This window comes from Cygnus olor, chromosome 3 (assembly GCF_009769625.2).
Source record: "Cygnus olor isolate bCygOlo1 chromosome 3, bCygOlo1.pri.v2, whole genome shotgun sequence".
Taxonomy (NCBI): domain Eukaryota; kingdom Metazoa; phylum Chordata; class Aves; order Anseriformes; family Anatidae; genus Cygnus; species Cygnus olor.
Window position 1 is genome coordinate 10,223,881 of NC_049171.1, and position 141,145 is coordinate 10,365,025.

The 141,145-nt window shown below is 50.0% G+C and overlaps 4 protein-coding genes across 8 annotated transcripts; 3 read left to right on the forward strand and 1 right to left on the reverse strand.

Moving 5' to 3' along the window:
* The first annotated feature begins 46,876 nt into the window (after positions 1–46,876).
* LOC121068002 lies at positions 46,877–76,332 on the forward strand. Of its 4 annotated transcripts, XM_040553023.1 has the most exons (7): positions 64,445–64,782; positions 64,974–65,025; positions 65,140–65,179; positions 65,276–65,365; positions 65,937–66,888; positions 67,051–68,120; positions 75,882–76,332. In XM_040553023.1, the coding sequence occupies exons 1-6, from the start codon at positions 64,657–64,659 to the stop codon at positions 67,903–67,905; spliced, it is 2,115 nt and encodes a 704-aa protein (XP_040408957.1). In that variant the 5' UTR covers positions 64,445–64,656; the 3' UTR covers positions 67,906–68,120; positions 75,882–76,332. The 4 variants fall into 4 exon arrangements, with proteins under 4 accessions (XP_040408958.1, XP_040408960.1, XP_040408959.1 ...); XM_040553026.1 differs by lacking the exons at positions 64,445–64,782; positions 64,974–65,025; positions 65,140–65,179; ... (1 more) ...; positions 67,051–68,120; positions 75,882–76,332 and adding exons at positions 55,020–55,042; positions 55,157–55,382; positions 55,858–56,809; positions 56,972–58,041 and having other exon boundaries at positions 65,937–66,003; XM_040553024.1 differs by lacking the exons at positions 64,445–64,782; positions 64,974–65,025; positions 65,140–65,179; ... (1 more) ...; positions 67,051–68,120; positions 75,882–76,332 and adding exons at positions 46,877–48,058; positions 55,858–56,809; positions 56,972–58,041 and having other exon boundaries at positions 65,937–66,003.
* Positions 76,333–77,967: 1,635 nt separating this feature from the next.
* LOC121068186 lies at positions 77,968–96,373 on the forward strand. Of its 2 annotated transcripts, XM_040553263.1 has the most exons (7): positions 84,420–84,757; positions 84,949–85,000; positions 85,115–85,154; positions 85,251–85,340; positions 85,900–86,851; positions 87,014–88,084; positions 95,964–96,373. In XM_040553263.1, the coding sequence occupies exons 1-6, from the start codon at positions 84,632–84,634 to the stop codon at positions 87,362–87,364; spliced, it is 1,611 nt and encodes a 536-aa protein (XP_040409197.1). In that variant the 5' UTR covers positions 84,420–84,631; the 3' UTR covers positions 87,365–88,084; positions 95,964–96,373. The 2 variants fall into 2 exon arrangements, with proteins under 2 accessions (XP_040409198.1, XP_040409197.1); XM_040553264.1 differs by lacking the exons at positions 84,420–84,757; positions 84,949–85,000; positions 85,115–85,154; positions 85,251–85,340 and adding an exon at positions 77,968–78,047.
* Positions 96,374–126,461: 30,088 nt separating this feature from the next.
* RHOB (ras homolog family member B) lies at positions 126,462–128,835 on the reverse strand. The gene has a single exon (XM_040553753.1). The coding sequence runs from the start codon at positions 128,530–128,532 to the stop codon at positions 127,942–127,944; it is 591 nt and encodes a 196-aa protein (XP_040409687.1). The 5' UTR covers positions 128,533–128,835; the 3' UTR covers positions 126,462–127,941.
* Positions 128,836–134,018: 5,183 nt separating this feature from the next.
* LOC121068524 (ras-like GTP-binding protein rhoA) lies at positions 134,019–137,854 on the forward strand. The gene is made up of 3 exons (XM_040553752.1): positions 134,019–134,171; positions 134,803–135,443; positions 136,265–137,854. The coding sequence occupies exon 2, from the start codon at positions 134,805–134,807 to the stop codon at positions 135,396–135,398; it is 594 nt and encodes a 197-aa protein (XP_040409686.1). The 5' UTR covers positions 134,019–134,171; positions 134,803–134,804; the 3' UTR covers positions 135,399–135,443; positions 136,265–137,854.
* The last annotated feature ends 3,291 nt before the right edge of the window (positions 137,855–141,145 follow it).

The following is a 141,145-nucleotide window of genomic DNA, read 5'->3' on the forward strand; positions in this document are numbered from 1 at the left end:
CATCCAAACACTCCAGTTTGTCATCACAGCCTGACAATGAGTGGGCTACAAAAAAAAGAAGTCATATCTTTCTCTTCCACACACGCACTCACCTACACAAAACCATGCCAAAAATATTTTTAAAGGCAGCAGTCAAGTACACTGAATAGGGAACAGCAGAATTAAGCCTGCCTGCTCATTTTGATACAGTTTCAAGGATTAAAGTTAAGCAGCAATAGTATTGTTTTCAGTGTTAAGCTAACAATTCTCTCTCTGTTCATTCTGAGAGAACATTGCTTGCATTAAAAATAACTTTTTTTTTTTTTAATCTTATGTCTTGAGGGAAAAAACAGGAAACAAAAAACAAGACTTTATTTGTGAAAGTTTCTGGAGAGTTTTCTCAGGGAAAAAAACAAAAGCAAAACCAGACATTAGGAAATGTCAGAGTTAGGGCTGCCCAAGCAGGGAGACACCCTTGATTTGCTCACATGCCCACCTCCAAGAAAGAGAACTAAAACTGTATGGCCAGCCCTGGCTTTTGAGTGGTCAACTCTGCAACCCCAGGAACAGTTTTTCAACAGAGGATGTTTCTGTATTTAAATCCGAGAGGGGTCCTTGCTTGCTTGTTTTCAGACAAGCGAGGTGAACACAACCCTGCTGGTGTCTCCAGGCCATGGGCATCTTCCACCACATGTGCTAGCAGCACTGCAGCCTGCCATCCTCTGTATGAAGAACAGTGGGAGGGAGGCGAGGCTTTGGCCAGATGTTTGATGACTAAGCTCGCACATAAATCTCCTTCACATTCATTCCCCTCTTCTACCCTTTCCCCTCCCTGTTCCAGACCCATCATCTCATTTCTTCTCATCTCTTTCACCAAAGTCCCAGTCTCCTCACTCTTCCAGTCCCTATTTCTTTCCTTTCCCAGCCCTTATCTCATTTCTCAGCCATTCTCAGTTCCCTGTGCCCAGTCTCTTTGCTGTTCATTCCCAGTTCTCGCTTATTATTTCACCCTTTCTCTGCCTCACGTGTCACCTTCTTCCCATCCAGCTCCCCCTCCTAATTCCTTCCCCTTTGCTTTTAGTTCAATTCAGGCAGCAACATCCCTACAGCCCAGGTTCAGTGGGGTCCAGGGATGTGGCGAGGACGAGCCCTGGGCTCTCAGACCTGGCAAAACATGCCATCTCAGGGGAGGTCCTGAGGGTCCCTGCACTGGCGCATGCCCTGAGCCCATACATCACTCAGACCAAAAAAAAAAGTCCAAGAGAGGCTCTCCTGAGCATGTGGAAATCAGGATCTTTCCTAAAACTTTCCACTGAGGCAGATTTTAGTGAATACTGGAGTGGGAGGGGAAGAATAAATATATATATTAGACATATGATCAACCTGCGTACCCTCCTCAGACAAAAGTAATAACCCTCCTCAGAATCTTTAGTATATGCAAATCAACCAGGTAAAATCTTGGTCATTTTAGGAATGGTTTGACAGTAACAGTTTTTGCATTTCTGTGTCTTCACTGAGACTTGTGGCACAGCTTGTAAGCCTCAGGTAAGACCATTCTCCCAAAGGGCAGGATAAATGGACAGAGAATAATGGACAAGCTCTCAGTGCACCCACGGTGCTCCCCTGAGCTCATCCAAAAAAAAAAAAAAAAAAGGCTTGTCTTATAATCAGCACCTGAGCATATCCATCATCTCTAGAAATTCAACTTGAACTTGCTTTCTTGGACCATAATGGCACAACCTCTGTCTTTGTCTGGAAGTGACTGCTTGGGAAATTTATCAGAAAATGGGTGAAAAAAAAAGCCTCTGTGCTTTCCAGTGTCTAGAAGAGACCCAGCTCTCTGTTTCAAATCATATCTGGAGGGTAAAAGCTGTAAAGACTTGAAAGACAGCACTGAGGCTTCCAAGGCTACCTTCCTGCACCGACTCTACCACTTGGACCTGAAGAGCCTGAACAACGTGTTTTTGTTATTACAGAGAACTTCACCAAAACAGACAGGTATTGGCATGATTTTAGTGTTGTAAATGAAGTTCTCAGAGGAAAAGTTGTGCTTCATTTGCCAGTCTGTCTCCCCAGTTTATTTGTGGAGTCATAACTAAGGAAGTTGTTTGCATACAGACTATGGAATACAACCAACGAAATTCAGTAACGCACATTGGCTGGTAGTGAATGCAAAGAACAGAGGTGGGCGTAAGGGATTTCAGTTGATATGTGATGAATTTTGAGGGCTGGCAAATCAGAAATTTAGAACTTCAACTAAGGATTTTCTGACTTTTTATAATTTTGAAACTTAAACAACTTACAACTTAACTTACAAGTCTCTGCCATTTTTTCTCAGGTCATCTACGAACTATAGAGAAACAATATTTCTTCTGTTCACGCATCACTTGCTTTGTGTTATGCGCTTCCATCTACAAGTGAACATGTGATTCTTCCTGTCATTCCCTAAGTCTGGGTGGCCATATTCATGCTGAGATTTCTCAAGATAAAATATATGTCCACATGTCCAGGAAGTCCACAGCTACCATGGTGGGAAAGCCCAACCCACGCCCTCCAGCTGGTCCTACCCTTCCAACACATTTAATACTGACTATGCACGTCAGCTACTCTTACATTGTGCAAGTGCAGTGCTTCCCAGAAGTGCAAGTTTGCTGTATGTGTACTGCAGAACTGATACACACGTGCAATAAATCTTCCCAGAACAGCAAGAGTGAGATCTATCGCACAGGCACACAGCAACTGGGCTTTGTGGGCACAATAAGCCCAATGCTTTCTGAAAGCATCACCTGTAAACACACCACAGACATGACCAAGGTTTCTGGATGCATGGCAGCCCAGATAGATTTATTGCCTTTAACTCCAAGATGATCACTGAACATCTGGAAACCTTGGACAAATACAGGAAATGCTCAAAATTGCCTGGGTAAATTTTCTAGTCAAATAAAATGTGATCATGCCAGGGGAAAATCCAAAACATCATGGTTTAAAATGCAATTTGGCAGTTGGATGCACTGGTATGGTCTGCCTTCACCCAGAGCACAGGCTGCTGGATTAAACTGGTGGGCAAGTAAATACCTGTACAGATTGTAAAGCAATTTTTTACTATTTGCGAGATAAAATTTTCTTTGAATGCCTATTGCTAGTGAGGCAGCATTACTTGTGCTCAATCTTTTGACTATCACCTATGGCAAATCTATAGGAAAGCATCCTTTTAACTAAGCATGTGACTGTTGGACATATTTGATGACAATATATTTCAAAATGATCAAAGTCAACTGTCAGAGAAATTAGATTACTCATTATTAGTCTTCAGTTGTTCCCATGAGAACCTTAAACAGTTGGTGGTTCTTCTTAAAAGATTAGAGTAAGCTGTGTAATGTGTCATGATGAAAGTGGTAAAGATTTGTAATAAAAGGCAGACTGTCGTTTTTGTTTCTGAAAGTAGACTTCTATCTAATTTAGGCTTTTAATTGTACTGAATTTTATCAGCCTGTAATACAGAAAACATTGGAAATGGGCCTATATCTTTCTGTGAAATTCTGGAAATGGCTTTTTGAATTGATTCCTCTGAAAAGAATCTGGTTCCTATTGGTCAGCATCAATGCCAGCAGGTATTCTTATTTCCACATCATTTCCCCTCACTCTCTTTGTTTCCTACTAATGGCAAGATGAGAAATGATGCTGATAAGCAGTCACAGGACTAATTATTACATGCCGAATCCTACAGACTTGTCAGTAAAGTTAAAAGAAATTGGCAGTATATTAACCATGACCTAAAACTACAGGTGGGGAGTTTCAAAGCAAAATCAGATGGGACTTTAGCCATTACAACTGCTGGCCTGCAGTATAACAAAAAAAATCTACATTGACTATTTTATTCCATCCACAAATGGAAACTTGTATGATGTGAAAAACTCTGTGTGTAAAAATGGAAATCCTATAAATTCAAATAATAAAAGATATCACTTAAGTAATATTTAATGCAAAGAGGCATTCAGATAATCTGGAATATCTGTGAACAATGTTTTCTTCAAAGGAGTAGCCAAGATTTCTCTTTGAAATGCCTTGTTTGAAGTCTCTTTGCACGGCCATAAAACAAAAGACTCTCTGTTTAAAGGATTACATTAAAGGAGGGTTTCTCCTGCATTTATTTGTTGGAAAATGCTGATGAGGGAGAGACCCCCAAACTGCTACGGAGTGTATTATGACTGTCATTTCAAAGAAGACTGATAAGTTCTTTAGATCTTTCTCCAACAATGAGATAATCGTGCATCCTTGTCCTTTAATTATGGTTTCTAGCCCAAAATTTATCAAAGAGCATAATTTTACTGCATTTTGATGTTCTTTACTATCAGTGCTTTCTTTTTGCTTTGCTTTGCTTTTCATTTGCTGTACACCCCTGAAGCACATGCCTCAGATAACACAAAAGAATTTAAACCTTTAAGAAACAGCATAGTACTTATGAAAAATAAGGAGCCTTGACCAAGTTGACCAAGTTTTCGTACTCCTTACTTCTGCAATTGGTATACAGGCCATTTTTCTTTATATGTGAAGAAATACGATGCAAAGAGAACACATGGTCACGCGCTGTGCTGTATGGCTTTTGGTTATAAGAGGTCCTCATGGCATTTGTCTATTTGTCTGGTTTGCCTAGTCAGTGTAGTCCCTCCAAAACCTCTGAAGCTACAGCACCAGTGACATGTTAAGTCCTTAGAGCCAGAGATTTGTAAGGGCTGAACCGATACCTGTGAGCATTTGCCTGGCTGCCAGTGGCACAAAGGCCATGGAAATTTGTTCCTGGGTTCCCACAGCGAGTCCAGCAGCCCCAGGTCAAACCAAACCATTGGTATGACTCTTCCTGAGCTTTCACAATTGTTGGCTTTCCAGAGGAATGGAAGGCTCCCGGTAGTGAATGTAAGTTTCCCAACCAGCAGCTTGCTTTTTTCAGATATCTTCCACAGCCCCCCTTAAAAGCACTCTGCGGGCGTCTCAGCTACACCAGCACCAGTGCACTGATGAGAACTGAGATGCTGGTGCAGACGCTGCCCACAATCTCCCAGCACGTGACTTTTAGCACTCCCCCGGCTCAGGTTTGGCCCTGGTGAGATCCTCCAGATAGTGCTGAGGACTGAGGTATCCCAGTGAGAGGTCTTTCCCAGCTGGTAGTGATGGACAAGGCCTCCCTGTTTTGGGAAGGAAAGGAGATGGAGTCTGGCCAAATGGACACAAATCAGGCCATGTCTCTTGTCCTCACGGCCAGCAGTCCCTGTGGTTCAGGGATTTCCTGAGTCAGAGCTGGAGTCTTTTTTGGTGTTTAATGGTTCTCAATTAATTTTTCTTCCATGAATATGTCCAGATGCCTTTTGGACCCATGGAAAGCTTTAGCATCCACAATGTCCTCTGGCAAGCAGTTCCATAGCTTATTCCACTGCTATTAATACAGTACTTGAACGTAAGTGACAGTAAATACCTCACGTCTTGGCAAACTCTCCCAGGAGTTAATGGTTTTAATAACTATTCAAAAGATTTGCTTTGTTTTCTGTCTGAGTATGTCTAGCTTGAACATCCAGCCATTTGGTTCCTGTTAATGCCTTGTCCATTAGCTGAGGAAAAAAAAAAAATACAAAACAGTACAAAATATCTGCTATGGGCAAACTGTGATCAAGTCACTCCTTTGCCTTCTCCTTTTTTAAGCTAAATTAACCGAGTTTCTGAAATCTCTCCTAATATGACAGGCTTTCAAAACTCAAATAATTATCCTAAATATGTTTAGACATGAATTTCATTTCAAAGGGGAGCCCTTTTTGGCTTCTGCTGTGTAAAACAAACTTTGACAGAAATAAATAACTTTTACTCCCTCTTTAAATTTTTGACTTCCTGAAGATGTTTGAAAGAAATCTCTGGTCTGTCTCCATGGAAAAATCTTCCAATTATAAAATAAACAATTTCACAATAAGCATCCCGGAATACCCCCTTATGTGCAAACTGTGTTCCAAAATAAAAGTGGCTTTTAGTCCAAAAATGTTAGTCTGAGTTGGAAGCATGCTAATTACTATAGAATACGAACAGCTTATTCAGCACTATATGCTTTGGGAAATTCTTCCGTGGAGACAAGCTCTTTCTGAAGATGAGAATGGCATTAATTTGTCCATATGCATAAAATTAACTTCATTCCAATGGTTTTCTTGGAGGTTAGTTAGAAGATGAGAAGGGATCTTTATGATATCTTCACACCACCAAATGCAAAACAGCAGCAGATCTTCTTACAAGATACATATTGCCAAAGGAAGGAAAAGTAATGTCGATATAATTCTGTTGATTTGGCAGTAGCAATACTCAGTGTTTTGTGTTACATTTGGATTTGGTGTGTATTTTTCTCACATCCATGTATTGTTCTGTCATATATGATTAATGCTGAAAGATAATCTCCAGATTGGATGAAATCATAAAAAAAAGCATGCATTAAATTTGTTTTGTGAGGATGATACCGTGATGATAGCTACTGAACAATTTAACCCTCTTTAAATCCTGATTTTCGTGTTCATACCTCTGCTTAGACTTCTAGGCATATACTGTAGATTTCCAACTTCTGTGGAAGGGATGCATCTCCCTGAATGTTAATCTTCCATTTTACTCATCCACCTTGCCAAAATCTTATGACTCAATTTATTCTGCAGAGATTTCATTTTCTTTGGAGCTGATGCTAGAAGCACTCGCTGCATGGAGCTGTAAATCACACCCAGACACACTGTATTCCCAATTTCTTTGCTGAGGTTGAAATAAGCGCCTGTTTCCCAGAAATTGGTCAGGGGACTTTTCAAAGCAGGAGACTTTGAGCAGTATTGACACAGAGAACTTTTACTTCCTAGGTGAAAATGTGTTTTCAAACTCTCCAGGCTATCTCCACGGTACCAGATTAGGTGCAAGCAGAATGGGTGGTGTCTGAAGCTCTGCAGGAACCGTTCGTAGCTACTGGGCAGAAGATCTGAGGCGTGAGCAGGCTGTGCAGGATCCTCTGCAGAGGCTGAGCACCCTAACAGCAGTACTGCCCTCCCACGTGTGCATCGCACCAGGCTTTGCCAAAGCCCTGCCGCAGACCTGTGCTTTCATCCTGCAGAACGAAATAATTGAGTTAAAATTATTACAGTTGGAGTCTGATTCCTGAATGCAAACAAGATGATTCTCGCTCGTCTTCAGAGGCACACCAGAAACCACGCACTACGCACTTGAGAAGATGGCCAGCTGGCTCAGAGGTCTGACAAACTCAATTCCTGCTACCACTGGGATGTGCAAATCAGACAAGGGACTGCCATTTTCCTCTCTAATTCTCTCTTCCTTTGTTAAAATTAAACCTTAGCATATCATTAGAGTCTGTTTAACCGTTTACTTCAAGAGGAACAAGACCGTGCCAGTTGCACTGGCACAATAGCTACAATAAACCATCCAAGTACAACAGGTCTGTGTGAAGAGCTTTATTCTGGGAATTTTCTAGGTTGCCAGTGCTCTAATAGCACTAACCTTGCTTTGCAATTAACATCCAAACAGACATCCAGGGGTTTCAAACCTCCTTTTCAACTGCAATTCATTACCATAAGGTTACTCTCGCCGCGCAGGCCGTCTCCCCAGTGGTGGCATGCTTTCATCTCCAAGGAAAGGGCTCGAAGCTTTCAGGCAAGGCAGGCTGCACTGTGATTCCACTTGCCTCCCCTGCATTTTTTTTTCTCACCAGCTTCTCTCATCGTCAGCTCAGCTTCTCTTTAAAACATGTTTTGTATTTAATTTTGTTTCATGTCTCTAGCACAGCAATTTAATGCCATCCTCAAAAAAAATGTATTACAAATTAAAAAGAAAAAAGAAAAAAGAAAGAAAGCTTTTTAATCTTTCCTGTGTTTTTCCTCTGGAGGGCAAATTTCTTTGAATCACTTTCCTGAGAACAATTTAGCACATGTAATTATACCTCAAAACAAAAGGAAGTGAATCATTTAATGCAATGCTTTGATTTTAGGAAATACTAAATATAGTTAATCTAAGGATTTGCGACTACTTTTTTGGTTATTGCCAAAGACAGAAGTGCTGCTCAGGGGAGAATAAACGAGACGGTGCTGTACTTGTCACAGAACTGCCCTGTGACACACCGAATAGCTGTCTGCAGGTATCATGGTTCAGGCCTAGCATGTAAATGCGCTGCAGAATACTGCGATCAGGTACTGGCACGCTGCCGGCAGTCCTGCTTTCACAACAATCTTCTTTTTTGTTCCCTTTTTATTACTACATTTGCCCTAGCACAAAGTTGTATCCTAAAAGCCAGACCTTCCTAAAGCTGTGCAGCTGTTGGTAGGTGCAACAAAAAGGATGTTTCCTGAATGACAAGCAATATTCTCCACGTAGGAGTTGTCGTATCCACTGAATACCAGAGTAATAGCCTGCAGGCCGTTTTTTCAGGGTCAGTAGATGTCAGTCTTAGGGCTTCCTTCCGATCTCACCCTCGTTTTGTAATACATTGCTGCCCCTTCAAGGTCTTAACTACCACCTTCGTCGTGGATGAGAAGTCAATTTGCTCTGATCCTCTGCACAGGAGTCAGTCTCCTGCTGTGCAAGCATCTCCCTCCCACTGGTGACCCATCACACTGACCTTGCAACGCCTTTATTCATTAACAATCTATTAATTTATTTCATGATCCTCATCCAGGGTATTGTACACCATACTCTGGTAAAATGAACTAAAATACTAACCAGGCTTAACAGCACTGTTACGTGGCACTGAACGTTGGTAGAATTGTGATGGCTGGAGAGGGAAATTAAACTGCAGGTGAAGAGCATGTGCAGGAAGCACAAAGTGCTCTACACCAACACTTTTGCTCCCAAAGTAAATCACGGCTATGCACCTTCAGCAGTCCACCTGTTCACCCCTCGCTCTGCCTCCAAACAAGGGCAAAATGAGCTCAATTTTGGTCAGTCTTTAGGGCAGTTTAGGATTTAGGTTTAGGGTTTCTGAAAGAGGAAGGGGTTTTGCACCAAGTTTCCATTTTCTACATCTTGTGTGGCTGGTCATACATGGGGAGAACTGATGTTGCCAGAAGTGCTGGAGAAGAACTAAGTTGTATTAAGCATTTTGGAGCCTATTTCCATTTTTCTAAGGAGACACAGGCAGCTGGGACAAGACCCACAGAAGGGCGCAGCATCACATCACTGAGGTGCACACTGGTCTGTTCCCAGGCACTCACCGCCTCCTAAAACAGAGCTGAGTGAAGCACCTGGGCTCCCTACAGAGAGCTTTCCTGAGAACAAGAGCCACAAACCATCCTGGCAGGCAAGGACCATGTCAACTGGCCGCCGAGAAGTCTTGAGGTGGTGTCAAGCCTCGCCCTACTCGAGGGTGCCTCGCTTGGACGTCACTCACAGCCCCGCAGGGTGGAAAGCCCCGTTCCCACCCTCAGCTCGAGCGGCTTTTTCCCATAATATTCAACCCCAGGGTGCAGGAAACAGGACTTTGCATCGTTTCCTGACTTAAGGAAATGTCCACACATCAGAGGGCTGGTTTCCACAGTTTGCTTTTTTCTTCAGAAAGATGCAGAGCAGCAGTAACTGCAAAGTCTAGCATTTTTAAAAGCCTTTAAAACTTGTTTTTTCAGCAACAAAAAAGTCAACAAAAGGGAAAAAGAACCCAAAAGTTGGCCAAAGGAGAAGTCTATTTTGAGCAAAAAGGAAATTTTTCCCTTCCTCTGTCCCATGAAAGTTACTGAGTACTTGCTGTCCAGGGAACAATACACCACTAAAAGCCCTCCGGTTCTTTAGTAAAACACTAGGGTGCCTCGGAAGCCACAAGCAACACCTCACCGATACTCTGTTAGAAGCAGCGGTGATGAAACAACCACCACAACGTGGCTGGAGATGAGGACAGCACGATCCACGGCCACATACAGCAACACTGTGCCAAGGACCCCAGGACAAGGAAAGGGAGAGGCTTCCCCTCGGGAGGAAGGATGCTTGGGCAGCCTGCGGCCACCGAGGCAAGGTCTGGTCCTCTCACCGGTCACTCCACCATCCATCTTATTGCTCACCCCCAGCAGCATCATACGGTAATGAAAGGGGAAATCGTCTTCTTTGAACTCTGCGGGCAGTTTTCGTTCCCTAATCAGTATTTGATCTGCTCACCGAGTCACACGGAATGCGAAATTATAAATGTGACAGGCATTTTTTCTTGTCTGCTTTTTGACGGCTTTTGGAAAAGAAACAACTTCTGTCTTTTTGCCAGAAGGATAGTATTCTGTTTCGGTACAGAAAAAATGCATTTTTCATAAGCAACTATTTTACATTGCAAACTCCGGGCTCCTATTCCAGACAGATAAACTATTTTTAATAAAGTTTCCTACAAGATCTCAGCTGGCTTTCAAGTCCCTGACTGTTAACCCAGAAAACTGTACTTAGAGAATTGCACACAAAGGTGTATTCATCAGGTCTGGGTCTGTTCTCACATTGAAATAACCTTTTAGAAGTTTAAAAAATTTCAATACATTCATAAAAGCAAGCCCATTTGGGTATAACATGCAATTATAGAGAGCCCATACACAGCCTCAGACTGTGATTGTGGCAGGGCAGGAAATGCTTTCCCTGTCTTGCAAATATTCCTGGGATTTGAGAAATGCTTCCTATTTCCATATGAAGAAAAAGAGAATTATTTTACAGTTTTCCTTTAAATGAAAGAGTGGAGAGACAGGCAGTCAGCCCAGAGGGCTGTGGTTAGGGCTCTCACCTAGGATGAAAGAGATTTAAGATCAGATTAGCTGCACTGTCTTTGATTTGCAAAGGGGACTGGGGCCTGGGCTCTCGGGGGCACCCAGCACTCATTAAGCAGCTGCCTTTCTCAGTCCCTTCAGTTGGAGGCTTTCAGTTTTGTATAGATAATTAACTGTTCGCCAGATCAGGGACTTGAACCTAATTAATCGCCACAGGAGGCTGATGCCAAAACCATCTGCTTTAGGCACCTAAACTGGTTAGGCGCGACGGGTACGAGTTGGATGGGTACGGCCTCGCTGGGTGATTCAGCTCACCTGGCAGCACTCCTGGGCAGACCTGGTATTTCTGAGGCTGTCTGGATCACCCATGCCAGGAGCTACCTTTGTGTCCCCACTGTGGGCAACTCTGAGGGCTGGCTTCATGAACAAGGACCTAACGAGAACCAGCAGATTGGAACTGGGGCAGGCCGTGTCCTATGTCCTGTAGGTGCAAGCAGCAGGTGCCTTCTCCACCGGGGGTTCAGAAAACTGAGCTTGTTTTGGTGGCTGTGTGGCTGGCATCTGCAGGGTGGTCTAGGAGCCGGCACCCTCACCCATGCTCTAGCCATCAGGCTAGAAATTAGGCTAAAATAAAGGCTTATTCCATCCTTCATACAGAAGCCAAGCCATTGCTGCGGAGAAATTCACAGAGTGGAAAAGACAACCCGAGCTGGATTCAGAATAGTCTCCTGAGAAATAGAACACTGTGGCTCTCTCCTGCAGCCAGTACTGTCTATGCCCCTTGATAGCGGTGGCAAAATAAATATAGTCCTCAGACTCCTTACTCCTTTCTCACCTCCTCTTTGCATGCCTATATCATACCTCACTGGGCCGAAGGAATCAAAGAATGGTTGAGGTTGAAAGGGACCTCTGGTCCAACTCCCTGAAGACCTACAGGTTTCTTCAGGTCCAGGAACTGTCTTTTTCAGAAATATTTTAGAAAGGTATTCTTAAGTTCCCAATATCATGGGAAGCTAGGGTGGAAGTGTATCTCACTTGATCTCCTGCATAGTGTAGAAACTAAATACCACACAAATTCCTTAGTATGAGCAATTCAGAGGAATGAGACTTTTGGTTGCTTTTCTTTCATTTTTTTTTCCCTCTTTGTTCTTCTCTGATTATTTTTTTCTCCGCTAAACAAGCAAAACATGCAGGAGAGGAAAATGAGTGGAAAAGTTCTACTTAGAAGTATTTTAGCTTAGGTTCTTACTCTAGGAAGGAGAGAAGGGGTCTGGAAAAATTCTGAAAGAAAATATTTTCTACATTTTTTTCACTTTTTTATCAAAGTGAAAATCATTTTCAAGCCAGGAGGTTTTCCTGATGTAAGTTGGTCAGCAGCCCCAAATCCTACTTTTTGCTATTCCCCAGAGAGCAGGAGGAGTGTAATTCACAGTAGATACTTCTACAGTCTCTACTGACCATTGCTGTAGCTCTCAACAAGAGTGGGATTGTCAATGTATGTTCCCTTGTACTCAGACCATTTCCTGGGACCAGCTCTGCGGTAGAGATTAACAGAGTTTGGCCTCCATAGAATATTTTATTTGTGGCCCATACACCTCAAGAGAGGGTATGCACTATCTGGGGATAAAATATTTTTCATTTTTTCCTCTTCCTATTTCCTCTTTCATTTTTAAACCCTCTCCCTAAATAGGTCTGATGACAGGCTGGCTGGGGATATGCTTCCAAGTGAGTGCTCTTGAGGTGATAGCCTAATGAATGAAATTTAACAGTGAATGATTTCAATGTCTGTCACTAAAAAAAAAAAAAAAAAAAGTATTTCTTGTTGAATTTTACAGGAACATCCTTAGTATGAATTACAACATATGGCAAGCAAGGGTGTGTTTGCATGCAGAGATTTTTTAGATCCTCCATTGACTCCGTGCTGGCCCCAACTGCTTATTGTGAAACCATCATTGTGTGTCTTATTTATCATGTTTTTCTTTCATACTCATTATTGCCTGGTTATATTTTATACTCTCTTTAGAGCAAAAGCAATTAAGATCTCTGAGAGCTCAGAGCTCACCCTGGATGTAGGGGGAAGGCTGAGACCTCTCTCTGCCTGGGGCCAGCAGGACCTCTTCATGGACCCATGTCTTGGGTAGGTCTAGGCTGATCCACTGCATCTTGGACATTCTCCCCCTGCATCTGGCATCTGATTAATCTATGAAAGAATTGATATAAGGGCCTTCATTATGTGAGCTTTCAGAAGTAGTTTGCATTAGTGGATAGCATGTTTAGGTGAAGAGACTCGAAGTGAAATGGAAGAACTATCATTTAGCCCAGTGATGAAAACCCCAATAGCCTCCATATTAATGGGAACTGCTGAGAATCATGATTTTGGTTGGATTTATTTCTAAAATCCTTGAACATGCTTTGGTCTTGAAATTTCATCCCTTTTAGAACGTCTTGGCCAAGACATTTTGCAGGGATGTATCAAATCAGACGGGTAGACAGCACCCAAAATAATAAACATAAATAGATGGATGGATGGATGGACAGATAGATAGATAGATAGATAGAACCTAGAAGTCCCCTCCTATGCCTCCCCGCCAGGGCTCCTGCAAGGGGACCAAGTAATGCCACACTGGTCACTGCAGAAAACACATCCACAGTCACTTATCACCACACAGATCACAAATTACTCTCTCATTTTGCTTGCCCCACGCAGCTTTGTGGCAGTGTACAAGGAGACCTGCTGTCCTCAGACCTCCAAGTGTTCCCCTGGGACCAGTCCCTGCACTGCCAGACCTCGGGTGATGGGCACCCCTCAGCACACCTTCCAGATTGGCTCCTGTCTCCTTCATCCTAAATATTTTCCCTAAAATATAATGCTGTTGGTGTTTCTTTAAAGCTTTCGCCTATATGCAGCGTTCTTTCAGGTGCTGCTTCTGAACGTCCTTGGAAAGAAACTCCTGAAAGGTCTGATTTAAGGTACAGTAGCTGGAGCTGCTATAAAACGATTCTTGCTACCTGGGTTTGAATACTGATATAGTATTGTGTATCTTGGCACAAAGTTTTCCTAGATATTTTCAGAGAGGATCTTGTAGCTGGAGTATAATCAGTACAAAGAAGAAGGGCCTTTCACTTCAGTCTTATGCTTTTAATTATATCTTGCTATTAGTCCATCACCAGCTTTTTCGCAATCACTAGATGGAGGCCAGACTGCACGTATGCACACAAACACGCACACTCAGAAAACAAACGTTTGTTTTCATAATTTCCATCACCCATTCAAATCCCCTCTACCTCTTGTTCAAATAAACATTATTATCTTTATCCTTTCCTCCTTCATTTACTAAATACATCATCGGTTTTGAGGCCCATCTTCCAGCACTCCCTCAACTTCAGTTTTTTCAAGAGAATAAAAAGAGCATTTACTTCCCTGGTCTTCCATGTATGCTGCTACAGAGCAGAGAGATTGTAAAGAAGGAAGCATGACTGTCAGAGTACAGGATGAATTTTAGTTCTCTTGACCCCCATTTTGAGCTCTTGCATGATTTTGAGAATTGTTTTGTAACAAAGGTGGTGAATTCTGATATGATTCTCAAATAAAGCTGTTCATTAAGTCTTAACTTCACACTTCTCTCCTAGACCTTTACTGTCCCCTGACGGGGAAGGAGACAAGTAGATTATTTAAATATTTTGCCCATGGTCACATAAGGGACCACTGACAGCTAGGAACAGCTATCCTGATTCAAAGCCTAACACGTACACCACTTCTCCAGTTATAGCCATCGTGCAATGCATTATATTAGTCAACAGGACACCATGTCCTACGTGGGAATTTCTGGGACCTTCTCTTTCGAGCTTTGACAGCGAGTCACCATCATTTTACTCATCTCTATGGGCCAATGGCTCCCACTATGATGGCACCCAAATTTTTTATCCCAGTCCAGGAACATTGACTAGATACTAGGTTTCCCTTGGGTTTGGAAGTGCTTTGAAAAGGAGTAAGCTATTGTAAAGTAAACTTCATAAGTACTTAAAAAAAAAATTACAAGAAATTGTGCCTTTGTGCATCTCAAAATAGTTGCCGACCTTTGATCAAAATTTCAGTTTGCTGGACATTCTTGGCATTCTTAAGAAAATTTATTGAGAATAGCTTGAACACAGAAAGCAACCCCTGTGTTGTCTGGGTAACCTGCTCTAGTGGGAGGTGTCCCTGCCCATGGCAGGGGGTTGGAATTAGATGATCTTTAAGGTCCCTTCCAACCCAAACCATTCTATGGTTCTCTGACAGAGTGACCACTGTATCTTCAGTATATCATTTTACAACTAAGCAACTATGACAGGCTCTTAGGGTCTACCCAAGGCAAATACAGGTACTGTTGGTTTGCAAGACCAAAGAGATTTTTCTCCCATTTTCTTCCCCAGATGAGAAAGGGAACTTGCCATCCACTGAAACACCAGCAAGAAATCCAGAAAATTCCCATGATTTCAGAGGGTGCCAGTCAGCCTGGGTGCATTGCCTTCCTGCTTGTTTTGCCCTGACAGATCAGATAAGAGGTAGTGTGAACTGGCCTAGAAGGGTGACATATTTGAGGCCTACCTCCAGTTACCAGCATAGATAACACCCAGGTTTCACTTCGCCACATCTTCTCCTCGCTCTTAGGAGCCCCAGTGACTGTGCAGCAGCAGTGAGCACCCACACAGGCAAGAAAGGCTTGCAGGAAGGCCTGCGTGATGGACCTGACCATGCCGGCCTTCCTCGCAGCACTCACCCCAGAGCTCCCCCAGGACCTGATGCACAGTGTGCGATGAGCGGCAGCACTTCTCATTGATGTCCCTGGGGACATGTCCAAAGACTTTTGGAGCTCCAGTGACTGTGACTACTGAGTATGGCCTCTGAGGTTCCCCTGCAAGTGCAGGACCCCTCCATACCAGTGCTTCCCAGTAAGAAACCTGCTCCCTTTCTGGGGGTGAGTGTAAAGCACCACCTGGCAGCACTCAGAGATCTCCACTGTCCCTCATAGTGCTGCTGTCATGTTTACAGGCTCTCAAGTTCTCTGAGCATCTTCCCAACATGAATTGAACATAATTAGTGCAGTGGCTTAGGCTCAGCTCTGCTTAGACCCTGGAGCATCAATGCCCTTACATCATGGTGCTCACCTGAAGATCAGTCAGGCAGTTTAAATGTCATCCCAGTGAACTATTTTACTGTTCAAAGGAGATGAAATGTGTGCTATATAGAGTTAAATTAACATTGTCTAAGAGGCACAAACACCTAGTGGCAGTGCAGAAAGCTGTAGGAGATGTGTAAATCAAGGACATCTAATAATTGGGCCATGGAGGGAAGAGAAAGGAGGGGAACAATTGACTGAGATCTGAAAAATTTTGGCAGATTTCTCTGGGACGTGTTCTCCTGTATTAAATTCCCCCTTCCCCCTCCCCCCCCCCCCCAAAAAAAAAAAAAGACTGTTCTTCTGACTAACGATGTTTCATCACCAAGAACATGTTCCCACATTCAGCAAAAGCTTTTGCTCAACTTCCACTGACTTCTCTTGCATCAGAAATGTCCCTGGGCTCTTACATCAGGCTGGCTGTGGACACAGCTGTGAAATCACGCCCTTTCCTAGTCAATGTAAGGCAAAATATTTATTTTAACAGTGTTGGGCAGGCCAATTTCATTCATAATTGAATCAGCAGTTTATTTCTAGGTCTTTTCACTGACCACCCATTCATCACTTCCAGCCATGGAGTTCAAAGAGCTGCTGGAAGGCACATCTTAAAAAATCTGTTCAAAAAACAGCACAAGGAGAATGGCCAACCCCGAGGGCCAGATGTCAGACATCCGAGGCAGGCATGCGCTGCCACCACAGTCTTTCAGCCTCAGCCAGGACCCCACAGAAGCTATGCCAGGGCACACCACCAAAGATTTCAGCAGTAACTGGCACCTTGGGCCATACATTCAGTGACAATGGGAAATTGTACTAGTTTAGTCAAAGGCGGCCCAACCCACACTCACTCCTCTATCCTTGTGCATCACCGAGCCCGTATTCTCATTTTTGCTCATGTATTTGGTGCAGGTGATGGAAGAAACTGTGCCTGCTTCCTTGCAGTTGTTGATTTCTCAGCTCCTGCCCTCCAGACAAGAATTGCCAGGGCACGTCAGTGAACCCCTTTGCATCACTATGCAGAGCCATGGAAATGGTGGTGCACAGAAAGATTTGCCAGCTCTGCCCCACCAGACTTAGCTTCACACATACTGTAACAGAGGTCTGCAGAAGATTTAAAGCTAAGAGGTTTAGAGCAATGTTTTAGACCAGTAATGTATCTCAAGGGTATCCTGCAGTAATGAGTTCCCATGCACATGAGCACATAGTGAAGCCAGCATCCCTTTTCAAATACCTGTATAATACAGACAGGAGAAGTAAAAGTGATAGCAAAAAAAAAAAAAAAAAAAGACTGCAATTTGGAGCAAAGAATGAAGAGAGCAGACATCAGTCTCTGTAAGCCCCAGCTCCCAGCAGGCAGCCAGTCTGACACATATCCAGGGCAGCTGAGTACGATCTTCATGTGGATTCCTACCATTTCTCCCTCCATATTCTGTATCTTTTCAATCTTCTTCTCCCAAGCAGAATGGCTTACTCTGCTGGATTTCCTGCCCCAGTCCTTCCCAATCGGACCCAGAGCAGCACTCTTATTAAGAAAAGCACTTTTTTCAGCTGTTTCTGTACCTCTCTGTCTTGTAACCACAGGTTGCTATCTCCAAAACAGTTAGGTCATCTCCGAAGCAAGGATGATCAATCTTGAAATTGAACAATTTAAATCTCAGTGAAGGACACTAAGCTTTTATCTCATTTCACTGCATTTTTTTTCCTTTCTTAACTGGACATACAGCTGACTGGAGAATATGGGTTATCACCACAGTTCAAATGATGACATAAAAGCAAATACCATGGTTCTTTTGCAACAATTAAAAAAAAAAAAAAAAAGAAGAAGAAGAAAAAAACATAGTGACTAGACCCTAGTCTTCTTTTTCAGTTCCACATCCTGCAAATATGTTGATCAACTTTCCAGTCTTTCCTCCAGCAACTCTTCCACCCCTGTTCAGCTTAACCTTTCTTGGAGCCAAGCTCTTTTGATCCATTAGAAATTTGTCCAACACCCATTGCTAAAGCCATTTGGAACACGGTTTGGAGAACGAGAACATAAATCAGACAGCAAATTCATGATTTTCATGCAAACCACACAGGAGGCAATGACTGCTGCTGGTTTAGCCAAATCATCCACTACCCTGACCGGTAAAGTCTGAGGCCTTTTCCTCTGGAGAACTATACTGGAAAAACTTCTGATATTCTTGCTCTGAGAAAAGAAGCTTTAGCTAGGCAATATTTATTTTAGCTGAAAAAGTAATTATTTTATAGCAACTTCTCAGATGGAAAAAAAAAAAAAAACTGAACAGAAGGATGGGTATGATTTCCACTTTAGTAACATATTGATCAAGATAAGAAATAATTAATTATACAATTCCTGTGAAATATTATACAAACAGAGAAAATGTGTCTATCTGAAAACCCAGAAGTATGTGTCTTGGAATAAATCCAGATGCACCAAATGCCTATTTTTAAACTCAGTGACTCATGAAAAGGGAACTGCAGTGATTAGTTACAGCAGCTTTAAGTGTTAAATAAACATAAACTAGGAGCGGCTCTGGCTGGATCTATTCAAACTGACCCCCCCGAGCTGAGAAGTGACCCTTAGCCTTCAGAGGGGCTGTGTAGGTGGAAGGGGGAGATCTGCTTGGAAGAGCAGAGCCAAAGAAGCACAGGATGATGTGATTTCCAGCAAACCCTTAGGAGACTTTGCTGTGTTCTCAAAAAGCATAAACACCTTTGGTGTCTCACCGTAAAACTCACCGTTTTGTGCCAGTGATCTACAGAGGGGAGCAGATCCACACGAGGTAACGACCTGTGGCTGGGAACAGGCAGGAGTGATGGTTAGGAGCAGGCACCCAAGCCCTATGTAAGGTGCTCTGTCTCTTGCCTTGTGTGGGTGGGTTTGTTTGCAAGAGACACAAAACACTTTTTTAATAAGCTGTTTGGCAATGGTTTTGTGGTCTGTGGTCAGGTCACGCCTCATTTACAGCATCCCATGGCCACTGCTGCACTCAGCTGCACGGATCTCCTTTGGATCACCCATTGCCCCATTCCCACTCTGCCCTCAGACTCGATGGCATTGATGCTCTGCTCCCTCCTAGATACCTAGGCAATTCTACACCCATGGGCACTACTGCCAGGCATACATGCAGGCTATGAAACTGATCAAACTAAACCTTTCTTTTTATCTCTTGGGTAAAGGTAAACATGAATCCCAGTCTTGAACTAAACAGCAACAAATTTTCTGGAATTTGAAGGGCAGACCAGACATAAGTCTCAAGGCTCAGGCCACGCTTATTGCTAAACATTTTGTGCAAGGCCCTCAACATGTATTTTATCAGATCAGAATCACACACACGCTAATGAATTCAGTGAAACAAATGGCATTGCAATTACAGTCTGTGAGCTACACACTAATTGTCAGACAAAGGATGGCAACAAAGCAGAGGCTCACATAAAATTAGATTGAAAACTTTAACTCTTAGTGCATCGTACACAATGTTTCCATGGATCTGTAACGACCCAGGGAAAGAATTTGCAGGGGAAATCAAAGAGGCTTTCTCTGAATTCGCAGCAAGTAGTTCAATGCTGCTCAGGCTGCAAACACCAGCTATAGACAGCTGACGTCTTCTGAGCGTGCATCATCCCTGAACTCTGATTTATGTGCACAGGCTTACAAAGGATTTATCTTCAGAGCCAGCTCAAGGAGCATTATGTGAAAGGGGAATGAATAAAGCAAGAAGGCCATAAATTTCTCTTTCAGTACAAAAATCTGGACACTGAGTAACCATACAGCTGCTGAGGATTGCCTAGAGCTCACCAGGATGAGTTCTGCTCTATGTTAAAAAAGCTCTTCTAAATTCCTCATTAGCATTCCTTGATATTAAATAATGCCCATACAAGGGAGGCCAGGGAAGGGACAGGCATTTATATATCATGAAAGAATATTGATTTTTAAGTTATCAGTGGTTTTAAGTCACTTCTTTGCTCAATCACCTAGCAAGCAGAGAAAGTATTTAGGGTCTGGGGAGAGAGACATCCATTCTCCACTTTCCCTTACACCCAGCTCACTGCACAGACTAACCAGAAATAATTCTGCCTTCCACTGCCATAAAGGGGGTACAAAAAGCCATATTGTTTTAAATGTCTGGTGTTGCTACCAGCAACAGAAAGGTTTTGAAAGTAGTAGAAATTGCTTTTTTGACTCTGAAGAACATAAGCAAACCAGAAGAAATTAATGGATAAAAATCTAAGCTACATAATGCATGCCTAATTATATTTCCTATTTGGGTTTCATTTCCTAATGGTAAATTCTTATTAACTCACTCACTCTTGCCCCACATTGCTTCCCCTGTGCTTCAGTACCATATTAAAAAGGCATTCTGAAAACAAACCTTGTTTTCATTTTTAGTTAAAAAAAAAAAAAAAGGAAGAATTGTCACTCACAGTAGTCCTTTGGCCACACACAGACAGAAAGCTCAACCTTTTATTTTAAGGAGTGTTTAATAATAGAAAAGAAGCACAAGAGGAAAGCAGCAGGGATGCCATACCTACAGAAACCATAAATGAGTAATCCTTTAAATGTCATTGCTCCTTTGTAGGACAGAGAAGGTGATGAATATGGAAAACCCAGCTCGGAGGGCAGAGTATCTTTGAGGTCCATACATGGGTGACACAGGAACTCCAAACTTCAATAAAAAGTGTATGAGTGCTAAAAAACAGCACATTTCCCAGATAACTCCCATGTTAATTTCTCATTACCATGGCTAAACAGGAGTGCACAGGTTTATTTGGACTGAATAACAGTTCTTGTTGAACACAACTAACAGTGAAGAAGAAAAGCAATGTCACCTGAGAGAGAGCAGTAGTTAAAAAAATAATAATTATTATTATACTAGAGCCAGGCCTAAGCACTAAGCCTGTTTTGCCAGCAGCCCCAACTCAAGCACACTGAAACTCAGCTGACCTCTGAAAAACCCTGGCCAGGTACTTTCTAAACTCCTGTGCTATTGAAGATAACAATTTGCAAGCCTCCTGGAATCAAAATGTAGAAAGACAGCAATATTGCAGAAGCCATCTGCAAATTATACCAGCACACACTCTCAACACATGCTGGATGCCAGCATTTGTCTTCAACTTTTCTTTACATTTATTTAAAAAGATAACTTTTTTTTTTTCATTTATTACTACTGATAACTTAAAACTCAACAATCCCACACATATTACCATTGTGCTGGACCAAGGCAGCTGGAAACAACAGGCTTTAACTTAATAAAACCATAAAAACACAAATAGGTGGCTTTCTCTATTGCCTGTGGCCTCGTTCTGCAGCAACATTAGTGTGTCTTCAGAGGATAAATAGGGCCATATAATGGCAATTATTGTTGCGGGTTCCCTGCAGACATGACCTCACCCTCAGGACTTGGAATCTGCCCCCGGCTGGGCTGGAGTTCCCAAGGAATTTTAATGACGGGGTGCGAGGGTCAGGCTGGGCTTGCTACCTCCTTTCCAAAATAAAACCCCATTTTGACGGGGCTGATTGAGGCCTGCTGCCATCTGAGGGCCCCTTCATGTCCCCAGGGAATGGTTTCAATGTGACAGGGCGCCAAGCACACCCAGCGCTCAGTTACTGCTAGTGCCCCAAAAGAAATATTAAAAGGAAAGTAAATCCTACTGTGCCAGATACTGCGTATGAACACTTGCTAATATTGTCAGGGAGAAACCTCTGGTTAAGGCCGACACTTGCCTTCCTCTTGAATCCAGAATGTCCCTTGGCTGTTGTATCCCAAAAAGCAGGACAAGGTGGCGGTGCTGTCTGCTGGGGACCCTCATTGTGCCCAGATTTCAGTGAGGGGCCCAGCAGCACCCAGGGGAGGAAGAAGGGGCACGTATCTGGCACGGCCTGCGTCCCTGCGAACCACCAAGCTGGTGGGAAGGCACGGCGGTTCTCAGCCCAGCCGAGAGATGTCTCTTGATTACTCTGAGGAAAGCTATCTCCAGCTCCCACCTGGCACCAAACAGACATGTCCCTGGGACCAAGTTTCGCTGGTGAAGTCTTCATTTTGTCAGCCTCTGGCATAACAGTCCATTAACCTCAGAGAATTACCTTGTAGTTGCCATCCATCAAAGTGTCTGGCTACCTGACGAAATGAAGAGTTATTTCTCGGGTCTGTCAGTACACGGTAGCTCAACAGCTAAATCATTTATTCAATGTGATTAATCCATTATATCCCACCTGTAGCAGTTGCCCTGAAGACCCAAAGAGGAGGTGGTCAGGAAAGATCCCAGGAACACCAGAGACAATTGCACCCGTACGGGGCATGCCGGGTGCATCCAGCAAGGCAAAAATTCCCTCCACCCCTACATTGATGCTGGAGCACGGCTTAATGGGAGGACAGTGAACTTCAACAGGAGGCAGTAAGAGCAGGAGCCACTCAAGGGGCAGCAAAAAGCAGTTCCAGAAATAGTAACTGCTGCTTAAGTGAACCTTATAAGATGTGAGGTGAGAAGGACACTTCATGGTGAAGATAAGAGCGTTCAGATCCCACAATGAGCATTGATACCATTTCTCTCACCTGGCAGAAACCCTCAGTTCTGTACCGCCACTTCAGTTTTAGGCCTGTGTCACCAGGATTACCTCTCACAACCTGCAGGGACACATGATCCCCACTTGCAGGCAGCACTGACTGAAATGATGACCTCCTGGCCACTGTCTGCCCTTGCACCTCATCTCCATCCAGCACTGAAGAACAAGCCTGGCTGGTGCCTTTCTTCCTTCAGTGCCATCTAATCCTTGAACCTGGTTAATCTGCCATGAAAATATTGGAAATGCTGCAACATCCATCAGTCCACTTTGGGCTGGCAAGGACCAGGCTGTGGACCAAGCCCGTCAACTTTGGTGACAGAAGAAAGCATTCAGCACAGAGCAGATACAGGGGTGATTTAGAGAAGGATGGGCGGGTTGTCTCTATTAACTTTTGAATATTTACTGGGCTTGTTTCAATTACAAGGCATAGCGGCATGAATTTCAGATGTACAATGCTAAGTATTTTTTTAAGGTCATGGGCGGTAATTGAAAGTCAACTTTGATATTCACACAACAAAAATACGGCTAATAGGGAACTGCTCTGAAATCTGCCCAGCATGATGCCTTTCATACTTGGTAATAATGAATATAGGAATGACTCGTAACAGTCTAGTCAGTGGAAACAAAACATAATTTGGCTGGTCATTTGCTTTTGTTCATCTTTTGTTGGAGGAATGGGAGGGGAGACAAGTCCTGTGGCAATAGCCTTGAAAAGACCATCTCCGTTTTGAATCTGCTGAGATGAAATATCTCCTTTCAACAACAAAGGCTGAACTCTGATCAAAGCCCGACCAGCATCACGCCCTGCAGTGGTATACACCAGATCCTAATTCCTGCAAGTGCCCGAGGGGCCCTGAGACTCCCATCAGTCAAAGTAATACAAGGACAGGAGAAAGCACTGTAATTTTCAGTTCAGCCCAACAAACCCTGCAGCCTCTTGACTCGCAGGAACCTGGAATGCATCCTGCAAGCAATTAGCAAGATGGCTTTCCAGCCCATCAACACGGCACAGCTCTTCTTTGATATTGTTTTATTCTTCCCCCAGTTCCCTCCCAAGAGCTGTTTCAGGAACTCCGTGCATACGCTGCTGGGAGCACAATTACAGGACAGTGTGTACAGTGGAAATTCATTCAGCATGTTTCTGAGACCCCTTGTTTCCATGCGAGGGCCTCTGTGCGTGTTCTGCCTGTGCCCAGTGTGTGTGTGGTTATATTAGATGCTTGGGCAAGCAATTACCCAGCGTGTGTGAATAAAGGCTTGTTTTGTCAAGCCAATATGTATGTGCAAAAATGTACAGCCCTGTGCTGCCTATGATGTCTAACATACCAAGGGGGCACAATCGTGAGTTACAACATGCCAGAGAAGAGGGATGGCTGTTTCTAAGTAATCGCTCATCTTCTGCATAAACCCTCCTAGAAGCTCCTCTCTTGCTTTCCATCTGTCCTTCCTCCTGCACCCAACAAGAGCAAAACCCTCACTGCCCAGACTCCTGCCTTACCCACAGGACCACAGTATGGCCAACAGCATTACCCAGCACTGCTGCTGTGAAGTTATGGCCCAAACAGGCAAGTTCCTCCCAGATAACGTGTCTGAAAATGGCAGGGTTGTCTCTTCTGTTCTCTGCTACATCAGGAGATGTGGCTTCTGCTGCCACGCTGTTCTGGTCCCCAGGCTCAGAAATATCTCAGCAGCTCCTGCTGTCCTGCTGCTGTGCTGATGGTGCAAGGGACAACGGTGTAGTAGAAGGCGCCTGGGTTGGTGAGGTGGCCTGGCCGTTTGCTGCCCCGCAAGGAAATAAGGCTTCAAACCCAGGCTGACCTATGGACGGCCTACGTGATGTTGATCAGACTACTCACTCCTCTCTTGTTTCCATTCCACACTGAATCAGGGCTCTGTGCACGTCACCTGAGTGCACAGTTTTTGGAAATCCATAACTCTTAGTGTAAATGTTTCCAAGTCAAAATTATCTTTAAATACTTCAGGAAGATGGTACCACCCACTCTAAGTCTGTAGCTTTATTATGTATCCTTGGACTAGAAATACATTGAGAATTTCCTTTTTTATTTTTGGGACTTCAATTATTTTGAGACAGTAGCTTAAATATTTTGGAGGGGTGCCTTTCCATGCATATCTTACAACTGGTCCTAAAAAAGAAAGCATTAAAACAAAGTTACCATCTCAGATTTGTCCATTAGCACTGAAAGATGACCTACCGAGCAATTAATAGCATAGATTCACCATTTAAACACTCCGTATTCAGCAACTGGACTTCACTGCTCTGCTAAATTCCACTGAAATCCATCATATACGAACACATAAGTGCTGTATCAAACAGGGATGCATTTACCTGCAGAGCCATGCTGCAGTGCAGAGGAGAGTGTGCACCAGAATGGATCTGTTCTTTTATTTTCTGTGATTCTGTGTTTATCTGTAGCTCCCTGAATTCCCTTTGTGTGTACTGACAGTTGCCTGATAAATGCATAGGCACTGCGAAAAGAGATAAACCCTGCTGCAACAGTTTACTGATAGCATCAGTGTTCCATCTAAAGCAAACGCTAAATCACGGAAATCAACAGTTCATGCAGAGATCTGAGATTAGCGGGTTTCAGAAGCTAAGAAGTGCTGTGACTTTGCACTGGAATATAGGAAATCATAGTTCAGCTTTCCATGTGAGTGTAACAGTGAGCAAGATGTGAATTTGGCAAAGCCCTTTTGGGAAATTGGGGGCAGACGGAAAAATGTTGGTGGCTTTTAGAAAGCAATCTTATTTATTTTTCAGAATTATTTCGTGTATATTCTCGACAAATAGCCCTTTCCTGTAGCTCATTTAGATGTAGTTCCTTGTATTCAATAAACACAACCTCAGATTTGGGACACACATCAAACAGCATATTTGCGATGTCTGACAGGATAATAGTCATTCTCAAGTTCATATTTCCTGTGGCAGATTCATGATTATGAGTTCAAAAAATCACTTTATGTGCATGATTTGTAACCATTGAGTAAAAGTCAGCCTTGTAGTAAACAATTCTGCAGTTAACTCATTCTGCCAAATATTCTTACAGAGGAAGTATAAGTGACTGTAATTCAGTCAAGGCAAATCCAAAGCATGTTTACTGGATCCTTGCCATATTTTTCTAAACTAGCAGCTCCATCTGGCTATATTTTATTGTTTTTCAATAGAAAAAGTGCCAATAATATTGTGGAGTGATGAGATCAGATACCTTGTTATCTCTGAAAAGGCACAGATTTCTTGTTAGCTGTATACATTTTCTTAGTTTGCTTGCCTGTTTAGTGTTGACAGCATGAACTGTGTTCCCAGGCAAAATCCTAGCCCCAGCTGAACTAAAAGAATTTTTATCTTTCAATTTTACCTTTTTTATCTTTTATCAACTCCATCGGTTCACCTGGATTTATTACTGCTTTAACTGTCCTGAAAAAATTAAAGTTTCATGTCCTGACTCCTGGTGCTAATCAATGAGGGAAATGCTTTCAGTGAATGTCAGTCCTAAGAATTATCCATCATCCAAAGCACCTTTTTCTCTTTCATTTCAGCAGAAAGCCTCTGTATTTTGCTCATGTTTCTTGACTACATAAAGGTCTTGGGTGTTTCCCAAGATTTCTAAGTATTAATACCAGCTGTTGTATAAGTTTTCTACCCCACTCCTCACACCTCCATCAGTGTTAGACCCTTGGCATTACAGGGTCTAGCTGTAACTGATATCCAAGTAAATGCAAAGGAGGACACAATTCTGAAGAGCTTGTGCTCAAATGAAAGCAACGTTTTAAGAAAGAGATGGTCATCAAGATATTCCACTAATTTGGTTTCTTGTGGTGTCACTAGCAGGGTCAGGAACAAGGATCACACAGAGCAAAGATCTCGCTTCAGTTAGGGAACATGTTCAACTAGTCCAAACTTCAAAGCACCTGAGCCTGCTGTTTTCTGTGGCCTAGATCTCCGATGGCCGGAACCAGGCAATAAAAAGCAACAGGCGCTGACCTGAAGGCCATCTCAACCTTGCACAGACCAACAGCACAGCAGCTGCTGTAGAAAAAGGAAGCCTTTATCACCCCTAAATCTGCCTGATCACTTCCTAGCATTAACTTTCCTCTGGTCCTAAAATCATTTCTGCACCCCAATGTGTGTTTATCATTGAGAAAAGCAGCTTAGGAAGGTAGGGCCTGCTCTTCTCCCATCTGGTCCATACCCTTCTCCTGTGCTCTCATGGGGAACATGAGGGGTACAGCTTTGGGGTGAAGCCTTCTCTCAGGCTGGGTATTGGAGGGACAAAGGGAGAAGCAATGAAACCATCACCCAGAGGAAGAAGAAGTGGAGCCACCAAGTGATGTTGAACATCCCCTGCTCCTTCAGCTCCTATGGGAAAAGGATAGGGGTCAAGCAGAAAAAGCTGTTCTCAGGGGATTTCTTTCAGGCAGCCTGCTTCCAGGTGGTAGCAAGGCTTATAATGCTCAGGGATCCCATTTGTTTCGTAGGAGCTATATTTATTCAGTTAGTGATGCATTATCACCTTGTGATCCCCAAGCACTGGTTAGCACTGTACATACATACACGAGTAAGCTTCAAATCCACAAAGATTGTCCCAGAAAATATATAGTTTAATTAATCAACTGTCTTTTCAACAGAGGTCATGATGTTGCGCAAAGCTCATACTTTGCTAAGTGAAAACAGAGCGCTGTACTTTTCCTCCAGCAAGCATTCCCCTTGCAAAATTCAGGGCTGTTCTATTTAAATGTTCTCCGTTTGCCGAGGGAAAGAACGCATATTTTTTTTTCTTAGCATGTGGAAACCAAAAACTAATAGTTTTTTCCTGAGAACTGGGGAATGTACAACATATCTCTGAAGTAATAAATAGCTTCTTGGTCTCTGACTAAAAAACAGTTCAGAAAAATGTCCCCGATTTTCTAAAGCGATCACACACAAAGGTCCAAGAACTTTGTGCTAGAGGCTGCAGACAGACCTCAGCTCAGGCAGCAACATAGATCTTCAGAGTGAAATGCTGCTTGGGACATGGGTTTGAAAGAAGAAATGAGGGACAAAGCCTGAAGGATGGCTGGATGGGGAGCCCTCTTTCTTTCTTTCAGCAGAATTCACTTAAACAAGATTACATCTCAGTTTATACCAAAACAGTTCACTCCAGGGATGTGGAGTTTTGTAGCTACTGAGGTTTCCATTTTTTTTACTTTGTGCTAGAAAGTAAGAGATTAGATTGTCACCGTCAAGGTCACTGGATTCCAGTACCAGTTTTTAGACCTCTATTCGAATAACTCTCATAAATTTCTGGTCTTTGGCAGCATAAAAGGCAAAAACAGCTTTTTCTATGAGCAGTGACCTGCACAGCCTGATAATCCAGTGCCCAGCCAGAAGTATGTGCAAGGTTTCCTTATCTCCAGCTGTAGGCCGGCCTCAGTTCCAACAGGACAGCCACAGCAGGTTTCTTTCTATGGGCTTAGATGTGTTTCTCCGTGCAAGGAACCATTGTGACTTGTCTTCACCCAGTGCCTTCACTTTAGCAGAGAGAAGATTTTTGGAACTTATTGGGCAGTTTACCAGTCAAATTAACATCATTTGTATTAGTTGGAGGGCACAGAAATAGCAAGATTTTTTTTCATTTTAATCAGAGTGGATTCTTGCAAGATCATTGGCAACAGCTGCCAATTATGTCTTCCTGGTATGATTCCCTTCCTCCAAGAAGAAAACAACCTTGTGGTTAGATGCCAGCTCTATGTCTGGGCATGCACAGTGGAGAGCTCAGCTTCTGCTTAAAGCTCGTGATAGGCAGGGGATAAGGTCCTTCTGATTATACCCTTGACGTCTGCTCAGACTCTGAAGATAAGATTTGATGCAGACTTGTTGAGTAATCCAGGTGAGCTCCAGGGTTTGTAATGTGCTGGCAAAAGGTTTTTGGCTTGCACGCTTTTTCGTCCAGTCGCAAAGCAAGGGTGGTTGGAGACTAATAACAGACCAAACTCCTTTGCTCCAAAGAACTATTCTCTACTCTTCTTTATGGCTACACATCAAGCAGCCCAGCTCTTAATTCCCGCTGCACCCTTCCCACAGTGGCTAAGCTTACACCTCGTTAACCCTTGGAACCTCTAAAAAAGGAACAGACTCCTGTCTTATGCCAGTCAGACAGTAATATAACATCCTATCACATCTGACCCACTATTCTCACTAGGGTTAACAGAAAGCCTGTTAATTATTTCTCTTCCTTCCTCGAACCAGAGGCTGAACAACAAGTGATTGATCTCTGTTATTTACATAACCAGGAACTGTATGCAAAACTTTATCCAATTATTTGTACCGCTCAGTTACAGCCTGAAAATTTTATGAGATCCCGCAGCCTCAGCACATGTCTGCAACTACAATCCGGGCTGGCATCTTAACACAGAGGACCATGGTACAAAGTTGGTGAAATGCATGAACTGTGTGTTTAATCCCTTCTGTTATACCCGTCCCTTTATTTTTTTAACTACACATCAAAGATCATTTTCCAAGAGGGAATTAAGGGCTTGGCTGCTTCACTGTTATTGCCATGAAGGTGCCACCCAGCAAAGCAGGCAACAGAGCCCTTGCTTGCACAACCCCTGAATACCCTCCTTGTCTCACACAAGGAGAGATTTTTGGTGCAAGCATCTCCACTGAGCAGAGGCAAATCAATGAGAGGAGGAAGCTCTGAATTATAAAAAGCAATAACAGGGCTGACTCCAGGTCAAAGCACAGTGTGCCCAGCCAGTGTCTCGCCAGGCGCCAGGTGCTGTCGCCAGCAGGCTGGAGGACTGAGCAGAGACAGAGGGCTGTGGTGGTGACTAACAGGACTAAGTGACAGCAGGGAATGTCCTGGCTACGGCAGGTAATGACCTTCCTCCTGCCCAGCCCTGCCAGGGTGGTTTTGAAGGGCAGCACACCTGAGCTCGGAGAACCTCCTGCCCTGGCCCCACAGCCCCTCCGTTGTTCAGTATTAGGGTTAGCTGCAGGTTTTGCTAGTCAACCCCACACTCACATGCCTCTTGTGCACAGTTTTGGCTCTCCACTTTCCCTCTGCATGGGTGCTGTCTTCTGAAGCATAGAAACGGTGGTTGTTAAACAGGCAGGAAGCCTGGAGGGTAAGAGAAGAGAAGGATGGCCGCAGGTCTCATCCTGCTCTTCACCTGTCACAAATAAAGCAAGGTCCCCTACGTGCAGTTTGATGTCCTGATTGCTTCACTGCTTTGGTGTGTTCTGTTAAGTATGGGTTTCTAAGCGTTCCTGGGAGGGCAGGGCAATAACACTTTTGCAGAAGGTCATTTGTTTTTTTCTTGTTTCAGGTGCTTCACGTCTGGTTTTCTCTTTCCCTGTCTTCCTTATGAAACGAAGATTGCAAAACCCTGCTATCATGAAATTCACTAGTGGAAGTGCCACCAACAAACACAATTTACTCAGAGCTCTGCTGCTTCACAGTTTGGGAATTAACTCCAAACAATTAGCACAGATGAGGCAGGCCTCCTTAAATACAAAGTGTCGTCATAAATATGTAAGTCATAACAATAAAACATTGAAAATTCTGATTTTTAAGATATCTTTTGGTTATTTGGGTTTTGCCACTTGTTTTTCAAGGCTTCTGAGTTCACTCATGTCATTTATCAGGATCATATCTTGTTAGGACAACAGTATTAAGCTGAGAAAGAGAGAGCAAGTTTTCTATTAAATAAAAGATAATTTAGTGGGAATTAAGCTCTTTAATCACTTTTAGGTTATCCCTTTGCAAATATCTGGAAGAGTAAGGCTTTTGTTGTTGTTGTTCTTTTTTTTTTCTTTTCTTTTTTTTTCTAGAAAAACTGATCTAGGGTTCCTAAGTCATTGCTTGTCTCTAGAAATTGACTTTAAGCAAAACACTAAACAGGTGGGACACATAATAGAACAAAGTGATAAAACAGGTACTTTCAGTGCTGCCTTACCCCACAGTATAGAACTAAGTTCAGAACGTCCTACTCTTCAAAATCAACTTACTTTTAAGCCTCTGCACCTCACAGTTAGATTTGGCTGGGGACCTTATTGCTACATTCTGACTTTTCTAAATAGGTGACTGCATGTAAATGGCAAAGAAAAGAAAAAAAAAAAAAAAAAAAAGGAACATTTGTTTAGCAGCTTTAAAATACTTTGTACCCTGGTGTTGATCTAGTTGCCATGGCAAGCAGGCGTGTTTAGATGGTGAACACGAAACAGGAACCTGCTTGGCCAATAGCATGGGGTGGGAAGGCCCTGTGCGTGCAAAAGACGGGAGGGTTTTGACACTCCAGACCTCAGATACGGTCAAGCTGGCTGGGCCTTTGCATCCACCTGCTTCCTTTCAGTAGCTTAATTTTAGACAGAGTATGAAGGGTAGATGAATCGTTGTTTCCAAATTGGGAGGTCAGAACTGAAGTTTGAATACCACGAGACATTGGCACTGGTGGTAAAACAGCATGTCTTGCTTTCCTGTTTCCCTTACACCCACCCCATACATCACAGCCTCCTTGGTTATGCCAATGTAGTTGAGGCTGCATTGTAACCAAATCACTGGAATGATCTGCATGAAACATCTTTTTTGGAGGGCTGTTTGAATATGGGAGGGATGGCCAATACCAGCATCTAAAAATCTGAAAACCAAGCTGCATAATCTGCACCCACTATGCTCTTCCTTGATAATATAGGGATCTCAGGCCAGCTGCACTGGATGTGCACATCGTACATGTTTAAAGGAGATACATTTATTCCTTTAACCAACTTTGAGAATCCATCCTTCAAAAACAGACAATAATGGAGAGGGTCATGGCCTGATACTAGATTACAGGAAATAGAAGGGTGTAGGCTCAAGAAAGAGAAAAGAATAAAAGGTAGGAAGAGAAAACATCAAATCAAACTTTACCAAGGACAACCTTTACCCCAAAAATATATAATTATAGTATGATTCACAGTATAACACAAATTGGAAGGGATATCTGCAGGTCATCTCATCCAACCACTTCCTCAAAGCAAGGCAAAGCTAGAAGACAACACTTGGTGCATGGTCCAGTTGAGGTTTGAGTGTCTCCAACCTCTCTGGGCAACCTATGCCAGCGTTTGGCCACCTTCAAGGTGAAAACAATTCCCTTATGAATAATGGGAATTCCTCATCTTCCAGCGTTTGTCCATTGCCTCTCATCATTTCCTTAGACACCTCTGAGAAAGGTCTGACTATGTCCTCTCAAGCAGTTGAAGAAAGCTGCAGGATCCCCCATTAACTTTCTCTTCTTAAGTCTGAACAAATCCATCTCTTTCCGCATCTTTGAGCCATCCAACATATGCTCCATCCTCATGGTCCCGCTCCCTGACCATCTTGGAAGCCTTTTCTGGACTCCAGCTCATCAAAGTCTTCATGGCAGTGGGAAGCCCAAACCAGGACATGGTACTCCAGATGCAGTCTCACAAGTAGTGAATAAAGAACAGGTTCACAGCATAACTCCAGTTGGAAGGGACTTAATGAGGTCATCTAGTCCAACCTCCTGCTCAAAGTAGGGTCAGTAACCACCTCCATGAACCTGCTGCTGAACTCTTGCTAATACAGCCCAGGATGCAGCTGGCTGCCTTCACTGTAAGAGCACATTGTTGATTCATGCTTATCTCACCCATCCCTAGATATCTACAATACAGATCTCTGTCTGAGATAGACACCAAAGGCTGCCTTTGAAAATAATGACAGAAATAGGTGCCTGATCCATTTCAGACATCTACTTTAGCAGGAGATGAATCACACTCCAGCAAAGCCTGTTTCTCTCCACTGACTATAAAGGGAGATGCAAAGGGTGAGTAGTCCTGATATAAACATCCATACTGGAGGTATTTACATTCAGCCAGATTAATCCTGCCTCATAAATTTTACCACATCCCCAGATTTTGCTGGAAGACAGTACATATTTGCATGTGAGAGAGTGTGTATGTATGTGCTTGCAAAGGCACAGGTTTCCTTTGAATGTAAAGAGAATATAATTTATGTGATTTTGTAATTCTGTAATTTATAAGGCTGCACAAAAACGCACTGAGCTGGAGACCCTTGAAAGAGCTGATTCCCATTTCAGTGGCAGATATTGTAGCAAATATCAATCCTAGTGGTTTCCGAAGGTTAGTTTGTGTTAAATACATGCCTGAGATTTTATTTTTAATACTCTAGATAGCATGAAGGATTTTTTTAATTTTTTTTGAGGGGGGTGTAATATCAAACTGATTTTTAAAGGGGAAATATAAAATTCCGCTTTGAAGCAGCCAAGGGTACCAACATTTGCATGCTACCCACATTGAGATCATCCTTAATTCTGCTTTTTCTCAATGACGGCTGCAAAGAGGAGCATGCAGTCAGCAAATCTGACTGATTTTAGCTGCTGGTGGGAAGGTCAGACAAAGTTCAACTCCTTTATAACAGAGCAACAATTCAGGAGGTCTTTAACCGTTCGTCCTGAAGACCAGCGCGATCATCGTCTTTCAGAGAACATAATGGTTAAAAATTACATTGAACCTCCCCTCTTGGAACAAGAGCTCTCCTCCTGACCTCTCCATAACCCTGTGTATTATGTCTTATTAGCTAATTTGAATCACAGAGGAGCGTTGCACTTTTTAGACGCGTGTTAAATAACCCACCACTTTCTTCTGACTGCAGACAGACACACCGCCTATGCAGGGAAATCCAGGCAAATAAGGGGAAAAAGCCTCACAGCCCATTCCCCAAAACCAGCCCAGACAAGCAGTATGCGTAGTCTTTTAATAAATATGTTTTGAAATGTTGAGAAACCATTGATCTTAATCACAAAAGCTGACTTTAGCCACTTTTCATGTACTTTGCAGCAGCTTCCTCAGAAGTTCACCACAAGCCTTCCAAGTCATGCCAATGTCACAACTGAGAGGCAGCCTGCGTGCGGAAAGGACAAAGATAAGCATCTCTGAGCAGCAAACTGTGAAAGATAAAATAGAGAAGGGGGTTGCTTAGGCTGATCAGAACAGATAGGAAAAAAAAAATCTGGGAGAGAAAAAAACAGGACTCTTCCGAAGTCATTTTGAATGATGAGATTTATTAGCTACTGCATGTAGTGCTCTACAGAAATTGCAGATATCCAGCTGCTTAATTCATAGGGCACAACGTGCAGGATTGTGGTAAGGCTACTGTGTTAGCAGAGGACGGCCTAAAGACCGAATTCAGTGCAAGGAAGTTTTCAAATGACGTGGTTGCATCTTAACATAGTATTGCAAAGTCTCCCTCAAGTGATGATATTTTCTGCAGAACTGCCTCTCAAGCCAGTCCCTAGAGGAAATGTAGGTGCTTCTTGGAGCAACTGCCTTCATGGTGGAGGAGGAAGCACAACCAAAGAGAAGTCTGGGTGAAGCTTCCTGCTGTGGGGAGAGGAGAAGTCCGTGGCTCGGAAATCTGGTGAGAACAAGCATTGCAGATAAACAGCGAAGTGACGTGTAGCAATGCTGTGCTCACACTGAACAAGTTCACTTCTGCTGCTTTTTTAACCCTCTTCACCTCTTCTTACTTCTTGCTGCCACTTAACTGTATTTACTACAGAACTGGAAATGTTCCTCGAGCAGTAAACTTCCACGCTGCTCGTTGCAACCACTCCTTAAGTCTTGGATTGGTTTAAATATTTGTTTGTATGAGCCAATGTTGTATATACAGGGGGTAGAAATATGCAGCCGAGGTAAACAAAACCCATACCCCAACTACCTCTGCAGTGCAGTCAAATTCATTTTTTATTTTTAAGCTAGGTAAGACTGAAGTCAAGCTCAGGACACACTTGGCACATTTATTAGTAATAACACGGGATTTATTAGTAGCAGTTTTAGCTGAGGTACGTGCTCATCAGTTTCTTAGAAGTGCATAATGTCTCCAGACCTCCAAAGACTATTTCAAGGGTACATAGACCTACAACATATGTTGCCTCTAAGCTGGACCAGGACATGACCAGCGTTTTGGACCATGTTTGTCTTGTTTTCTGACTCCTGAGAAATCATCAGTATTAGAGCAGGAAAAAAATATTCTGAAACAAAAATGCTGTCATTGAGAGTAGCAACACAGCTCAGCCTTAGCTATTTTAAATGAGTGTCTCACATTTGGAGCGCAATCAGTGAGATACAACAGAGGTAAAGCACAAGAGGACCGTTTTCTATCCGGGATGGGAGTGATTTAATAATGAATGTGGCCTGAGGATTCCAATTTCTAGCCTGGTCTTATGGCAGTTTGTGCACACTCAGAAGCTTTAAAACGACCAGCATTGCCAGTGCGAGGTGTGAAATGAGCACCTGCAGGCTGATCAAGGGCTCTGGCCCTGAGTGAGATGCCTCAGCCCAGGCAGTGCCCGGACAGACCCCGCTGAGAGTCCTGGGGACTCTGCCTTGAGCAAGCCAGCTTCGGTCCGCTGCTGAACCCACTCATGCCATCCTGCTCCAGGGCTTCTCGTGGCTGCCCGCTCCCCACAGCATCCCCTTGCAGTTGGGTTGGGCACAAAACCTGCCCCAAATCCTTTATCCAGGTCACCACACCCGCTGCATACACTGCTTATAACACTGACCTCAAAAATACGATGTCCCTGTACAATACTTACTTCTCATTTAATTGTCCCCTTTTACACCTCCGCATGAAAGCAGCAGGAGCTATCATATGTTTGCACAGCGGGCAGGGGGCAGGTGGAAGTTTAATGCTAATGCAAAGATGTAGTAAGCATTTCATCACAACAAAACCTCTGGCACTTTCTTGTTACTCTCACAAGCTCTCTGGCAGGCGAAAAACAAACAGGAAATGTCAGAGATTTCATCGCGGAAAATCGGATTTTAAAGAAAGTATAGCAAAGATGCCAATTGTTCATTGGATCATCGTATTTCCCCAGCCATTTGTGAGCGGGGTGTGCACTACAGATGCATTACTACACCATGTGCACTATCACTTTGGGGCCATTTCAGCAGGAAGGGCAGCAGCGTTCCCATCCCCTGATGCACCACTCTCAGAGCTGACCCTGTGGGCACCAGGGAACGCCCACTGTCAGCACACGCTCTCTTCTCTGACATCCACTAAGGCAGCAGGCATAATTTTTGGATTTTGAAGCCTGCCTGTTACCTCGCTGACCCACAGCTCCAACTGCCACACGAAGGTATCATGGGGCTACTTAGACAGTTTGTGCAGCAACAAAACATGTGCCCTTCATAAGCTCTTTTGTGAAAACATGCAGATACTTCTATCAAACACGTTCTTTCATGTCATTTACTGAAGAGAATAAAGTCTCTTGCAAGATCTCCCAACGCCCTCATTTGTGTTTATTTGCTTATTTCAGACATTACTGCTAAATGCTTTATGAAAAGCAAAAAATGACTCAATATAGGGAACACAATGAAGGGCAGACAGATGGCACATGCTCACATGGGTCACAGCACCCTCCAGGCCAAAAACAAGTCTAGGTCCTACGTGGGCATTCCAGGAGCAACTCAACGACAGATCCATGAAAAGAAAATTATCTTTTCTCCAGCACAACCTAACTCATTGACTTTTTTTAATCAATACCCTCATTGGACATCAGGAATTTGTGCTATGTAGAAATAAATTTTGTATAAATTCCCTGAGTCCAGCCTGTTTTCCCTGCATCCTCCCTCTTTGCAGGAGTTAGTCTGCTCAAGGCTCTTATCAGGCAGCTTCCCTAGCAAACTGGCTGTCTCTCCTCCAAGAGGCAGCCACAGAGCACTGCCAGGCATGTCTCACGGCGGAGACCACACAAAGACATGGTTCATGCCTGCAGACTTGTTTGGGAGGCTGAGGGGAGCGGGGTGTTTTGCTGAGGTTTGTCTGGAGGCTGTGGGAAGGCTCAGTGCAATTTGGTGTTGCTTTACACAGGTGCTTGTGCCATGCGTGCTAGGAGAGCAGGCGCTGAAACAGAATTAGCCCATGTGCAGCATTTCTTCCGTGCGGTGGCCACGTTTACACGTTCTGCAAACCACCCCAGACCAGGCTCGAGCCAGCAATGCTGCCAGCCAAGACGAGGAGATACTTCCCCATGCCCAGAGTGGTAAGGGCTGAATAATAGGTCTTACCTCTTTTACCTTGTTATTCTTCTTTAATGAAGCCTGCCTGGTGGATGCCTGATTTCCAAGCTTTTTTAAGACGTACAGACTGTCAATTAAATTAAGCTCATAAACACATGGCAACTGCTAGAGGGAATGTGCTCAATTAAGTGGGATCTTCATCCAACTTGGATGGGAAAAATTAGCAGCTCTCCACTCCTTTTTTTCCTGCTTTGAGCAAAGAGTTTGTAATCATCCTGAATTCATTATTATTTGAGTTGTTGCCTGTGACAGACCGCAAGCTCTCCACTTGTGGCCCACCACCTTGCTCTCTTCCCAAGCACACGACATACCATGCTTTATTTCCTACCAATCAAACATGCAGGGTTTCAAGTTTTGGACCTGTTTGGTGCTGTTGATGCCACTGACCAAGTTTTCTGATGTGCCTGACTCTAAGCACAGCTTCCCTGACTGTTCTGCAGCACAGAGCTAGAGATTGCTCTTTCAGCAAACACTCCTGCTACTAAATTGTTTGGCAAAGATGTTTGTGGGCGACAGGCACAAAGATGAGTGTAAATCAGGGCAAAACTGTTTAAAATTTCAAAGACGTTTATTTTTATATTTTCCCAATATTTGCCCAGCCGTCTAATCCTCCTAAGAACTACATAAATTAGGTTAACTCTTACCCAGTGAAAAACTCCATGCCAGATTCTCATTAGCAGAGCTGGAGGTAGATTTTTCAGTCATATCACCCCCACCTTTGCCCCCCTCACACCAACCCCAGCAAAATGGTCCAGCAAAATAAGGTCTCTAATTTTCACCTTAAACAATATGTTGTGATAAAATAAATAAACTTCAAAATTTGAAATGACCTTTGTCAAAGAAAATGTTCTTCCTCCAATTCTAATCCTAAACCATGGAGTCACTCAGGCTATGGAATGTATCCATGTTTTTAGTTACTACAGTCTTCAGCACAAGTCATTTTACTTTTGGTATGCTGCTGTCATCTCCGCCTTTTCAAAACTGAAATTTTCAGTGTGTGCCCAATGTAGAAGCCCTGGACAAAAAATCTTTATTACCCAGCACCCAAAAATCCCCCAACAAAATAAAAATGAAGCTAACCACCTAGCACTGGTATCTCAGAAACACACTCCCACGTGTTCCCTTTCGACTCACCCACACTGTGCTACTTTACGAGCCTCAGTAATTTGGTTCCCAGCCGCAGAGCATGCACAGATATAAATGGCAGTGGAACTGTGAAGAGCCCCCGCTCCAAACCTCTCACCACGCCAATAAATACTGGTTGGCCTAACCCGAGCTGCACACCGGGTAAGCAGCTTTGCTGTGTCAAGGTGTTGAGAAGCCCATGTCCCAGACCAGTAAGACACAGCCACTGGACAGGGAGCCAAGAATTGGCCGTGATGGTCTTTAAGGGTTGCAGCCAATGCAGCATATCACAACAAATTTCACAAAGGGAAGACTGGAGCTGTTTCTTGTCTCCTCCTGCCTCTCTTCTTTCTCAACATCTACACAACAGATCAATTTTCACCATGCCAAGAGGAGGCAATGCTCCAAGGCAGGTCTCTCAACCCCTCCATGGGTAGATCATTGCAGAACCAGAGACTTGAGTCGACACACAGAGAAGTCCCACCTGCCCCCTGTACCATATCTGCTGCCTGAACTGTGGCTTGCAGATCCACCAATGGTGTGTGTCACATTTAACAAGATCATCCTACCGTGTGGCTTACTGGAGGCTACCAAACGTGGCTCAACTAATCATGCTTTCCCTTCCTGGTGAGTCTGTGTGCCCCATCAGGGAGTGTGCTGGACTGCTGAGGGGGACCAATTTCCTCTAATGAATGTACACATGAGCAGATACAGTTTTATCCCATAGCATGGACAGAATCGTTAAAAGTATAACATGATTTAAAGTCATGAGACTGTAACATCTCCAGTAATACTACAGAGAATAAGGTGCATGCTGGTATCTGCCAGTAAGCCAACCAAAAATAAGTTATTTGCTAAAAATAATATGACTAGGTCTGCAAAGAAACATGAAGTATGCTGAAGTTCAAGATGGCAATGACCAAAAGTTGCAGCTTGGGACGACCAGATTGCACTCTGGGAAACTTCTTAAGGAATAAGACAGTCCTAGAATAATACATCTCTCCTACACAGAGATGATGGAATTATGATGGAATTTCCATCCTTAGAGGCAAAATGTGTTAGATCAGACTAGCCTTGGCTTTGTCTGATGCTGCCTTGAGTTTAGATTAGAAACATTCAGAGGTCCCTTACAACCAGCATTCCTATGATTCTGCAAAGACACCAGCTACAGCTGAGAGTGGTATACAACTCCTTCATTATTTCCACAATTGCATCCACTCTCCTTTGCCTGGAAGTTTACCCTTGCCTACATGTTGCAGCATCATATCTAAATATCTCTCAGCCTCTCTTTCTAAAAATACTGACTATGGCACCCACAAGCAGTCTGTTCATTGAAGGCTCCCTTCTGTTAACCTGAAGCATCTTCCTCTTCCCCGTGTAGGAATAAATACAACAGGAAAAGAGGAAACAGGGATAGCTGCTCGTACAAGCATGTGGAAACTTAAACCCGACACACTGAAAGTTTGTCATCAGGGGCTGCAGACTGATCTGACATTTCTAGGTAAAAGCTCTGCGTTGCTATACACTGTTGCACCACTATGTCATTAGCCCAGAGCTCATAAATAACGATAGATAAGCTCACCACTGATTAAACGCTGAATTTAATGCCAAAAAGTACTTTCAGAACACTTTGTTTTGGCCTCACAAATATCCCAGACTTTTACACTTAACTGAGCCACTTACACACAAAGACTACAAGGTTACGCTTGATAAAGTGCATCTTCCAGAAAGACTTCATTCTTGTAGAAATCCAGAGCCACCTACTACACTCCATGATAGTCAGCATCAATATTTATTCACTACCACTTAGAAAAAGGTGCTCTGTAACTAGAATCTCTTAGGCTTCAGCAAAGCAGATCTTGGTTCTCATTCTTTCTTCTAGATAATTTGGCATATATATATATGCAGCATGTTTTTCCTTCATTAGGCTTACAGTACTGACCTCAATCTGTACAACAAAGAGATTTAATTCTTTAAGACTTGTACACTGACAGATATTTTTTTTTTTCACACAGCTCCTGAATGGTATCTGGATATCTGTACTTTGAATGACTCCTCTGTACCTTCTCCAGGTTTTCAACATCATTTTCAAAATGGGGAAAGCAAACCTGTTTCTAATTTCACTGTACCAGTCTCACCTCGTAATCGCTAGGTGAGGAAAGAGGATTGTGAAGTGCTAGAACTTCCCAATGGAGATTCAATTTTGCTGTCAGATGTATCTAATTTCTTCCCAGAGATACTTCAGGAGCCAGAAACTCCTCATTTGTGAGCCAACCTGACACTGCTTTTGTTTGGGTTTGTTTGTTTGGGGTTGTTTGTTTTGCATTAAGCTGTGTTTAACTCCATTTTGTTGATCTGGCTACCAAAGCAATTCAGAAACGTTTGCACAACAGCTCTGCCCACATTAATATTTGCTACCTCACCAACTCAAATAAATGTTCCATTGTTTCTTCTTTGAATGCTTCAGCAGCAGTGATTTTGTGTTTGATTCATGTATTAAATGCAGGAGTGGGACAGTATCATGCTTTGTGCAAGACATTAGGAGGTAAAGAGGACTGTCACTTACTGTGAAAAACAGAGGAAGATACACTTGTGCTCCACAGATAACAAGGGAGATAGGCTAATGCTGCACAAGTAAAATTTTGTATTACTCTGACCCTGCTGGATCTTCCCTGAAAAGGTCTGAGAAACATTGTTTCCCCGCTCTACTCCCTTTTAATCTGGTTTGTCACTCCTCAACCCCAATGGTACAGGATTTATTTAATGAGCCTGAAGTGTTGTAGGAAGACTGACAACACCACACTGGCTTTGTTCCCTGTTGCTCAGCAGTCTTGGGCGTGCCCCATTGTGATTCTTCACTCTTTATGCAAAGGGACTGAAAAGGTCAGTCATTTCTGGGTAGTGTTGACAGGACTGAATTATAGCAAGTCACGTTCACAAGATTTGCACAGCTTTTCTAAAGATTAAATGTGGTTTAGACAGCTGGCAGGCCCTTCAAGCTGACACTGAGGGGAGCAACGCTAGCAGAGTCCAGGCACCTTCTCCATGATATGAGGGAAGATGTTGCTTCTACACGTACAAGGATCATGCAAAGTCTATCCTAGTTTAAGTCAAGTCTCTGCTTTCCTGTGGTTCTAAAATACACTTGTGAAGCTATTTCCTTGTTCCTATAATACCAAGCCAGAGCAGAACACATATAGTCATTCATCTGTTAGAACTGTTGCCTTCATGCACATTTGTTTATAGATCCAACTTAATGTTTTGTGCCAAGAAGATAAATGTATATCTTTCTCCATTTTATCCTTTCTGATTTCAGTTTTACCTTAGAATTCATAAATCCTGACTGAGTTCTCTTTTATAGCCAGTATATCACTTGGACATTTAATTAATAACTCTTCAGATTAACTGCTTGCTTTAATGCCTCAGCTTACATGCTTTGTATTTAGTGGTCCTTCGAGGATCTCTATGCTCCTTCTCAGCTATCTCAGAAAATACTTGTTGATGGAGTGGAGTTGGGTGGCTTAAGGAATTGCTAATGAAACACAAAGCCTTCAGATTAGGTTACTGATTCAGAAGGAAGCTGGACGTGAATTATGTGCTCTTACCGTCTGTGGGTTTATAGCAACCAGTGCAAAATTAGGAGTCTATTCGGTCATCATTCGGGTTCCCTGACAAACAGTGCCATTTGTCAGGGATCGGGAAATGGATTTAATCTATACTCAGTGCAGGCACATCCCACAGCATAGTGGGGGGTCGCAGTGTCTGGGGGAGGATCCTAAAAGGCAGCCCTGAGGAGCACAAGTGACCACGGCAGGCTAACAGGCCGCAGCATGGCAGCCAGGGCGTGGCACAGTGGTTTGTGTATGAGGGCCTGCAGGGAGGGCGCTGTCACCGCCTCTTCAGGTGGCGGTTGTGACCCACTCACAAGGAGATCCAGTCATGGCATCCCCCCGGCAGAAAGCCAGGTCCTCTGTGTCCTCTGTGTCCCCTGTGGCCTCTCCAGCCACAGGAACCGACACAGCTACTCCTATAGAGCTCCCAAGGGAACACGCTTGGTCCCAGGCTGCAGGGTGTGCCTGAGCTTTCTGTCAGGGTCAGACAGCAGCGGTGAGTACACCTGTGGGAGGTGCGCCCAGGTGGAACTACTCAGCATGGTGGCAGAGCTTCTATAATCTTTTGGATTTCAGCAAAGTTTTCAATACTGTTTCTAACAGTGTCCTTCCAGACAAAATGTACAGCATATAGCTAGACAAAAACATAATGCTAACAGTTGGCTGATGGGTCGGGCTTACATGGTTCTAGTAAATGGGGTTACATTGGCAGTCAGTCACTAGTGGGGTTCCCCAGTGCTCCATTTTAGGGCCAGTTCTCTTCAATGTTCTCATAAATATTGGGACGCAGGACTTGAAGGCATACTCTGTAAGCCTGTGGATGGCACTAAACTGGGAGGAGCTGTTGACTCTCTTGAGGGTAGAGGGGCCTTGCAGAGAGATTTTGATAAACTAGAAGGCTGGGAAATCACCAACCACATGAAGTTTAACAAGAGCAAGTACCAGATTCTGCACCTGGGATGGGGCAACACTGTCTGTACATACAGACTGGAGGACAAGAGGCTGGAGAGCAGTCCCACAGAAAGGTGGAGAAGCCTCACGGGAAGAGAACCAACGCTGGAAAGCAGAGTCTCACCATGGGATTAGGGGATTGCTCGGGCTTCCTGCAGAAACAGAAAGCTGCAACCATCCCTGCCTGGAGCCACCAGGGAGCAGGAGCTCTCCCAATAAACGTGTCTTTCCAAGCGACCTCATGTGCGTTTCTTCTTTCCTACTGTTGTGGTTTAGCCCGGCTGGCAGCTAAACACCACACAGCCGTTCGCTCACCCTCCACCCTCCCTCTCTGGGATGGGGGAGAGAAACAGGAAAGTGAAGCCTGTGAGTTGAGATAAAGACAGTTTATTAAGACAGGAAAATAATAATAACAATAATAATAATAATAATAATGATAATAGTATTAATAATAATAATGTGTACGAAACAAGTGATGCACAATGCAATTGCTCACCACCCGTTGACCGATGCCCAGCCTATCCCCGAGCAGCCAGCCCCCCCCCCCCGACCCCAGCTAGCCACCCCTATATATTGTTCAGAATGACATCAGATAGTATGGAATACCCCTTTGGCCAGTTTGGGTCATCTGTCCTGGGTCTATCCCCTCCCAGCTCCTGCTGCACCCTAGCCTGCTGACTGGCAGGACAGAGCGAGAAGCTGAGAAGTCCTTGGCTTGGTGTAAGCACTGCTCTGCAACAATTAAAACATCAGCATGTTATCAGCGCTCTTCTCATCCTAATCCAAAACATAGCACCCTGCCAGCTACTAGGAGGAAAATTAACTCTGTCCTAACTGAAACCTGGACAACTACGGAGGAGCAGAGGCACCATTCCCTGCTCACTGCTCGCACCTGCTTGCATGGGCAAGGTGGGCAGCTCTGTTAGCACCTTTTAGAGGAGAGGCCAGGACTAGGATGGCGCTCCAGGTGCCTGAGAGCACGGACATAGGGCTGGCCTTCCACCTGAGGCCTTCAGAAGCAGCGTGGGCTGCCCCCCTCCCTGGAAGTCCCCTGCACACCACAGCTACGGTTTGCGTCTGGGAGCAGTGTAGGTCCTTCAGGACAGCAACTGGCAGAGAGAAAGCACGTTGTGTGTCTGCCAGGGACAGAGAAGATGGAGGCCCCAGTGCCTGTTGTTCTGGCTGCACTAGGACAGGCAGAACAGCAGACAGGAGCCTCTGTGGGCGTGACTTCTGCTTCTTGCTGTGGGATGGGGTGGGCCCATCTCCTCCAAGCCCCTGCCTCTCCCTTTCAAGGAGGATTGAGGTTGTGACATGGAGGCAGTGACCTGAAAGTCCTGGGAGGGTGCCAGGATCACAGCCCTGAGCTCTGGAGCTCAGCAGCAGCTCTACCTGCCGTAGCACATGCTGAGGCGAGCAAAAGGCCAAGGAAAAGGACACAAGAAGGATCCCCAAGTCAGAGGAAGAGAGCAGCGAGAGCTGATATGGGGAAACACCAGGGAAAAGCTCTTGCAAGTCCCACTGCATTTCACTAAGTGTGGAAACGTTTATGACCTTCACTTCCCTATGCCAAACCAGTAATTTGGCGATTAAATTTCAGTTAAATTCCCCAAGCTTAGTAGTCTATCCCTATGAAAGTAGTCGGTGACCAATTGCCCAGCTTTTATTTCAACCAGGAGTTTTCTCACTGTTGTCCTTCCCATTATCTCCCTGGTACCACTCAGAGTAAGGGGGTTGAGCTGGCTGTGGGGGTTCCTGGCTGCCCAGCCACAGCGAGCCCTCCCCACGTCAATTCCCCTTTCAGCGAAGGACTGTTGAGTGGTCATACTCCGGGGAGCGGTGCTCCTCTTGGCTGGGGTGGTCTAAACGGGCTCCCTTGGGCCTTCACCATTGTCACTGTGTCGCCATCGTTGCTTTGCTGGACACATGAGGGTCGTGAAGCGGTTCATGGTCTCTCAGAAGGGGGAGTGCAGGGCACGACCGGGGGTTCAACCCTACCTAGTGAGAGGCCAGAGGCTTTGCAGGGCCCTGTGCAGGGCCAGCTCTCGGCACTAGGGTGGGCTGGCCATGGCCCCGCTGCGCTGAGCTGGCCTGGCTGGGCTGGCTGCTGCCTGGTGCTCGGGTGAAGGGCACCTCCTGGGGTTTAGCTCAGCTCGGGGAGGGCCACCTCATCCCCCCTGTCCCTGCATCACAAACGTTGCCATGGCTGAGCGCTGCTGTCATCACAGCTGGGGAGGGATGACAACCCCGAGTCAACGCGCATCACAATCGGGGGCGGGCTATATAAGTGGGGCTGAGCGAGGCTGGCTGCCATTTTGCCGCGAGCTGACGAGCGAAGAGGGACAAGCTTGAGCTGGGAAGGTGGAGCAAGGGGACCGTGAGTGCGGTCCAGCTGATCCTCCTCAAGCCAGCCAAGTTTGGCGCTCTCTGGCAAGTCACAGGCATGGCTGATCCCTGGGGAATGAGCTTCTTCCCCAGCCCAGAAGCCTTCTGGGCCTTCTACTCCTTCCTGTGGCTGCTGCTGCTGGCGTTTGCCTGCTTCTCCATGATGCCGTGTGGCAAGCCGCAGGTAGGAGTCAGGCTGGTGCTGAGGCAGGCCCTGCCTGGGACGGGAGGCCGTGTCCCAGCCAGGCCTGGCCAGCCTGGGCCAGTAGGCTTGGGGCAGGCACGGGCCTGGCCCTGGCCATGCCCTGGGTTTGTGGGTGCCGCTGAGGCTGCTGGGGACTCCCTCTCACCCGCTGCTTTCTGTGCCCATGTAGGAAGGGAGGACGAGGAGGTGCTGTTACACAAGGAACCAGGAGAATCGCAGAGGTGAGCGGCCCTGGGCAAGGGCAGGTGCCCTGCAAAGACACCGCCTGGCCCCATGTACCCGCCATCCCCCCACGGCCTCCCCATCCACTGACTCTCTGTCTTCTCTGCCACCAGTTTGGACCCTCCACAACTCTTCATGGCGTAAGAGGAAGCAGTAAGTGGAATCGTCACCGCTGGGGCGTGACAGCCCCCTCTAGTCAGCCCCCCACCAAAGGAGGTCCCACTAACGCTGCCCTTTGCCCCTTTGCAGATGTCCCGAGCACGCAAAGATGGATGGAATAGTTGAACTAGCCCAACTGTTCAACAGGACCCTTGAGGACCTCAACAGATACATGGAAATGTGAGACCACCGAGGAGGGGAAGGGGAAGGGGATAGGGATGGGAACAGGGGCAGGGTTTGGGGGCATGGATGAGTGCAATGGCTTGTGGGGGCACAGGGAAATTTGCGGACTAAAATCCGAGGAGCAATGCCCTTGCAGAAGGATTTACCGCCGAGGCACAGAGATAGCAGTGTCCCCTCTCTTTCTGGGGCAGATGGAGCTTCTGTGCCCAGCTGGCAGAGAGGGAGCCTTGGGCAAGGGACCAAGGGGCCCCTTGGGGCACCCCACAGAAATGACACAGCCTGCCAGCTCCTTAGGGGCGGAGGGAGAGTCCCAGGGTGCTCAGGAGTGCTTGGCTCAGCATTCCCATCATCTTCCTTCTCCTTCTCCTTCTCCTTCTCCTTCTCCTTCTCCTTCTCCTTCTCCTTCTCCTTCTCCTTCTCCTTCTCCTTCTCCTTCTCCTTCTCCTTCTCCTTCTCCTCCTCCTCCTCCTCCTCCTCCTCCTCCTCCTCCTCACAGGCTCAACTTGGAGTTGCCAGAGGACAGCAGTGAGTCTACCACTTCTGACACAGAGAGTGAAACCAGCTGCTCTTCAACGGTGTCTCTGGACTCTTGGAGCACCATCTCCTGCACTACCATCACGGAGAGCGAATCCACACAGATTTCAAGGGCATCTACCCCCACTCCTCTGCAGAAAGAAGACTCACTTCATGCTTCTGTGTTCCAGCCTGGCCTCATGCATCCCAAGGCTGGCCCAGGGGAGCAGCATGACCATGACACTTGCCAACCCTGCAGGAAAGAAGTGGTCAGATGCCACAGGGCCAGCAGTGTGCACCAACACCAGCAACACGTCCAGGTCCAGCAGGCTGCTCCCACCCATCCTCCAGAGGTGCCCAAATTCCACTCCATGGAAATGAAGACATCTTTGCCACAAAAGAAATCCAAGGAGGCCTTAAACTACTTCACCTCACATAAGAAAGAGGAGGAGAAACTGCGCCTGCCAGCTGATGGGGACAAGCCTCCACAAAATGATCCAGCCTCTGCTTTGAAAGTATCGAAGCAAGAAGAAGAGCCTAATATGAAGGCGGTTCCCATGGTGTGGGACCTGACCTTCATAGACAAGGCTGTGAAAAATCAGCTGGAGCATGTAGTGGAAAAAATGTATATACAAAAGCAATTTGGACTGTCAGAGATGCTGTTGTCCTGTGAGGGGAGCTTTTCAGCCACTGTCCTGGAAGCAAGGACAGCTGTCCCAACCACAGCTCCTCGATCACCCCAATGGCGAGCAGAGCCACATGTGGTGGTGACTCCTGTGGAGAAGGACCCACCCTGTGTGGAAAAGACTGTGAACCGTCATCTGGAGGGGCCTAACGGACAAAAGCAGACAAAAGAGCTCTTCGGGCTACCAGGGATCCTGGCTTGCCTGAAAAGATCTTCAGACCCCGTCCTGGGACAAAAAGACTCCCAGACTGAGGATCCACAGAGGAACACCAGGCAGTGCCACTGCACACCCAGCCTGCGCTGTCAGCGGCACGCTCACACCACGAAGTCGGCAGTGCAGCTGTCAGTGCAGACCCCTGGCCCTCAGCAAGAGGCAGCAGCCCCCAAGGACGCATTCACCCGGGGGATGCAGGAGCCTGTCCACTCTGTGCCAGCAGCTATTCTGAGAGTGGAACAAGGGATGAAGCCTCAGGAGGATGGGGACAGACCCCACCAGAAAATGGAGTGTGGAGGAAGAGCCAGCGGCAGCAGCACGACCAGCAAGACGACCCTGCCTGGCACCAGCAAGATGAACCAGGACCCTGGGGCAGCAGGGGATTCCCCTTCCACCCAGGCAGAGCAGGCGTCGCCACAGAGCAAGGGAGCTCCGCGGGGTCAATCAGATAAGAAGGGTGAGGGCCCCAGCATCTCCACTACGGGGGACATGGGGACACCACCGCCTCCAAGAAGAAGGCCCCCACAGAGAAAAAACAGCTCCAGTGAGGACAGACCCTCAGCTCTGCCACGGCCTCCACACCACGTTTGGATCTGTCTTGATATCCACCATGTGACAAGGGTCCTCGCAGCACCAAGAGACTGCCACAAAGCCAAACAAATTGCTGAAGATCTGCAGAAGCAGGTGCAGGCTTCACAGTCGGAGCAGCTCCCAGACAATGTGGGGCAACCAAGGATGGACCCAGCAGCAGAGGGCACCGGGGCCGTGCCACGCAGAAGACGTAGAAGGGCACGGAAGGACAAGGGATGCTCCCAGGACAGACCCGTCTTCGCAAGACTCCGTCCAAAGTTCATCAAAGCCCCAAACCACAACCTGCCTGGCACGGAAAGCTCCCAGAATTTGGCTCTGTCTGCAGCTGCAGTCCCAGGTGCAGCTGGAGGAAAGACAGTGGGAGAGAAGAAACCATCTGCAGAGAGGGCCAAGGTTCAGCAGGACCCAGCAGGGCACGGAGCCAGCAAGCAGCAGATCCCTGCCAGCCCCACCAGGGAGTAGGGGCTCTCTCAATAAATGTGTCAGTGGAAACAAGCTCATGGGCGAGTGTCTCTAATTTCCTGGGGAAGCACTGCGGCTCCCCTGCTCACTACTAGGCCCTCCTTGCATGGGCAAGGCTGGCAGCGCTGTTGGCTGCTTCTGTGGGGAGGAGTGGGTTGGGGGTGGCCTTCCCCTGAGGCTTTCAGAGGCAGCATGGGCTGCCAAGCTCCCTGGAGGTCTCCTGCATACCACAACTGCATGCCCGGGCTGGGAGCAGTGCCAGTCCTTCAAGGCAGCAAAGGGCAGAAAGCAATGAGGTGGGGTGTCCAGAGTGTGACGGAGAATCATAAAATCATAGGGTCATAGAATGGTTTGGGTTGGAAGGGACCCCAAAGATCACCCAGTTCCAACCCCCCTGCCATGGGCAGGGACGCCACCCACTAGATCAGGTTGCCCAGGGCCTCATCCAGTCTGCCCTTGAACACCTCCAGGGATGGGGCACCCACAGCTGCTCTGGGCAGCCTGTGCAAGTACCTCACCACCCTCTGAGAGTAGAATTTCCTCCTAACCTCTCATCTATATCTCCCCTCTTTTAGCTTAAAACCATTCCCCCTTGTCCTGTCATTATCTGATTGAGCAAAGAGTCACTCTCCATCTTTTTTATAAGCCCCCTTTAAGTACTAGAAAGCTGCAATGAGGTCTCCCCGGTGCCTTCTCTTCTCCAGGCTGAACATCCCCAACTCTCTCAGCCTTCCTTCATAGGAGAGGTGCTCCAGCCCTCTGATCATCTTCCTGGTCCTCCCCTGGACCCTTTCTTACAGCCCCACATCCTTCTTGTGCTGGGTGTCCCAGACCTGGACGCAGTGCCCTAAGTGGGGCCTCACAAGGGCAGAGCAGAGGGGGACAATCACCTCCCTCCACCTGCTGGCCACTCCTCTGCTGATGCAGCCCGGGATGCAGTTGGCCTTCTGGGCTGCAAGCACACACTGCTGGCTCATGTCGAGTTTTTTGTCCACCAGAACCCCCAAGTCCTTCTCTGCAGGGCTGCTCTCAATGAGTTCTTCTCTCAGTCCGTCCTCAAGTCTGGGATTGCCCTGACCCAGGTGTAGCACCATGCGTTTGGCCTTGTTGAACCTCATTAGGTTCCCATGGGCCCACTTCTTTAGGCTGTCTAGGTCCCTTTGGATGGCAGCCCTTCCTTCTCTTGTATCAACTGCACCACTCAGCTTGGTGTCATCTGCAAACTTGCTGAGGGTGCACTCAATCCCGTCGTCTGTATCATTGATGAAGATATTAAAAAGCACCGGTCCCAGGACAGACCCCTGAGGGACACCGCTCGTCACCGGTCTCCACCTGGACATAGAGCCATTGACCACCACTCTGGGTGCGACCTTCAAGCCAACTCCTTATTCACTAAATGGTCTACCCATCAAATCCGTGTCTCTCCAATCTGGAGATCAGGATGTCATGTGGGACCGTGTCAGAGGCCTTACAGAAGTCCAAGTAGATGACATGGTTCAGTCCTCCCTTGTCAGCTGATGCGGTCACTCCACCACAGAAGGCCAGCAGATTGGTCAGGCATGATTTGCCCTTGGTGAAGCCATGCTGGCTGTCGCAGATCACCTCCTTGTCCTGCATGTGCCTTAACATTGCCTCCAGGAAGATTCATTCCATGATCTTCCCAGGCACATACGTGAGGCTCACCAGTGTGTAGTTCCCCAGGTCTTCTTTTCTACCCTTTTTAAAATTTTAAAATGTTTCCCTTTTTCCAGTCACTGTGGACTTCGCCTCACTGCCGTGATTTTTCAAATATGATGGAGAGTGACTTGGCAACTACATCAGCCAATTCCCTCAGGCCCCATAGACTTGCAGTTGTTAAGGTGCATCAGGAGGTCCCAAACCTGCTCGTCCTTACAGTTGGAAGGACTCTGCTTCCCCAGCCCCTGCCTAGAGATCTGGGGACACAAGGGATGTGGGAAGCCTGACCACTAGTGTAGATCGAGGCAAAGAAGTTGCTAAGTACCTCTGCCTTCTCCACATCTGTTGTTACCAGTTCTCCATCTTCATTAGGCAGAGGCGCTACACTCTCCCTAGTCTTTCTTCTGTGGCCAATGTACCTGTAGAACCCCTTTATGTTATTCTTTGCATCCCTTGCCAAGTTTAGTTCTGTCAGTGCCTTGGCTTTCCTGATCCCATCCCTGCACATCCAGAGAGCATTACTGTACTCTTCCCAGGGCACACGGCCCTCTTTCCACCGTCTGTGCGTTTCCTTCTTTTGCCTGAGTTTCACCAGCAGATCCTTATTCAACCATGGTGGTTTCCTGCCTTCCTGGTTTGATGTATTACAAATGGAAATACAGAGCTCTTGCGCTCCGAGGAAGACATCCTTAAAGAGTTGCCAGTTCTGATCAGATCCTCTGACCATCTAGGGCATGGTCACTGCAACCTAGGCTTCCTCCAGTCTCAACTTCTTTAATGAGCTCCTTCTGCATTGGTGAGCACCAGGTCCAGTAACACTTCTCCTCTGGTTGGTTTAATACGTGGAATAGGAACTTGTCCTCAATGGACTCCAGAAGTCTCCTGGATTGCTTACTGCCTGCCATGAGGCTTTCCCCGCAAACGTCTGTGTGATTGAGATCCCCCAGGAGGATGAGAGACTGTGAGCATGATGCTTCCTGATCATCTAGTTCCACCCCCCTGCCATGGGTCTCTAAGGTCTCGAAACTGCTCTTCGCTTATAGTGGGTGGGACTTTGATCCCCCAACCTCCATCTACGGGTTCAGGGAAACAAAAGACTTGGGAAGCCTGCCTGTCAGTGAAGACTGAGGCAAAGAAGTTGTTGAACGCCTCAGCTTTCTCCATGTCTGTTGTTAGCAGAAGTTGAGATGACAGAGGCCCCAGTGCCTGTTCTTCCATCTGCGCCAGGACAGGCAGTGTGACCCTGGGAATAGCAGACAGATGCCTTCTTGCTGTGGAATGGGGTGGGCTCATCTCCAAAGTCCCTGCCTCTCTGTTTCAAGGAGGATCACGGTTGTGGCTTGGAGATAACCCCAAACCCCTTGGAAGGTGCTGGGATCAGAGTCCTGAGCTCTGGGGCTCACTAGGAGCTCTACATGCCCAAGCACTTACTGAGGCAAGAAAACAGACAAGAAGGTGGACGTGAGCAGGAACCCTAAGTGGGAGGAAGAGAGCAGTGAGAGCTGGCAGAGAGGAGTGATAAAGAAGAGCTCTTGCAGGTCTCACTCCGTTTCACTAGGTGTTTAAATGTTTATCGCCTTTACTTCCCAATACACAAACCAACAGTTGGATGTCTAAGATTCAGTTAATTTCCCCAAGCTGAGTCACAGAATCACAGACTAGTTTGAGGTTGGAAGGGACCTCTGGAACTCATCTGGTTCAATGTCCCTGCTCCAGCAGACACCCGGAGCAGGGTGCCCAGGACCACATCCAGGCGGCTTTCGAAGATCTCCAGGGAGGAGACTCCACAGCCCCTGGGCAACCTGTGCCAGTGCTTGGTCACCCTCACATAAAGAAAGTGCTTCCTCCTGCTCAGAGGGAACCTCCTGTGTTCCAGTTTGCGCCCGTCGCCTCTTGTCCTGGCACAGGGCACCACCAAACAGAACCTGGCTCCAGTCTCTTTGCACCCCCCTTCAGGGACTGATAGACACTGATAAGATCCCCCCAGCCTTCTCTCCTCCAGGCTGAAGAGCTCTCTCAGCCTTTCCTCACAGGAGACACGCTCCAGTCCCTTGATTGTCTTTGTGGCCCTACACTGGACTCTCTCCAGTATGCCCACGTCTGCCTTGTACCGCGGAGCCCAGAACTGGACACGCTACTCCAGGTGTGGCCTCACCAGTGCAGAGTAGAGGGGCAGGATCACCTCTCCTGACCTGCTGACAATACTTTGCCTGATGCAGCCCAGGATACTATTAGCCTTCTTTGCAGCAAGGGTGCGTTGCTGGCTCATGTTCACCAGGACCCCCAGGTCCCTTTCCTCCAAGCTGCTTTCCAGCGGGGCGGTCCCCAGTATGTACTGGTGCCAGGGGTTGTGCCTACCCAGGTGCAGGACTTTGCACAGAATTCCCCTGGCTGATCTTCAAGATGTTCCTTCCGGCCCATTTCTCCCTCCTGTCCAGGACCCTCTGGATGGCAGCACAACCCTCTGGTGTATCTGCCACTCCCCCCAGTTTTGTGCCATCTGCAGACGTCTGCCCCATCATGCAGGTCACTAATGAAGATGCTAAACAGGACTGGATCCAGTATTGACCCCTGGCGTATACCACTAGTTACTGGCCTCCACCTAGACTTTGTGCCACTGATCACCAGCCACCCTGTGGGCTCGACCATTCTGCCAGTTTTCAGTCCACCCCACTGACTGCCCATCCAGCCCATACGTCTACAGCTTGTCTACAAGCTTATCGAGTTGGTCAGGCAGGACTTCCCTTTGGTGAATCCCTGCCGTCCTCTTTGCCCCTGAACGGTAGTCAGGGAGCGATTGCCTTGCCTGTATTTCAGCCACACATTTTCTTGCTCTTTTTCTTCCTGTTTGGCCCTACCTAGTGAGAAGCCAGAGGTCTTGCAGGGCCCTGCGCAGGGCCAGCTCTCAGCACTGAGCTGGGCTGGCCATGGCCCCGCTGCGCTGAGCTGGCCCGGCTGGGCTGGCTGCTGCCTGGTGCTCGGGTGAAGGGCACCTCCTGGGGTTTAGCTCAGCTCGGGGAGGGCCACCTCATCCCCGCTGTCCCTGCATCACAAACGTTGCCATGGCTGAGCGCTGCTGTCACCACAGCTGGGGAGGGATGACAACCCCGAGACAACGCGCATCCCAAACGGCGGCGGTTATGGGTTATGTAAGTGGGGCTGAGCGAGGCTGGCTGCCATTTTGCCCACGAGCTGATGAGCAAAGAGGGCTCCCCAGATGTGCAGCAGCCAGACACAGGAATCCTAGGACAGAGACACCACCTCTGCCAGGCGGCCTCTGCTGTGTGCTCACCCCCATCCTCCTTTGCCTTCAGTGTGCCTGGACCAGACTCCGAGATGCAGGCAAGGCCCTACTTGCCTGCATCAAGAAGTGAGGTGAGGAGCCTCACAGGAAGAGAACCAACGCTGGAAAGCAGAGTCTCACCATGGGATTAGGGGATTGCTTGGGCTTCCTGCAGAAACGGAAAGCTGCAACCATCCCTGCCTGGAGCCACCAGGGAGCAGGAGCTCTCCCATTAAATGTGTCTTTCCAAGCGACCTCATGTGTGTTTCTTCTTTCCTTTGGAGGAGCAGAGGCACCGTTCCCTGCTCACTGCTCGCACCTGCTTGCATGGGCAAGGTGGGCAGCTCTGTTAGCACCTTTTGGAGGAGAGGCCAGGACTAGGATGGCGCTCCAGGTGCCTGAGAGCACGGACATAGGGCTGGCCTTCCACCTGAGGCCTTCAGAGGCAGCGTGGGCTGCCCCCCTCCCTGGAAGTCCCCTGCACACCACAGCTACGGTTTGCGTCTGGGAGCAGTGTAGGTCCTTCAGGACAGCAACTGGCAGAGAGAAAGCACGTTGTGTGTCTGCCAGGGACAGAGAAGATGGAGGCCCCAGTGCCTGTTGTTCTGGCTGCACTAGGACAGGCAGAACAGCAGACAGGCGCCTCTGTGGGCATGACTTCTGCTTCTTGCTGTGGGATGGGGTGGGCCCATCTCCTCCAAGCCCCTGCCTCTCCCTTTCAAGGAGGATCGAGGTTGTGACATGGAGGCAGTGACCTGAAAGTCCTGGGAGGGTGCCAGGATCACAGCCCTGAGCTCTGGGGCTCAGCAGCAGCTCTACCTGCCGTAGCACATGCTGAGGCGAGCAAAAGGCCAAGGAAAAGGACATGAGCAGGATCCCCAAGTCAGAGGAAGAGAGCAGCGAGAGCTGATATGGGGGAACACCAGGGAAAAGCTCTTGCAAGTCCCACTGCATTTCGCTAAGTGTGGAAACGTTTATGACCTTCACTTCCCTATGCCAAACCAGTAATTTGGCGATTAAATTTCAGTTAATTTCCCCAAGCTTAGTAGTCTATCCCTATGAAAGTAGTCGGTGACCAATTGCCCAGCTTTTATTTCAACCAGGAGTTTTCTCACTGTTGTCCTTCCCATTATCTCCCTGGTACCACTCAGAGTAAGGGGGTTGAGCTGGCTGTGGGGGTTCCTGGCTGCCCAGCCACAGCGAGCCCTCCCCACGTCAATTCCCCTTTCAGCGAAGGACTGTTGAGTGGTCATACTCCGGGGAGCGGTGCTCCTCTTGGCTGGGGTGGTCTAAACGGGCTCCCTTGGGCCTTCACCATTGTCACTGTGTCGCCATCGTTGCTTTGCTGGACACATGAGGGTCGTGAAGCGGTTCATGGTCTCTCAGAAGGGGGAGTGCAGGGCACGACCGGGGGTTCAACCCTACCTAGTGAGAGGCCAGAGGCTTTGCAGGGCCCTGTGCAGGGCCAGCTCTCGGCACTAGGGTGGGCTGGCCATGGCCCCGCTGCGCTGAGCTGGCCTGGCTGGGCTGGCTGCTGCCTGGTGCTCGGGTGAAGGGCACCTCCTGGGGTTTAGCTCAGCTCGGGGAGGGCCACCTCATCCCCGCTGTCCCTGCATCACAAACGTTGCCATGGCTGAGCGCTGCTGTCATCACAGCTGGGGAGGGATGACAACCCCGAGTCAACGCGCATCACAATCGGGGGCGGGCTATATAAGTGGGGCTGAGCGAGGCTGGCTGCCATTTTGCCGCGAGCTGACGAGCGAAGAGGGACAAGCTTGAGCTGGGAAGGTGGAGCAAGGGGACCGTGAGTGCGGTCCAGCTGATCCTCCTCAAGCCAGCCAAGTTTGGCGCTCTCTGGCAAGTCACAGGCATGGCTGATCCCTGGGGAATGAGCTTCTTCCCCAGCCCAGAAGCCTTCTGGGCCTTCTGCTCCTTCCTGTGGCTGCTGCTGCTGGCGTTTGCCTGCTTCTCCATGATGCCGTGTGGCAAGCCGCAGGTAGGAGTCAGGGCTGGTGCTGAGGCAGGCCCTGCCTGGGACGGGAGGCCGTGTCCCAGCCAGGCCTGGCCAGCCTGGGCCAGTAGGCTTGGGGCAGGCACGGGCCTGGCCCTGGCCATGCCCTGGGTTTGTGGGTGCCGCTGAGGCTGCTGGGGACTCCCTCTCACCCGCTGCTTTCTGTGCCCATGTAGGAAGGGAGGACGAGGAGGTGCTGTTACACAAGGAACCAGGAGAATCGCAGAGGTGAGCGGCCCTGGGCAAGGGCAGGTGCCCTGCAAAGACACCGCCTGGCCCCATGTACCCGCCATCCCCCCACGGCCTCCCCATCCACTGACTCTCTGTCTTCTCTGCCACCAGTTTGGACCCTCCACAACTCTTCATGGCGCAAGAGGAAGCAGTAAGTGGAATCGTCGCCGCTGGGGCGTGACAGCCCCCTCTAGTCAGCCCCCCACCAAAGGAGGTCCCACTAACGCTGCCCTTTGCCCCTTTGCAGATGTCCCGAGCACGCAAAGATGGATGGAATAGTTGAACTAGCCCAACTGTTCAACAGGACCCTTGAGGACCTCAACAGATACATGGAAATGTGAGACCACCGAGGAGGGGAAGGGGAAGGGGATAGGGATGGGAACAGGGGCAGGGTTTGGGGGCATGGATGAGTGCAATGGCTTGTGGGGGCACAGGGAAATTTGCGGACTAAAATCCGAGGAGCAATGCCCTTGCAGAAGGATTTACCGCCGAGGCACAGAGATAGCAGTGTCCCCTCTCTTTCTGGGGCAGATGGAGCTTCTGTGCCCAGCTGGCAGAGAGGGAGCCTTGGGCAAGGGACCAAGGGGCCCCTTGGGGCACCCCACAGAAATGACACAGCCTGCCAGCTCCTTAGGGGCGGAGGGAGAGTCCCAGGGTGCTCAGGAGTGCTTGGCTCAGCATTCCCATCATCTTCCTTCTCCTTCTCCTTCTCCTTCTCCTTCTCCTTCTCCTTCTCCTTCTCCTTCTCCTTCTCCTTCTCCTTCTCCTTCTCCTCCTCCTCCTCCTCCTCCTCCTCCTCCTCCTCCTCACAGGCTCAACTTGGAGTTGCCAGAGGACAGCAGTGAGTCTACCACTTCTGACACAGAGAGTGAAACCAGCTGCTCTTCAACGGTGTCTCTGGACTCTTGGAGCACCATCTCCTGCACTACCATCACGGAGAGCGAATCCACACAGATTTCAAGGGCATCTACCCCCACTCCTCTGCAGAAAGAAGACTCACTTCATGCTTCTGTGTTCCAGCCTGGCCTCATGCATCCCAAGGCTGGCCCAGGGGAGCAGCATGACCATGACACTTGCCAACCCTGCAGGAAAGAAGTGGTCAGATGCCACAGGGCCAGCAGTGTGCACCAACACCAGCAACACGTCCAGGTCCAGCAGGCTGCTCCCACCCATCCTCCAGAGGTGCCCAAATTCCACTCCATGGAAATGAAGACATCTTTGCCACAAAAGAAATCCAAGGAGGCCTTAAACTACTTCACCTCACATAAGAAAGAGGAGGAGAAACTGCGCCTGCCAGCTGATGGGGACAAGCCTCCACAAAATGATCCAGCCTCTGCTTCGAAAGTATCGAAGCAAGAAGAAGAGCCTAATATGAAGGCGGTTCCCATGGTGTGGGACCTGACCTTCATAGACAAGGCTGTGAAAAATCAGCTGGAGCATGTAGTGGAAAAAATGTATATACAAAAGCAATTTGGACTGTCAGAGATGCTGTTGTCCTGTGAGGGGAGCTTTTCAGCCACTGTCCTGGAAGCAAGGACAGCTGTCCCAACCACAGCTCCTCGATCACCCCAATGGCGAGCAGAGCCACATGTGGTGGTGACTCCTGTGGAGAAGGACCCACCCTGTGTGGAAAAGACTGTGAACCGTCATCTGGAGGGGCCTAACGGACAAAAGCAGACAAAAGAGCTCTTCGGGCTACCAGGGATCCTGGCTTGCCTGAAAAGATCTTCAGACCCCGTCCTGGGACAAAAAGACTCCCAGACTGAGGATCCACAGAGGAACACCAGGCAGTGCCACTGCACACCCAGCCTGCGCTGTCAGCGGCACGCTCACACCACGAAGTCGGCAGTGCAGCTGTCAGTGCAGACCCCTGGCCCTCAGCAAGAGGCAGCAGCCCCCAAGGACGCATTCACCCGGGGGATGCAGGAGCCTGTCCACTCTGTGCCAGCAGCTATTCTGAGAGTGGAACAAGGGATGAAGCCTCAGGAGGATGGGGACAGACCCCACCAGAAAATGGAGTGTGGAGGAAGAGCCAGCGGCAGCAGCACGACCAGCAAGACGACCCTGCCTGGCACCAGCAAGATGAACCAGGACCCTGGGGCAGCAGGGGATTCCCCTTCCACCCAGGCAGAGCAGGCGTCGCCACAGAGCAAGGGAGCTCCGCGGGGTCAATCAGATAAGAAGGGTGAGGGCCCCAGCATCTCCACTACGGGGGACATGGGGACACCACCGCCTCCAAGAAGAAGGCCCCCACAGAGAAAAAACAGCTCCAGTGAGGACAGACCCTCAGCTCTGCCACGGCCTCCACACCACGTTTGGATCTGTCTTGATATCCACCATGTGACAAGGGTCCTCGCAGCACCAAGAGACTGCCACAAAGCCAAACAAATTGCTGAAGATCTGCAGAAGCAGGTGCAGGCTTCACAGTCGGAGCAGCTCCCAGACAATGTGGGGCAACCAAGGATGGACCCAGCAGCAGAGGGCACCGGGGCCGTGCCACGCAGAAGACGTAGAAGGGCACGGAAGGACAAGGGATGCTCCCAGGACAGACCCGTCTTCGCAAGACTCCGTCCAAAGTTCATCAAAGCCCCAAACCACAACCTGCCTGGCACGGAAAGCTCCCAGAATTTGGCTCTGTCTGCAGCTGCAGTCCCAGGTGCAGCTGGAGGAAAGACAGTGGGAGAGAAGAAACCATCTGCAGAGAGGGCCAAGGTTCAGCAGGACCCAGCAGGGCACGGAGCCAGCAAGCAGCAGATCCCTGCCAGCCCCACCAGGGAGTAGGGGCTCTCTCAATAAATGTGTCAGTGGAAACAAGCTCATGGGCGAGTGTCTCTAATTTCCTGGGGAAGCACTGCGGCTCCCCTGCTCACTACTAGGCCCTCCTTGCATGGGCAAGGCTGGCAGCGCTGTTGGCTGCTTCTGTGGGGAGGAGTGGGTTGGGGGTGGCCTTCCCCTGAGGCTTTCAGAGGCAGCATGGGCTGCCAAGCTCCCTGGAGGTCTCCTGCATACCACAACTGCATGCCCGGGCTGGGAGCAGTGCCAGTCCTTCAAGGCAGCAAAGGGCAGAAAGCAATGAGGTGGGGTGTCCAGAGTGTGACGGAGAATCATAAAATCATAGGGTCATAGAATGGTTTGGGTTGGAAGGGACCCCAAAGATCACCCAGTTCCAACCCCCCTGCCATGGGCAGGGACACCACCCACTAGATCAGGTTGCCCAGGGCCTCATCCAGTCTGCCCTTGAACACCTCCAGGGATGGGGCACCCACAGCTGCTCTGGGCAGCCTGTGCCAGTACCTCACCACCCTCTGAGAGAAGAATTTCCTCCTAACCTCTCATCTATATCTCCCCTCTTTTAGCTTAAAACCATTCCCCCTTGTCCTGTCATTATCTGATTGAGCAAAGAGTCACTCTCCATCTTTTTTATAAGCCCCCTTTAAGTACTAGAAAGCTGCAATGAGGTCTCCCCGGTGCCTTCTCTTCTCCAGGCTGAACATCCCCAACTCTCTCAGCCTTCCTTCATAGGAGAGGTGCTCCAGCCCTCTGATCATCTTCCTGGTCCTCCCCTGGACCCTTTCTTACAGCCCCACATCCTTCTTGTGCTGGGTGTCCCAGACCTGGACGCAGTGCCCTAAGTGGGGCCTCACAAGGGCAGAGCAGAGGGGGACAATCACCTCCCTCCACCTGCTGGCCACTCCTCTGCTGATGCAGCCCGGGATGCAGTTGGCCTTCTGGGCTGCAAGCACACACTGCTGGCTCATGTCGAGTTTTTTGTCCACCAGAACCCCCAAGTCCTTCTCTGCAGGGCTGCTCTCAATGAGTTCTTCTCTCAGTCCGTCCTCAAGTCTGGGATTGCCCTGACCCAGGTGCAGCACCATGCGTTTGGCCTTGCTGAACCTCATTAGGTTCCCATGGGCCCACTTCTTTAGGCTGTCTAGGTCCCTTTGGATGGCAGCCCTTCCTTCTCTTGTATCAACTGCACCACTCAGCTTGGTGTCATCTGCAAACTTGCTGAGGGTGCACTCAATCCCGTCGTCTGTATCATTGATGAAGATATTAAAAAGCACCGGTCCCAGGACAGACCCCTGAGGGACACCGCTCGTCACCGGTCTCCACCTGGACATAGAGCCATTGACCACCACTCTGGGTGCGACCTTCAAGCCAACTCCTTATTCACTAAATGGTCTACCCATCAAATCCGTGTCTCTCCAATCTGGAGATCAGGATGTCATGTGGGACCGTGTCAGAGGCCTTACAGAAGTCCAAGTAGATGACATGGTTCAGTCCTCCCTTGTCAGCTGATGCGGTCACTCCACCACAGAAGGCCAGCAGATTGGTCAGGCATGATTTGCCCTTGGTGAAGCCATGCTGGCTGTCGCAGATCACCTCCTTGTCCTGCATGTGCCTTAACATTGCCTCCAGGAAGATTCATTCCATGATCTTCCCAGGCACATACGTGAGGCTCACCAGTGTGTAGTTCCCCAGGTCTTCTTTTCTACCCTTTTTAAAATTTTAAAATGTTTCCCTTTTTCCAGTCACTGTGGACTTCGCCTCACTGCCGTGATTTTTCAAATATGATGGAGAGTGACTTGGCAACTACATCAGCCAATTCCCTCAGGCCCCATAGACTTGCAGTTGTTAAGGTGCATCAGGAGGTCCCAAACCTGCTCTTCCTTACAGTTGGAAGGACTCTGCTTCCCCAGCCCCTGCCTAGAGATCTGGGGACACAAGGGATGTGGGAAGCCTGACCACTAGTGTAGATCGAGGCAAAGAAGTTGCTAAGTACCTCTGCCTTCTCCACATCTGTTGTTACCAGTTCTCCATCTTCATTAGGCAGAGGCGCTACACTCTCCCTAGTCTTTCTTCTGTGGCCAATGTACCTGTAGAACCCCTTTATGTTATTCTTTGCATCCCTTGCCAAGTTTAGTTCTGTCAGTGCCTTGGCTTTCCTGATCCCATCCCTGCACATCCAGAGAGCATTACTGTACTCTTCCCAGGGCACACGGCCCTCTTTCCACCGTCTGTGCGTTTCCTTCTTTTGCCTGAGTTTCACCAGCAGATCCTTATTCAACCATGGTGGTTTCCTGCCTTCCTGGTTTGATGTATTACAAATGGAAATACAGAGCTCTTGCGCTCCGAGGAAGACATCCTTAAAGAGTTGCCAGTTCTGATCAGATCCTCTGACCATCTAGGGCATGGTCACTGCAACCTAGGCTTCCTCCAGTCTCAACTTCTTTAATGAGCTCCTTCTGCATTGGTGAGCACCAGGTCCAGTAACACTTCTCCTCTGGTTGGTTTAATACGTGGAATAGGAACTTGTCCTCAATGGACTCCAGAAGTCTCCTGGATTGCTTACTGCCTGCCATGAGGCTTTCCCCGCAAACGTCTGTGTGATTGAGATCCCCCAGGAGGATGAGAGACTGTGAGCATGATGCTTCCTGATCATCTAGTTCCACCCCCCTGCCATGGGTCTCTAAGGTCTCGAAACTGCTCTTCGCTTATAGTGGGTGGGACTTTGATCCCCCAACCTCCATCTACGGGTTCAGGGAAACAAAAGACTTGGGAAGCCTGCCTGTCAGTGAAGACTGAGGCAAAGAAGTTGTTGAACGCCTCAGCTTTCTCCATGTCTGTTGTTAGCAGAAGTTGAGATGACAGAGGCCCCAGTGCCTGTTCTTCCATCTGCGCCAGGACAGGCAGTGTGACCCTGGGAATAGCAGACAGATGCCTTCTTGCTGTGGAATGGGGTGGGCTCATCTCCAAAGTCCCTGCCTCTCTGTTTCAAGGAGGATCACGGTTGTGGCTTGGAGATAACCCCAAACCCCTTGGAAGGTGCTGGGATCAGAGTCCTGAGCTCTGGGGCTCACTAGGAGCTCTACATGCCCAAGCACTTACTGAGGCAAGAAAACAGACAAGAAGGTGGACGTGAGCAGGAACCCTAAGTGGGAGGAAGAGAGCAGTGAGAGCTGGCAGAGAGGAGTGATAAAGAAGAGCTCTTGCAGGTCTCACTCCGTTTCACTAGGTGTTTAAATGTTTATCGCCTTTACTTCCCAATACACAAACCAACAGTTGGATGTCTAAGATTCAGTTAATTTCCCCAAGCTGAGTCACAGAATCACAGACTAGTTTGAGGTTGGAAGGGACCTCTGGAACTCATCTGGTTCAATGTCCCTGCTCCAGCAGACACCCGGAGCAGGGTGCCCAGGACCACATCCAGGCGGCTTTCGAAGATCTCCAGGGAGGAGACTCCACAGCCCCTGGGCAACCTGTGCCAGTGCTTGGTCACCCTCACATAAAGAAAGTGCTTCCTCCTGCTCAGAGGGAACCTCCTGTGTTCCAGTTTGCGCCCGTCGCCTCTTGTCCTGGCACAGGGCACCACCAAACAGAACCTGGCTCCAGTCTCTTTGCACCCCCCTTCAGGGACTGATAGACACTGATAAGATCCCCCCAGCCTTCTCTCCTCCAGGCTGAAGAGCTCTCTCAGCCTTTCCTCACAGGAGACACGCTCCAGTCCCTTGTTTGTCTTTGTGGCCCTACACTGGACTCTCTCCAGTATGCCCACGTCTGCCTTGTACCGCGGAGCCCAGAACTGGACACGCTACTCCAGGTGTGGCCTCACCAGTGCAGAGTAGAGGGGCAGGATCACCTCTCCTGACCTGCTGACAATACTTTGCCTGATGCAGCCCAGGATACTATTAGCCTTCTTTGCAGCAAGGGTGCGTTGCTGGCTCATGTTCACCAGGACCCCCAGGTCCCTTTCCTCCAAGCTGCTTTCCAGCGGGGCGGTCCCCAGTATGTCCTGGTGCCAGACGTTGTGCCTACCCAGGTGCAGGACTTTGCACCGAATTCCCCTGGCTGATCTTCAAGATGTTCCTTCCGGCCCATTTCTCCCTCCTGTCCAGGACCCTCTGGATGGCAGCACAACCCTCTGGTGTATCTGCCACTCCCCCCAGTTTTGTGCCATCTGCAGACGTCTGCCCCATCGTGCAGGTCACTAATGAAGATGCTAAACAGGACTGGATCCAGTATTGACCCCTGGCGTATACCACTAGTTACTGGCCTCCACCTAGACTTTGTGCCACTGATCACCAGCCACCCTGTGGGCTCGACCATTCTGCCAGTTTTCAGTCCACCCCACTGACTGCCCATCCAGCCCATACGTCTACAGCTTGTCTACAAGCTTATCGAGTTGGTCAGGCAGGACTTCCCTTTGGTGAATCCCTGCCGTCCTCTTTGCCCCTGAACGGTAGTCAGGGAGCGATTGCCTTGCCTGTATTTCAGCCACACATTTTCTTGCTCTTTTTCTTCCTGTTTGGCCCTACCTAGTGAGAAGCCAGAGGTCTTGCAGGGCCCTGCGCAGGGCCAGCTCTCAGCACTGAGCTGGGCTGGCCATGGCCCCGCTGCGCTGAGCTGGCCCGGCTGGGCTGGCTGCTGCCTGGTGCTCGGGTGAAGGGCACCTCCTGGGGTTTAGCTCAGCTCGGGGAGGGCCACCTCATCCCCGCTGTCCCTGCATCACAAACGTTGCCATGGCTGAGCGCTGCTGTCACCACAGCTGGGGAGGGATGACAACCCCGAGACAACGCGCATCCCAAACGGCGGCGGTTATGGGTTATGTAAGTGGGGCTGAGCGAGGCTGGCTGCCATTTTGCCCACGAGCTGATGAGCAAAGAGGGCTCCCCAGATGTGCAGCAGCCAGACACAGGAATCCTAGGACAGAGACACCACCTCTGCCAGGCGGCCTCTGCTGTGTGCTCACCCCCATCCTCCTTTGCCTTCAGTGTGCCTGGACCAGACTCCGAGATGCAGGCAAGGCCCTACTTGCCTGCATCAAGAAGTGAGGTGAGGAGCCTCACGGGAAGAGAACCAACGCTGGAAAGCAGAGTCTCACCATGGGATTAGGGGATTGCTTGGGCTTCCTGCAGAAACGGAAAGCTGCAACCATCCCTGCCTGGAGCCACCAGGGAGCAGGAGCTCTCCCATTAAATGTGTCTTTCCAAGCGACCTCATGTGTGTTTCTTCTTTCCTTTGGAGGAGCAGAGGCACCGTTCCCTGCTCACTGCTCGCACCTGCTTGCATGGGCAAGGTGGGCAGCTCTGTTAGCACCTTTTAGAGGAGAGGCCAGGACTAGGATGGCGCTCCAGGTGCCTGAGAGCACGGACATAGGGCTGGCCTTCCACCTGAGGCCTTCAGAGGCAGCGTGGGCTGCCCCCCTCCCTGGAAGTCCCCTGCACACCACAGCTACGGTTTGCGTCTGGGAGCAGTGTAGGTCCTTCAGGACAGCAACTGGCAGAGAGAAAGCACGTTGTGTGTCTGCCAGGGACAGAGAAGATGGAGGCCCCAGTGCCTGTTGTTCTGGCTGCACTAGGACAGGCAGAACAGCAGACAGGCGCCTCTGTGGGCATGACTTCTGCTTCTTGCTGTGGGATGGGGTGGGCCCATCTCCTCCAAGCCCCTGCCTCTCCCTTTCAAGGAGGATCGAGGTTGTGACATGGAGGCAGTGACCTGAAAGTCCTGGGAGGGTGCCAGGATCACAGCCCTGAGCTCTGGGGCTCAGCAGCAGCTCTACCTGCCCTAGCACATGCTGAGGCGAGCAAAAGGCCAAGGAAAAGGACATGAGCAGGACCCCCAAGTCAGAGGAAGAGAGCAGCGAGAGCTGATATGGGGGAACACCAGGGAAAAGCTCTTGCAAGTCCCACTGCATTTCACTAAGTGTGGAAACGTTTATGACCTTCACTTCCCTATGCCAAACCAGTAATTTGGCGATTAAATTTCAGTTAAATTCCCCAAGCTTAGTAGTCTATCCCTATGAAAGTAGTCGGTGACCAATTGCCCAGCTTTTATTTCAACCAGGAGTTTTCTCACTGTTGTCCTTCCCATTATCTCCCTGGTACCACTCAGAGTAAGGGGGTTGAGCTGGCTGTGGGGGTTCCTGGCTGCCCAGCCACAGCGAGCCCTCCCCACGTCAATTCCCCTTTCAGCGAAGGACTGTTGAGTGGTCATACTCCGGGGAGCGGTGCTCCTCTTGGCTGGGGTGGTCTAAACGGGCTCCCTTGGGCCTTCACCATTGTCACTGTGTCGCCATCGTTGCTTTGCTGGACACATGAGGGTCGTGAAGCGGTTCATGGTCTCTCAGAAGGGGGAGTGCAGGGCACGACCGGGGGTTCAACCCTACCTAGTGAGAGGCCAGAGGCTTTGCAGGGCCCTGTGCAGGGCCAGCTCTCGGCACTAGGGTGGGCTGGCCATGGCCCCGCTGCGCTGAGCTGGCCTGGCTGGGCTGGCTGCTGCCTGGTGCTCGGGTGAAGGGCACCTCCTGGGGTTTAGCTCAGCTCGGGGAGGGCCACCTCATCCCCGCTGTCCCTGCATCACAAACGTTGCCATGGCTGAGCGCTGCTGTCATCACAGCTGGGGAGGGATGACAACCCCGAGTCAACGCGCATCACAATCGGGGGCGGGCTATATAAGTGGGGCTGAGCGAGGCTGGCTGCCATTTTGCCGCGAGCTGACGAGCGAAGAGGGACAAGCTTGAGCTGGGAAGGTGGAGCAAGGGGACCGTGAGTGCGGTCCAGCTGATCCTCCTCAAGCCAGCCAAGTTTGGCGCTCTCTGGCAAGTCACAGGCATGGCTGATCCCTGGGGAATGAGCTTCTTCCCCAGCCCAGAAGCCTTCTGGGCCTTCTGCTCCTTCCTGTGGCTGCTGCTGCTGGCGTTTGCCTGCTTCTCCATGATGCCGTGTGGCAAGCCGCAGGTAGGAGTCAGGGCTGGTGCTGAGGCAGGCCCTGCCTGGGACGGGAGGCCGTGTCCCAGCCAGGCCTGGCCAGCCTGGGCCAGCAGGCTTGGGGCAGGCTCGGGCCTGGCCCTGGCCATGCCCTGGGTTTGTGGGTGCCGCTGAGGCTGCTGGGGACTCCCTCTCACCCGCTGCTTTCTGTGCCCATGTAGGAAGGGAGGACGAGGAGGTGCTGTTACAGAAGGAACCAGGAGAATCGCAGAGGTGAGCGGCCCTGGGCAAGGGCAGGTGCCCTGCAAAGACACCGCCTGGCCCCATGTACCCGCCGTCCCCCCACGGCCTCCCCATCCACTGACTCTCTGTCTTCTCTGCCACCAGTTTGGACCCTCCACAACTCTTCATGGCGCAAGAGGAAGCAGTAAGTGGAATCGTCGCCGCTGGGGCGTGACAGCCCCCTCTAGTCAGCCCCCCACCAAAGGAGGTCCCACTAACGCTGCCCTTTGCCCCTTTGCAGATGTCCCGAGCACGCAAAGATGGATGGAATAGTTGAACTAGCCCAACTGTTCAACAGGACCCTTGAGGACCTCAACAGATACATGGAAATGTGAGACCACCGAGGAGGGGAAGGGGAAGGGGATAGGGATGGGAACAGGGGCAGGGTTTGGGGGCATGGATGAGTGCAATGGCTTGTGGGGGCACAGGGAAATTTGCAGACTAAAATCCGAGGAGCAATGCCCTTGCAGAAGGATTTACCGCCGAGGCACAGAGATAGCAGTGTCCCCTCTCTTTCTGGGGCAGATGGAGCTTCTGTGCCCAGCTGGCAGAGAGGGAGCCTTGGGCAAGGGACCAAGGGGCCCCTTGGGGGACCCCACAGAAATGACACAGCCTGCCAGCTCCTTAGGGGCGGAGGGAGAGTCCCAGGGTGCTCAGGAGTGCTTGGCTCAGCATTCCCATCATCTTCCTTCTCCTTCTCCTCCTCCTCCTCCTCCTCCTCCTCCTTCTCCTTCTCCTTCTCCTTCTCCTTCTCCTTCTCCTTCTCCTTCTCCTTCTCCTTCTCCTTCTCCTTCTCCTTCTCCTTCTCCTTCTCCTTCTCCTTCTCCTTCTCCTTCTCCTTCTCCTTCTCCTTCTCCTTCTCCTCCTCCTCCTCCTCCTCCTCCTCCTCCTCCTCCTCACAGGCTCAACTTGGAGTTGCCAGAGGACAGCAGTGAGTCTACCACTTCTGACACAGAGAGTGAAACCAGCTGCTCTTCAACGGTGTCTCTGGACTCTTGGAGCACCATCTCCTGCACTACCATCACGGAGAGCGAATCCACACAGATTTCAAGGGCATCTACCCCCACTCCTCTGCAGAAAGAAGACTCACTTCATGCTTCTGTGTTCCAGCCTGGCCTCATGCATCCCAAGGCTGGCCCAGGGGAGCAGCATGACCATGACACTTGCCAACCCTGCAGGAAAGAAGTGGTCAGATGCCACAGGGCCAGCAGTGTGCACCAACACCAGCAACACGTCCAGGTCCAGCAGGCTGCTCCCACCCATCCTCCAGAGGTGCCCAAATTCCACTCCATGGAAATGAAGACATCTTTGCCACAAAAGAAATCCAAGGAGGCCTTAAACTACTTCACCTCACATAAGAAAGAGGAGGAGAAACTGCGCCTGCCAGCTGATGGGGACAAGCCTCCACAAAATGATCCAGCCTCTGCTTCGAAAGTATCGAAGCAAGAAGAAGAGCCTAATATGAAGGCGGTTCCCATGGTGTGGGACCTGACCTTCATAGACAAGGCTGTGAAAAATCAGCTGGAGCATGTAGTGGAAAAAATGTATATACAAAAGCAATTTGGACTGTCAGAGATGCTGTTGTCCTGTGAGGGGAGCTTTTCAGCCACTGTCCTGGAAGCAAGGACAGCTGTCCCAACCACAGCTCCTCGATCACCCCAATGGCGAGCAGAGCCACATGTGGTGGTGACTCCTGTGGAGAAGGACCCACCCTGTGTGGAAAAGACTGTGAACCGTCATCTGGAGGGGCCTAACGGACAAAAGCAGACAAAAGAGCTCTTCGGGCTACCAGGGATCCTGGCTTGCCTGAAAAGATCTTCAGACCCCGTCCTGGGACAAAAAGACTCCCAGACTGAGGATCCACAGAGGAACACCAGGCAGTGCCACTGCACACCCAGCCTGCGCTGTCAGCGGCACGCTCACACCACGAAGTTGGCAGTGCAGCTGTCAGTGCAGACCCCTGGCCCTCAGCAAGAGGCAGCAGCCCCCAAGGACACATTCACCCGGGGGATGCAGGAGCCTGTCCACTCTGTGCCAGCAGCTATTCTGAGAGTGGAACAAGGGATGAAGCCTCAGGAGGATGGGGACAGACCCCACCAGAAAATGGAGTGTGGAGGAAGAGCCAGCGGCAGCAGCACGACCAGCAAGACGACCCTGCCTGGCACCAGCAAGATGAACCAGGACCCTGGGGCAGCAGGGGATTCCCCTTCCACCCAGGCAGAGCAGGCGTCGCCACAGAGCAAGGGAGCTCCGCGGGGTCAATCAGATAAGAAGGGTGAGGGCCCCAGCATCTCCACTACGGGGGACATGGGGACACCACCGCCTCCAAGAAGAAGGCCCCCACAGAGAAAAAACAGCTCCAGTGAGGACAGACCCTCAGCTCTGCCACGGCCTCCACACCACGTTTGGATCTGTCTTGATATCCACCATGTGACAAGGGTCCTCGCAGCACCAAGAGACTGCCACAAAGCCAAACAAATTGCTGAAGATCTGCAGAAGCAGGTGCAGGCTTCACAGTCGGAGCAGCTCCCAGACAATGTGGGGCAACCAAGGATGGACCCAGCAGCAGAGGGCACCGGGGCCGTGCCACGCAGAAGACGTAGAAGGGCACGGAAGGACAAGGGATGCTCCCAGGACAGACCCGTCTTCGCAAGACTCCGTCCAAAGTTCATCAAAGCCCCAAACCACAACCTGCCTGGCACGGAAAGCTCCCAGAATTTGGCTCTGTCTGCAGCTGCAGTCCCAGGTGCAGCTGGAGGAAAGACAGTGGGAGAGAAGAAACCATCTGCAGAGAGGGCCAAGGTTCAGCAGGACCCAGCAGGGCACGGAGCCAGCAAGCAGCAGATCCCTGCCAGCCCCACCAGGGAGTAGGGGCTCTCTCAATAAATGTGTCAGTGGAAACAAGCTCATGGGCGAGTGTCTCTAATTTCCTGGGGAAGCACTGCGGCTCCCCTGCTCACTACTAGGCCCTCCTTGCATGGGCAAGGCTGGCAGCGCTGTTGGCTGCTTCTGTGGGGAGGAGTGGGTTGGGGGTGGCCTTCCCCTGAGGCTTTCAGAGGCAGCATGGGCTGCCAAGCTCCCTGGAGGTCTCCTGCATACCACAACTGCATGCCCGGGCTGGGAGCAGTGCCAGTCCTTCAAGGCAGCAAAGGGCAGAAAGCAATGAGGTGGGGTGTCCAGAGTGTGACGGAGAATCATAAAATCATAGGGTCATAGAATGGTTTGGGTTGGAAGGGACCCCAAAGATCACCCAGTTCCAACCCCCCTGCCATGGGCAGGGACGCCACCCACTAGATCAGGTTGCCCAGGGCCTCATCCAGTCTGCCCTTGAACACCTCCAGGGATGGGGCACCCACAGCTGCTCTGGGCAGCCTGTGCCAGTACCTCACCACCCTCTGAGAGAAGAATTTCCTCCTAACCTCTCATCTATATCTCCCCTCTTTTAGCTTAAACCATTCCCCCTTGTCCTGTCATTATCTGATTGAGCAAAGAGTCACTCTCCATCTTTTTATAAGCCCCCTTTAAGTACTAGAAAGCTGCAATGAGGTCTCCCCGGTGCCTTCTCTTCTCCAGGCTGAACATCCCCAACTCTCTCAGCCTTCCTTCATAGGAGAGGTGCTCCAGCCCTCTGATCATCTTCCTGGTCCTCCCCTGGACCCTTTCTTACAGCCCCACATCCTTCTTGTGCTGGGTGTCCCAGACCTGGACGCAGTGCCCTAAGTGGGGCCTCACAAGGGCAGAGCAGAGGGGGACAATCACCTCCCTCCACCTGCTGGCCACTCCTCTGCTGATGCAGCCCGGGATGCAGTTGGCCTTCTGGGCTGCAAGCACACACTGCTGGCTCATGTCGAGTTTTTTGTCCACCAGAACCCCCAAGTCCTTCTCTGCAGGGCTGCTCTCAATGAGTTCTTCTCTCAGTCCGTCCTCAAGTCTGGGATTGCCCTAACCCAGGTGCAGCACCATGCGTTTGGCCTTGCTGAACCTCATTAGGTTCCCATGGGCCCACTTCTTTAGGCTGTCTAGGTCCCTTTGGATGGCAGCCCTTCCTTCTCTTGTATCAACTGCACCACTCAGCTTGGTGTCATCTGCAAACTGCTGAGGGTGCACTCAATCCCGTCGTCTGTATCATTGATGAAGATATTAAAAAGCACCGGTCCCAGGACAGACCCCTGAGGGACACCGCTCGTCACCGGTCTCCACCTGGACATAGAGCCATTGACCACCACTCTGGGTGCGACCTTCAAGCCAACTCCTTATTCACTAAATGGTCTACCCATCAAATCCGTGTCTCTCCAATCTGGAGATCAGGATGTCATGTGGGACCGTGTCAGAGGCCTTACAGAAGTCCAAGTAGATGACATGGTTCAGTCCTCCCTTGTCAGCTGATGCGGTCACTCCACCACAGAAGGCCAGCAGATTGGTCAGGCATGATTTGCCCTTGGTGAAGCCATGCTGGCTGTCGCAGATCACCTCCTTGTCCTGCATGTGCCTTAACATTGCCTCCAGGAAGATTCATTCCATGATCTTCCCAGGCACATACGTGAGGCTCACCAGTGTGTAGTTCCCCAGGTCTTCTTTTCTACCCTTTTTAAAATTTTAAAATGTTTCCCTTTTTCCAGTCACTGTGGACTTCGCCTCACTGCCGTGATTTTTCAAATATGATGGAGAGTGACTTGGCAACTACATCAGCCAATTCCCTCAGGCCCCATAGACTTGCAGTTGTTAAGGTGCATCAGGAGGTCCCAAACCTGCTCTTCCTTACAGTTGGAAGGACTCTGCTTCCCCAGCCCCTGCCTAGAGATCTGGGGACACAAGGGATGTGGGAAGCCTGACCACTAGTGTAGATCGAGGCAAAGAAGTTGCTAAGTACCTCTGCCTTCTCCACATCTGTTGTTACCAGTTCTCCATCTTCATTAGGCAGAGGCGCTACACTCTCCCTAGTCTTTCTTCTGTGGCCAATGTACCTGTAGAACCCCTTTATGTTATTCTTTGCATCCCTGCCAAGTTTAATTCTGTCAGTGCCTTGGCTTTCCTGATCCCATCCCTGCACATCCAGAGAGCATTACTGTACTCTTCCCAGGGCACACGGCCCTCTTTCCACCGTCTGTGCGTTTCCTTCTTTTGCCTGAGTTTCACCAGCAGATCCTTATTCAACCATGGTGGTTTCCTGCCTTCCTGGTTTGATGTATTACAAATGGAAATACAGAGCTCTTGCGCTCCGAGGAAGACATCCTTAAAGAGTTGCCAGTTCTGATCAGATCCTCTGACCATCTAGGGCATGGTCACTGCAACCTAGGCTTCCTCCAGTCTCAACTTCTTTAATGAGCTCCTTCTGCATTGGTGAGCACCAGGTCCAGTAACACTTCTCCTCTGGTTGGTTTAATACGTGGAATAGGAACTTGTCCTCAATGGACTCCAGAAGTCTCCTGGATTGCTTACTGCCTGCCATGAGGCTTTCCCCCGCAAACGTCTGTGTGATTGAGATCCCCCAGGAGGATGAGAGACTGTGAGCATGATGCTTCCTGATCATCTAGTTCCACCCCCCTGCCATGGGTCTCTAAGGTCTCGAAACTGCTCTTCGCTTATAGTGGGTGGGACTTTGATCCCCCAACCTCCATCTACGGGTTCAGGGAAACAAAAGACTTGGGAAGCCTGCCTGTCAGTGAAGACTGAGGCAAAGAAGTTGTTGAACGCCTCAGCTTTCTCCATGTCTGTTGTTAGCAGAAGTTGAGATGACAGAGGCCCCAGTGCCTGTTCTTCCATCTGCGCCAGGACAGGCAGTGTGACCCTGGGAATAGCAGACAGATGCCTTCTTGCTGTGGAATGGGGTGGGCTCATCTCCAAAGTCCCTGCCTCTCTGTTTCAAGGAGGATCACGGTTGTGGCTTGGAGATAACCCCAAACCCCTTGGAAGGTGCTGGGATCAGAGTCCTGAGCTCTGGGGCTCACTAGGAGCTCTACATGCCCAAGCACTTACTGAGGCAAGAAAACAGACAAGAAGGTGGACGTGAGCAGGAACCCTAAGTGGGAGGAAGAGAGCAGTGAGAGCTGGCAGAGAGGAGTGATAAAGAAGAGCTCTTGCAGGTCTCACTCCGTTTCACTAGGTGTTTAAATGTTTATCGCCTTTACTTCCCAATACACAAACCAACAGTTGGATGTCTAAGATTCAGTTAATTCCCCAAGCTGAGTCACAGAATCACAGACTAGTTTGAGGTTGGAAGGGACCTCTGGAACTCATCTGGTTCAATGTCCCTGCTCCAGCAGACACCCGGAGCAGGGTGCCCAGGACCACATCCAGGCGGCTTTCGAAGATCTCCAGGGAGGAGACTCCACAGCCCCTGGGCAACCTGTGCCAGTGCTTGGTCACCCTCACATAAAGAAAGTGCTTCCTCCTGCTCAGAGGGAACCTCCTGTGTTCCAGTTTGCGCCCGTCGCCTCTTGTCCTGGCACAGGGCACCACAAACAGAACCTGGCTCCAGTCTCTTTGCACCCCCCTTCAGGGACTGATAGACACTGATAAGATCCCCCCAGCCTTCTCTCCTCCAGGCTGAAGAGCTCTCTCAGCCTTTCCTCACAGGAGACACGCTCCAGTCCCTTGTTTGTCTTTGTGGCCCTACACTGGACTCTCTCCAGTATGCCCACGTCTGCCTTGTACCGCGGAGCCCAGAACTGGACACGCTACTCCAGGTGTGGCCTCACCAGTGCAGAGTAGAGGGGCAGGATCACCTCTCCTGACCTGCTGACAATACTTTGCCTGATGCAGCCCAGGATACTATTAGCCTTCTTTGCAGCAAGGGTGCGTTGCTGGCTCATGTTCACCAGGACCCCCAGGTCCCTTTCCTCCAAGCTGCTTTCCAGCGGGGCGGTCCCCAGTATGTCCTGGTGCCAGACGTTGTGCCTACCAGGTGCAGGACTTTGCACCGAATTCCCCTGGCTGATCTTCAAGATGTTCCTTCCGGCCCATTTCTCCCTCCTGTCCAGGACCCTCTGGATGGCAGCACAACCCTCTGGTGTATCTGCCACTCCCCCCAGTTTGTGCCATCTGCAGACGTCTGCCCCATCGTGCAGGTCACTAATGAAGATGCTAAACAGGACTGGATCCAGTATTGACCCCTGGCGTATACCACTAGTTACTGGCCTCCACCTAGACTTTGTGCCACTGATCACCAGCCACCCTGTGGGCTCGACCATTCTGCCAGTTTTCAGTCCACCCCACTGACTGCCCATCCAGCCCATACGTCTACAGCTTGTCTACAAGCTTATCGAGTTGGTCAGGCAGGACTTCCCTTTGGTGAATCCCTGCCGTCCTCTTTGCCCCTGAACGGTAGTCAGGGAGCGATTGCCTTGCCTGTATTTCAGCCACACATTTTCTTGCTCTTTTTCTTCCTGTTTGGCCCTACCTAGTGAGAAGCCAGAGGTCTTGCAGGGCCCTGCGCAGGGCCAGCTCTCAGCACTGAGCTGGGCTGGCCATGGCCCCGCTGCGCTGAGCTGGCCCGGCTGGGCTGGCTGCTGCCTGGTGCTCGGGTGAAGGGCACCTCCTGGGGTTTAGCTCAGCTCGGGGAGGGCCACCTCATCCCCGCTGTCCCTGCATCACAAACGTTGCCATGGCTGAGCGCTGCTGTCACCACAGCTGGGGAGGGATGACAACCCCGAGACAACGCGCATCCCAAACGGCGGCGGTTATGGGTTATGTAAGTGGGGCTGAGCGAGGCTGGCTGCCATTTTGCCCACGAGCTGATGAGCAAAGAGGGCTCCCCAGATGTGCAGCAGCCAGACACAGGAATCCTAGGACAGAGACACCACCTCTGCCAGGCGGCCTCTGCTGTGTGCTCACCCCCATCCTCCTTGCCTTCAGTGTGCCTGGACCAGACTCCGAGATGCAGGCAAGGCCCTACTTGCCTGCATCAAGAAGTGAGGTGAGGAGCCTCACGGGAAGAGAACCAACGCTGGAAAGCAGAGTCTCACCATGGGATTAGGGGATTGCTTGGGCTTCCTGCAGAAACGGAAAGCTGCAACCATCCCTGCCTGGAGCCACCAGGGAGCAGGAGCTCTCCCATTAAATGTGTCTTTCCAAGCGACCTCATGTGTGTTTCTTCTTTCCTTTGGAGGAGCAGAGGCACCGTTCCCTGCTCACTGCTCGCACCTGCTTGCATGGGCAAGGTGGGCAGCTCTGTTAGCACCTTTTAGAGGAGAGGCCAGGACTAGGATGGCGCTCCAGGTGCCTGAGAGCACGGACATAGGGCTGGCCTTCCACCTGAGGCCTTCAGAGGCAGCGTGGGCTGCCCCCCTCCCTGGAAGTCCCCTGCACACCACAGCTACGGTTTGCGTCTGGGAGCAGTGTAGGTCCTTCAGGACAGCAACTGGCAGAGAGAAAGCACGTTGTGTGTCTGCCAGGGACAGAGAAGATGGAGGCCCCAGTGCCTGTTGTTCTGGCTGCACTAGGACAGGCAGAACAGCAGACAGGCGCCTCTGTGGGCATGACTTCTGCTTCTTGCTGTGGATGGGGTGGGCCCATCTCCTCCAAGCCCCTGCCTCTCCCTTTCAAGGAGGATCGAGGTTGTGACATGGAGGGCAGTGACCTGAAAGTCCTGGGAGGGTGCCAGGATCACAGCCCTGAGCTCTGGGGCTCAGCAGCAGCTCTACCTGCCCTAGCACATGCTGAGGCGAGCAAAAGGCCAAGGAAAAGGACATGAGCAGGATCCCCAAGTCAGAGGAAGAGAGCAGCGAGAGCTGATATGGGGGAACACCAGGGAAAAGCTCTTGCAAGTCCCACTGCATTTCACTAAGTGTGGAAACGTTTATGACCTTCACTTCCCTATGCCAAACCAGTAATTTGGCGATTAAATTTCAGTTAATTCCCCAAGCTTAGTAGTCTATCCCTATGAAAGTAGTCGGTGACCAATTGCCCAGCTTTTATTTCAACCAGGAGTTTTCTCACTGTTGTCCTTCCCATTATCTCCCTGGTACCACTCAGAGTAAGGGGGTTGAGCTGGCTGTGGGGGTTCCTGGCTGCCCAGCCACAGCGAGCCCTCCCCACGTCAATTCCCCTTTCAGCGAAGGACTGTTGAGTGGTCATACTCCGGGGAGCGGTGCTCCTCTTGGCTGGGGTGGTCTAAACGGCTCCCTTGGGCCTTCACCATTGTCACTGTGTCGCCATCGTTGCTTTGCTGGACACATGAGGGTCGTGAAGCGGTTCATGGTCTCTCAGAAGGGGGAGTGCAGGCACAACCGGGGCTACCCACCTGAGAGGCCAGAGGCTTTGCAGGGCCCTGCGCAGGGCCAGCTCTCGGCACTAGGGTGGGCTGGCCATGGCCCCGCTGCGCTGAGCTGGCCTGGCTGGGCTGGCTGCTGCCTGGTGCTCGGGTGAAGGCACCTCCTGGGGTTTAGCTCAGCTCGGGGAGGGCCACCTCATCCCCGCTGTCCCTGCATCACAAACGTTGCCATGGCTGAGCGCTGCTGTCATCACAGCTGGGGAGGGATGACAACCCGAGTCAACGCGCATCACAATCGGGGCGGGCTATATAAGTGGGGCTGAGCGAGGCTGGCTGCCATTTTGCCCGCGAGCTGACGAGCGAAGAGGGACAAGCTTGAGCTGGGAAGGTGGAGCAAGGGGACCGTGAGTGCGGTCCAGCTGATCCTCCTCAAGCCAGCCAAGTTTGGCGCTCTGGCAAGTCACAGGCATGGCTGATCCCTGGGGAATGAGCTTCTTCCCCAGCCCAGAAGCCTTCTGGGCCTTCTGCTCCTTCCTGTGGCTGCTGCTGCTGGCGTTTGCCTGCTTCTCCATGATGCCGTGTGGCAAGCCGCAGGTAGGAGTCAGGGCTGGTGCTGAGGCAGGCCCTGCCTGGGACGGGAGGCCGTGTCCCAGCCAGGCCTGGCCAGCCTGGGCCAGCAGGCTTGGGGCAGGCTCGGGCCTGGCCCTGGCCATGCCCTGGGTTTGTGGGTGCCGCTGAGGCTGCTGGGGACTCCCTCTCACCCGCTGCTTTCTGTGCCCATGTAGGAAGGGAGGACGAGGAGGTGCTGTTACAGAAGGAACCAGGAGAATCGCAGAGGTGAGCGGCCCTGGGCAAGGGCAGGTGCCCTGCAAAGACACCGCCTGGCCCCATGTACCCGCCGTCCCCCCACGGCCTCCCCATCCACTGACTCTCTGTCTTCTCTGCCACCAGTTTGGACCTCCACAACTCTTCATGGCGTAAGAGGAAGCAGTAAGTGGAATCGTCGCGCTGGGGCGTGACAGCCCCCTCTAGTCAGCCCCCACCAAAGGAGGTCCCACTAACGCTGCCCTTTGCCCCTTTGCAGATGTCCCGAGCACGCAAAGATGGATGGAATAGTTGAACTAGCCCAACTGTTCAACAGGACCCTTGAGGACCTCAACAGATACATGGAAATGTGAACCACCGAGGAGGGGAAGGGGAAGGGGATAGGGATGGGAACAGGGGCAGGGTTTGGGGGCATGGATGAGTGCAATGGCTTGTGGGGGCACAGGGAAATTTGCGGACTAAAATCCGAGGAGCAATGCCCTTGCAGAAGGATTTACCGCCGAGGCACAGAGATAGCAGTGTCCCTCTCTTTCTGGGGCAGATGGAGCTTCTGTGCCCAGCTGGCAGAGAGGGAGCCTTGGGCAAGGGACCAAGGGGCCCCTTGGGGACCCCACAGAAATGACACAGCCTGCCAGCTCCTTAGGGGCGAGGGGAGAGTCCCAGGGTGCTCAGGAGTGCTTGGCAGCATCATCTTCCCTCACTCTCCTTCTCTTCTCCTCTCTTCTCCTCCTCCTCTCCTCTCCTTCTCCTTCTCCTTCTCTTCTCCTTCTCCTCTCCTCCTCCTCTCTCCTCCTCCTCCTCCTCCTCACAGGCTCAACTTGGAGTTGCCAGAGGACAGCAGTGAGTCTACCACTTCTGACACAGAGAGTGAAACCAGCTGCTCTTCAACGGTGTCTCTGGACTCTTGGAGCACCATCTCCTGCACTACCATCACGGAGAGCGAATCCACACAGATTTCAAGGGCATCTACCCCCACTCCTCTGCAGAAAGAAGACTCACTTCATGCTTCTGTGTTCCAGCCTGGCCTCATGCATCCCAAGGCTGGCCCAGGGGAGCAGCATGACCATGACACTTGCCAACCCTGCAGGAAAGAAGTGGTCAGATGCCACAGGGCCAGCAGTGTGCACCAACACCAGCAACACGTCCAGGTCCAGCAGGCTGCTCCCACCCATCCTCCAGAGGTGCCCAAATTCCACTCCATGGAAATGAAGACATCTTTGCCACAAAAGAAATCCAAGGAGGCCTTAAACTACTTCACCTCACATAAGAAGAGGAGGAGAAACTGCGCCTGCCAGCTGATGGGGACAAGCCTCCACAAAATGATCCAGCCTCTGCTTGAAAGTATCGAAGCAAGAAGAAGAGCCTAATATGAAGGCGGTTCCCATGGTGTGGGACCTGACCTTCATAGACAAGGCTGTGAAAAATCAGCTGGAGCATGTAGTGGAAAAAATGTATATACAAAAGCAATTTGGACTGTCAGAGATGCTGTTGTCCTGTGAGGGGAGCTTTTCAGCCACTGTCCTGGAAGCAAGGACAGCTGTCCCAACCACAGCTCCTCGATCACCCCAATGGCGAGCAGAGCCACATGTGGTGGTGACTCCTGTGGAGAAGGACCCACCCTGTGTGGAAAAGACTGTGAACCGTCATCTGGAGGGGCCTAACGGACAAAAAGCAGACAAAAGAGCTCTTCGGGCTACCAGGGATCCTGGCTTGCCTGAAAAGATCTTCAGACCCGTCCTGGGACAAAAAGACTCCCAGACTGAGGATCCACAGAGGAACACCAGGCAGTGCCACTGCACACCCAGCCTGCGCTGTCAGCGGCACGCTCACACCACGAAGTCGGCAGTGCAGCTGTCAGTGCAGACCCCTGGCCCTCAGCAAGAGGCAGCAGCCCCCAAGGACGCATTCACCCGGGGATGCAGGAGCCTGTCCACTCTGTGCCAGCAGCTATTCTGAGAGTGGAACAAGGGATGAAGCCTCAGGAGGATGGGGACAGACCCACCAGAAAATGGAGTGTGGAGGAAGAGCCAGCGGCAGCAGCACGACCAGCAAGACGACCCTGCCTGGCACCAGCAAGAGAACCAGGACCCTGGGGCAGCAGGGGATTCCCTTCCACCCAGGCAGAGCAGGCGTCGCCACAGAGCAAGGGAGCTCCGCGGGGTCAATCAGATAAGAAGGGTGAGGGCCCCAGCATCTCCACTACGGGGGACATGGGGACACCACGCCTCCAAGAAGAAGGCCCCCACAGAGAAAAAACAGCTCCAGTGAGGACAGACCCTCAGCTCTGCCACGGCCTCACACCACGTTTGGATCTGTCTTGATATCCACCATGTGACAAGGGTCCTCGCAGCACCAAGAGACTGCCACAAAGCCAAACAAATTGCTGAAGATCTGCAGAAGCAGGTGCAGGCTTCACAGTCGGAGCAGCTCCCAGACAATGTGGGGCAACCAAGGATGGACCAGCAGCAGAGGGCACCGGGGCCGTGCCACGCAGAAGACGTAGAAGGGCACGGAAGGACAAGGGATGCTCCCAGGACAGACCCGTCTTCGCAAGACTCCGTCCAAAGTTCATCAAAGCCCAAACCACAACCTGCCTGGCACGGAAAGCTCCCAGAATTTGGCTCTGTCTGCAGCTGCAGTCCCAGGTGCAGCTGGAGGAAAGACGTGGGAGAGAAAAACCATCTGCAGAGAGGGCCAAGGTTCAGCAGGACCCAGCAGGGCACGGAGCCAGCAAGCAGCAGATCCCTGCCAGCCCCACCAGGGAGTGGGGCTCTCTCAATAAATGTGTCAGTGGAAACAAGCTCATGGGCGAGTGTCTAATTCCGGGAAGCACTGCGGCTCCCCTGCTCACTACTAGGCCCTCCTTGCATGGGCAAGGCTGGCAGCGCTGTTGGCTGCTTCTGTGGGGAGGAGTGGGTTGGGGGTGGCCTTCCCCTGAGGCTTTCAGAGGCAGCATGGGCTGCCAAGCTCCCTGGAGGTCTCCTGCAACCAAATGCATGCCCGGGCTGGGAGCAGTGCCAGTCCTTCAGGCAGCAAAGGGCAGAAAGCAATGAGGTGGGGTGTCCAGAGTGTGACGGAGAATCATAAAATCATAGGGTCATAGAATGGTTTGGGTTGGAAGGGACCCCAAAGATCACCCAGTTCCAACCCCCCTGCCATGGGCAGGGACACGCCACCCACTAGATCAGGTTGCCCAGGGCCATCCAGTCTGCCCTTGAACACCTCCAGGGATGGGGCACCCACAGCTGCTCTGGGCAGCCTGTGCCAGTACCTCACCACCCTCTGAGAGAAGAATTTCCTCCTAACCTCATCTATATCTCCCCTCTTTTAGCTTAAAACCATTCCCCCTTGTTGTCATTATCTGATTGAGCAAAGAGTCACTCTCCATCTTTTTTATAAGCCCCTTTAAGTACTAGAAAGCTGCAATGAGGTCTCCCCGGTGCCTTCTTCTCCAGGCTGAACATCCCCAACTCTCTCAGCCTTCCTTCATAGGAGAGGTGCTCCAGCCCTCTGATCATCTTCCTGGTCCTCCCCTGGACCCTTCTTACAGCCCACATCCTTCTTGTGCTGGGTGTCCCAGACCTGGACGCAGTGCCCTAAGTGGGGCCTCACAAGGGCAGAGCAGAGGGGGACAATCACCTCCCTCCACCTGCTGGCCACTCCTCTGCTGATGCAGCCGGGATGCAGTTGGCCTTCTGGGCTGCAAGCACACACTGCTGGCTCATGTCGAGTTTTTTGTCCACCAGAACCCCCAAGTCCTTCTCTGCAGGGCTGCTCTCAATGAGTTTTCTCTCAGTCCGTCCTCAAGTCTGGGATTGCCCGACCCAGGGCAGCACCATGCGTTTGGCCTTGCTGAACCTCATTAGGTTCCCATGGGCCCACTTCTTTAGGCTGTCTAGGTCCTTTGGATGGCAGCCCTCCTTCTTTGTATCAACTGCACCACTCAGCTTGGTGTCATCTGCAAACTTGCTGAGGGTGCACTCAATCCGTCGTCTGTATCATTGATGAAGATATTAAAAAGCACCGGTCCCAGGACAGACCCCTGAGGGACACCGCTCGTCACCGTCTCCACCTGGACATAGAGCCATGACCACCACTCTGGGTGCGACCTTCAAGCCAACTCCTTATTCACTAAATGGTCTACCCATCAAATCCTCGTGTCTCTCCAATCTGGAGATCAGGATGTCATGTGGGACGTGTCAGAGGTACAGAAGTCCAAGTAGATGACATGGTTCAGTCCTCCCTTGTCAGCTGATGCGGTCACATCCACCACAGAAGGCCAGCAGATGGGTCAGGCATGATTTTGCCCTTGGTGAAGCCATGCTGGCTGTCGCAGATCACCTCCTTGTCCTGCATGTGCCCTTAACATTGCCTCCAGGAAGATTCATTCCATGATCTTCCCGGCACATACGTGAGGGCTCACCAGTGTGTAGTCCCCAGGTCTGCTTTTCTACCCTTTTTAAAATTTTAAAATGTTTCCCTTTTTTCCAGTCACTGTGGACTTCGCCTCACTGGCCGTGATTTTCAAATATGATGGAGAGTGACTTGGCAACTACATCAGCCAATTCCCTCAGGCCCCATAGACTTGCAGTTTGTTAAGGTGCATCAGGAGGTGCAGCCAAACCTGCTCTTCCTTCAGTTGGAAGGACTCTGCTTCCCAGCCCTGCTAGAGATCTGGGGACACAGGGATGTGGGAAGCCTGACCACTAGTGTAGATCGAGGCAAAGAAGTTGCTAAGTAACCTCTGCCTTCTCCACATCTGTTGTTACCAGTTCTCCTCATCTTCATTAGGCAGAGGCGCTACACTCTCCCTAGTCCTTTCTTCTGTGGCCATGTACCTGTAGACCCCTTATATGTTATTCTTTGCATCCCTTGCCAAGTTAATTCTGTCAGTGCCTTGGCTTTCCTGATCCCATCCCTTGCACATCCAGAGAGCATTACGGTACTCTTCCCAGGGCACACGGCCCTCTTCCCCCGTCTGGCGTTTCCTTCTTTTGCCTGAGTTTTCACCAGCAGATCTTATTCAACCATGGGGTTCCTGCCTTCCCTGGTTTGATGTATACAATGGAAATACAGAGCTCTTGCGCTCCGAGGAAGACACTCTTAAGATGTTGCCAGTTCGATCGATCCTCTGACCATCTAGGGGCATGGTCACTGCAACCTAGGCTCCTCCAGTCTCCAACTTCTTTAATGAGCTCCTTCTGCATTGGTGAGCACCAGGTCAGTAAAACTTCTCCTCTGGTGGTTTAATACGTGGAATAGGAACTTGTCCTCAATGGACTCCAGAAGTCTCCTGGATTGCTTACTGCCTGCCATGAGGCTTTCCCCGCAAACGTCTGTGTGATTGAGATCCCCCAGGAGGATGAGAGACTGTGAGCATGATGCTTCCTGATCATCTAGTTCACCCCCCCTGCCATGGGTCTCTAAGGTCTCGAAACTGCTCTTCGCTTATAGTGGGTGGGACTTTTGATCCCCCAACCTCCATCTACGGGTTCAGGGAAACAAAAGACTTGGGAAGCCTGCCTGTCAGTGAAGACTGAGGCAAAGAAGTTGTTGTGAACGCCTCAGCTTTTCTCCATGTCTGTTGTTAGCAGAAGTTGAGATGACAGATGGCCCAGTGCCTGTTCTTCCATCTGCGCCAGGACAGGCAGTGTGACTCCTGGGAATAGCAGACAGATGCCTTCTTGCTGTGGAATGGGGTGGGCATCATCTCCAAAGTCCCTGCCTCTCTGTTTCAAGGAGGATCACGGTTGTGGCTGGAGATAACCCCAACCCCCTTGGAAGGTGCTGGGATCAGAGTCCTGAGCTCTGGGGCTCACTAGGAGCTCTACATGCCCAAGCACTTACTGAGGCAAGAAAACAGACAAGAAGTGGGACGTGAGCAGGAACCCTAAGTTGGGAGGAAGAGAGCAGTGAGAGCTGGCAGAGAGGAGTGATAAAGAAGAGCTCTTGCAGGTCTCACTCCGTTTCACTAGGTGTTTAAATGTTATCGCCTTTACTTCCCAATACACAAACCAACAGTTGGATGTCTAAGATTCAGTTAATTTCCCCAAGCTGAGTCACAGAATCACAGACTAGTTTGAGGTTGGAAGGGACCTCTGGAACTCATCTGGTTCAATGTCCCTGCTCCAGCAGACACCCGAGCAGGGTGCCAGGACCACATCCAGGCGGCTTTCGAAGATCTCCAGGGAGGAGACTCCACAGCCCCTGGGCAACCTGTGCCAGTGCTTGGTCACCCTCACATAAAGAAAGTGCTTCCTCCTGCTCAGAGGGAACCTCCTGTGTTCCAGTTTGCGCCCGTCGCCTCTTGTCCTGGCACAGGGCACCACCAAACAGAACCTGGCTCCAGTCTCTTTGCACCCCCCTTCAGGGACTGATAGACACTGATAAGATCCCCCCGCCTTCTCTCCTCCAGGCTGAAGAGCTCTCTCAGCCTTTCCTCACAGGAGACACGCTCCAGTCCCTGTTTGTCTTTGTGGCCCTACACTGGACTCTCTCCAGTATGCCCACGTCTGCCTTGTACCGCGGAGCCCAGAACTGGACACGCTACTCCAGGTGTGGCCTCACCAGTGCAGAGTAGAGGGGCAGGATCACCTCTCCTGACCTGCTGACAATACTTTGCCTGATGCAGCCCAGGATACTATTAGCCTTCTTTGCAGCAAGGGGTGCGTTGCTGGCTCATGTTCACCAGGACCCCCAGGTCCCTTTCCTCCAAGCTGCTTTCCAGCGGGGGCGTCCCCAGTATGTCCTGGTGCCAGACGTTGTGCCTACCCAGGTGCAGGACTTTGCACCGAATTCCCCTGGCTGATCTTCAAGATGTTCCTTCCGGCCCATTTCTCCCTCCTGTCCAGGACCCTCTGGATGGCAGCACAACCCTCTGGTGTATCTGCCACTCCCCCCAGTTTTGTGCCATCTGCAGACGTCTGCCCCATCGTGCAGGTCACTAATGAAGATGCTAAACAGGACTGGATCCAGTATTGACCCCTGGCGTATACCACTAGTTACTGGCCTCCACCTAGACTTTGTGCCACTGATCACCAGCCACCCTGTGGGCTCGACCATTCTGCCAGTTTTCAGTCCACCCCACTGACTGCCCATCCAGCCCATACGTCTACAGCTTGTCTACAAGCTTATCGAGTTGGTCAGGCAGGACTTCCCTTGGTGAATCCCTGCCGTCCTCTTTGCCCCTGAACGGTAGTCAGGGAGCGATTGCCTTGCCTGTATTTCAGCCACACATTTTCTTGCTCTTTTTCTTCCTGTTTGGCCCTACCTAGTGAGAAGCCAGAGGTCTTGCAGGGCCCTGCGCAGGGCCAGCTCTCAGCACTGAGCTGGGCTGGCCATGGCCCCCGCTGCGCTGAGCTGGCCCGGCTGGCTGGCTGCTGCCTGGTGCTCGGGGTGAAGGGCACCTCCTGGGTTTAGCTCAGCTCGGGGAGGGCCACCTCATCCCCGCTGTCCCTGCATCACAAACGTTGCCATGGCTGAGCGCTGCTGTCACCACAGCTGGGAGGGATGACAACCCCGAGACAACGCGCATCCCAAACGGCGGCGGTTATGGGTTATGTAAGTGGGGCTGAGCGAGGCTGGCTGCCATTTTGCCCACGAGCTGATGAGCCAAAGAGGGCTCCCCAGATGTGCAGCAGCCAGACACAGGAATCCTAGGACAGAGACACCACCTCTGCCCAGGCGGCCTCTGCTGTGTGCTCACCCCCATCCTCCTTTGCCTTCAGTGTGCCTGGACCAGACTCCGAGATGCAGGCAAGGCCCTACTTGCCTGCATCAAGAAGTGAGGTGAGGAGCCTCACGGGAAGAGAACCAACGCTGGAAAGCAGAGTCTCACCATGGGATTAGGGGATTGCTTGGGCTTCCTGCAGAAACGGAAAGCTGCAACCATCCCTGCCTGGAGCCACCAGGGAGCAGGAGCTCTCCCATTAATGTGTCTTTCCAAGCGACCTCATGTGTGTTTCTTCTTTCCTTTGGAGGAGCAGAGGCACCGTTCCCTGCTCACTGCTCGCACCTGCTTGCATGGGCAAGGTGGGCAGCCTGTTAGCACCTTTTAGAGGAGAGGCCAGGACTAGGATGGCGCTCCAGGTGCCTGAGAGCACGGACATAGGGCTGGCCTTCCACCTGAGGCCTTCAGAGGCAGCGTGGGCTGCCCCCCTCCCTGGAAGTCCCCTGCACACCACAGCTACGGTTTGCGTCTGGGAGCAGTGTAGGTCCTTCAGGACAGCACTGGCAGAGAGAAAGCACGTTGTGTGTCTGCCAGGGACAGAGAAGATGGAGGCCCCAGTGCCTGTTGTTCTGGCTGCACTAGGACAGGCAGAACAGCAGACAGGCGCCTCTGTGGGCATGACTTCTGCTTCTTGCTGTGGGATGGGGTGGGCCCATCTCCTCCAAGCCCCTGCCTCTCCCTTTCAAGGAGGATCGAGGTTGTGACATGGAGGCAGTGACCTGAAAGTCCTGGGAGGGTGCCAGGATCACAGCCCTGAGCTCTGGGGCTCAGCAGCAGCTCTACCTGCCCTAGCACATGCTGAGGCGAGCAAAAGGCCAAGGAAAAGGACATGAGCAGGACCCCCAAGTCAGAGGAAGAGAGCAGCGAGAGCTGATATGGGGGAACACCAGGGAAAAGCTCTTGCAAGTCCCACTGCATTTCACTAAGTGTGGAAACGTTTATGACCTTCACTTCCCTATGCCAAACCAGTAATTTGGCGATTAAATTTCAGTTAAATTCCCCAAGCTTAGTAGTCTATCCCTATGAAAGTAGTCGGTGACCAATTGCCCAGCTTTATTTCAACCAGGAGTTTTCTCACTGTTGTCCTTCCCATTATCTCCCTGGTACCACTCAGAGTAAGGGGGTGAGCTGGCTGTGGGGGTTCCTGGCTGCCCAGCCACAGCGAGCCCTCCCCACGTCAATTCCCCTTTCAGCGAAGGACTGTTGAGTGGTCATACTCCGGGGAGCGGTGCTCCTCTTGGCTGGGGTGGTCTAAACGGGCTCCCTTGGGCCTTCACCATTGTCACTGTGTCGCCATCGTTGCTTTGCTGGACACATGAGGGTCGTGAAGCGGTTCATGGTCTCTCAGAAGGGGGAGTGCAGGGCACGACCGGGGGTTCAACCCTACCTAGTGAGAGGCCAGAGGCTTTGCAGGGCCCTGTGCAGGGCCAGCTCTCGGCACTAGGGTGGGCTGGCCATGGCCCCGCTGCGCTGAGCTGGCCTGGCTGGGCTGGCTGCTGCCTGGTGCTCGGGTGAAGGGCACCTCCTGGGGTTTAGCTCAGCTCGGGGAGGGCCACCTCATCCCCGCTGTCCCTGCATCACAAACGTTGCCATGGCTGAGCGCTGCTGTCATCACAGCTGGGGAGGGATGACAACCCCGAGTCAACGCGCATCACAATCGGGGGCGGGCTATATAAGTGGGGCTGAGCGAGGCTGGCTGCCATTTTGCCGCGAGCTGACGAGCGAAGAGGGACAAGCTTGAGCTGGGAAGGTGGAGCAAGGGGACCGTGAGTGCGGTCCAGCTGATCCTCCTCAAGCCAGCCAAGTTTGGCGCTCTGTGGCAAGTCACAGGCATGGCTGATCCCTGGGGAATGAGCTTCTTCCCCAGCCCAGAAGCCTTCTGGGCCTTCTGCTCCTTCCTGTGGCTGCTGCTGCTGGCGTTTGCCTGCTTCTCCATGATGCCGTGTGGCAAGCCGCAGGTAGGAGTCAGGGCTGGTGCTGAGGCAGGCCCTGCCTGGGACGGGAGGCCGTGTCCCAGCCAGGCCTGGCCAGCCTGGGCCAGCAGGCTTGGGGCAGGCTCGGGCCTGGCCCTGGCCATGCCCTGGGTTTGTGGGTGCCGCTGAGGCTGCTGGGGACTCCCTCTCACCCGCTGCTTTCTGTGCCCATGTAGGAAGGGAGGACGAGGAGGTGCTGTTACAGAAGGAACCAGGAGAATCGCAGAGGTGAGCGGCCCTGGGCAAGGGCAGGTGCCCTGCAAAGACACCGCCTGGCCCCATGTACCCGCCGTCCCCCCACGGCCTCCCCATCCACTGACTCTCTGTCTTCTCTGCCACCAGTTTGGACCCTCCACAACTCTTCATGGCGCAAGAGGAAGCAGTAAGTGGAATCGTCGCCGCTGGGGCGTGACAGCCCCCTCTAGTCAGCCCCCCACCAAAGGAGGTCCCACTAACGCTGCCCTTTGCCCCTTTGCAGATGTCCCGAGCACGCAAAGATGGATGGAATAGTTGAACTAGCCCAACTGTTCAACAGGACCCTTGAGGACCTCAACAGATACATGGAAATGTGAGACCACCGAGGAGGGGAAGGGGAAGGGGATAGGGATGGGAACAGGGGCAGGGTTTGGGGGCATGGATGAGTGCAATGGCTTGTGGGGGCACAGGGAAATTTGCAGACTAAAATCCGAGGAGCAATGCCCTTGCAGAAGGATTTACCGCCGAGGCACAGAGATAGCAGTGTCCCCTCTCTTTCTGGGGCAGATGGAGCTTCTGTGCCCAGCTGGCAGAGAGGGAGCCTTGGGCAAGGGACCAAGGGGCCCCTTGGGGGACCCCACAGAAATGACACAGCCTGCCAGCTCCTTAGGGGCGGAGGGAGAGTCCCAGGGTGCTCAGGAGTGCTTGGCTCAGCATTCCCATCATCTTCCTTCTCCTTCTCCTCCTCCTCCTCCTCCTCCTCCTCCTTCTCCTTCTCCTTCTCCTTCTCCTTCTCCTTCTCCTTCTCCTTCTCCTTCTCCTTCTCCTTCTCCTTCTCCTCCTCCTTCTCCTTCTCCTTCTCCATCTCCTTCTCCTTCTCCTTCTCCTTCTCCTCCTCCTCCTCCTCCTCCTCCTCCTCCTCCTCCTCACAGGCTCAACTTGGAGTTGCCAGAGGACAGCAGTGAGTCTACCACTTCTGACACAGAGAGTGAAACCAGCTGCTCTTCAACGGTGTCTCTGGACTCTTGGAGCACCATCTCCTGCACTACCATCACGGAGAGCGAATCCACACAGATTTCAAGGGCATCTACCCCCACTCCTCTGCAGAAAGAAGACTCACTTCATGCTTCTGTGTTCCAGCCTGGCCTCATGCATCCCAAGGCTGGCCCAGGGGAGCAGCATGACCATGACACTTGCCAACCCTGCAGGAAAGAAGTGGTCAGATGCCACAGGGCCAGCAGTGTGCACCAACACCAGCAACACGTCCAGGTCCAGCAGGCTGCTCCCACCCATCCTCCAGAGGTGCCCAAATTCCACTCCATGGAAATGAAGACATCTTTGCCACAAAAGAAATCCAAGGAGGCCTTAAACTACTTCACCTCACATAAGAAAGAGGAGGAGAAACTGCGCCTGCCAGCTGATGGGGACAAGCCTCCACAAAATGATCCAGCCTCTGCTTCGAAAGTATCGAAGCAAGAAGAAGAGCCTAATATGAAGGCGGTTCCCATGGTGTGGGACCTGACCTTCATAGACAAGGCTGTGAAAAATCAGCTGGAGCATGTAGTGGAAAAAATGTATATACAAAAGCAATTTGGACTGTCAGAGATGCTGTTGTCCTGTGAGGGGAGCTTTTCAGCCACTGTCCTGGAAGCAAGGACAGCTGTCCCAACCACAGCTCCTCGATCACCCCAATGGCGAGCAGAGCCACATGTGGTGGTGACTCCTGTGGAGAAGGACCCACCCTGTGTGGAAAAGACTGTGAACCGTCATCTGGAGGGGCCTAACGGACAAAAGCAGACAAAAGAGCTCTTCGGGCTACCAGGGATCCTGGCTTGCCTGAAAAGATCTTCAGACCCCGTCCTGGGACAAAAAGACTCCCAGACTGAGGATCCACAGAGGAACACCAGGCAGTGCCACTGCACACCCAGCCTGCGCTGTCAGCGGCACGCTCACACCACGAAGTTGGCAGTGCAGCTGTCAGTGCAGACCCCTGGCCCTCAGCAAGAGGCAGCAGCCCCCAAGGACACATTCACCCGGGGGATGCAGGAGCCTGTCCACTCTGTGCCAGCAGCTATTCTGAGAGTGGAACAAGGGATGAAGCCTCAGGAGGATGGGGACAGACCCCACCAGAAAATGGAGTGTGGAGGAAGAGCCAGCGGCAGCAGCACGACCAGCAAGACGACCCTGCCTGGCACCAGCAAGATGAACCAGGACCCTGGGGCAGCAGGGGATTCCCCTTCCACCCAGGCAGAGCAGGCGTCGCCACAGAGCAAGGGAGCTCCGCGGGGTCAATCAGATAAGAAGGGTGAGGGCCCCAGCATCTCCACTACGGGGGACATGGGGACACCACCGCCTCCAAGAAGAAGGCCCCCACAGAGAAAAAAACAGCTCCAGTGAGGACAGACCCTCAGCTCTGCCACGGCCTCCACACCACGTTTGGATCTGTCTTGATATCCACCATGTGACAAGGGTCCTCGCAGCACCAAGAGACTGCCACAAAGCCAAACAAATTGCTGAAGATCTGCAGAAGCAGGTGCAGGCTTCACAGTCGGAGCAGCTCCCAGACAATGTGGGGCAACCAAGGATGGACCCAGCAGCAGAGGGCACCGGGGCCGTGCCACGCAGAAGACGTAGAAGGGCACGGAAGGACAAGGGATGCTCCCAGGACAGACCCGTCTTCGCAAGACTCCGTCCAAAGTTCATCAAAGCCCCAAACCACAACCTGCCTGGCACGGAAAGCTCCCAGAATTTGGCTCTGTCTGCAGCTGCAGTCCCAGGTGCAGCTGGAGGAAAGACAGTGGGAGAGAAGAAACCATCTGCAGAGAGGGCCAAGGTTCAGCAGGACCCAGCAGGGCACGGAGCCAGCAAGCAGCAGATCCCTGCCAGCCCCACCAGGGAGTAGGGGCTCTCTCAATAAATGTGTCAGTGGAAACAAGCTCATGGGCGAGTGTCTCTAATTTCCTGGGGAAGCACTGCGGCTCCCCTGCTCACTACTAGGCCCTCCTTGCATGGGCAAGGCTGGCAGCGCTGTTGGCTGCTTCTGTGGGGAGGAGTGGGTTGGGGGTGGCCTTCCCCTGAGGCTTTCAGAGGCAGCATGGGCTGCCAAGCTCCCTGGAGGTCTCCTGCATACCACAACTGCATGCCCGGGCTGGGAGCAGTGCCAGTCCTTCAAGGCAGCAAAGGGCAGAAAGCAATGAGGTGGGGTGTCCAGAGTGTGACGGAGAATCATAAAATCATAGGGTCATAGAATGGTTTGGGTTGGAAGGGACCCCAAAGATCACCCAGTTCCAACCCCCCTGCCATGGGCAGGGACGCCACCCACTAGATCAGGTTGCCCAGGGCCTCATCCAGTCTGCCCTTGAACACCTCCAGGGATGGGGCACCCACAGCTGCTCTGGGCAGCCTGTGCCAGTACCTCACCACCCTCTGAGAGAAGAATTTCCTCCTAACCTCTCATCTATATCTCCCCTCTTTTAGCTTAAAACCATTCCCCCTTGTCCTGTCATTATCTGATTGAGCAAAGAGTCACTCTCCATCTTTTTTATAAGCCCCCTTTAAGTACTAGAAAGCTGCAATGAGGTCTCCCCGGTGCCTTCTCTTCTCCAGGCTGAACATCCCCAACTCTCTCAGCCTTCCTACATAGGAGAGGTGCTCCAGCCCTCTGATCATCTTCCTGGTCCTCCCCTGGACCCTTTCTTACAGCCCCACATCCTTCTTGTGCTGGGTGTCCCAGACCTGGACGCAGTGCCCTAAGTGGGGCCTCACAAGGGCAGAGCAGAGGGGGACAATCACCTCCCTCCACCTGCTGGCCACTCCTCTGCTGATGCAGCCCGGGATGCAGTTGGCCTTCTGGGCTGCAAGCACACACTGCTGGCTCATGTCGAGTTTTTTGTCCACCAGAACCCCCAAGTCCTTCTCTGCAGGGCTGCTCTCAATGAGTTCTTCTCTCAGTCCGTCCTCAAGTCTGGGATTGCCCTAACCCAGGTGCAGCACCATGCGTTTGGCCTTGCTGAACCTCATTAGGTTCCCATGGGCCCACTTCTTTAGGCTGTCTAGGTCCCTTTGGATGGCAGCCCTTCCTTCTCTTGTATCAACTGCACCACTCAGCTTGGTGTCATCTGCAAACTTGCTGAGGGTGCACTCAATCCCGTCGTCTGTATCATTGATGAAGATATTAAAAAGCACCGGTCCCAGGACAGACCCCTGAGGGACACCGCTCGTCACCGGTCTCCACCTGGACATAGAGCCATTGACCACCACTCTGGTGCGACCTTCAAGCCAACTCCTTATTCACTAAATGGTCTACCCATCAAATCCGTGTCTCTCCAATCTGGAGATCAGGATGTCATGTGGGACCGTGTCAGAGGCCTTACAGAAGTCCAAGTAGATGACATGGTTCAGTCCTCCCTTGTCAGCTGATGCGGTCACTCCACCACAGAAGGCCAGCAGATTGGTCAGGCATGATTTGCCCTTGGTGAAGCCATGCTGGCTGTCGCAGATCACCTCCTTGTCCTGCATGTGCCTTAACATTGCCTCCAGGAAGATTCATTCCATGATCTTCCCAGGCACATACGTGAGGCTCACCAGTGTGTAGTTCCCCAGGTCTTCTTTTCTACCCTTTTTAAAATTTAAAATGTTTCCCTTTTTCCAGTCACTGTGGACTTCGCCTCACTGCCGTGATTTTTCAAATATGATGGAGAGTGACTTGGCAACTACATCAGCCAATTCCCTCAGGCCCCATAGACTTGCAGTTGTTAAGGTGCATCAGGAGGTCCCAAACCTGCTCTTCCTTACAGTTGGAAGGACTCTGCTTCCCCAGCCCCTGCCTAGAGATCTGGGGACACAAGGGATGTGGGAAGCCTGACCACTAGTGTAGATCGAGGCAAAGAAGTTGCTAAGTACCTCTGCCTTCTCCACATCTGTTGTTACCAGTTCTCCATCTTCATTAGGCAGAGGCGCTACACTCTCCCTAGTCTTTCTTCTGTGGCCAATGTACCTGTAGAACCCCTTTATGTTATTCTTTGCATCCCTTGCCAAGTTTAATTCTGTCAGTGCCTTGGCTTTCCTGATCCCATCCCTGCACATCCAGAGAGCATTACTGTACTCTTCCCAGGGCACACGGCCCTCTTTCCACCGTCTGTGCGTTTCCTTCTTTTGCCTGAGTTTCACCAGCAGATCCTTATTCAACCATGGTGGTTTCCTGCCTTCCTGGTTTGATGTATTACAAATGGAAATACAGAGCTCTTGCGCTCCGAGGAAGACATCCTTAAAGAGTTGCCAGTTCTGATCAGATCCTCTGACCATCTAGGGCATGGTCACTGCAACCTAGGCTTCCTCCAGTCTCAACTTCTTTAATGAGCTCCTTCTGCATTGGTGAGCACCAGGTCCAGTAACACTTCTCCTCTGGTTGGTTTAATACGTGGAATAGGAACTTGTCCTCAATGGACTCCAGAAGTCTCCTGGATTGCTTACTGCCTGCCATGAGGCTTTCCCCGCAAACGTCTGTGTGATTGAGATCCCCCAGGAGGATGAGAGACTGTGAGCATGATGCTTCCTGATCATCTAGTTCCACCCCCCTGCCATGGGTCTCTAAGGTCTCGAAACTGCTCTTCGCTTATAGTGGGTGGGACTTTGATCCCCCAACCTCCATCTACGGGTTCAGGGAAACAAAAGACTTGGGAAGCCTGCCTGTCAGTGAAGACTGAGGCAAAGAAGTTGTTGAACGCCTCAGCTTTCTCCATGTCTGTTGTTAGCAGAAGTTGAGATGACAGAGGCCCCAGTGCCTGTTCTTCCATCTGCGCCAGGACAGGCAGTGTGACCCTGGGAATAGCAGACAGATGCCTTCTTGCTGTGGAATGGGGTGGGCTCATCTCCAAAGTCCCTGCCTCTCTGTTTCAAGGAGGATCACGGTTGTGGCTTGGAGATAACCCCAAACCCCTTGGAAGGTGCTGGGATCAGAGTCCTGAGCTCTGGGGCTCACTAGGAGCTCTACATGCCCAAGCACTTACTGAGGCAAGAAAACAGACAAGAAGGTGGACGTGAGCAGGAACCCTAAGTGGGAGGAAGAGAGCAGTGAGAGCTGGCAGAGAGGAGTGATAAAGAAGAGCTCTTGCAGGTCTCACTCCGTTTCACTAGGTGTTTAAATGTTTATCGCCTTTACTTCCCAATACACAAACCAACAGTTGGATGTCTAAGATTCAGTTAATTTCCCCAAGCTGAGTCACAGAATCACAGACTAGTTTGAGGTTGGAAGGGACCTCTGGAACTCATCTGGTTCAATGTCCCTGCTCCAGCAGACACCCGGAGCAGGGTGCCCAGGACCACATCCAGGCGGCTTTCGAAGATCTCCAGGGAGGAGACTCCACAGCCCCTGGGCAACCTGTGCCAGTGCTTGGTCACCCTCACATAAAGAAAGTGCTTCCTCCTGCTCAGAGGGAACCTCCTGTGTTCCAGTTTGCGCCCGTCGCCTCTTGTCCTGGCACAGGGCACCACCAAACAGAACCTGGCTCCAGTCTCTTTGCACCCCCCTTCAGGGACTGATAGACACTGATAAGATCCCCCCAGCCTTCTCTCCTCCAGGCTGAAGAGCTCTCTCAGCCTTTCCTCACAGGAGACACGCTCCAGTCCCTTGTTTGTCTTTGTGGCCCTACACTGGACTCTCTCCAGTATGCCCACGTCTGCCTTGTACCGCGGAGCCCAGAACTGGACACGCTACTCCAGGTGTGGCCTCACCAGTGCAGAGTAGAGGGGCAGGATCACCTCTCCTGACCTGCTGACAATACTTTGCCTGATGCAGCCCAGGATACTATTAGCCTTCTTTGCAGCAAGGGTGCGTTGCTGGCTCATGTTCACCAGGACCCCCAGGTCCCTTTCCTCCAAGCTGCTTTCCAGCGGGGCGGTCCCCAGTATGTCCTGGTGCCAGACGTTGTGCCTACCCAGGTGCAGGACTTTGCACCGAATTCCCCTGGCTGATCTTCAAGATGTTCCTTCCGGCCCATTTCTCCCTCCTGTCCAGGACCCTCTGGATGGCAGCACAACCCTCTGGTGTATCTGCCACTCCCCCCAGTTTTGTGCCATCTGCAGACGTCTGCCCCATCGTGCAGGTCACTAATGAAGATGCTAAACAGGACTGGATCCAGTATTGACCCCTGGCGTATACCACTAGTTACTGGCCTCCACCTAGACTTTGTGCCACTGATCACCAGCCACCCTGTGGGCTCGACCATTCTGCCAGTTTTCAGTCCACCCCACTGACTGCCCATCCAGCCCATACGTCTACAGCTTGTCTACAAGCTTATCGAGTTGGTCAGGCAGGACTTCCCTTTGGTGAATCCCTGCCGTCCTCTTTGCCCCTGAACGGTAGTCAGGGAGCGATTGCCTTGCCTGTATTTCAGCCACACATTTTCTTGCTCTTTTTCTTCCTGTTTGGCCCTACCTAGTGAGAAGCCAGAGGTCTTGCAGGGCCCTGCGCAGGGCCAGCTCTCAGCACTGAGCTGGGCTGGCCATGGCCCCCGCTGCGCTGAGCTGGCCCGGCTGGGCTGGCTGCTGCCTGGTGCTCGGGTGAAGGGCACCTCCTGGGGTTTAGCTCAGCTCGGGGAGGGCCACCTCATCCCCGCTGTCCCTGCATCACAAACGTTGCCATGGCTGAGCGCTGCTGTCACCACAGCTGGGGAGGGATGACAACCCCGAGACAACGCGCATCCCAAACGGCGGCGGTTATGGGTTATGTAAGTGGGGCTGAGCGAGGCTGGCTGCCATTTTGCCCACGAGCTGATGAGCAAAGAGGGCTCCCCAGATGTGCAGCAGCCAGACACAGGAATCCTAGGACAGAGACACCACCTCTGCCAGGCGGCCTCTGCTGTGTGCTCACCCCCATCCTCCTTTGCCTTCAGTGTGCCTGGACCAGACTCCGAGATGCAGGCAAGGCCCTACTTGCCTGCATCAAGAAGTGAGGTGAGGAGCCTCACGGGAAGAGAACCAACGCTGGAAAGCAGAGTCTCACCATGGGATTAGGGGATTGCTTGGGCTTCCTGCAGAAACGGAAAGCTGCAACCATCCCTGCCTGGAGCCACCAGGGAGCAGGAGCTCTCCCATTAAATGTGTCTTTCCAAGCGACCTCATGTGTGTTTCTTCTTTCCTTGGAGGAGCAGAGGCAACCGTTCCCTGCTCACTGCTCGCACCTGCTTGCATGGGCAAGGTGGGCAGCTCTGTTAGCACCTTTTAGAGGAGAGGCCAGGACTAGGATGGCGCTCCAGGTGCCTGAGAGCACGGACATAGGGCTGGCCTTCCACCTGAGGCCTTCAGAGGCAGCGTGGGCTGCCCCCCTCCCTGGAAGTCCCCTGCACACCACAGCTACGGTTTGCGTCTGGGAGCAGTGTAGGTCCTTCAGGACAGCAACTGGCAGAGAGAAAGCACGTTGTGTGTCTGCCAGGGACAGAGAAGATGGAGGCCCCAGTGCCTGTTGTTCTGGCTGCACTAGGACAGGCAGAACAGCAGACAGGCGCCTCTGTGGGCATGACTTCTGCTTCTTGCTGTGGGATGGGGTGGGCCCATCTCCTCCAAGCCCCTGCCTCTCCCTTTCAAGGAGGATCGAGGTTGTGACATGGAGGCAGTGACCTGAAAGTCCTGGGAGGGTGCCAGGATCACAGCCCTGAGCTCTGGGAGCTCAGCAGCAGCTCTACCTGCCCTAGCACATGCTGAGGCGAGCAAAAGGCCAAGGAAAAGGACATGAGCAGGACCCCCAAGTCAGAGGAAGAGAGCAGCGAGAGCTGATATGGGGGAACACCAGGGAAAAGCTCTTGCAAGTCCCACTGCATTCACTAAGTGTGGAAACGTTTATGACCTTCACTTCCCTATGCCAAACCAGTAATTTGGCGATTAAATTTCAGTTAAATTCCCCAAGCTTAGTAGTCTATCCCTATGAAAGTAGTCGGTGACCAATTGCCCAGCTTTTATTTCAACCAGGAGTTTTCTCACTGTTGTCCTTCCCATTATCTCCCTGGTACCACTCAGAGTAAGGGGGTTGAGCTGGCTGTGGGGGTTCCTGGCTGCCCAGCCACAGCGAGCCCTCCCACGTCAATTCCCCTTTCAGCGAAGGACTGTTGAGTGGTCATACTCCGGGGAGCGGTGCTCCTCTTGGCTGGGGTGGTCTAAACGGGCTCCCTTGGGCCTTCACCATTGTCACTGTGTCGCCATCGTTGCTTTGCTGGACACATGAGGGTCCGTGAAGCGGTTCATGGTCTCTCAGAAGGGGGAGTGCAGGGCACGACCGGGGGTTCAACCCTACCTAGTGAGAGGCCAGAGGCTTTGCAGGGCCCTGTGCAGGGCCAGCTCTCGGCACTAGGGTGGGCTGGCCATGGCCCCGCTGCGCTGAGCTGGCCTGGCTGGGCTGGCTGCTGCCTGGTGCTCGGGTGAAGGGCACCTCCTGGGGTTTAGCTCAGCTCGGGGAGGGCCACCTCATCCCCGCTGTCCCTGCATCACAAACGTTGCCATGGCTGAGCGCTGCTGTCATCACAGCTGGGGAGGGATGACAACCCCGAGTACAACGCGCATCACAATCGGGGGCGGGCTATATAAGTGGGGCTGAGCGAGGCTGGCTGCCATTTTGCCGCGAGCTGACGAGCGAAGAGGGACAAGCTTGAGCTGGGAAGGTGGAGCAAGGGGACCGTGAGTGCGGTCCAGCTGATCCTCCTCAAGCCAGCCAAGTTTGGCGCTCTCTGGCAAGTCACAGGCATGGCTGATCCCTGGGGAATGAGCTTCTTCCCCAGCCCAGAAGCCTTCTGGGCCTTCTAGCTCCTTCCTGTGGCTGCTGCTGCTGGCGTTTGCCTGCTTCTCCATGATGCCGTGTGGCAAGCCGCAGGTAGGAGTCAGGGCTGGTGCTGAGGCAGGCCCTGCCTGGGACGGGAGGCCGTGTCCCAGCCAGGCCTGGCCAGCCTGGGCCAGCAGGCTTGGGGCAGGCTCGGGCCTGGCCCTGGCCATGCCCTGGGTTTGTGGGTGCCGCTGAGGCTGCTGGGGACTCCCTCTCACCCGCTGCTTTCTGTGCCCATGTAGGAAGGGAGGACGAGGAGGTGCTGTTACAGAAGGAACCAGGAGAATCGCAGAGGTGAGCGGCCCTGGGCAAGGGCAGGTGCCCTGCAAAGACACCGCCTGGCCCCATGTACCCGCCATCCCCCCACGGCCTCCCCATCCACTGACTCTCTGTCTTCTCTGCCACCAGTTTGGACCCCTCCACAACTCTTCATGGCGCAAGAGGAAGCAGTAAGTGGAATCGTCGCCGCTGGGGCGTGACAGCCCCCTCTAGTCAGCCCCCCACCAAAGGAGGTCCCACTAACGCTGCCCTTTGCCCCTTTGCAGATGTCCCGAGCACGCAAAGATGGATGGAATAGTTGAACTAGCCCAACTGTTCAACAGGACCCTTGAGGACCTCAACAGATACATGGAAATGTGAGACCACCGAGGAGGGGAAGGGGAAGGGGATAGGGATGGGAACAGGGGCAGGGTTTGGGGGCATGGATGAGTGCAATGGCTTGTGGGGGCACAGGGAAATTTGCAGACTAAAATCCGAGGAGCAATGCCCTTGCAGAAGGATTTACCGCCGAGGCACAGAGATAGCAGTGTCCCCTCTCTTTCTGGGGCAGATGGAGCTTCTGTGCCCAGCTGGCAGAGAGGGAGCCTTGGGCAAGGGACCAAGGGGCCCCTTGGGGGACCCCACAGAAATGACACAGCCTGCCAGCTCCTTAGGGCGGAGGGAGAGTCCCAGGGTGCTCAGGAGTGCTTGGCTCAGCATTCCCATCATCCTCCTTCTCCTTCTCCTCCTCCTCCTCCTCCTCCTCCTCCTCCTTCTCCTTCTCCTTCTCCTTCTCCTTCTCCTTCTCCTTCTCCTTCTCCTTCTCCTTCTCCTTCTCCTTCTCCTTCTCCTTCTCCTTCTCCTTCTCCTTCTCCTTCTCCTTCTCCTTCCCTCCTCCTCTCCTCCTCCTCCTCCTCCTCCTCCTCACAGGCTCAACTTGGAGTTGCCAGAGGACAGCAGTGAGTCTACCACTTCTGACACAGAGAGTGAAACCAGCTGCTCTTCAACGGTGTCTCTGGACTCTTGGAGCACCATCTCCTGCACTACCATCACGGAGAGCGAATCCACACAGATTTCAAGGGCATCTACCCCCACTCCTCTGCAGAAAGAAGACTCACTTCATGCTTCTGTGTTCCAGCCTGGCCTCATGCATCCCAAGGCTGGCCCAGGGGAGCAGCATGACCATGACACTTGCCAACCCTGCAGGAAAGAAGTGGTCAGATGCCACAGGGCCAGCAGTGTGCACCAACACCAGCAACACGTCCAGGTCCAGCAGGCTGCTCCCACCCATCCTCCAGAGGTGCCCAAATTCCACTCCATGGAAATGAAGACATCTTTGCCACAAAGAAATCCAAGGAGGCCTTAAACTACTTCACCTCACATAAGAAAGAGGAGGAGAAACTGCGCCTGCCAGCTGATGGGGACAAGCCTCCACAAAATGATCCAGCCTCTGCTTCGAAAGTATCGAAGCAAGAAGAAGAGCCTAATATGAAGGCGGTTCCCATGGTGTGGGACCTGACCTTCATAGACAAGGCTGTGAAAAATCAGCTGGAGCATGTAGTGGAAAAAATGTATATACAAAAGCAATTTGGACTGTCAGAGATGCTGTTGTCCTGTGAGGGGAGCTTTTCAGCCACTGTCCTGGAAGCAAGGACAGCTGTCCCAACCACAGCTCCTCGATCACCCCAATGGCGAGCAGAGCCACATGTGGTGGTGACTCCTGTGGAGAAGGACCCACCCTGTGTGGAAAAGACTGTGAACCGTCATCTGGAGGGGCCTAACGGACAAAAGCAGACAAAAGAGCTCTTCGGGCTACCAGGGATCCTGGCTTGCCTGAAAAGATCTTCAGACCCCGTCCTGGGACAAAAGACTCCCAGACTGAGGATCCACAGAGGAACACCAGGCAGTGCCACTGCACACCCAGCCTGCGCTGTCAGCGGCACGCTCACAACCACGAAGTCGGCAGTGCAGCTGTCAGTGCAGACCCCTGGCCCTCAGCAAGAGGCAGCAGCCCCCAAGGACACATTCACCCGGGGATGCAGGAGCCTGTCCACTCTGTGCCAGCAGCTATTCTGAGAGTGGAACAAGGGATGAAGCCTCAGGAGGATGGGGACAGACCCCACCAGAAAATGGAGTGTGGAGGAAGAGCCAGCGGCAGCAGCACGACCAGCAAGACGACCCTGCCTGGCACCAGCAAGATGAACCAGGACCCTGGGCAGCAGGGGATTCCCCTTCCACCCAGGCAGAGCAGGCGTCGCCACAGAGCAAGGGAGCTCCGCGGGGTCAATCAGATAAGAAGGGTGAGGGCCCCAGCATCTCCACTACGGGGGACATGGGACACCACCGCCTCCAAGAAGAAGGCCCCCACAGAGAAAAAACAGCTCCAGTGAGGACAGACCCTCAGCTCTGCCACGGCCCTCCACACCACGTTTGGATCTGTCTTGATATCCACCATGTGACAAGGGTCCTCGCAGCACCAAGAGACTGCCACAAAGCCAAACAAATTGCTGAAGATCTGCAGAAGCAGGTGCAGGCTTCACAGTCGGAGCAGCTCCCAGACAATGTGGGGCAACCAAGGATGGACCCAGCAGCAGAGGGCACCGGGGCCGTGCCACGCAGAAGACGTAGAAGGGCACGGAAGGACAAGGGATGCTCCCAGGACAGACCCGTCTTCGCAAGACTCCGTCCAAAGTTCATCAAAGCCCCAAACCACAACCTGCCTGGCATGGAAAGCTCCCAGAATTTGGCTCTGTCTGCAGCTGCAGTCCCAGGTGCAGCTGGAGGAAAGACAGTGGGAGAGAAGAAACCATCTGCAGAGAGGGCCAAGGTTCAGCAGGACCCAGCAGGGCACGGAGCCAGCAAGCAGCAGATCCCTGCCAGCCCCACCAGGGAGTAGGGGCTCTCTCAATAAATGTGTCAGTGGAAACAAGCTCATGGGCGAGTGTCTCTAATTTCCTGGGGAAGCACTGCGGCTCCCCTGCTCACTACTAGGCCCTCCTTGCATGGGCAAGGCTGGCAGCGCTGTTGGCTGCTTCTGTGGGGAGGAGTGGGTTGGGGGTGGCCTTCCCCTGAGGCTTTCAGAGGCAGCATGGGCTGCCAAGCTCCCTGGAGGTCTCCTGCATACCACAACTGCATGCCCGGGCTGGGAGCAGTGCCAGTCCTTCAAGGCAGCAAAGGGCAGAAAGCAATGAGGTGGGGTGTCCAGAGTGTGACGGAGAATCATAAAATCATAGGGTCATAGAATGGTTTGGGTTGGAAGGGACCCCAAAGATCACCCAGTTCCAACCCCCCTGCCATGGGCAGGGACGCCACCCACTAGATCAGGTTGCCCAGGGCCTCATCCAGTCTGCCCTTGAACACCTCCAGGGATGGGGCACCCACAGCTGCTCTGGGCAGCCTGTGCCAGTACCTCACCACCCTCTGAGAGAAGAATTTCCTCCTAACCTCTCATCTATATCTCCCCTCTTTTAGCTTAAAACCATTCCCCCTTGTCCTGTCATTATCTGATTGAGCAAAGAGTCACTCTCCATCTTTTTTATAAGCCCCCTTTAAGTACTAGAAAGCTGCAATGAGGTCTCCCCGGTGCCTTCTCTTCTCCAGGCTGAACATCCCCAACTCTCTCAGCCTTCCTTCATAGGAGAGGTGCTCCAGCCCTCTGATCATCTTCCTGGTCCTCCCCTGGACCCTTTCTTACAGCCCCACATCCTTCTTGTGCTGGGTGTCCCAGACCTGGACGCAGTGCCCTAAGTGGGGCCTCACAAGGGCAGAGCAGAGGGGGACAATCACCTCCCTCCACCTGCTGGCCACTCCTCTGCTGATGCAGCCCGGGATGCAGTTGGCCTTCTGGGCTGCAAGCACACACTGCTGGCTCATGTCGAGTTTTTTGTCCACCAGAACCCCCAAGTCCTTCTCTGCAGGGCTGCTCTCAATGAGTTCTTCTCTCAGTCCGTCCTCAAGTCTGGGATTGCCCTGACCCAGGTGCAGCACCATGCGTTTGGCCTTGCTGAACCTCATTAGGTTCCCATGGGCCCACTTCTTTAGGCTGTCTAGGTCCCTTTGGATGGCAGCCCTTCCTTCTCTTGTATCAACTGCACCACTCAGCTTGGTGTCATCTGCAAACTTGCTGAGGGTGCACTCAATCCCGTCGTCTGTATCATTGATGAAGATATTAAAAAGCACCGGTCCCAGGACAGACCCCTGAGGGACACCGCTCGTCACCGGTCTCCACCTGGACATAGAGCCATTGACCACCACTCTGGGTGCGACCTTCAAGCCAACTCCTTATTCACTAAATGGTCTACCCATCAAATCCGTGTCTCTCCAATCTGGAGATCAGGATGTCATGTGGGACCGTGTCAGAGGCCTTACAGAAGTCCAAGTAGATGACATGGTTCAGTCCTCCCTTGTCAGCTGATGCGGTCACTCCACCACAGAAGGCCAGCAGATTGGTCAGGCATGATTTGCCCTTGGTGAAGCCATGCTGGCTGTCGCAGATCACCTCCTTGTCCTGCATGTGCCTTAACATTGCCTCCAGGAAGATTCATTCCATGATCTTCCCAGGCACATACGTGAGGCTCACCAGTGTGTAGTTCCCCAGGTCTTCTTTTCTACCCTTTTTAAAATTTTAAAATGTTTCCCTTTTTCCAGTCACTGTGGACTTCGCCTCACTGCCGTGATTTTTCAAATATGATGGAGAGTGACTTGGCAACTACATCAGCCAATTCCCTCAGGCCCCATAGACTTGCAGTTGTTAAGGTGCATCAGGAGGTCCCAAACCTGCTCTTCCTTACAGTTGGAAGGACTCTGCTTCCCCAGCCCCTGCCTAGAGATCTGGGGACACAAGGGATGTGGGAAGCCTGACCACTAGTGTAGATCGAGGCAAAGAAGTTGCTAAGTACCTCTGCCTTCTCCACATCTGTTGTTACCAGTTCTCCATCTTCATTAGGCAGAGGCGCTACACTCTCCCTAGTCTTTCTTCTGTGGCCAATGTACCTGTAGAACCCCTTTATGTTATTCTTTGCATCCCTTGCCAAGTTAATTCTGTCAGTGCCTTGGCTTTCCTGATCCCATCCCTGCACATCCAGAGAGCATTACTGTACTCTTCCCAGGGCACACGGCCCTCTTTCCACCGTCTGTGCGTTTCCTTCTTTTGCCTGAGTTTCACCAGCAGATCCTTATTCAACCATGGTGGTTTCCTGCCTTCCTGGTTTGATGTATTACAAATGGAAATACAGAGCTCTTGCGCTCCGAGGAAGACATCCTTAAAGAGTTGCCAGTTCTGATCAGATCCTCTGACCATCTAGGGCATGGTCACTGCAACCTAGGCTTCCTCCAGTCTCAACTTCTTTAATGAGCTCCTTCTGCATTGGTGAGCACCAGGTCCAGTAACACTTCTCCTCTGGTTGGTTTAATACGTGGAATAGGAACTTGTCCTCAATGGACTCCAGAAGTCTCCTGGATTGCTTACTGCCTGCCATGAGGCTTTCCCCGCAAACGTCTGTGTGATTGAGATCCCCCAGGAGGATGAGAGACTGTGAGCATGATGCTTCCTGATCATCTAGTTCCACCCCCCTGCCATGGGTCTCTAAGGTCTCGAAACTGCTTCTTCGCTTATAGTGGGTGGGACTTTGATCCCCCAACCTCCATCTACGGGTTCAGGGAAACAAAAGAACTTGGGAAGCCTGCCTGTCAGTGAAGACTGAGGCAAAGAAGTTGTTGAACGCCTCAGCTTTCTCCATGTCTGTTGTTAGCAGAAGTTGAGATGGCAGAGGCCCCAGTGCCTGTTCTTCCATCTGCGCCAGGACAGGCAGTGTGACCCTGGGAATAGCAGACAGATGCCTTCTTGCTGTGGAAATGGGGTGGGCTCATCTCCAAAGTCCCTGCCTCTCTGTTTCAAGGAGGATCACGGTTGTGGCTTGGAGATAACCCCAAACCCCTTGGAAGGTGCTGGGATCAGAGTCCTGAGCTCTGGGGCTCACTAGGAGCTCTACATGCCCAAGCACTTACTGAGGCAAGAAAACAGACAAGAAGGTGGACGTGAGCAGGAACCCTAAGTGGGAGGAAGAGAGCAGTGAGAGCTGGCAGAGAGGAGTGATAAAGAGAGCTCTTGCAGGTCTCACTCCGTTTCACTAGGTGTTTAAATGTTTATCGCCTTTACTTCCCAATACACAAACCAACAGTTGGATGTCTAAGATTCAGTTAATTTCCCCAAGCTGAGTCACAGAATCACAGACTAGTTTGAGGTTGGAAGGGACCTCTGGAACTCATCTGGTTCAATGTCCCTGCTCCAGCAGACACCCGGAGCAGGGTGCCCAGGACCACATCCAGGCGGCTTTCGAAGATCTCCAGGGAGGAGACTCCACAGCCCCTGGGCAACCTGTGCCAGTGCTTGGTCACCCTCACATAAAGAAAGTGCTTCCTCCTGCTCAGAGGGAACCTCCTGTGTTGCAGTTTGCGCCCGTCGCCTCTTGTCCTGGCACAGGGCACCACCAAACAGAACCTGGCTCCAGTCTCCTTGCACCCCCCTTCAGGGACTGATGGACACTGATAAGATCCCCCCAGCCTTCTCTCCTCCAGGCTGAAAAGCTCTCTCAGCCTTTCCTCACAGGAGACACGCTCCAGTCCCTTGATTGTCTTTGTGGCCCTACACTGGACTCTCTCCAGTATGCCCACGTCTGCCTTGTACCCGCGGAGCCCAGAACTGGACACGCTACTCCAGGTGTGGCCTCACCAGTGCAGAGTAGAGGGGCAGGATCACCTCTCCTGACCTGCTGACAATACTTTGCCTGATGCAGCCCAGGATACTATTAGCCTTCTTTGCAGCAAGGGTGCGTTGCTGGCTCATGTTCACCAGGACCCCCCAGGTCCCTTTCCTCCAAGCTGCTTTCCAGCGGGGCGGGTCCCAGTATGTACTGGTGCCAGGGTTGTGCCTACCCAGGTGCAGGACTTTGCACAGAATTCCCCTGGCTGATCTTCAAGATGTTCCTTCCGGCCCATTTCTCCCTCCTGTCCAGGACCCTCTGGATGGCAGCACAACCCTCTGGTGTATCTGCCGCTCCCCCCAGTTTTGTGCCATCTGCAGACGTCTGCCCCATCGTGCAGGTCACTAATGAAGATGCTAAACAGGACTGGATCCAGTATTGACCCCTGGCGTATACCACTAGTTACTGGCCTCCACCTAGACTTTGTGCCACTGATCACCAGCCACCCTGTGGGCTCGACCATTCTGCCAGTTTTCAGTCCACCCACTGACTGCCCATCCAGCCCATACGTCTACAGCTTGTCTACAAGCTTATCGAGTTGGTCAGGCAGGACTTCCCTTTGGTGAATCCCTGCCGTCCTCTTTGCCCCTGAACGGTAGTCAGGGAGCGATTGCCTTGCCTGTATTTCAGCCACACATTTTCTTGCTCTTTTTCTTCCTGTTTGGCCCTACCTAGTGAGAAGCCAGAGGTCGTGCAGGGCCCTGCGCAGGGCCAGCTCTCGGCACTGGGGTGGGCTGGGCCATGGCCCCGCTGCGCTGAGCTGGCCTGGCTGGGCTGGCTGCTGCCTGGTGCTCGGGTGAAGGGCACCTCCTGGGGTTTAGGCTCAGCTCGGGGAGGGCCACCTCATCCCCGCTGTCCCTGCATCACAAACGTTGCCATGGCTGAGCGCTGCTGTCACCACAGCTGGGGAGGGATGACAACCCCCGAGTCAACGCGCATCACAATCGGGGGCGGGCTATATAAGTGGGGCTGAGCGAGGCTGGCTGCCATTTTGCCGCGAGCTGACGAGCGAAGAGGGACAAGCTTGAGCTGGGAAGGTGGAGCAAGGGGACCGTGAGCGCGGTCCAGCTGATCCTCCTCAAGCCAGCCAAGTTTGGCGCTCTCCTGGCAAGTCACAGGCATGGCTGATCCCTGGGAATGAGCTTCTTCCCCAGCCCAGAAGCCTTCTGGGCCTTCTACTCCTTCCTGTGGCTGCTGCTGCTGGCATTTTGCTACTTCATGATGCCCTCAAGCTCCTCAAGTTCCAAGCTCAACACTTGCCCCCTCAAACAGACATCAGGTGGTTAAGTCCCCCATCAGGATGAGAGCCTACAAGTGCAATGCCTCTTGTAGCTGAAGCAGCAAGGCCTCCTCAGCAGGCTCTCCTTGATCAGGCGGCCTGTAGCAGGCCCCAACCACAAGCTGTCCTTTATTGGTCCAGTCTTTAAGTTTTACCCACAAGCTCTCGACTTGTTTGTGGCAGTTTCTCAGAGGCAGCTGTGTTCATCAAAACATCCCATTTCACCAGGCAGCTTGTGAGCTGAGCACCTGCATGGTAAGGGCCCAGCATTTAAGCTGCCATCACCTCTGAGCCTCTGGCAGGGAAGGCAAACAACTATGTCAGTCACCAATACCTGGGCTTACATGTTTACATCTGTCACCACTTGAGGGAAAGGCAGAACAAGTACTTCTGAGGTTGCTGACAAGCAGATGATCACAAGATAATCAAATCCAGGTCATTTCTTAAAGCCAGATCTGCCCACGTGCTTGATGCTGCACGGCATTCAGCGTATTACAAGAATTAAATGATATTCTTGCATGTAATCAAACAGCAGTGCCCAACAAAATAGCCAGAGATGAAATGTGATGTAGTAGCAGCATTAAAGATCTGACAGTCCCATAAAAGAGAACAAATATGGTCTGCTGGAAGGACTGACCCAGGAAACGGGAGAAAGGAAGCATTTCCTCTCTGGGTGAAGGAGAGAGAAAAAGCAAAGAAGGAGGACCAAAGGCTGCAAGGCCCAGAGGATCCAGGCCAAGTGGGATGGACAAGTAAACTTTCAGCCTTCAGCCACTCTGTGGCATGTATAAAAGAAGTTCTGATCAAGCTCTCTCCTGCTGATCTGAGAGATTTCATGTCACAGTGTGGCAAAGATAAAAGGTTCTCCACCAGCCCTGAACAGTTGGCTGTAATTGCTTACAAAAGATGTGACTTTTCTCACAAAATCCTCCCCTGTCCCCCAGAAATGTCACTGCACCAGAAAAACACGGCTTGCTTCTAGAGAATGACATGACTGAAAAACAAACCGTTCACACTAAGGCGAGCCAGAAATATCCTTGGGCTTGCACACAAGGAACACGATGCCAAGTGGGGACAGGATGATGATGGACAAGATGAATGGCGTCATCGAGATCTGGCACCACTCTCGCACGTTTGTGGTTTGCTAAAAGGCACTACAGAGGCAAAGAACAAAAGCACAACACTTTCCCGGTGATTTAATCTCGCTGCTGAATGAACAAGGGCATCTTTCAGATTCTTGGGCTTTGAACTATTTGTTAAAATATCAGAAGAGCAGCCTGACAGTTGTGAGAAGAAGGCTGGTTTCAAAGGATGGTAGGAATAAGCAGAGAGTCTCCCAGGAAAGTGAAAAAGAGATGAGCAGACTCTAAAACACTGCACACCAGTGTGGGCCAGACCTTGTAAATAAAAGGGGAAAAAGGGGAAAGAGGGCGTGGGGTAACATTTAAGTGTAATTTAGGCAAAGCCTGAAAGCAAAAATAATACTTTGCCGTGTTTTATTAAGCAGGATGCCATGGTTAGTTGTGTGGACAAGTCAAGGCAGGTAAATGGGAGTAAGCACACAGGACCAGGAGGGACGGTGAGTGTAAAAGTCAGGAAGCCTGATGCACTTGAACCAGGGTCTGAATGACCCAAATGTTATTGGTATGCAAAATGTACAGGAAATTAGGTCTGGTTGCAAGTTTGTTTGAGCAAATCTAACAAGAAGGGATGGCTTTCTGGATGACATCCAGAGCTTGGTTTTCTTAGCCTATGAAACCAGAGACTAAAAAGGTCTGAAGCTGCTTTCTCTAAATACATCAGGGAGGAAGGGGGAAGCAAACAGGGAAGAGGAAAGGATCCATTTAACCTAAAGCACGGTGTTGGCAGGAGAACAAATAGGTACAGACTGTCCACAAATATATTTAGGCTGAAAATTAGAAGGCTTCTTGCTTCTGAAGTGATCAGGTTCTCTTCCAAAGGCAAAAAATAACATTTCTTTGAAGACAGACTTTCAAGCTGAATTCTTTCAAAAGCTTATAAAAGATTTCTGTGATAGCAGGGGAGTTGACTAGTAAGCTCAAAGGTCTCTTGTTTCTAAAAACAGCTGTCTAGATCTAGAATAGTCCTAAGAAGGTGGGTTTTGGAAAATATTTATTTTTCATGTTTACCTAGAAATCATTCACCAGGCAGTTATACAAAACCCCATCAGTCCCTCCATTGCTTTCAGGGAGCTTTCGATCAAGCCCTGTTTGTGAAGGGCCCTCTGGCTCACCTAGCAGTACATCAGGTCCCTGAGAGCAAAGAACACTGGGAGAAGAACCCCACAGAGCTGACACAAAAATCAACAACTGTGTTTTTCCATCAGGATCATATGGAACAGGAGGGAAACAGGAGCTGCTGTGAGCAGCAGAGCTGTGCTGCACCAAGGTACATAGAACAAAAGTGGAGAGGGACACAAGACATATCCAAATCTTTGCTGTAAAGGACTTTGAAACAAATCAATAAATGGTTAATTTGCCAAGTGGCAGCAGTCAGAAGGCAAAGTACCAAATTTCCCTTGCCTTTCCAGTGGAGCCAAAACTCCTCCTCAAGGCAGCAGGTGAAGAGGGAGACAGCTAAGCATCTGACACATGCACTCGTTTGGCCACTAAGAGTTGTTAATGATTTTTTTGGGGGAAAAAAAAGTCCACTGAGTTTGCTCCCTGCCCCTCTCCAGCCATTCTGACTGCCTCATTTGCTGGGACTTTTTTATTGTGATGGAACATTTCATGTGGCTCATTCTGTGTAGAGGTATTTTAACACATTCTTCAAGATGCAGCACTTTACTTTTCAAATAAATGACTCTGGATCAGTCAGGGGTATTTTAAGTGCAGTCCTTACCTGAATCCAGACTCACTTCCCTGGCTAAACAAGGTGGACAGAGCTCCAGACCTACACACTGTGAAGCCATGGTAACAGGAGCACTGGGTTGTCTGTAACCCATGCTTGTGGAAGAGCACCCGCTGCCTGCCCTAGGCCCAAGCAGTTTTGCAGCTAGAGCAGGTTTGTCTTGCCAGCATGATTACTCTCAGCTCACATGTTCAAGGGGACCTTCATGTGGAAAAAAGAAAAAAAAAAAAAAAAAAAAAACACACAAGCAGAGATTTCCAATCAATCATGCTGATTGTTTCTTGCTCCCTCATCACCCCCTGGTCCTCTATAAATTGTTTCTTTCATAATTTGTTTCGATATCTTTCCAGGATCTTAAGTAGAGGTTGCCTGGTGTCAAATCCATGGGGTCTCCTTCTGCCCTGCTTTTAAAGGTAGATGCTACACCTGCCCTCTCCCAAACTGCAAAGGTTGTCCGTGTGCCTCAGGAGCTCCCTGAAATAAGCCTTAATAGTGCAATAATTTATCCTGCTGGTGCTTCGGTATCCTAGAGTGGATTTCATTGAGCATTTCCTCATTTGAATTTGTCTAACCTGACCAAATTTAAAGCCTGAAATATGATGGCTTAGACCTCTTCTAAGAGCAGAAAGCTTTCAGTTCCTCAGCAGAAAGGATAAATTATCACCCCAAATGAGAATTTTCACTTTCGCGGTTTTTCATGGGCTTTACTGAATCAGATGTCCCAAATCTGTCTTATTTTTTTTAGTGGAAATTGCTATTTTTTTCCCGTAATTTCCTGATTTATTGTTATTGTCTGTTTGCCCTTAGCACACCAGTCCAAAGGCTGTTTATTGTGGGAAGCACCGATGTGCTCTTCCCTATTAAAATCGAGTACTTTGGGTTTTGCTTAGAAATGCTGTGCAGCGCATTTCTGCCATTTCAGGTAGCATCATAAACGTTCCTATGCTCAGAGCCTGTGAAAATTTGTTATAACATTTAATTCACTGCTAGAAGTTGCTCAAAACAGAGTAGATGAACCTCGTATAAAAGGCAATGTAAACCAGGCAATATAAATAAAAATATAAATGCTACTCCTGGCTCCCGGTGGCTGTGTGGAAGGAGCCACGGGACCACTCCTGGCTACAAAACAGGCTGAGCTGTGCGAAGGACTGGCCAGGGTACAGGCCACAAGGAAGAGAAGGATGCACGTGCATGTCCTACCCAGAGGGTCTCATTGCTCTGAGGACCAGACCAGAGCCCAGGTTTCACAAGATGAAGAACATACATGCTATATTTCATAGAAAGAACTTCCCCTGCCTACTATTTTTTCTTTTGGGGCCCTTTTTACTCATTTTATTCAATTAGGGGTCATGATTAATGACGAAATTAACAATCTGCTTAAAAATACAAAGTTACTACATCGATGCAAGGGGATGAGCTCTCAACTTTGAGACAGAAAGGGGTTTCTCCAGGCCATGGGAATCGGTGCCCCTGAGCACTGCAGGATCTAAACCAACAGGAGCTGACTTGCAAATTAGCAGAATTGCAAAGCAGGGGCAAGCACTTGAGTTACAAATATGTGTTTGAGGACATTTAACAAAATGGCAGCTCCCTGCTATAAAAGGGTGGCTGAAACAAAAGTAAAGTGTGACTCTTGCATGAGTGCTCCTTCACAGAGCTGTGATAACCAGCTCACTACAACCACCAAGGGAAGCAGTTTTGCAAACCCCCTCAGAGGCCCTTGCATGAGGGACACACTGCCTGCTACTAAAGGGACACGCAGTAGGACCCTCGACAGCCAGAAATAATGCTTCAGGCTTAGTCCTCTGCTCACCCCACACCACTCCCCGGGAAGTTCTCCACACTGAGCACATTCAGTTGTTTTCAGTTAGGTTCAGTTTGCCTTTATTGCCAATAAGTTCCACCAGATCCAAAGAAGAGCAGCCCAAGAAGCACCCCAACAGGCTCCCCAGAGAAGCTGTGGATGCCCCATCCCTGGAGGTGTTCAAGGCCAGGCTGGATTGGGCCCTGGGCAACCTGATCTAGTGGGTGGTGTCCCTGCCCATGGCGGGGGGGGGGAAAGACTAGGTGATCCCATCCAACCCAAACCATTCTTGGTTTCTTTTTTTTGAGGACAAAAAAAGAAAAAAAATACCAGCCAGGCTTTTCCAGAGCATGCCATATAGACTGTGAGTGGTATTTCAGACTGGCATGTGAGGCAAACCCTCCCCAGACTGCTGAGTGCTATCATTTCTGTGATTGCCACTAATCCTGACAGCTGAACAGAAAAATCTGGGAACCCTCATCCATGCTATAGTCAAAGCATACTTCTACAAAAATATTTATTTTTCATTCACAGAGCAGGTCGTGTTATGCAACTGTCCTCAAAGGTCTTTATGATCATCTGGCATACCAAACTTGGATGGCATTTCAAGTGTGGACCATGGCACTCTGCCTGAAATCTAGTATCGCTCCGTATTTCTACGAACAATTTGGATGATGAATCAAATGGTATACTCTTAAAAATTTGCTGGCAACACGAACATCCCAGTAGATAAGTTCAGAGCTCAAAAAGCTTGGAAAAAAAAATGAGGAATGAACCAAACCCTGCAAGACTTAATTCAATAAATAAACACACAGAATACCAAACTACAGAAGGATGAGCCAAAGGCACAGACACAAACAAGGAACAAGCAGGCTGGCAGCAGTGCAGCAGAAGAGAGCCTGGGGTTATAATGGATCAGAAAATGAAGATGTGTCGATCGTATGAGGCTCTCGGTGAGACAGGAGGCAATTGTTCTGCTCTGGCCTGCTCTGAAGAAGCCTCAGCTGGACCACTGTGGCTCAATCAGAAAGGTCATAGCTAAACTGGAGAGACTGAAGCGCAGCAGCCAGGATTCAGAAGTATGACCTACAGGCAAAGGCTGAAGAACCAAGGTTTGCTTTGTCTAGAAAAGAGGAAGATTAAAGGGTAAATAATTGGAGCTTTCCATTATGTAAAAAGGGCAATAGTCAGTTATTCCCTGGGTAAAGTGGAGGAAAGACAAAGTGAAATCATCTTTTCAGCAAGAGGAAGGTGGGTTGGTTATTAGCAAACTTGCACACCTGTACAGGCATGGGATCTTTGACATGCAGGGGAGATTTCAGACACGCTAGGCGTGATTAATCCCATATCAGGATTAACCGTGCTTCATCCTGTTCACAGGGAGTTGCACCACCCGAGCTACACCTGACTTGGTTCGTATCGGAGCCTGCACTGAGCACAGCATCCCCAGCAGACGTTGTTAGTGCAGGACAGGGAAGGGAAAGCAGCGATGCCCTGCGCTGGATGCGTGCCAGGTTCCCTGCCCTGCTAAAAGCAAAGCTCAGGTGTGGCCTCACCTCAAATCCTGCACCTAACAGCTTGGGAAAGCAAACACACGCCACGTGGGAGCCGTCTTGGGGTCTCACAGGAAGGCTTCTTGCTTGTTCTCCCGCAGAGGGAAAGGATTTTGCAATAGGACAGGCGAGTGAAAAAAAGAACCAGAGCGTGCAGCACCGTGTAGGCAAAGCTTGGCTTTGTAATGCAAGCGGCCATTTGAAACAAGGCCACAGCTGTTCTTAGTAAGGCTGGTGTTTTGCTACAGCAAATAGCTACTTCCAACAGTATCCTACTGTCCTGACATAGCCAAGGCCTGACACAGAGCAGTATTTATTGAATTTCTGCCCGAATAGCCCCCTAGAGCTTCAAATCTGCCAGAGTAAGAGCTTGCTAATACCTGCAACACTCTCCTAGCTGAAGGGAGTTAAAAGGCTCGAATCAAATCCACCCAAAATGGAGGCAGGTGTGATGTCCTGCTTCTTGTACCCAGCTGAACTGCACCCTGAGGGGGGACTTGTCGCTGTCCTGCCCTGCTCCTTGCCACGGCAAAAGGCAGGGCCCAAAGCCTTGGAAGCAAACCGAGTGACCAGGTCCTGCCAAGCAGCGATTTCTAGCTCGGTACCCTTGATCTCCGTGTGCTGTTGGCATAAGAAAGGTTTGGCCGTGCAAGAAGGCATCGAGAAGCAGGTCCTTGAACACTTCATCTGGAACAACCTGGGACTGTTCCTCCGTGCTGTGAGCAACCCAGCACTTATCACCCCAAGTAGCCGCACTGACAGGATCGTAAGTCCTCATAATTAGGTCTTTCACATAAAAATCCAAAGCACAGCCTTTCAGTTTTAAATAGTTCTCGCCTGCATTCTGGGTTTTGTGCTGCTCTGCCTTGTGTCTCTGGAGGCTGTGTCATTATCCACCCACGGCAGCAGCAGCACATTTTCTCGGGCCTGAACCTAGCTTTTGTTTTAGCTCCGTTTCTGACACCTCGCTCCCACTGCTGCCTTGGGGAACAGCTCCAGAGAGGGTGAGTCATCTCACAGGGTTGCAAAATGGAAGTGAGACGCCCGCTCTGGCTCCAGCACCTTCCTAAAGCAGTGTGTGTGGTCCTGCGTGCAGCCCCTGGAGCTGCACAACCAGCAGAGATGGAAAGGAGGAGGGTGTTTCCCTGCCTCTGCCCAGGAGCCCAGAGAAAGCCAGAGCCTTTGCACATGCAAACACTTTGTCTTCATGCTCCCGTGCCCTCTCTCAGCTGAGGCACGACTGCAAACAGGAAGGTGTAAGCCTGTGGGTTGGGCAGCACAGCAGCAGCTGGTGGCTGCGGGACTGGCTCCTGGTCCCAGCAGCAGTAGCAGCTCTTGGTGCCTTCTGCTGTGGCTTTTGCAGGTCTCCTTCCCTCTCTGTTCCACGAGCTTTCTCAGCTGGTTTCACCCCCTGTCTCCACCCTAGTGGTCTCTTACTGCCACGCTCCGTGTTGTTACTTGGCAGCACCTTGGTCATGGAGCTGTCCCACAACCTGGCAAGGTGGTGGTGGAGCTGCTGACCACCTCCAAGCCCTCGGCATGGTGAGAGGATGGTGGGGAGGTCTCAGGTTGGCAGGTGACAGCCAGGAGCTTGCTGCAGACTTGTCAGCAGAGAGCTGACAGCTGATAGATAGCTCCACAGACAGAAGTGAGCTGACTTTAGGGAGTTTTTAATGATTGGGAAGCGTTAGCAATAAGGTCTGGACACAGTCTGCCTTTCAAAGAGCTCCTGCTCAAAGCAGGAGACTGAAGCAGCTTCAACAACAGGTAATCACAACTCTCATCCTTGACGTCAACTCTCATCCTTCTTTATGCATCTGTATGAGCTCCAGGGTCCTTCAAAGAGGGATGAGAATTTAAATATCCTAAACGCACATGAAAATGAGGATTATTCACAGAAGAGAAATGTAAGGCTAACCTAATTGCCTTACTGTGCCTGCAGGATCGTCTGTCTAGTGATGGATAATCATCAGGATAATTAACATAAAGGTTTAGATAAGCATGGGAGCGCTGGACATCAGTCTGCACCCTCTGAGCCCTACCTTTGCAAATGAAGGCTGGCAGCCTCACACAGCCGGGATTTCTTGCGAGTCCCCCGGCACTACCGCCTGCGTTCCTGGCTAGGCACACCGTGAGCGAAACCTCTCCTGGATGAGCTTGGCAGCCCTGCCTGCAGCCTGGGCCAGGAGTACAAAGGAAAACAAAACTGAAATGCACATGTTATCCAACCACTTCTAAGTTGCAGAAGCATTTAAGGTTAAGCAGCAGTGTTGGGATATAGATATGCATTAAGAAATAGCAGCCGTTGGGAGGACAGGGCAGGAAGGTCTCATGTGGGTTGCGTGGTTTTAATCCAGATTGGCTTTCCTGTCCCCTCAGTGCACCCAGCACCAGGAGAAAGGCACAACTGTGTGGACCAGGAGGAAGAAAGTCAAAGTGAAAGTGATCCCTGCTGAGGACTGGACAGGTGGTTGCTGCAGGTATGGCCACACAGCTTTCGTAGCCTCCACCTGACATGGTGCTGTCATCGAGCCCTCCGACACCCAGGCATTTCCTCACAGGCACTTCCCCAAGCATCTCCTCTGCTATGTGTACATACAAACCTGCCCATTTCTGCCTGTTATACATAACCGAGTAGGAGAGACTGATAAAAGCACAATGCAATTAGGCACGTGTGTTCAAATTGCCATGTCAAACCATAACATGACGTAGATATTGGATTTAATTATAGAACTTTTTTTTTTTTAATCCACCCACGTGCTTTTTTCTGCACAAACTCACACCTCAGTTATTCCTTGCCCAATGAAGCATTATGCAACTGGCTAATTAAGGCAGTCAGAGGCTTTGTAATCCCAAAATCTGCCTGAGAGGCCATCCTATGGCACAGGGCTCCCCTGGGCTCCTCAGGGAAGCAAAGACCTTTGGCCATGTCAGGAGCAAACACTGCCCATCTTCCCCAGCGAAACTCTCTTTTACAGCATTCCCATGGCAACAGGGGGACTAACCTAATATACTCGCTGCCATCTGACCTATAGAAGCAGGAAAGTCAATTCTGTTTGAACTCAAACTGTTTGGAGAGAGTGCAGAGCCACTAAGGGATGTGTTTTGCCAGTGTACAAGACTGGCAGTTCCTGGGTTTGCAGAGAGCTCGTGTGGTTTTTGGGGTCTGTGCTGAGTGAGAGGCAACTCATCTCAGGAACCAGAGCACAGGCGGCTCTTTAGGGCTGGTCCTTCGTTGGCACATCGGCTCAGAGATGCCCCGGAGCTCAGCTGGGATGCTGGTGGCACTCATGTGGTCGCAGCAGCCCAGTCTCCAAACCAGGCAGCACACAGTGACCTGCTGTAACCTGCTCTCAGGAGGTGGGTGTCTTCCTTTGTCACGGCACCAGGCATTCCCCATCCTTGGGACGAGCACTTGGAGAAGCTCATCAGAGGCGTTGCTGGCACCTAGACACATAAGCACAACTAAAGCAGCATAAATTCAGCAGCTCACAGAGCTCTGGAGAACATCTGCTGGCCCACTCGACTTGGGTACTGCATGCAATAGCAAGAAAGTCCTGTTGCTGGGAGGAGACTGCTTCAGCAGATCCAGGTGGCAGAGGGTCAGTGGGCTCTCCTGTAAAGCCTGCAGGGAACCTAGAGATGAGGAAAATCCCATGTGATGTAACCACATGTGGTGGTTTTACTCGGGTGGGAGGCCAAGCTCCACCACAACCGCTCTCTCACTCCCCCTCCTCAGAGAGGAGCGGGGAGAAAATATGATGAAAAGGGCTCAAGGGCTGAGATAAGGATGAGGAGATTGCACAGTAATTATCGTGATGGGCAAAACAGACTCAGTGTAGGGAGATAGTAAGATTTATTGCCTATTACTAACAAGCTAGAGAAGTGAGAAACAAAGGAAAGAAACCAAAAGCACCTTCCCCCCCATCCACCCTCTTCCACCTCCTCCCCCCGAGCGGTGCAGGGGAACGGGGGAATGGGGGTTATGGTCAGTCTATAGCGCTTCTTCGCCGCCACTCCTTCTCGGTCACTCTCGTCCCCTGTGCTGTGGGGTCCCTCCCACGGGATGCAGTCCTTCCTGAACTGATCCGGCGTGGGCTGCCCACAGGCAGCAGCTCTTCAAGAACTGCTCCAGATATGGGTCCGTACCACGGGGTCCATCCCTCAGGAGCAAACTGCTCCAACCTGGATCCCCTACAGACAGCAGCTCCTGCCAGGCCACCTGCTCCTGCGTGGGCTCCTCTCCACGGGCTACAGGTCCGGCCCGGAATCTGCTCCGGCAGGGGTCTTCCACAGGCCGCAGTCTCTGATGGTGCAGGTCCACCTGCTCCACCGTGGTCTCCTCCACGGGCTGCAGGGTGAAACCCTGCTCCACCGTGGTACTCCATGGGCTGCAGGGGGACAGCCTGCTTCACCATGGTCCTCACCACAGGCCGCAGGGGACTTCCGCTACGGCGCCTGGAGCACCTCTCCCCCTCCTTCTTCACTGACCTTGGCGCCTGCAAGGCTGTTCCTCACTCCTCTCACTCGCCCAGCTGCTGTGTGGAGCAGTAGTTTTTTTTTGGTGTTTTTTTTTTTTTTTCCTGTCTTAAATATGCTCTCACAGAGGCGCAAACCAACATCGCTTATTGGCTCAGCTCTGGTCAGCAGTGGGGCCCTTACCAAACATGGGGCAGCTTCTAGATCCTTCTCACAGAAGCCACCCCTATGGCCCCCTGCTACCAAAACCTTGCCACGTAAATCCACTACACCACACAACAGTGCTGCCTTTTCTGAAGAGGTGGGCCTATCTGCTTGCTAAGTCCATGTGGCAGCTGGGAAATTCATCCCTTGCAGATGTATGTAGAGGTAGTGTTGAATCTAATGGCTGTGCAGCCACCCAAAAGAAAAATAGGGATACATCTCTTAGTGCATAAACCTAGATGATGTCCTGCAAGAGAAGCGATAATTTCCCCACTTCTTAGGGGTGACGTGAGCTTTGCCACAGCTGGCAATGCTGTCTTGTGAGAGGGCACCTTCCTCTTGCTTTTAGGCCTAAGAGATTCAGCTCTGTTCCATTGCCTCTAATAAGTGCTCCCCTTGAAGGCTCATGGACTGGAGAGCCCAGAGAGCTGGATGGTTTCAGCGCCAGCCTGGGTTGAGAGCACAGTGGGGCTGGTGGCTCAGCAGGCACTAAGCGCTGAAAATCACCTCCGTGGATGTTCAGGATCAGGCATGAAGGAAAGGACACGTTTTGGGGTTGCTATCAGTGTGGGAGAGGCTGCTTTCATATCTGCTGCATGCTGGAGGAGCCTGATGGGGTTTCATCGTTGCTGCCAGCACAGCGCAAAGTCTGCAGCCCTGCCCAGGTGATGGTTATTCATTCACCGAACTTCAAAAGCCAGAGCAAGGTCACTTAGCACCTGAGCACACGCAGGTAAATCACCAGCTGTGTCAAAGAGCCCAAAGAGCTTTAAAAGACACCCTGCCTCCTCATCCAGCCTCTTTGGTGCACCACCAGCCTTTGATAAGGGAAACAAAGAGAGCAGTGAGTGGCAGAGGCCAAGAGGTAATGCTTAGTGCCAGCTTCAGCCCTGGGTTCCCACCTCACAGTATAGCTTCCTCCATCAGCCTGCGGATGAGGAGAGAAAAGAAGACTGAAGTGTTATCCCAGTTTTGATGGTTCATTGCTTCAACTCGTATTTTGGGGGGAACAGCAGACCGAAGGTAATGAGCGTAGAAAACACAAGGGGTGTCTGTGGGACAGGGTGCCCCAGCACACTTGTCTTTATGACTGCTCACTCTTGGCTCATTTGGCATTTAATTACTGAGACTATTCTTGCTGTGTCTTCTGCATAGCAAAAAATAAGGCTGATCTGGAGAAATGAAGGTCACAGCTGGGTAGTGGATATCTTTACCACTCAGAGGTCCACTGCCCACAGCAGGGAGTCCCTCAAAAACCTTCCACGGGTCTGAAATAAGGGATTCAAGAGATGGAGGAACAGGGATGTGTCCATGCATCAGGTTCTCCCTGCTGCATGATCAAAAGGGGAAGGATGAATCTCCATTCACAGCACACCCACCTCCTGGGCACCCCTCTCTTTGATGAAAAAGTCAACACTTACAGGGCTGTACGTTGCCAGTGGCTGGAAAGAAAATAATAGAGAAGCACAGTGAGATGTCCCTGCCTTCCAGCTGGCTTACAGCAGCCAAGGCTACTGTGGGAGAGCTGAGGGGTTTGTGGATCAAAGGAAATCCTGTCCCTTCTTACTCAATGTAAGATGCCTTTGCTATGCAGGGAAATGGAGAGAAAAGATAGACAGTTCTTGGGCTTTGAGGGAAAATCTGGCTTATAGGAGCTCGTTTCCCCGAGATTAAATATCCTTTTTAGTTTAAATGTCATTCCCTGTGGAAAATTTTCATGGAGGAAGGGAGATTGAAATGAAGTTCAGGTGGATCCCTCAGACCAAGAAGGCACCCTTGAATTCTTTGCAACCATGGTTGTGTGATGGCAGCTTTCTCAGCCAAGCCCCTTGGGTCTGAGGAAGGTTCTCTAGATGGAAGAGCAAGAAGTGCTCTGGTATGAAACCAAGGCTTTGGTCTGTCCAGCTGCACCCTGGCCACCCTATAAGCAAACGGCTTATGCAACCCAGAGGCAGAGAATGTAAAACAGGGCAGCAAATCACACCCCGTCTGAGGAGAGATAAGGCTCTATTTTCGTTTTTCCCCGTGTTGTGGTCAACCCAGCCCAACAGAGCACCTGTATTTGGGATGCATTGTTTCCAGATGGCCACCAAGCCCAGCACGAACTGGACATTGGAGCAGCACTGCCCCATGGCAGGGTGTGTTTAATGGGGCATGGCAGAGCAATAGCAGGTCCTTGCTGGGACTGCAGGGAGTCATTTCAATAGGCAAAAATGGAGCTGATAGGAAATAGGTGAGGCTGAGCTGTGCTGGACAGTCACTGAGCAGGGACATCACCTCTTCTCCAACCACTGTGGCCATGGCCACTTGGTCAGCCAGCCTGGTGGCACCTTCCTCCTGCACCCAGCCTGCCGTGGCGGGTGGTCTGGCTTGGTCCCGAGGCTCCACAACAGCAAATATTATGTTTGAGGCTCCCTGTAATATTGACAGCCAGACACCGCAGTCTTTCATGCTAGACATTAAATATAGATCTAAATTTCTCAGCTGAAGAGAGGTTTTCCTTCCTGTCTGGCTGGCTATGTACATTAGCAAAGGAAAGCTTAGCCGGGCCTTTACAGACCTTCATTTTTCTGTTATACTTGCTGTATCACAAGTTTCCCCGCTAAACTGAAAACCGAGGCATTTCTTGTGGCATCCAAGCTGCAAATTGGAATGTCAGGTAAAATGAAGACTTATAGGGTTGTAATTCCCCAGGAGAAAAGAGGGGCCCCGTCCATAAAACACTTCTGTCAGCTCCTTGGAAAGCTTTCCAGCAAGTTCAGCCTCCGAAGGAGGAATTTATAAGCCGGTGATGATTAAAATCCAGAATTGCAAAAATAGCTAGCAGCCCTTGCATAAAGGGCTACTTGGGTCCAAGTCAATAATAGCACGGCTAATGGAAAGGCAGCGAGTGCTCCATATGTAATTCAATCACAAGGTGAAATGTGCCACAGCCTGGGGATCCCCGCAGGCCGACACCAGACGTCAACACCTGATGCCGAGACTCGGGTTTCCTCTTGAGGAGCACTCGGGGCCTAGCACGGATCTGGTATAAAATGGGGGAAAATCCAAAACAAGTGGACAGATTCACCTTCCCTACTCTGGTCAGGCACTGAGCACAGGGGGCAGGATCTGGCCCAGAGGTCCCGGAGATAGCGTGAGCCGTGGCAGAAGAGGCTGCTCTGGCTCTGCCCACCCTTAATTCTCTCCTCACACAACTCCAGTCATGCAGCATTCCCCAAGTAGAAGTCCGTACCTTTTCACCTCCAGAGCCGGCCTATTTCTGCTCTTTGGCATTCAGAAATAAGTCTCCCTCCCTCCCAGGAAGGAGCCACGCTATAAATATCTCCGTGCAAGTTTTCTGAGTCCGAACAGTCACAGTGCCACTCCTCGCCCAGCAGCAGTGAGCCTAGCTGCTTCTGCAGTGCCTTTAAAAAAGTCAGTGTGCTGCTACAGCTCCAAGTGAGAAGAAAAGGAGACACACAGGAGCTGCAGTCACGGTGGTGTAGACATCTGCAAGACAAAGTTAGGAAGATCTCTTCTAACTTCAATATATCAGATGGTCCAAGAGGACTGTGGAAACTGAATGAAATAGTGAGCATTTTCAACTGTTTTATAGTGGGCTCAAAGCACTCCAAAAAATAAGACACCAGTTTTGTTAGGTAGTGGCTGAACAGATGGAAACTGTGTGAATTATGAGGGGCTCTGGAAGGAGGGAGGATATTGCCCGAGAGGATCGGCAGCAGGCCCAGGAGCAGAGCAGAGGGCTCCTGACACCATGCAGCAGTGCACCAGGAGGCCACGCTTTTCCTGCCTGAAAAGGGCTTATTAACAAAAATTAAGCAACGCCAAACTGCAGGTGGTATTTCTCTGACCCAGCCACCACTGCCACCTCTGGTCCCCATCAAAAACCAGGAGCTGAGCAGCAGCTGCCACTGCATCCCGTTAAACTCTCGGGACACAAAAACAAGGGGTGCAGAAGGGCCTGGAAATGGAGGAAGAAATGCTTCCCCAGCATGTTTCCCCTGAGAAGAAGGTTTCACCTGAAGCATTCAAACCCCACCACCAACAGCCCAGCCCCAGAGACACTGTGCATCTCAGTGACAGCTCCATAGACCCCAAAACCAGCTGGCAGATCATACGAACTGCATAGAAACACCAGGTTTTGGTAATCCCAAGAAATAGAAGCTCTAGACTAAAAGATGCTGTCAGACTGTTCAATACCTAACTGCCAACTGGGGCCACTTCGGGGAATGGTGGCTCTGGATATGTTGTGTGCGGTGAGAAGTCTCATGGGCAGGACTGAAACAGCCTGAAAGGAAGAACCCTTCCAACATACATGGCTGTATTTCCTTTGCCTCATGTTTTCTGGGTCCTGTAAGCAGTAGGCACTTGATCATCAAAAGGAGAAGAAATATTTAGAGGGAAAAAATAAAAATCTTTGTGAGCCATCTACAAGGGAACTTGAGGAGAAGGGGGGGACCTGGGACCTCCTTGGCCTCATTTACTTCTTATCTACAAGGAAAAACATGGAGAGCCAAGAGCTTCCCCAGCTGTACAGAAATTGTATGAGTGAAGGCCAGATTTGGTGCAGGTTGCGTCTGTGGCCAGGTAAGAGCAGTGCAGAGATGTGGATAGAGGTGCCACTTCTTATCCAGTCATCAAGCAGTTTGGGAGCTTGGCGGCTGTGCCACAAGTTTCACGTGGAAGGAGCGGACAGCCTACATCCCCTCGCACTGGCAGCTCTGCTTTAGGTCCTCCCCATCCACACTGAAGGATTGGGAGGGGTTGCTTTTTTTAATTCTTCTAGCTGTTAAAATAAACCCAAGGTAGATTAACATGGGTTCTCTGCTTAGCTAGGTGAAGGGAAAGGAGAGGAGTTGGCTTAAAGATGAAGCAAGGAATTCAGTCCACCATGGAGCATCAGGGATCTGCATCCTGCCCCCTTGCTCCCACCGGCTCAGACCTCACCACCAGCTCTCCAAAGCAAGCAGCGAAGCTGATGGCTTAACAACGTGGGAGAGGGACCTGGAGCCACAGAGCAGCGGGTCTTGGTCTGAATGGGTTAGCTGGGTTGTCACTGCTGCAAGTGGCATGAGGTGGTGATGGCAGCACAGGCTCACGGGCAGCAGAGCATCAGGACGTTGAAGACCCACGCACGTGCCAAAACCAATGTGGAGAAAAGCTTGCAAGGAAGTGGGAATAATTCTGACTAAACGAAGACACTGAACAAGCTTGAGAAGCAAGTAATTCCCCACACACACCATCATTTACTCACCTAGGAAGCATCCCTTCCTTACACCACTGCCTGCAGCCTGAGCAGGGCACACACCTCAGCATGCAGCACGGTTTGCTACGAGCGATTTGTCGACCTTGCCGAGCGAAGCTGAGCTCCTGGAGGTGTAGGAGTAAACATTTTACCAGTGCAGTCTAGCTCCATCAGTCCCGATCACGAATAGGCGTTTGCAGGCTTTCAATGCCATTTCCAGCTCCTCATTTAGAAGAGAAAAACAAAGCTGCTTTCCGTGACTGACAGCGATGGAAAATAAAATCAGCTGGTTTGGCCACAGAAACAGGCCCAGCGTGAGAAGCAGCGGTGACTCAGCTCCCTCTCACCTTCCCCGGTCTGATTTTGCCTCCCTGCTGGCAGAAGGCACGAGTCAGGGTGCAGCCAGCGAGCAGGGCTCGGCTTTGAGCACAGCCCCGTGCCCCTGGGCTGCGTCCTCCCTGCACGTGTCCTGGGGCGCAGCCACCCGAACCCTCCTGGTTGTCTTCCCTGGCTGGGAGGAGCACCTTATATTTGTATCCGCATTGTTCACCATGACAAAAGCATCGCTAAACAAAGGTGAGATGGTTTGGCGTGAAGCCAAGGGGAAAGGCTGAAGGAAATAGTCAAGATTAATAGTCCAAGACTTTGCCTGCTCATGCTTTCGCTGCACCACAGGGATGATGGATTTCCTCCAGAGATGCTCAAGAGAAAATCAGGGACTGAAGCATCTCCCTAGGAGAAGTCCAGCTGAAAATTTTCCACCCATAAAGCCAAATTCACAGACTGGGACATCCACCAGGCTACAGTTCCTCCAAGAACATTTAGGAAAGGACCAAACCCCAGGGGCTTGCCAAGACAAGTAACGTCTACCTGCTTTCTAAAAAAAGGAGAACAACAGTCAGACAGGAATGACTGCGCGGTGCACAAGAAATTTGTGTCAGTGGACATTTAGGACATTCAGTCCATTTGTAGGACTTTAATGCTTCCCATTTAAGAACCGATTTGATCCAGTAGCTCCCTTCAGTTTGTACAGACAGCAAATATGTGTATTCAGTAATTCAGAAACATGGTTTTCCTATACCAGGGAAAAGGCTCATTAATCTTGGCACATTAGGCATCTATCAGCAACCCATAGGCAGGAGGTCAGATTTTAAGTACAAGGAGGTGATGCCCAGAGCAGCTTTCTGGTGCCAGAATTAGAGGTTTGGGGAGAAAACAATTAGAACATGCCAATTTAGCAGGGTGGAAAGATCACTTTTGACAAATTCTCCCTTGCTGACTCCTGCGTAACATGGTGGGTAGGACAACCACCAGGACATCGGGATATTTTTGAGTGTCAGCTAACCCTCAGCTTACAAGATCAGCATAATTTAGGTTAGAAGGATCACAGGAGGTCACCTGGTCTAAGGCTGGATTAACACAGAGATTAGTTCAGGTGAAACACCAACATGAATTTCTTCTGGACTGGCAGACAGCTTCTGTTTGACCAAACCTCTGCTTGGTGGCAAGCGGTGCATCCAGCAAAGATGAAGAGAAAAACCAACCCTGCCTCTTCCTCGGGCTGGGCGTTGCCATTCAGTGCTGTGCTCCACAGAGACACAGCCCAGGACAGAAGGACTCGGGGGGAAGGAAAAGGCTCAGCCAAGCCCTCAGCAAACCAAGCATCCATTAGAAAAAGCAGGGCTGCTACTTTCTAGGATCTGCAGCCCTTAGCCAAGGGACTAGGCTGGTTGGGAACCAGTCTCAGGCACCCCAGTAACTCAGGCAGCGTGGCTGGGCACTGGCGTGTTGCCTTCTGCACTGGGGGATTTTTGCTGAAAGCATCTAATGGATTCTTGGGAACTGGTATTTTGTGTTTTGTTTACTATTTTTTTTCCTTCAGGGATATTCATTATTTTTATAGTACCATTTCCAGGCACAACAGGAGTTGTCTAATCTGTGCTGTTTAAAATATAAAAAAAAAGGCTGCGGAGCTTTATGAGAGATGTCAGGAAATTCTGCAGAACAGTTATGAAAGTCACAAATTCTGGAAAATTTACATCCCGCAGGTGTCATGGGTGAAGTGATCCCATTAGCATAGCTATTTGCATATGATTTTGCAGACCTATCTTTTGTCCAGACTAATATCAACCACCTGTGTTGTCTACAACGTTGCTGAGGAGCCTCCATCACCCGACCTGCAACATTTCCCTGGTCCAGAAATGCACATTACAGACAGTCGCAAATCCACCAGGGCTTCACCCTGGGTGGAAAAAGGCTTAAAATCTGATTATATTTGCACAACAAAGATGATAGCACACTTAGCTTTAAAGACAAGATTACTATATCTTCATAAAGCCTCAAATTAATACCTTGTCACCTTGTCCAACAAATGTTTCTGCAGTAGAAAAGCATCTTTTTGCAACCTTTGCTTGAATTTGCTCTTCTTTGTTTGCATTGTTAGGGTTGAGAAGCCCACGCTTCATTTTGCAGAGCAGGCAGCATCCATGGATGCCTCCCTCCAGGAATGCTGAGATGTGAGTCCTGGGCAGCCCCCAGCCCCGCAGGCACCCCCCTTTGTTTCATTCCCCAACCCAGCAAATTTTGGAGTGTGAGCACTTTCTTTTGTCTGTTTTGTTAGCTTTTGAGAGTGTAGCCACCAGCTCCCACTGCAAAATTAACATGTGGCAATGTACACTTTTCTTGCTTTTATTAAAACGCTTCGTGTACAAAACTAACACTGGACCAGTCTGCCAGTGGAAGAGCTGCAGGTTCAGAGACCGGTGTGTGACTAGAGATAGCTACCTGGGAATGCCTAATAAAAATTGCTTTTAATTTTAAATGCCTGTATCTTCAACAATAAGAGCAACCAATGTGTCCCTCTGTCTGTCCTGGGTCCAAGCCTCAGCTGGCTGCAGCTTGACCTCTATCTTGTCTCGCCCTGCTTCTTGCTGCCAGTAATCCTAGCCTTCCGTGGCTTGTCCAGGCTGATTTTTCCCCTGAAACCTGATCCTTTTTCAACAGATCAAAGGGAGCAAAATGAGAAACTTCTGCAGTGACCCTGGAGCCATGTCAGCGTGACGTGGCCGAGCCATCGCTGCGGGTCAGCCTGCCTGTACCGATAAACTGACCCCGAGACAAACTGCAAAGTCCCACAGCTTAACAGAGTGCCCGAGCTCAGGATCTCTGGTGGAGGGTCTCCATACGTTATTTACATCCTGCCTGCTATGTGCTAACCTGTACGGGAGGGAGGCCCTGAAGATGCTGCCCTGAAGCACTAGGAAGATTCCAGATGAAGAAGGTTCAGAGGAGGAATGGCCTTTCATGAAACCCCGCTGGTCCATCTGAAAAAGGCAGAGAAGCCTCCAGGCACCAAAGCGCCTTCTTCAAGCCTGAAAAGTTCACATTGAGCTCCAAATTTAACAGGGCAGTGTTAATTGCTGAGCCCACCCAAGAGGAGATGCTGCGGGGGTGTGGGAGCCATGCAGGCTGTTAGCAAGGAGCCCCGGCATTAGGCACACCTTTGTGAAATTCTTAGCTGCGAGGCAATTACTGCAGTTTGCTTCCCTTTTCACCTCTTTACTGGTATATGTGTGTCTTTGTCTTGCCAGCACCTCATTGTAGTTAATGCTTGGGAGGGTTTGGAGGGAAACTGCTGCAGTCGTCAGCAATGCGAGGTGTCCTGAGCCATCAGGAGGCACTGAGCTCTCTCCTACCCAGTCCCTTGGTGCTCTAGGTGGTGGCAATGGTAGTGTCACTTCCCCCTGAATGTCAGAGAAAATCAGAAGAAATTATGAGAAATTATGAGTTATTTTAGAGCAGCCTGAAACTTGGAGTTTCTTCCAGATGTTCACAAGGGTATGGGTGCCTTAACCCTGAAACATAAAGATTATTTTCCTCTCAGGAATTTAAAAAAAAAAAAAAAAAAAAAAAGGAATATATATTCAAGCCTGCTTGGATACAGAAGGATGAAATCCACTGCACAAAAGCGTGGGAGCAGGAGAAAGGGCTCCTCCAGTGCCCTGGGGGGGTCCCAGGGCTGCCACTGCCCTCCTCTTCCAGGAGAGGAAGGGGACATTATTGTGCAAATGAGCCTGCCAGGAAATCCGCTTTGTTTCCAAATGCCTACCTCCAGCCCTGTCCTGTCAAGCTCTGAATGAGGATGAATGGCCTAAAAGCAATGGAATTAAGCATTTAGGGCAAAATCCCACCGAGCTTTCGGTTTCAAGCAGGCAGACCAGCAGGCTAGGGCAAAAACGTGTCCGTATATTTAGTGCATGCCGTAGGCAGCCATCTGATAGTCCTCCTGCTACACTGCCAGGGTCCAGTGTGGGCATCACATCGGTGCCTCTGGTTCTAAGCCTCACTCTCACACCCCACCTTCTACCTTGACTCTGATATTTCGTTTGTGAAGAGAAACGGCCCATCTGTAGCTTACCGTTATAGCAAATGGTACTGAATTGGGCATGGATAATAAATGTACTGGCACCTCAAAGGTAACCACAGAGCCTCCCGCTTCGTGGATGCTCTGAAGAAGTGAAAATCGCTCTGTGCTTCTGCACGGGGTGCGACCGGCCACAAAACTTGATCTGTCCGGTTGCTGCTTGTCACCGACAGGCAAAACTGGAGGGGTGAAGGTTCCCTGTGGGAACAGACCCGCGGCGGTGGGATCCAAACCTTTCTCCAGGAGGTTCCTTGAAGCTCATCAGCCTGGTGCACCCCAACATTTCTGCTGGCTGCCTACTGTGAAGTGTCTTCATGCACAGACGGGTTAGCCAGACCTCCAAATGGCTCTTCAGCCCCACAGGGGCAAGTGTCCTGTCTTAGATCCTTCAAAGTTAGCTCTACAAAACAGCAAAAGGAGGTATTCATGCAATTTCTATCTATGATACTACAAAACCAGCAAAGCCAAGAAAGAACTGGATCCGCCAGTGCTACAGATCTCTAAAATCTGAAAGGTCAAACCAAGCTTTTTTTTTATTTTCTGCATCCAAGGAATAAAACCCATGAAGGAATTGCAGTTAGTGACTCTGATTCTAGTAAAATACTTGTGGTCGTCCTCAAGCTACTTTATTTTTCCTCTTATCACAGTGAATTTGTGTCCATTTTTTTATTGGACTGCTAAACAGGATCTGCAATTTGCTGCATACACGGTGAAGCAGATAGAGCTAAACGAAGTTATTGCTGCAAAAACAAAAGGCTGTATAAGATATCGCCACAATTTCTGCTCCCGCTTACATTCAAGCAACCCCACTGTATGTGGAGTTGCACGAGAGCTAAAATAACCTGCCAAAAACACGCGGTTTGATTTCAATACGCGACATTAAAGCTCCCTTTGCCAAAACTAGCAGGGATATTCACTGACTTCTTTCTCCCACCAAAGACGATGTGTCATGTTTTGGCACACCCTTCCAAGATGGCTTTCTAAACAAAGTCTCCATCTGGCCATGCGAGGACCGCTTACAGCTCCTGCGGCAGTGTCTGCAAAATGGAAGAAGCCGCTGACTTTCCTTCCCCAGGTGGCTTCGTTTTCAGGCTTCGTCCAATTTGAAATAATGAAGGTAATTACCTTGTAAGCACCTTAGTGGAAAATATTGGTATAGTTAATTATGCAGAGGTGCAACGCTGACTCATTTCCCAGTGTTTAAAATACAAATATTAATGCTTTCTCCTTTGGGACGTCGAGAAGATTACTTAGTGCTGCAGTCCGACAGAATCTGTAAGTTCTGCAGCTGTCCCAGTCGCTTTAAGGCAAAAGTTTGCCACGCTGATTTTAATGTCCCTGGTTGGTGTTGTGCAGGATCCGGAGGCTTTTGAGGAGTTTGCAAGAATGGAGCCTTTGGCAGAGGCCCTTTAAACATTAAAAACTGAGATTTAATTTCAAAGGATGTTTTAAGACCAAAACGTGATTTTAGGATTCTCAACCTGAAGATGAGAAACTCACTCCGAATATCAGGAGAGATGTAAATCCTTGGAGACTGATACCCAAAGCACAGTGCTTGGGTATCTTAAGATATCCTGGCTAAACTGGGTGAAAACGCAGCTGCCTTTCCCTAAGGTTTGGGTGAAACCACGCAGCAAACTCCCGGCACGGACTGCACCTTGCGTTGTATCTAAAGCCTTGAAAACGCAAAGCCAGGTTTTTCCACGTGATTTCTGATTGACTTTCCAGTCGTGGAACAAGGAGCCCGCTATTTCTACGTGAGTCTGTCGGGAAAAAAAAAAAAAAAAAAAAAGCCTGATTGCTTTCGGCAGGAGGCTGGCAGAGCCCTCCGTGAGCAAACAAGCAAAAGCAGCCAAACGTGTTGTGTTTGCCTTGGTATTGGGTAACGTTTCGGAACAATCCGGTGCGCCCCAGCAAGGATTCACATGGGAGACAAACAGAAGGCTCGACTCCTTTCTCACACCTCTGCAAAAGGAGGCGAGAAGATTTACAAAAATGTTAATCCGGTTGAGGTTTCTCTCATAGGTACCGAAAGGAGTTTTTCTGGGGTTAAAAAATAAATAAATAAGGAGACGTCGGCACTTTGGGCACGGGCTTTGTTCTTCAGCAGCGTCACACCAGCCCACCTCTCCAGCCAGGAGCCACAGATACTGCAGGTGAAGGCGGCAGCAGCAGCACACGCAGGGCACCGGGCCCCGAAGCACCAGGTCAGAGGAGAGGCAGAAGTGTGTGGCCAGGCTTTTTACAGGGCTATGGCAATTAAGGAGGCTGGCGATTGGGAAATTAGCTCTGTGGCTTAGGCTTCTGCAGCAAGTGGAGCCAGTCCACGAGCCCTGCTGCAGCGAGCGGGGCCGTGCTGTCCAGAGGGGAGGCCACTCACTACATAAGAACTGTTTTTATCTAAATTCTGATCTTGAAAAATAATTCTTATGGCCTTGCCACGTTCAGTTCTCTGCCTGCTTCGTCACCTCGCAAGCCAAAGCCTTGCCTGTACACGAAGCAGCGAGCGAAGCCCTCACCCCCACCGCAGCCTCATCCCCCAGCCCACCTTGGGGGCAAGCAGCAACCAGGGCGGATTAACCACCACCCACACACATCCACCTGTGGAAATTAAGAAACCAGCTCCCCTGAAGGCAACCACCACCACCAGCCCTCCAAAAACCACCCAAGACGTATTTCAGCCAGAGGAGAAAGTACCAAGGGGAGCAGATGTGGGCATGGGGCAAACTCTGGTCCATCTCTCCCCCGTCGGGGTGTGTTATAACCCCTCCAGCCCCTGTAAATCACAACACTGCTTCCTCAGATGTCAGCATAGAATCTTTTAATACTTTACATAAAAAACTGCATACACAGTTCATAATTTTATGTAAACATCATATACATCTCAGTTTTTGCCATGTCAGTTTATTAAAAACAAACAAAGAAAAAAAACAGTCTCAGTACCACTGTTGGGGGAAGAAGGGAAAAAAGTAAACAAACATAAATGGATAAGTTTGTTCTCTGAACCAGAGAAACGCAAGATTATTTTCACCCGGGTCTGCTACCCTGTGAAAATAAGTTTTAAATAAACCTAAATTCATTAAACTGCCCTTTAGTATTAAAGTCTGATGTACTCAATGCGTAAGGAACAGTGTTTTCACCCATTTTTTTTTTTCAAGGCAAAAAGATACAGTGGTTTTATTTACGCTTGTGTTGAAGTCACAATTTTAAAAACAAGGCCCAGATGAGGTTGCTGAGTGTTTCCAATGCTACAGTGTTGTATGCAGATGACAAGTGCATTGAGTGTTTAATTCAAAAAAAAAAAAATTCCAAGTTGTGCAAAGTAACTTCTTTTGAAAATAAACTTAAATAAATCCCAATCAACGTATTTGCAGAGGACAACATTAAATGAAGGAGCAGGCACCAAGATCATAATATGGCAATATCACTCTCTCCCCTTGCTCATCCTGCCTTGTCCATCAAGAGCAGGATGTCCAGCAAGGAGGACAGAGCGGTCCAGCTTCACTTTCCAGCCCACAGCTGGAGACAGTTGGAGGCTCGTGCTGCCAGCAGGCACCAGCTCGCCTCGGGCAAGTTCCTTTGCACAACACAAGTCCCAGCTGGGCACCCCCTCCCCACCTCACTTTAAATAAGCACCCCCTGCACTACCCCAGTTTTGCACAAGACAGAAAAAAAATGTAAGATATATACAGGCTTCGCTCGGGATGACCCTCCCCGGTCCTCGGGGCACTAACTTCCACAGCAGGTCAGAACACCCGCCGGAGAGGCGAGGACGCTGCAGGCAGCCCGAGAGATGCAGCCCTTCCCCAGCCCGCCTCGGGGGAGGCACATGCACGCAGGAGGCACCAGTCCCTTGGAGCATCTCAGCTCCACCGCTCTCCTCTTGCGAAACAGAGGAGGCTGTCTGGAAGCCGGGAGCAGCAGGTGGTGGGCAAAGGGGAAGAGCCGGGCGCAGTGCTTGCTCAGTCCAGTCCCAGCAGCTGTTTGTCATTGAGAGTCAGCGATTAACTGGCAGGGGCCAGCGAACGAGAAGGCTTCTCTCCAACCGATTCCCAAGACTCTGGGCATGCAACCCCCCCCTCCCTCTGTCCCCACGGCTGAGCCAGCACAACCCTTTTTGGCCAAGGCTAAGGGAGCGTGCCCCCTCCCTTAACCCCCACCCCAATTCATCGCCAGCCCCCAGCAGAGGGAACAGGCAGATGCTGTGTGCGTGCGTAACCCAGCTCCTCTCCACCCACCAACAGGTGACCCAGGCGCTATGCCCAGCGCCGTGCTCCAGCCGCTCCCTATAGCACTTTGCAGCAGTTGATGCAGCCGTTCTGGGTGCCGTAGCGCTTCTGCAAGGCTGCCCGGGTGGCGGTCTCAAAGACCTCCCGGACGCCCTCCTTGGTCTTGGCCGAGCACTCCAGGTAGTCGTAGGCCTGGATGCGAATGGCCATGGCGCGGCCATCCTCGGTGCGCACCGGCTCCTGCTTCATGCGGGCCAGCTCGTTGCGCACGTGCTCGTCGTTGCGCAGGTCTTTCTTGTTGGCCACCAGGATGATGGGGACGTTGGGGCAGAAGTGCTTGACCTCGGGCACCCACTTCTCTGGGATGTTCTCCAGCGAGTCCGGGCTGTCCACGGAGAAGCACATGAGGATCACATCGGTGTCCGGGTAGGAGAGGGGGCGCAGGCGGTCATAGTCCTCCTGGCCAGCCGTGTCCCACAGGGCCAGCTCCACCTGCTTGCCGTCCACCTCGATGTCGGCCACGTAGTTCTCGAAGACGGTGGGCACGTAGACCTCAGGGAACTCATCCTTGCTGAAGACGATGAGCAGGCAGGTCTTGCCGCAGGCGCCGTCCCCCACCACCACCAGCTTCTTGCGGATGGCGGCCATGGCCAAGCTCGCCAAGCTGGCCTTGCCCTGCAGCAGGACGATGGCAGCGCCCTCCTGCCCGCGGCCGCCTCCCGCTTCCTCTCGCTTCTCACAGGACACCGTGGCGAGCCGGGCCCGCGCGGGCAGGCAGGCAGGCCCTCCTCAACTCCCCGCCTCTGGGGCACTCTCGGACACTCGGTCCCACCCGGCTGGGCTCAATTCCCGGCGGGGGAAACGCCACCGAGGCCGCCTGCGTACGGCCGGCGGAAGCAACTCCGACCCTCGCCGCTGCTCGCCGCCAACTGCCGCAAGCCGCGGCCCGGCGCCGCTATTTAAAGGCGCTCGCGACTTTCTTAATATAGCCAGCCAATGGGGAGGCAGAGAGTGAGGTCATCCCTGTCGGAGAGCGACGCGATTGGTTGGGCTTGTGAGGGCGGGAGGCGGGGTTGGGAGGTGGGTTTGGGGGGAGCGGGGCTGAGGGGCGGTGGCGGGCTCGGGGCTGAGGGGACCGGGGCGGCCGTGAGGGGAGATCTGGGGACGGAGGGCATGGAGCCGGCCCGAGGGTGGTCCCTTGAGGGAAAATCCCCCGGGGGAAGCCGCCGTGCCCCCGGTACCGGCTGTAAAACCCGGGGAAAGCCGACCGGAGGCTGTTTGGGGTAAAATACTTGGGGCTTGGTTGGATACCCGGCCGCTTCCCGTCCTGAAAGGAAAAAGCTGGTCACGTTCGCGTCCCTCTCCGGCCTTTGGGCAAAAGGGAGCTGAGGGGTTATAAACCGGGAGAAGCAGCAGGCTTGAACCGAAATGCCCTTTTGGTCTCCGCTGACAGATATCGGAAGTCCTAGTAATTAAAAAACGAATGTGGAAAATAAGAGTATAAATGACTGGCCTTCAGGCTGCTTGGAGGCTGGGGCTGCGTGCCTCGGCACTGACAGACAGCTCACATTAATGTAGCCCTGCCTTGTAAAATCTCACTGAAATTCCTGGTACAGGCTCACTCTGTCCCTGTTAAAGCTATTGCTGTTTGCTGGGTGCTGTCTGAAGCTCGTTTCCCTGCAAGTGTTTCCACCCAGGCGATTTTCACCCCCAGACCTGGCCTTCCCTTGCTAGCCAGTGCTGCCATTAGTGAATAGAACAAAACCCAGACAATACGATTGTTATTAAAAGTTGCATTTAAAAACACCCACTTAAAGACCAAATACACCATTGAGCATATCACATTCCTTGACAGGTGACTTCCAGTAGAGTTACGGAAGTGTGTGTTAATAGGGCATATGGTTCGCTTACGATACACTTAATCCTAGGCATTGAAATGTAATTCATCTTCTGTGAGGTTTTTTTTTTTGTAATTCCTATTTCTCTCTTTCAAAAGAACACGTCTGTCTGTTGGGTGATGGATGGGTTTGTACCTTGATCTTAAGTTTGTACAGCATCTTTCACATGAAGTCAACATAATAAATTCAAACTGATGTTTGAACAAAAACCAACCTATGAGAGTGTAGTCACAGTCATCAATGTTCTCCAGTACCTTTGAACTTCTAACATGCTAAATTTTGGATTGGCATTGTCCCTTTACCATTATTGTCATTGCTCACAATTTTAAATTCTTCATGAACCCCAAAGAAGTCACTGATGTAGAAGTCTTCTTTCCACGCTGTCATGTCCTTTCCGTGATGGAGCATTAGCAGCTCGTAGCTATTTTCCCTATAAATATCCCAAGCATGTAGAACCACTTTGACAGGCAAGTGGGGTCAATTTGCAGCACAATGCAAGTCTTAATACCTTTCCTGTTTTTAAGTTCCTTGAAGCTCTCCCTCAGCACTAAATGGATGATGTTTTTTTCGTCGGAGTTCAGTGCCACCTTGCGGCAGCCCTGCTGCCTTGGGTGCCCTGTTCCTTAGGCTCGGAAGCTGGAAGCCCCACACCTCTGAGACAGCAGGAAAAGCTGCAAGCAAGTGCTTTACAGCTCGTGATAGGTGCTGCTTAAATATATGTTTGAATTCATTTTTATATGACTTTTGGTTTGCACGAAGAATCATGCCCGAGTGTTTGATTTTGTCTTTTCATCAGCAAAACGCTTCATTAAATAGAAGAAAGAGCCACCCGAATGAGCAATTATGTTGATTGTCTCCTCCGTGCTGCGCCATGAAAGGCAGGGAAACACGCAGCTTAGTCATTTCACAGCACACCGCTCTGCTGTTCACCCGGAGTACTGCTAGCAATTACCTGTGTGCCTCAGCGCGCAGAAAGCAAACTTGAGCAGCCCACACTCATACCCTTTAACTCTTGTAGCCTTCAAGACAGGGGGGTCTTGTCCAAACCATCTGCTCACCCCAGCTTCCAAACTATGCTTAGGAAGGGCTCTGAAAAGGTCCAGCTAACCCATGTCACACCGATAGCAGGGACTCTTACAATAGAACAGAGCAGATACAGTTCCAATACCCAGTTAACCTCCCAGCCCCTGGTGGCCTGAGCTATGAATGCCTCACTCACTAGCAAAATCTTGCTTCTGTAGTCTTCAGCGCAGTTATACTGAATGTTTGATCTCCCAATTTTCAAGAAGGACTCCAGCAAAGTCTGTGTAATTCCAGGATGTGGGGTTTCAAATGCCCGCAGGCCCAGTTCTGCGACTCACATAGACTGAGACTGCTCTCATGTCACTGGCCTAGGCTATGCTCCGGCAAGGGCCTCAAGGTGTTGTGGTTATCACACATTTAAACTTAAATGCCTTTTATACCTTTGTACTTTATTACCTGTGACACGATGATGGCCTGGGTTTCATACTAAATGTAAATATGCAACATGCCACTTTTCTCTTGTAGTTTATTCAGCCCATAAATATCAGAAAGCTTCATCATCAATTCCCCTGATATGATTTTGCACTGAAGTAGAAGGAAGCACTATACGGTATGTGCACTGAGCTGTCTAAGTGGGAGTGAGGAAGCCTTAATTTATATTTTTTTCAGATATATGTTTCTGTTCTCTGGAGCATCCTCTTTTCAGCCCGTACATGAAAGTGTGAAATGAGCCAGTTTCAAGAACAGCAGCAATCAGGAGTTGTACGTAGGAATCCCTTCTTCCTCCTGCTTAGATCACGGAAAATAGGAATCTGACCAGCGTTACAGTGCTGCGAGTGCAGGAGAAGGAGGAACTGCAGCAGTCCTGTAACTGAGTACAGTGGATAATAACCTGTGGAAGTACCTAGACTTCCTTCTTGAGGTGGTGACTGAGAGCAGAGATGAAAAACCTGAGAAGAAGAAAAAATGAAAACAGGCTCTGGGATAAGGTGGTTTGTTTCTCTCATTAGGGAATTTTGAACAGGACCAATTCTGCATTCAAGCATGGCTGTGGCACCAAGGAGCGCAACCAGCTCACGTTTTTTTTTAACTCTGTGTTGTAGCTTTTGTATTTCCTTATCAAATTTCCATCATATGTGGAACTCTACTTCTTTCAGCAAGCTGAAACTTCACTTCCAATAACCCGTAAATGTGCAGTCTCTAAGCAGAGAACTTATTGGTTCTGCTGTACCACATACATTGGTATGATTGATGAAAAAAGTATGAAGAGGAGAAAGAAGACACCACTTCTTTGCTTTCATTGCTTGTGCTGGTGGTTTTGAGATTAAAACCCAGCCTTTTGGGATTTTTTACTTGATTTAATCCAATTGGTATTTTTTTGTTTTTGAGAAGACAATTTCAGTCAATTACTGGAGATTGTTTGCAGATTATGTGCCTCCTCCCTGTTCTCTTTGCTAAACAGATTTTCTAAAGGGCATGTCTGTAACTCGGATAATTTTGTGTTCAAGCATAAATCTGCACCAAAAGCGTGAAAGCTCAGTGGGGAAGGTAATCTTTCTCCTTTTTGTCAATAAGTAGGCAAGTAAGTACATTGCCTGCTGTGGCATAACATGCTGCGGGAGCCGTATGTGCCAGTAGTGGCATACCGAGTCCTACTCGCTGACTTGCACCGTAACGCTAGCGACAAGCATCCTGCCGTCCTCATGCAGAGCTTCTCAGGGAAACAAGAAGCTTCTAAAGGAAGCAAGAACTTGCTAAATATGAGCAGTTTACAGTGTTAAAAAGCTCTGAGAAGATACTGGCAAACAGGTAGAAATGGTAAGTGTCCATCTCTAAGCTGTTAAGAGTTTCTGACATATGTAGACCACTTGTTGCAAGTCACAGCAGGTTCACTGCTTTCCAGTGTCCCTGACGAAAAGGGACTCAACTCTCAGATCTTCAACTCTTCAACTCCCAGACCCCTCGGTGATCAGTGTGCTCAGCCAAGAAGCCAGATCGATCTACCTAGAAACTGGAATGCCAAGGCACAAAAAGAGAAGGTGGGAAAGGCCTGCATATTTTCATTTAGGTTAGGTACAGCACAAGTAAAAGAATATAATCCCAAACAAGAAATGCCTTTATGATCCTAAAGTGCTGTACAGGACCCAATGGCATTGTTCTTCTAGGACATAAGTGGAGCAAGTCAGAATCCAATGATTTCAACTTTATTCAGGCTTATATGTCAATGGGACACAAGAAATACAGTCTACCAGAGTAAAATTAGACCACCATAGAAAACTAATTTCCTTCAGGTCTCCAGCTCTCTCCAATCAAAGAAAACGAGTTCCTAAAAACCCTCAGCTGAAGAACTCTTCAGTAGCTGCGTGAAATAAATGGGCTGACCACATAACTGTACATCAGCAGTTAAGTGTCTGCATCACCAGCAATGCCTTTGCAAACAGTTCTCTCTGCAGAGAGACCAAAGTAATCCACCTCTGGTTACCTTTGTTCTCAGTTTTCGATGGATGCAAACACCTTGCAGGCTTTGTCTACCAGGGAAACTGAGACAGAGGAAGGAGAAATGACTTGCCCAACGCCAACAAGATATCAGGGAGGTCAGTTTCCACCTCTGGAATCCAAGATAGTTAGTATCCATTACACTGGACAGTTCCTTCTCTTTAGACTGTCACGGATTTTATTTCAGTACTTGGAGGATGATCAAACACTGGAAATGGCTGCCCAGAGAGCTAGTGGAGTCTCCTTCCTCAGAGAGATTCAAAATCTGACTGGACACAGTCCTGAGCAGCCTGCTCTAGTTGACCCTGCTGGAGCAAGGGAATGGACCAGATGATCTCCAGAGATGCCTTCCTACCTCATCCATTCTTTGACTCTGTAATTCATTTCTGTGAGATGCCTTAGCAGATCTGAAAATGGGTGTCTTGAGGGTCTGGCTGACAGCTCTACTGCTCTTTTCCTCTCTAGTTCTGTCACCCACCCACTCTCACCCCCCAGAAAAGGAGTTTGGCACACTCAGTACTGAAATGCTCACTCAGGATGAGCCTTTTGCAATAAGAATGAGGAAATTTCTGAAGCAAACATGCTGTGATCTGTCAATGAATTGTGTAACTTCCACTTTGTTGCAAGCTGACTCTTTAAAAAGCAATGATGTCATGAGGTTCTCTTTGTAGATTGGCTGGCTATATTAAGAAACATCAACCTATCCCTTTAAATACAGTGTTCATCGTGACAGTCCTTGAAGAGTGGTGGTAAGTTCTCTCTAGATGGAAACAGTGACCTAAGGAAGCTGAGGCAGCAGCGATATTAGAAGCCGATCTCATACTGAACATCAAGAAAGAGAAGAAGACTGATGCTGGAAATTACTATCCTGTAAGTCCAACACTTCTATCTCATATAAAATGACCATGAATATATGAAGAGAGAGAACACTTCCTTAACTCCCACATGAGAACAGATCTATAAGCAAAAGCAGCATGGATTTATCCAGCATAGCTATTACCACTGGTAGAATTCTACTAGCAGACAGTGGTGGGAAAAACGTAGGCAATCTGGATGGTTGTCCAGTACAGTGGCTTATGCTCCATCTCACAAAATTAAGGCATTCGGTGTGGAAAATGAAATCTGTTATGGACTGAACACTGGCGATAAATAACATCGAAGATGGTAAAACAGAAATGTAGGACACTGAAGGAATCTTGGTTACACCCAGATTTGGTTTATACCTTCATTTTTTGATGTATAATAATGTCGAAAGCAAAATACTCACAATTTCAGAAGATTCTAATATCAGAGAAATGAAAAGAGAACAAATAAAAAAAATAAAAACAGGGAACAAGGGTAAGACAGGAATATGGAGAGAAAAAAGGAGATAAGGGAAAAGAATCCCAAACTAACGTAGTTTCTTCTCTTCTTCTACATTTCACAAAAGCTTTAAAAAGGGAAAAAAAAATAAAAAACAGCACAGGAATAATCCATTTTTTACTTCATCTTGATTTTCAAGGAATGGCTGCTGTTAGGAGAAAGCTTACTGTAGTCGGAGATGACCGCTGTGGTAAGACGTGCCTCCTCTTTGCTCTGCGTCATGAACAGCTTCCCAGCTGCTACGAGCCAACTCTCTTCGACACTTATGCCACTGACATAGAGGTAGATGGGCACGAAATGAAACTATTTCTGTTTGATGTGTCAGGGAAGGATGAAGTCAGTTATCAAAATCTCCGCTCAGTGTTCTATGAGGACACCAACGTTATTTTAATATGCTTCTCGGTGGATAGGCCTGACTCACAGCAAAACATCCTTGATTTTTGGGTTCCAGAAATCAAACTGTTCTGCCCCACGGTTCCCATTATTCTGGTGGCTACCATGATAGAACTAAGGGATGATGAAGGTATCCAGAAGAAACTAGCTACTTCAGGCAATGAGCCGATTAACACTACAGAAGGAAAAGCTTTAGCAGCCAGGATTGGGGCATATGCTTACCTGGAGTGTTCTGCCAAGACAAAAGAAGGTGTCGATACAGCCCTGGAGATTATTAGCCAATGTGCATTAAATGAGAAAAGGAAGAGAAAGAAGCGCTGTAGGTCCTGCCAAGTTTTGTAAGAGGAGCGAACATTATTTTGTTGTTAGATTTCATGATGTGGAAGGGTAAGTAGATGTCTTTGTTGCTGTTGTGTGGGTGCTGTAAGGGCTGCTTTTACGCTACAGGAAGAAAAAAAAATCACTTATGTCATTGATAGAAAGTCTGCAAAGTCTTGCACTTGAAAAGTTGGATTTGTTTCTTCTCCCCTTCCAAAATAGGCTGAAGAGCACGATTCCAGGTTTGAGCTGAGCACCAGCCCCGAGAAATAGAAATGACCAAGCTACAGTTCTCCACAGAGTTGTTTTGGTCAAGGGAGACAGACACAGACTAAGACAGGAACCTAAACCAGCAACGCTGAGACAATCACGAGAACATGGAGTTCAGTGGATCTAATCCCAGCTTCCTGGCAGCAAGGCTTAGTGGCAAGCAGCTGCGCTGGCAAGGTTTACCAGTGTTCACTCCCTTCCATACACTTCCTTGAAGGATGTCCTTAGGGAAGGGAGTCACCGCACAGACACACACACGCACAGACACACACACACGTATCCAGTAGTCTGCCCTGCTAATAGCAGCGGGTTTCTTACTGGCAGAACAGGTCTGACTTTCTCTAGGATTCATTCGTAGAGCTGACCTGGGCTTGGTTCCATAAATGCATTAGGGATGCAACGTATATATAGTATAGGGTGCGATGAAGGAAGTGCTCTTTACCTCTTCTTCAGGCATGGGTAAATAAATTGGGATAAAAAAACCTGGCTCTGGATTAGGATCCGCTTCTTGATAGAATTCTTACCTTAAAATGAGAGAGGCAAAAAGACCAGATTTCAGTTTCTAAACTTCTTTCTCTCTATGGCTTGAATGTATCTTAAATCTTCCTGTTTTTTCCTAGCACTTACAGGCAGAATTCACGAAGCAAAGGGAATGCCAACATCCACACTCCGCTTCGCAAGTCATCAACAATCTGGAAAGAGACTAAGACGTGCTGTCAACCTAAGCAGAGGCTCTCAGAGAGGCACAGAGATGGAGCGAAATAGAAAGACTTTGGGTGCATCTCCACACTCTTCCCTTCTCCAAAGCACTGATTGCTGCCAGCCCAAGGATCTAACTGAATTATGGGCTCACATTAAAGATAGAAGTCTGGGAGATGGTTAGTAATGCAGGATTTGAAGACGCATGCTATAACACAGTACATGGACAGAAAAAAGTTCGAAGGTAAACTCCGGATCCTGAAGTAAAGGGGCAGGACTAACTGAGCATAACTGCCATGACCTAGGAAGACATGAAGAGTAACACTTTCTTTTACTGACTTACCTAGTGGTGGTTTCATCACGCTAGCAGCTTGTCTACAGTTTTCCAAGGGGAAACAAAACAAGAGTAAACACAAATTTTGAGGCTGATCATGCCACCTGTCGCTGTACGCTTAGCAAACTAGCTTTCCCAGGTGAGAGACCTAGTGAAATACACACTTAATATTTTTTCCTTACCCATTCTTCCCACAAAGATTTGTGTATTGATGGTATCATGGGTATAGTGTGGGGTTGGCCGAGTATTATTGGATGGGTTGCTGCTACTTTTTAGCAGTAGGTTCAAAGTTCACAATCCCAGTGTGGCATAATTATAAATGTTTCAAGGATGATACTTTACATTTCCAAAAGTACCTTTATTCTACGAATCTCAGAGCACTTTTCAGCATGAATTACCAACCCATCTCTTGGTGATAAGTAAGTGATATTTTCGAAACTGAGAAACTTAAACTGCTGCCTGAAGTAACTGTGAACCATCTACTTCATGGAGTTCTGTTTTTCCTTTACTCTTTTTCCTTGCCCTTTCTCATTTTCCTCCAGAGAAAATTTTCACCTCAACTTCTTCCCCTCTCTGTCTGTAGCAATCCCCTCTATGCAACCTGATACTGTACCCAAATTTTAAACCTGTTCTCCCCTTCCTCCTTGGATGCGTGCGCTGTGCATAAGTGCTCTCCAGATTCAGGTAATAACACACATTAGTGCATTTCAAAGAGCTGTATTTATGTAGAGAGGTTTGAATTGTTATTTCCATTTTATATGTGCATGTGTGGGTGGGCAGGATTAGACTGCAGATAGGTTAAAGAACACAGGTGTCTCAGGTGCCTCTGATGTGGGGTATCGAACTGGAGAGATACCGTTCTGCAAAGATGCTAAGCACTGACTGCTCCCACTACTGGGAAAGCACAGACCACTTTGGTGAATCTGAGCTTACACTGCCTGTTGCTGAGTAGGATACCGGTCAGTATGTTGGCTGGCATCTGGTGTCAGTCTAACCGAACAAGTATTTTTCTCCAGAAGGGTGTTCTGTTCAAGATAAAGGTAGCTGGTTTCACTCCTAGTATTCACTGTGTGTATCTCTGAATTAAACTGCAGTTACAGCGGGCTGAGTATCTATTTCTAAACATTAACCTTTTTACTGTTTTACGTGAAATAAAAAGTTGGTAATCTTTTTGCACTGTATCCACCTCTGCAACTGAAAAAGAGAAATCTGGGGGAGTTTTTTGATCATCCTTTTGCTAAAGCAGTATAAACCTTCTTTTTGCCACTTTTGTCAAAAATGCAAATGCTTTTCCTTTTTACATGTCTCAGAGCGCTTTTGCAAGACCAGGTTACTACATGGCTACTCAACAAACCCACTGATCACTTGTCCATATTTTAGGGCATCAGGCTCCCATGAGAAACCCACAGACCTAATAGTTGTTGTTGTTATTATTATTTTTATTATTATTATTATTATTATTATTATTATTGGTCTGTGATTCAAAAAGAAGGGGATGTAGCTTAGTAGTCAGGATACTAGTCTAAGACATATGTAGCAGTGTTTTTTTCTCTATTCTACCGCAAGCTACACAGTCTGTATGACCATACAGAAGAGACTGTGCACGTGCACACTGCAACGTGCCTGGGAAGAAGCAGTCCCCCCTTGGCAGCATGGAGCTCCACGGGTGCTCGTCCTTCTTTCCCTTTTAAGATTGTGCTTTCATGAGCCTCTGCAGCCTGCAGCACACATAAACCCTCTAGATGAGGTTAGCTAGGAGGGGAGAGGAGGTAGAGGGGAGAGGGGAAAACACAAATTACTTTATTAAGCATTTTTTTCTACTTTTGTTGATTTAAATAAATAAATATTAATTACGACTTTTGTTAGGGAAAATAAAAAGCAAAAGAAATAAATACTGTGGAAGAGAAGATGGAAATTGACTGGACATTCATATATCAATCCACAGGGCTATTTGTGATGTCAGTGAAGCAATGATGCAAATAAATCTCTCTTTCAGAAGAAAAAAAAGAGGGAGGGAGGGAGAGAGGGAAGGAAGGAAGGAAGGAAGGAAGGAAGGAAGGAAGGAAGGAAGGAAGAAAGAGAGAGAGGAAGAAAGAAAAAGAAAGAAAGAAAGAGAAAGAAAGAAAGAAAGAAAGAAAGAAAGAAAGAAAGAAAGAAAGAAAGAAAGAAAGAAAGAAAGAGAAAGAAAGAAAGAAAGAAAGAAAGAAAGAAAGAAAGAAAGAAAGAAAGAAAGAAAGAAAGAAAGAAAAAGAAAGAAAGAAAGTTAAAGGAAGGAAGGAAGGAAGGAGGAAGGAAGGACGGAAGGACGGAAGGACGGATGGAAGGACGGAAGGAAGGAAGGAAGGAAGGAAGGAAGAAAGGAAGGAAGGAAGGAAGAAAGAGAGAGAGAGGAAGAAAGAAAGAAAGAAAGAAAGAAAGAAAGAAAGAAAGAAAGAAAGAAAGAGAAAGAAAGAAAGAAAGATAAGGAAAAAGAAAGGAAAGAAAGGAAAGAAAGGAAAGAAAGGAAGAAAGGAAGAAAGGAAGAAAGGAAGAAAGGAAGAAAGAAAGAAAGAAAGAAAGAAAGAAAGAAAAAAAGAAAGAAACAAAAGAAAGAAAGAAACAAAGAAACAAGGAAAAAAAGAAAGAAAGAAAGATGAAGGAAGAAAAAGAAAGAACAAAAGGAAGGAAATCAGTACATAGCAATATTAAGGCATATTAAAGAGATATGTGAGAGCAACTTTCCATTTTCGGTACAAAGATAGTTTGTATTTCATGTGACAGTGTTGTAGTAGCTTCTAAGAAAGTGGTCAAGACAAGGTTTGTAGACAATCTGACTTTGTTGGAAAAAAAAAACAGACAGGCTCATGGACACTCAAGTCCCCAGACTTTTTTCCACATCTGGTCTGATCAAGGACCTGACTTCTCTGTATAGATCTCTACATATTGTGATGAGCCACGTGAGCCATAACAATCTAGAAGGTGTTTTGTATGGAGATTTGGGCAGAACCTATACACTTCAGTATCATCTACAAAGTGACACATCAGCAGTCAAAAACATACCTGCGCTGTGCACGGTACAGGGCTTTGGAAAGAGAAGTCTGAAATAATAAAAACCCATCTGTTATTTCCAGTTTGTAGGCTGCTCATCGCCTGCTTTGGGAACGGGCTGGAAGGAGGGTAATATGTCTTGCCTAGCAAGACCATTCTCTATTTTATATTAATTTCCTGTGTAAATATTATGTCTTTCTAGTAGCCAATCTATCAGTCTACCTACTAATTCATCTTAGTAATTCATCTTTTTACTCAAAATTATAATGAACCAGGAAGCATGCTATATTTTATGAAAATAGATTCTCCTAGTCTTTTATCTTAGTTTTCCTCATAATATCTTTCCACTTAATCAAATTCATTTTCTGAGATGTACTGCATCTGTTTTAAATAATTCATCAGCTCAGAGTGTTTCTCCGCAAACACAGAGTCACAAACTGATACAAGAGCCTGTAATTTGTTAATATGTTTTGATGGAAATAAGGGGTTGGATCATGGTATTCTGCCACAGCAACTCAGAGGAGCTTATGAAAAGGCAGAAGGACTGGAATTTGATTTGCCAAAACAAAATTTTAGGTGTCCCTAAGACCTCAAAGCCTCCTTGTTCAGCTTCATCTCTGCTAGTGGACATGTGCATCACTGAAACCAGCTTCACGCTGCTGATGTGTTCATATTTTAATCTCACACCAAGGGTGTTGTGGGCTTTTCAGTCCCGCTGTTCTCAGCCCTCTCATACCCCTTTATGCTGTAGGTATTTCTGTTTGATCTGGCATTTCACGGTGTGGAGAGATGGAGACAGGACTTGGCCAGAGCAGAGCATGAACCCTGTGCTCTGTTCCCAAACATGTGCTGCCTCTTGTGTCAGAGTGAGACCGTTCTGGGGGGTGACTGTCTCAGCACACCCCTGGGCTGTGCCTGTTTAGGAGACAGACTGGTAGAGGATCATCCGACTCATGAATCACCAGTGACTGGTTTCTGAGCAGCTCGATGCCATCGGGAGCAACTTTGTTAGCTCAGGTGTGTCTGAACCGAGCAGTGTCACAAGGTGGATGTTCCTCAGTGCCGAGGGGCATTTAGCTGCCAGTCAACATCCAAATTTGAGAGGGAGTTTGCAAGCCTGCAGGCATTAAAAAGAGCAATTTTCTGCCTTTCAATCCTTTCCCTCAGGCTCCAGGGGTCTTTGCAGAGACTATCCTCGGCTCAACCCAACCTCTACCCAAGCGAACACACCACTGTCGCAGCCTGCCGAGCCCAGCGGCCCGACAGAGGTGAGGCTGCTGCAGCTCCGCGCCCCAGCTCCATCTGGCAGCGAGGCCGAGTGTGTTCACCCAGCAGGCCCAGGCTCATGGACACACTTACTCAGCACGTATATACACACATACACGGCCAGCCAGAAACACTCAGCACACACAGACACAAGACAACACTCCTGTTCTGCTCT

Excerpts from the sequence above, each read along its gene's own strand:
- LOC121068002 (XM_040553023.1), top strand. The coding sequence starts at position 64,657 with ATGGCTGATCCCTGGGGAATGAGCTTCTTCCCCAGCCCAGAAGCCTTC. Across the intron at positions 65,180-65,275 it reads TCATGGCGCAAGAGGAAGCA|ATGTCCCGAGCACGCAAAGA; the intron begins GTAAGTGGAATC and ends GCCCCTTTGCAG. Across the intron at positions 65,366-65,936 it reads CTCAACAGATACATGGAAAT|GCTCAACTTGGAGTTGCCAG; the intron begins GTGAGACCACCG and ends TCCTCCTCACAG.
- LOC121068186 (XM_040553263.1), top strand. The coding sequence starts at position 84,632 with ATGGCTGATCCCTGGGGAATGAGCTTCTTCCCCAGCCCAGAAGCCTTC. Across the intron at positions 85,001-85,114 it reads GAACCAGGAGAATCGCAGAG|TTTGGACCCTCCACAACTCT; the intron begins GTGAGCGGCCCT and ends CTCTGCCACCAG. Across the intron at positions 85,341-85,899 it reads CTCAACAGATACATGGAAAT|GCTCAACTTGGAGTTGCCAG; the intron begins GTGAGACCACCG and ends TCCTCCTCACAG.
- RHOB (XM_040553753.1), bottom strand. The coding sequence starts at position 128,532 with ATGGCCGCCATCCGCAAGAAGCTGGTGGTGGTGGGGGACGGCGCCTGC.
- LOC121068524 (XM_040553752.1), top strand. The coding sequence starts at position 134,805 with ATGGCTGCTGTTAGGAGAAAGCTTACTGTAGTCGGAGATGACCGCTGT.